The 144,179-nt window shown below is 36.2% G+C and overlaps 9 protein-coding genes and 3 long non-coding RNA genes across 16 annotated transcripts in view; 4 read left to right on the plus strand and 8 right to left on the minus strand.

The window, feature by feature from the left end:
- The window catches only part of LOC116159533, a 15,307-nt gene extending 14,233 nt beyond the window's left edge, over nucleotides 1–1,074 (plus strand). The window contains exon 6 of the mRNA XM_031472533.1: nucleotides 39–1,074. Within this exon, the coding sequence (XP_031328393.1) occupies nucleotides 39–920 (882 nt within the window). The 3' untranslated portion in view covers nucleotides 921–1,074. The remainder of the gene's footprint in view (nucleotides 1–38) is intronic.
- A 20,549-nt stretch (nucleotides 1,075–21,623) lies between these two features.
- Nucleotides 21,624–25,459, minus strand: LOC116159892. 2 transcript variants are annotated; one of them, XR_004143082.1, is made up of 3 exons: nucleotides 24,819–25,459; nucleotides 23,367–23,398; nucleotides 21,624–23,322 (listed from the first exon to the last, which is right to left on the minus strand). It is a non-coding gene; the product is annotated as an uncharacterized LOC116159892 (long non-coding RNA). The 2 variants fall into 2 exon arrangements; XR_004143081.1 differs by having other exon boundaries at nucleotides 23,367–23,411.
- A 9,687-nt stretch (nucleotides 25,460–35,146) lies between these two features.
- On the minus strand, nucleotides 35,147–35,971 carry LOC116182288. Its single transcript, XR_004147473.1, has 2 exons — nucleotides 35,825–35,971; nucleotides 35,147–35,394 (listed from the first exon to the last, which is right to left on the minus strand). It is a non-coding gene; the product is annotated as an uncharacterized LOC116182288 (long non-coding RNA).
- Nucleotides 35,972–40,673: 4,702 nt separating this feature from the next.
- LOC116165015 (hemolymph trypsin inhibitor B-like) lies at nucleotides 40,674–41,271 on the minus strand. The gene is made up of 3 exons (XM_031479317.1): nucleotides 41,184–41,271; nucleotides 40,947–41,129; nucleotides 40,674–40,798 (listed from the first exon to the last, which is right to left on the minus strand). Exons 1-3 carry the CDS (start codon nucleotides 41,251–41,253, stop codon nucleotides 40,791–40,793), a joined length of 261 nt encoding a protein of 86 aa, XP_031335177.1. The 5' UTR covers nucleotides 41,254–41,271; the 3' UTR covers nucleotides 40,674–40,790.
- A 6,736-nt stretch (nucleotides 41,272–48,007) lies between these two features.
- LOC116159710 (DPH3 homolog) lies at nucleotides 48,008–49,228 on the plus strand. 2 transcript variants are annotated; one of them, XM_031472757.1, is made up of 3 exons: nucleotides 48,008–48,192; nucleotides 48,248–48,322; nucleotides 48,368–48,483. In XM_031472757.1, exons 1-3 carry the CDS (start codon nucleotides 48,085–48,087, stop codon nucleotides 48,440–48,442), a joined length of 258 nt encoding a protein of 85 aa, XP_031328617.1. In that variant the 5' UTR covers nucleotides 48,008–48,084; the 3' UTR covers nucleotides 48,443–48,483. The 2 variants fall into 2 exon arrangements, with proteins under 2 accessions (XP_031328617.1, XP_031328616.1); XM_031472756.1 differs by lacking the exon at nucleotides 48,008–48,192 and adding an exon at nucleotides 48,923–49,228 and having other exon boundaries at nucleotides 48,368–48,873.
- A 652-nt stretch (nucleotides 49,229–49,880) lies between these two features.
- LOC116160280 lies at nucleotides 49,881–50,661 on the plus strand. The gene is made up of 2 exons (XR_004143175.1): nucleotides 49,881–49,914; nucleotides 50,166–50,661. It is a non-coding gene; the product is annotated as an uncharacterized LOC116160280 (long non-coding RNA).
- Nucleotides 50,358–54,125, minus strand: LOC116160279 (replication protein A 32 kDa subunit). Its single transcript, XM_031473452.1, has 7 exons — nucleotides 53,966–54,125; nucleotides 53,834–53,910; nucleotides 53,574–53,672; nucleotides 53,280–53,393; nucleotides 51,032–51,226; nucleotides 50,760–50,977; nucleotides 50,358–50,606 (listed from the first exon to the last, which is right to left on the minus strand). Exons 1-7 carry the CDS (start codon nucleotides 53,985–53,987, stop codon nucleotides 50,522–50,524), a joined length of 810 nt encoding a protein of 269 aa, XP_031329312.1. The 5' UTR covers nucleotides 53,988–54,125; the 3' UTR covers nucleotides 50,358–50,521.
- Nucleotides 54,126–55,439: 1,314 nt separating this feature from the next.
- On the minus strand, nucleotides 55,440–57,098 carry LOC116181912 (von Hippel-Lindau tumor suppressor homolog). Its single transcript, XM_031502367.1, has 2 exons — nucleotides 56,929–57,098; nucleotides 55,440–56,269 (listed from the first exon to the last, which is right to left on the minus strand). The coding sequence occupies exons 1-2, from the start codon at nucleotides 56,943–56,945 to the stop codon at nucleotides 55,774–55,776; spliced, it is 513 nt and encodes a 170-aa protein (XP_031358227.1). The 5' UTR covers nucleotides 56,946–57,098; the 3' UTR covers nucleotides 55,440–55,773.
- A 2,594-nt stretch (nucleotides 57,099–59,692) lies between these two features.
- On the plus strand, nucleotides 59,693–61,970 carry LOC116159418 (RNA-binding motif protein, X-linked 2). The gene is made up of 6 exons (XM_031472388.1): nucleotides 59,693–59,822; nucleotides 59,874–60,029; nucleotides 60,086–60,215; nucleotides 60,268–60,552; nucleotides 60,603–60,781; nucleotides 61,781–61,970. The coding sequence occupies exons 1-6, from the start codon at nucleotides 59,809–59,811 to the stop codon at nucleotides 61,806–61,808; spliced, it is 792 nt and encodes a 263-aa protein (XP_031328248.1). The 5' UTR covers nucleotides 59,693–59,808; the 3' UTR covers nucleotides 61,809–61,970.
- Nucleotides 60,769–62,727, minus strand: LOC116159417 (mitochondrial tRNA-specific 2-thiouridylase 1). Its single transcript, XM_031472387.1, has 6 exons — nucleotides 62,587–62,727; nucleotides 62,362–62,527; nucleotides 62,047–62,231; nucleotides 61,465–61,691; nucleotides 61,245–61,412; nucleotides 60,769–61,194 (listed from the first exon to the last, which is right to left on the minus strand). The coding sequence occupies exons 1-6, from the start codon at nucleotides 62,666–62,668 to the stop codon at nucleotides 60,799–60,801; spliced, it is 1,224 nt and encodes a 407-aa protein (XP_031328247.1). The 5' UTR covers nucleotides 62,669–62,727; the 3' UTR covers nucleotides 60,769–60,798.
- Nucleotides 62,728–63,479: 752 nt separating this feature from the next.
- On the minus strand, nucleotides 63,480–64,433 carry LOC116173575 (U11/U12 small nuclear ribonucleoprotein 35 kDa protein-like). Its single transcript, XM_031491157.1, has 2 exons — nucleotides 64,324–64,433; nucleotides 63,480–64,267 (listed from the first exon to the last, which is right to left on the minus strand). The coding sequence occupies exons 1-2, from the start codon at nucleotides 64,333–64,335 to the stop codon at nucleotides 63,611–63,613; spliced, it is 669 nt and encodes a 222-aa protein (XP_031347017.1). The 5' UTR covers nucleotides 64,336–64,433; the 3' UTR covers nucleotides 63,480–63,610.
- Nucleotides 64,434–66,358: 1,925 nt separating this feature from the next.
- LOC116173574 (sodium-dependent neutral amino acid transporter B(0)AT3) lies at nucleotides 66,359–112,373 on the minus strand. 3 transcript variants are annotated; one of them, XR_004145955.1, is made up of 11 exons: nucleotides 111,504–112,370; nucleotides 76,124–76,356; nucleotides 75,850–76,071; nucleotides 75,687–75,797; nucleotides 75,400–75,641; nucleotides 73,859–74,003; nucleotides 73,604–73,805; nucleotides 73,228–73,550; nucleotides 72,978–73,178; nucleotides 67,567–67,805; nucleotides 66,359–67,231 (listed from the first exon to the last, which is right to left on the minus strand). XR_004145955.1 is itself a non-coding variant. In XM_031491140.1 (11 exons), the coding sequence occupies exons 1-10, from the start codon at nucleotides 111,781–111,783 to the stop codon at nucleotides 72,753–72,755; spliced, it is 2,046 nt and encodes a 681-aa protein (XP_031347000.1). In that variant the 5' UTR covers nucleotides 111,784–112,373; the 3' UTR covers nucleotides 67,668–67,805; nucleotides 72,751–72,752. The 3 variants fall into 3 exon arrangements, 2 of the variants coding, with proteins under 2 accessions (XP_031346984.1, XP_031347000.1); XM_031491140.1 differs by lacking the exon at nucleotides 66,359–67,231 and adding an exon at nucleotides 72,751–72,839 and having other exon boundaries at nucleotides 67,668–67,805; nucleotides 111,504–112,373; XM_031491124.1 differs by having other exon boundaries at nucleotides 66,359–67,805.
- Nucleotides 112,374–144,179: the final 31,806 nt, after the last annotated feature.

Raw genomic sequence — 144,179 nt, forward strand, 5'->3', positions numbered from 1 at the left:
TCACGTTTGCCATTTTTAATAATTTTCGTTTGTTACAGAAAGCCTTAGAAGCCTTCTTAAAAGCCGAAGCGGAAAACGATCTTAAACACTCCGAGCAAATGATGCACAATATAATGGTGACGCTCAACAAAATGATTACGGATCAAGTCCAACGCAAGATTTGCAAGCGAATAGCGCCGGAGTTACGCACATTTCTCAAGAGAATCGTGTCGGGCTCTTCTCAAAAAGAAACTGACGAGGAAGCTAAAATAGTGGAAGAAGGTATTCCTCTTCCCGTTGTCAAAGCCAGCAAGGCACGAAAGGCTTCTGATTATCAACCGGAAAATTCGTTTCTGTTTAACAAGTGTAGTAAAGAGGCCGAGCACGAACAGATCGTTGCTAACATTCAAGAGAAAATAGAAATGGTGAATTCCTTGCTGGAGCGATATGATCGCTTAAATCAGAGCTGCAAGGATCAGGCACGCGATGTGAAGAAGTATCTGCATCAACATTTGGGCATGCTTCAACAGATACGACGTAAACTGGAACATAAGAAGCACACGGCGCCGCGCAGGGCAAAGGATACGTCTTCAATGGTTCCAAGTGGTTCGTCCAAAAAACCTGCAAAGAATACTTTTAATGTCGATGCCATATTTAATGAGCATTTAAAGAAGCTAAAAAGCGATCACGAAAATACCCACATTAACACTGATTTGGGTACCAAATCTGAAAATGAGAAGGAATGTGAAAGCAAACAGTCGACTGTTTCAAGTCAATGCCAAAAGCTTGCGGATGCCGCTGATCACCTACGCCAAAATAGAGAGTCCGAGGAAAGAATAGGCCGATTGTTTAGTAAAGGAGAAAACGAATTCGCCAATAACGAAAACGTAGATGTGTCTAAAATTAAATTTGAGCAATTAGTCCCTTACAATTTAGGTTAACAAAATGGCTAGATTATAGATTCGCATTTATTGTATACATTTATATTATATTTGATCAACATTTCGTGCGTTATTATTATTCAGGAAACAAAATCTAAACCTAAATCCCTTGATCGTGAGTCTTAGAATTTCAGACAATGACTTGCTAGTTTCTGGAACGGCAGTTTCTAAATCCCATATAATTGTATCACGATCGTTTGCTCAGGGGAGAGTTGTACACATTTCTATATGCTTGTTTGTGTTGAAATCAAAACCTCTTGCGAGAAAAAATACGGATGTTAGAAAATTCGCCCGTCTGTCAAAATGATATATGAAAAAAAATTATTAATGTCTACTTGTTACGTTTATGGAACGACGTTATCCGGTCTCTTAGGAGGTAGCCTGATTAATTGTTGGTTAATAGAGTGAGCGCTAATGGCTTTGTTTTCTTGTAATTTTGTAAGTTAGAGCTTTAAAGTCAGAAATTTTGTTTCTAAAAAAAGGTTCGTCGTTACCTTTATCATGGATTATACGTAAACGACGTTAATAGACAAATTCTCCAAGGGGGTGAGGTGTTTGTTTAGTAATAAAAGCAAAGGCAATACCAACCTTTAGACCTAATTCGCCTTTATAGGATATTTTGGTATATTTGAAGGTCCATTCTCCGAAATTACGGCTTTCCTAAAACAAACTGTTTGAGTAACAATTTTTTTAAATCCCGATTAATACTTACCCAGCATACCTTCGCAATAATTGTTATATTCAGCTGGTAAGTGCAGTTTGCGTGTGCCTACCTTTTTCCTCTATCTTACTTACCCGAGGGAACACTTAGGGTAATGATTCACTTTCAGTTTGCTGGAAAATCGGCTCAAAAGGAATGAACGCAACTTTTCGGTCAGATCAGAGATCGTGGCAATTGCACTCGCATTCTCCAATCCGTTTCTTGTTATCGCTTTTTATCGTCAGGCTTACTTTAGTTCAAGTTTACTATGAAGCGGTGCGTCTGGAAATTTCCTTATGTTTAATAAAGTACAATTTCAAAACCAAATTTTTGAAACGATAAAGTGACCACCTGTTACACTTTGTAGACAATCGGTGCTAGTTCTCTGGTTGTACACATTTCCTTATTGCCTCCTGTCGTTCTGCATAAAATTGTTACGCCATGGTATGTTGCTTCACTTAATTGAAAGATTTTTTTTGCAATTAAGTTTTGGTGCTAATCAACCCTTACTGGCAAAAGAAACACTTACCTGCTCACAAGAATTAATTTATCCCATGTACACGCCCTAAATTTGCCGTGCTTTATTGCATTCTACTTTCACACATTAAATCGAACCAGCGTGATCAGGGTCAAAAATTCAAACAAAGGATAAGTTCTAAAATGTTTCACTGAGAGTTTACAGCAATCTGAGTATAGCGGGATAGGTCTTAGGGCGGAAAGTTGAAATATGTATTTGTTTTATTTCAAAGGATGACCTATTCGCTAAAAAGATCAAAACTCTGGATAAGCGGTATCGGTCGGTAGAGTAAAAACTTCATATCCTAATACCTCAGAAACTGAATATCGGAAGAGAGTACTCGCAAAGGGAAGATGAAACGTCTGGACGAGAGATGTCCGTGCAGAGAAATGCAAATAGAGGATTCGAAGTAGCAATTTTTTAAGAAACCAACAGAAGAGAAGGTAGGAAAAGAGGAGGTGAGAGGAGAAGAGATATCAAGAGAACAGATTGGGCAGCAATTTAGGAGATTACCGGAAGAATGGAAAGAAGCGGTAATAGTGCCGATTTGCAAAAGAGGTATGTACAATTATAGGGGAATCACGATATTGACGACGGCGTACAGAATATATGCAATGGTATTGAATGAAAGATTAGAAAAAAAAATAGAACACATTTATTTATTTATTTATTTATTGTCCCTCCCTTGTTCTGGGCCCTTAACAGGCTTGCCGCCAATTACGGAATGACCCGCATAATGCTTTTTGGAGGCGCCCCTGCAGAAGGTCTTAAGTTGTTCTATACTACTCCAGTATTTACCTTCCGAATTACGAAAACTGCAGGAAAACCTAATTCGGAGTAGCCGGCCGAATGCTTGAAACTGATTTAAGGAAATTCCCAGGTTCGAACACCTGACCTTCCGGCTATGTAGCCCAACGCTCTACCACTGAGATACACAGTCGCCTAGAGAGATAATGTTGGAGGAAACTAAAATGGGATTCAAAAATGGGAGAACGATCGACTGCATAATGTGTACTACACAGATGATAGCGTTTTTGATGGACTTAAAGGCAACGTTTGACAGAGTGGAAACGGAAAAAGTATAGAAAATGATGGAGATATCCGGAAAAACCCGAAATTTTGCAAAATCGTTTTTATTTTTTACTGAAGTTATTTAAAAAGATATTTCGAAATAAATAACACATAATTATGGCCACTTTTTTCTCTCTACAAGATGCTAGTTTTTTAAATCCGACGTTTCGTTTCCGGTTGACCATCATCAACTTTGTTTTTTCTCATGGAAGTTGTTGATGGTATTAAATTGAATAAGAGCTGATTTTAATACAACAGAAGTAATTTTTACTTTTTGGGTCATTTGATTGAGAATTCAAAAAAGTAGCATCTTGTAGAGGGACAAAAGTGGCCATAATAATGTATCATTTATTTCGAAATATCCTAGGAAATATCTTTTTAAATAACTTCAGTAAAAAATAAAAACGATTTTGCAAAGTTTCGGCTTTTTCCGGATATCTCAGAAAGTAGCCGGAATTTTTTCAAGTCTCAAAACTGCATTTTGTTAAGCATCAAAATACGCACTTTGCCAAATTTAAACCACCTACCTATCTCTCACAATACCCAAAATCCCCATAGTGACCCTCAAATTTGAATCGCCCTGTATATGTAGAGACAGGCATGAGGTTAAGGATATGATGGAAGGAGTGTGAAGTGTTCTGGACATGTAAAAGGCTGAGACAAGGATAAAATATTGAGACAAGATCAAAGTGGTGGGATAGTAGTGGGGAGAAGGAAGATATGGTCCCTGGCATACGCGTATGAGACAGTAATAAGAGGTAAGACAGATGAATCATGGGAAGAATGAAGATGTATTGGGAAAGCAAGGGAGTGGAGTTAAATGTCGAAAAATCGAAGATCATGAGTTTTACAAAGGGTAGGAGGAAGGAAAAGGAAGAAAATGGAGGGAAGAAAAAGTAGAGGAACTAACAGATATTAAATTCTTAGGGTACCAAAAGCAACGAAATAGTGTGGTGCAAATGCTCAAATAAGGGAACTGAAAAAAAGGTAGAACTGGCAAAGGGACAGGTGTGGGGAAAACGATGTTAGAATACGATAATACTTTTTGATGCAATAGTGAGAGGGGTGCTTATGTACGGAACGGAGATATGGGGGTGGTAGGAACAGGATGAACTTGAACGAACACACAGAAGGTATTACAAATGGGCATTGGGTCTAAACGGAAGGACATTAAATGGCATATTAGAGGAGGAAACAAATATGGAAAATATAAGGAGAGCGCCAGGGTGCCGATGTTTCCGTCCAGCGTCTTGCCGGCGACTGCCGATGGCGATTAAATTTTGCTAAGGGTGTGCATGGTTATAGGCTATAAGCTGCGTAATAAAAAATATACAGGGATGTTAAATCATAGGGTGATAAGTCCAAAAAACATAGATAATGAAGATTTTTTGTTCTTAGTTTCCGGTTAACATTACCAAGTGTGTTTTCGGCGTAATTTAATTTTATAGCACGATGACCCTTTCAATGGTCAAAATTCCGAACGTAAGACCGTAAATAGTATTATTTTATGAGGCGTCCGTGACTAACAAGCGGTCATTGTGAAAAACGCAATACATTTCACCGAAAACATGAACTAAAAAAGCAAGGCTGCACATTTAAATGAGAGATATGACTTAATGTATTCTGCCAGGTGTACCACTTTATGCCATGTATTAAAATATTCAAGCTATTCGTTTTATTTGTTACACGGTAATGCACATCGAAGGGATGGTAAGTTAAACCCTTCAGTATTTCTTTATTAAGAGGTCCATTTGACTGAATAAAGAGCCATTTTAGTAGTAGTTAGACGTCATCTAGTATAAAAACAGTCGCAGGTAGCCGCCCACTGCAAAACTTATGTCTTTTTCTTCTCATGGGCTAGATAGAGATGAAAATAATAATTTGTGTACACCTCACAGGTGACCATTTTTTGCAGTGGGCGGCTGCCTGCATGATTGACGTGACTGTTTTTGTGCTAGACGACGCCTAGTCGGGAATACAACATTTTGGGCAGAAAATCAAATTTAACTTTACGTACACAATCAAAACTCAAATACAACGTTCGCTAGTTGTTCACGACGATAATCGCTAACTAATACGTTAATTCATGGAATGCTGGGAGAGGCCATTCATTTACCAAAAAGTATATTTCATTGTTGAACGTAAAAGCGTTGATATTAATTAGTTTCGATATGTTAATTAGAATGAATAACGTCTGATAGGTCTAAAATGTTTAGTTAAAGCAGAACTTTATTCTGTGTTATGAAACATTAAAGTAGATTCTAGCATTTTTTTTTCAAACTTCGTAGGTGCGTCCGAGTACTTACACATTCCAACTATCGTGCATATTTAAAATTAAACAATTAATTACGCGGATAGCTTGCTGTGAGCCCTCAAATGCGAGAACGGGTAATCGATGCTTGTTTAAAGCTCATGTTTATATAAGGCTTGTTTTCAGTTATCTCATTTGTGGTGCTTTTGTCCCACAAATAGCATTTTGTGTGACAAGGACCAAAGGCGTTTCGAGCAATACCAAGTCGTAGTAAAGGACGGAGTTAAGTAGTTGAGAACAATGCCGCAGGTGTACACAGCCGCTGTTATATTCACTGGGTATTATTTTTAGAAAATGAACCAAAGTAGATAAATCCAAGTTGGGCTAGAAAATCTATGTCTCATAAAAAGTTTTATCCTTTGTAAAAGAAAACGAAAATTTAATTAAATAGTTGGAGCAGGACAAAACCACGCTTATTTGTAGTTGACATATTTATGAAGACTCGGAATTGTTTGAAGTTCTTTGCAAAATTACTCTTTGTTTTATACCTACCCACATCGATAACATAAAAGACATTCATGGATTATAAACGTCCAAAATTTCTCTTCTACTACCTTGATTGTTTAGATACACTTCTGCAATATTTCATCTCAGTAATCCCTCTTATTCGGTTAATTTTGTGGGGCTTCTTACAATTATTTTCAATCTCATTTACAACGGCGCAGTTATTTTAAGCCGATTTATTTGGCTGTGCTTTTGCTGCCTAATTTAATGAGACTTTTTGTCATAGTCTGATCCAGTTATTTCACCTTGAAGGTGAATAATAATTAGTTTCTTTTTGTTGATTTTACTATTACTACTTAGATGCAACTTTTATATGGCTCGGGCATGCTGTTGATACCTTTGCAAGGTTACAGGTGGACTCGTTTAGTACACCTGCAAGTAGTAGTGCAAGGTTTGGAATCGCCCATCGGCCAATTCAGGTGTTTTTGCACTGTTACATTAGGGTATGGAAGAACGTATAAATGGTTCCCATGTTTCAATCTTCCGTAAGGATTTTCAAGCATACTATGTTGGCCAAATTGGGATAAAGTTGCCAAACTTAAAGCATCTAAAAACGATGAGAATTTTGGGCTAACTCCTAAAATTTTCATAAGAATGTAGCACTTTTCCAATTTCTTGTTTTACTACCAAAGTATTAGAGATGAGAAGTGTGTACTATAACTACTGAGGAACAGTCTATCTATCTGTCAATCTGCTTATTGATCTGAAATCGTGGTACCACGATGAGTCTTGTAGAGCTAATTTACCACTTACTTTCTCCCAGACTCTGATCTCTTAGATGATAGTCGTAGGAACCTAGTTCTTATGCCGGCAGTACTCGCTCGCCCAGGCGATCCGAGCACGAGACACTCCGAACCGAGAAGCTCCAAGGCGGGAAACCCCAGGCATTGTGTCTACTGTTGCGAATAAACCTCGAATCGGTTCTGTGTTCGAGACATTCCCAAGCACTCCGAGTAAGTATGATGAATCGAGGAATTCCGAGATCTCCCGAAATTATCGTGTACACTCTCGCTAGACCTCCCCACTATGCGCTCATTTCCTTTGTCTAGTGCTGCCGGAGCGCTTCTAGACCGAGCGCTCTGAGGTCAAAACGAGGGGACCTTAGACGAGGGGAGAACTCCATGTACACTCTCGCGCAAATTAAGGACATCTGTAACGATTTATTTTCTCCATTACAAAGCTTTATTGTTGTTTGCGGTTTACTACTTGTTGAAAGATCCTCGTAACTTTTGGAAGCGATTTGATAGATGGCTCCCATCTATTGATCACGCAATTTGCCGATTTGCTTGATTTGTAGGTGCCGATTCTCATCTTCCTCTTTCTTTCGTAAGCCGTATCGAGGTACACGTCAATTAAACAAACAACTGAAAGCGTGGCGATTCGATTCATAATTTGGGGATTCCGAAGTAATTAGTGGGCAGGATTTCACCTGTATGAAACTATACATCCACGTTCTTTCCTTTTCATCGTAAGTACTGTCATTTGCATTTCGTTTATTTAGAGTCTACCTGTTTTAGGTTTCGGCTGTAATTTGTCTCTTTTTGCCTCTTATATAAGAGGTAGGTCAATTTTACGTCAACAAAGGAGATGGGTTACCATTGATTTCTTCTAGGGTTCAAGTTCCAGTTCTGGTTTCGGTTCGCTCTGGTTCCGGTTCTGGACCCAGGTCCGGTTCTTGTTCTGGTTCCGGTTCCAGTTCCAGTTCTAGTTCTAGTTTGGAGGTCCAGTTCTAGTTCCAGTTCTAGTTCCAGTTCTAGTTCCAGTTCTAGTTCCAGTTCTAGTTCCAGTTCCAGGTCCAGTTCCAGGTCCAGTTCCAGGTCTAGTTCCAGTTCTAGTTCCAGTTCTAGTTCCAGTTCTAGTTCCAGTTCTAGTTCCAGTTCTAGTTCCAGTTCTAGTTCTAGTTCCAGTTCTAGTTCCAGTTCTAGTTCCAGTTCTAGTTCCAGTTCCAGTTCCAGTTCCAGTTCCAGTTCCAGTTCCAGTTCCAGTTCCAGTTCCAGTTCAGTTCTAGTTCCAGTTCTAGTTCCAGTTCTAGTTCCAGTTCTAGTTCCAGTTCTAGTTCCAGTTCTAGTTCCAGTCTAGTTCCAGTTCTAGTTCCAGTTCTAGTTCCAGTTCTAGTTCCAGTTCTAGTTCCAGTTCTAGTTTCAGTTCTAGTTCCAGTTCTAGTTCCAGTTCTAGTTCCAGTTCTAGTTCCAGTTCTAGTTCCAGTTCTAGTTCCAGTTCTAGTTCCAGTTCTAGTTCCAGTTCTAGTTCTAGTTCCAGTTCTAGTTCCAGTTCTAGTTCCAGTTCTAGTTCCAGTTCTAGTTCCAGTTCTAGTTCCAGTTCTAGTTCCAGTTCTAGTTCCAGTTCTAGTTCTAGTTCCAGTTCTAGTTCCAGTTCTAGTTCCAGTTCTAGTTCCAGTTCTAGTTCCAGTTCTAGTTCCAGTTCTAGTTCCAGTTCTAGTTCCAGTTCTAGTTCCAGTTCTAGTTCTAGTTCCAGTTCTAGTTCCAGTTCTAGTTCCAGTTCTAGTTCCAGTTCTAGTTCCAGTTCTAGTTCCAGTTCTAGTTCCAGTTCTAGTTCCAGTTCTAGTTCCAGTTCTAGTTTCAGTTCTAGTTCCAGTTCGTATTCATTCTCATACTCGTGTCTTAATAGCGGTCATTAAATGCTCATTGCATAATATACTATACTCTATTGTTGTAGTGAACCTAATTTAAATTTGGGCAAAGTTACTGTAAATTAAAAAAGATTTTAATATACTGGAGTGAAAATCAAAAATACCTAGAAATCTCCTGTTTATATCGTTTGGTAAGACACAAAAAAAAACTGTCTAATAAGATACAATGAAAAATGTACCGAGTTACAGATATCGTTACATTTTTTCTAAAGTAGGAATCTAGATATTTAACTGTATATTTCAAAACTGTCTATACAGGGTGGTGACTTGCGTAACGCATCATTGGGATTTCAATGTAAAATTCATAACATGCGATTATTGGCTCCCCAAATTATTTTAGAGCAAAAATGTATAATTTTTACGTCAATGAACCGTATTGTTCTCAATTTTTTGCATATAGTGCAAGCTAAATAGCTCTAAAATAATTTATTTAAAAAAAAATTAGTTACCGGGCGAAACCGGGTTTTTGAGGCAGGTGAAATGAATAGAAATTGAAAAAAAAATAATTAAAACAGCTGAATTTTTCCGCGGATGAAATCCCGGGGGTTGAAAGGGGTGGAAAGTGGTGTTTTGCAAATTGTGGCATAACTATTAATTTTAAACGAAAATGCTAAATGTAAAAGTTATAGAGATGAAAAAAATGAGCAACTTTTGTATCTGCACTATTTTCACATAACCTCCAATTTTCCTAGAAAAACCGGGAAAACTGTTTTTTTCGTTTTTTATTCTTATTTTTGCGAAAAAATGTCGTAGGGGTTTGAAAAATGTATTTTTTTTCATCGTACAGAGGTACGCGGGGTAGCAAAATTTTCGTAACGACTTACATTTTCATAATCAAAAATAAAAAATATTATTCCAATAGAAACATTTTAAGAAAAGCGGCAAAAATGGGGGGAACAGTTTTAAGATATACCGTTTTTGACAGTAGGTAAAATTTTTGCAAATAAATTAACGTATTGGATCAGCGCTAATAAAAAGTTTTTGAAATCTGTTTTCTCTCTTCTCTTTAATGTTGTTAAAGTATTTTCTTTTGTTTCCTAGTGCCCAACTGCCTTAATTAAAACATCTTTATTATTTCTTTTTTCTGCATTTTTACCGCAATAAAAGCAATTCGAAGTATAATCGAATTCTTTTGCTTCCTGAATGATTTGTTTTTGTTCACTAACTCTTCTTCCTGCCTGTTTTACAGCTGATGGGATTAAGCTGCGTCTGAGGATCGTTAATTTACCTACAGGAATTATGAATAAAACCCTCATAAAGTTTATTCCAGGTTTTACACCTCAAATCATTTGCTCTAGCTGGTAAAACTAACGTGCTTATTGCAAATTTTGCAAGTTTATCAACAGGTCCAACGCAATTACATCGGCATAAAACAGGCAGTTAGAAGAGTCAGTGAACAAAAAGAAATTGTTCAGAAAGCAAAAGAATTCCAAATAATAAAGATGTTTTAACTAAAGCAGTTCAACATAAGATAACAAAAGAGAATATTTAAGCAAACATTGAAGAGAAGCAAGCAGACAGATTTCGAAAAAATCTTTATTAACATCCAACATGTTGATTTATCATGTCAAAAACCGTGTATATCTTAAAACTGTTTTTCCAGTTTTTGGCGATTTTCTCGAATTTTTGCAATAAGAATAATATTTTTTTATTTTTGTTTATTAAAATATAAGCCTTCCAGAAAATTTTGCTACCCCGCGCACCTCTGTACGCTGAAAAAAATAGATTTTTCATCCCCTTGAAGAAGAGGTGGTTTTTTCAGAAATCGTGAGATCTTCGAAACGGTTCAACTTTATGGGCCCAAAAATTATCTTCCTTTCTTAATATATTTAACATTTTCGTCTAAAATTAACAGTTTTGCCACAATTTGCAAAACACCACTTTCCACCCCTTTCAACCCCCGCGATTTCACCCGCGGAAAAATTCAGCTGTTTTAATTATTTTTTCCCAATTTCTATTCATTTCACCTGCCTGAAAAACCCGGTTTCGCCCGGTAACTATTTTTTTTTGTAAAAAAATATTATATAGCCTGGACTAATAATAAAGACGGAAAATTGGAAAAATAAAACCCGCATCTTTTTCAATAATCTGAGATGCCATGGAATTTTATAAAACAAAAAGATATCCAGTTATCAATTAGCAGCAGTTCGAAATGAATTTTATGATCGACTTGGTTACTGTCTTGCAGTTAATGGTGACTTAATCGAACATTTATTGTAAATTGTTATATTGGGAAACCGTATTTAGTAATTTGGTCTTTCTTTATGTTGATAGAATTTGATTTGTTTTATAGCAGGCATTCCATGGCAAGACGGATATTGGCGAAGTTTTTGTATTATAAAATTCCATGGCATCACAGATTATTGAAAAAGATGGAGGTTTTATTTTTCCAATTTTCCGTCTTATATTATGTAAAAAATGGAAAACTAATACGGTTGATTGACGTAAAAAAATTTTTTCTACAAAAAACCTTAATACATTCTTACTCTAAAATAATTTGGGGAGCCAATAATCGCACGTTATGAATTTTACATTGAAATGCCTATGATGCGTTACGCAAGTCACCACCCTGTATAGTTGTTCTATCTAAAATAGCTACAAGCATTGAATAATAAATCTGACTACAAGTATCTAGATATGTCACAAGTCTGTTAGTGGCAAATATTTGTGTAATAATCTCGGAATAAACTAAACGCCGAAGTAACGTCACCTATGCACCTCTTCTTTGCTACAATCGAAAGTCGTTTACCATTTTAGATACAATATGTTCAATTGCACAATGTTCATTCGAAAACAAAACGTTTAATTTGTTGTTACACTGACAAGATAACTTTCTGCAACTACGCTACCTTTTGGTTGTGGCGCAAATAATGCGCCCACATTCAATAGAAAAGTAACTTTTCGTTTATCACTCTGAAAAGCGCATACAGACGAAAAGCTAGAGAGAAATTTATATTATTTAATAGGTAGGGTGAAAATTTAAATATAAACATATCTTCGTAAGGCTATTTCCATTGCCGTGGTATATCTACAAGCGTTTATAATGGAGAGAAATAAGACAAAGCGAGGGAAATGAAGGCAGGCATATCTCGTCACCACCACAGGAAACATATTGTATTTTCGCAGACAATGTTAGCAGCCAGCGCCATCTGCATTTCATTTCAAAACTCTTCCACGCTCGTACTTTAAACGAGGCATTTTCTATTTTTATGTTTATTATTTTCAATTGTGTCTCTAATGCAATGTTGAAAGGCTTTGTGCTTCGGGTTTTATTCATTCGCCCATTATTAAGGTAGGTGCTGGCGACGAATCATCTTATAACTGATTCTAATCAACTGTCATTACAATGCCCTCGACGTATATTGACGTAAGTGTATTAAAGTTATAGAAAATTATTGTATAACTCTTTATTGTGGATGGCGATAAATAACTTTTGCGAAAGGATTCATTACGTACGTTTCAAACCATAAATGCGTTTGCAATAATCATTGTGATTGGAGCACTCTGCTTACGTCACAATCGCGGTTTCTTCGTCTGTCTCCGCATTGGTATAATAAATCGTAAATCATTACAGATTTTATCAATTTTCCAGGGTTAGTTAGATCGGTACGCTAATGTTGCCCCTCTTGATTGGTTCCCTACTATAGTTTTTAAAACAAACGGTAACGGTTAAGTGAGCTACTTCCTGTTCTAGAGCAGCCAGTAACCTTGATCTTGAATTTATAGCAACCATGCGCCTACTCGACAACCTTAATTTCTCTAAATCAAAATTTTGTGAGCCAAACCTCGACCATTGAATGTACACAAGAAGGTCGAAGACCGTAAACAAACTCGGCGGGGGAAGTACGAAGGTCCTCTTTGAAAACTCTACGGATTCGAAAACTGTGGGGAGCGCATCAAATGAAGAAGCACGGGGGTGGTACATGAGCGATGGAAGATGACAATTAAAATTCCAGGCGTTCTACGTCACGCTTTCAGCTGGTTTTGTAATCGGTGTGTATTTCGGTACGGCTTACCAAAGAAAAAAAATGAGAATCGACAACCAAAAATCAAGGCATTGGCAATCTGCGCGGAAAATTACGTGGTTGTTACATCAATAGTTGGAGCCAACTATCAAATCGCTTCAAAAGTTACAAGGGCTTTTCAAGAAGTAATAAACCGTAAACAATAATAATGCTTCGTATTGGAGAAAATAAATCGTTACAATCTAGAGGATTTCATTCTTAATTTTTATCATATGCGGTTATGACTTCCCCCTTGCTTTCATTCCTACCCGGGTTAGGAACAAAATGGTTTGTGCTCGGAAAAATGTCGACTGTGCCAATTCGTATTCGAGCACCTACCAGCTTGGTAGGTAATAAATTCAAGTCAGCTAGTTAGCGTAATTTGTAATCTATTAAAATCTATTCTAATTTTTAAATTTTAATGGTATAACGTGTATAGTTTGCTTTTGCATATAAAGTGATATTTATTAAGAAGTAGACATAGGGATTCACATGTATTGTTTTTCCCCAAGGATGCTGTTTTTCCCTATGTCTACTTTTAAATGACAAATTCTAAAGGGCGCCTAAATTTATGCAACCGAAATAACTTCTTGAAACAAATTAAGATCTGGCGGTCATATTAATTATTAATTAATAGTGTTGCTTTGGTTTCCGTATTTTCGTTCGTGCGATGTATTCAACTGAAGAACAAGTTGATATTGTCAATTGGTATATACTTCATTCATTATAAGAAGGTAGTAGATGGCGCTGAGTTTGAAGATAAGCACACACAGGAAAAATATAAAACGGCACCAAATTATTGTAAAGTAGAAATATCTTGCACTGCAAACACAAATCAATCTTTGACATTAACAGTTAATGACACTTCAATAGTTTAGATGCCAACAGAAACTACCAGCTTGCAAAATTCGCCACTCGTTTTATGTTTCAGCGTAATACTGACTTGTGTTTTAACCAATCACACTGAAGGTCAAATCTTCTCTATGTTTTTTACCGCTACCTTCTTAAAATGAATACAGTATAGTGCCAGTAACAGTTTAAGGAGCGTAAGAGATTTATTTTCTGTGAATCCATTCAAATTAATTAATATGACAGTTAGAGCTTTATTTGTTATTTTAAATGCATAAAATTAGACGGTCTTCAGAACAGAGAATGTCATTTAAAAATAGACATAGACGTAAATCCCTATGTCTACTTCTTAATACATATCACTGTACGTAATTTTAACCCTATACATAGTTTATTTATTAACGAGACTCCTAATTCCTTTAATTAGTTAGTAAAGTTGGCATTCAAGCTTTCTAAAACCTAAATGATCTTCTTTTACATCTAACCCCAAACGGTGTATACAACTATGCACGTTACAATAATGAAAAGTGGAACCATATTTTTCATTATTTAAAGCCAGGTAGAGGGAAACGGTTGAGTAATTCCACAAGCGCAAATTTTTATATTAAAAATTTACCTTAGGAGGCTGTTGCTGTTACCGAATAATTAAAGGATATGAACAAAATGCTCTAATTATAGGTGCAATTAGTAACGCATCCGCTTTTAAAATACACGCTCGATGTGGAAGAAATTAACAGTGATAATGCACAGAAAATGGCTTTTACGTAAGGTTTATAATTAATTTTATAATCAATGTATGTAACACCACACCTGAGCTTAAACTACACTGTTAAAACCAATTAATCCGCCGAAACTGATTGAATTTGCGTTTGAGGTTCCAAAATAATCGATTAAAATATAATCGTCCTTGCTAATACAATTCGTATTTATTCAAAGATACAGCGCGGCCAGTTTTTAAATTACTGAAAAAGCGCTAGTCGTTCATGATGAGAGTGTAGCCGTAAAAAGCATCACAAATCTTGGCAACACCCCTGTAAATCAATGTACTAATTAGTGAGAGTAAGTGGTTATTTTTAATTGCAAATAGTGATCGCAATTAACATCGAGTAGGTATAGCGGCGGTATTATTATGTAAATGCTTACAACCTACACCTGAGGCACAAGATCTATCTACCAGAATATCGCAATACGCCTTCCTCGTTCCCTTTGTCTTTACGGAAACATTTAATTAGTTCAATTATTTGAAGGTGCTATCATAAATGCACCATGCGTTGCTCGAACGTTTACGACAAATCAATTACTTTTTATCATCACTTACTAATCTAAGTAATTAATTGTGTACTTTGTACACCTACTTTTCCAGGATATTAACTTTTTCAGAGTACTTAGTTAAATTATGCGAAGAATGAAACAATTAAGATTAAAGGTAGTATTTTATTACGTTTTTTGTGACAGATGGGTTGGTCTAAATTCCGAGCAATTAGAAAATGTACAGTTTATTTATAAAACAATTTACTTTAGTGTAACAAGCGGTCGATTTGAAGCGCCCTCTTGTTGAAGGTAAGTACACTTGCCGGAAATTGACGAATATAGGACGGTTGGGCGATGTCTTTGGCCCTTGTAACGGTCCAGGTAGTCTCATTACATTCTAATATAATCGAATCAAAAACAACCGAACTTCAAATTCTGTTTGAATTCGTTACCTCAAAGTGAACATAATATTAATTTTAAACCGTCGAAATATTTCAGCAAAAACAAGTGGAAATTCCTCACACGCGACTTTTCATATGTAACGATCTATATCGTAAACAGGATCCCTAACATATACTTTAAAATTTTTCCATTTTTCCATATTTAAAACGGAATTCTCTTTCCAAGTTTAACCCACCATGGAAATATAATTACATAAATACAAAAAAATATATCTATTCAATGCACTCATGAGTATACGGAAATGGTAAACTTTAACACAAAAATAAAGTTTAGATGCCTACGTCCTCGAAGCTCTTCTTAGCATTTACCGCAAGCAATAAATCTCCAAGAAAAGCGTGGTACACGAATAATGATTTTTTTACAACGTATCCGACCAGCCTAAAAAAGAGTTTACAATCTGGTAGCTACCTGCCAGAGATAAACCCCAAGTACTCAATTATAGAGGCTGAGCGGATAAGAAAACTCCGGTGGGACTGAGAATCGAACCTGAATCCTCTCAGTTCGTAGTTTAGTTCCCAATCCACCAGACCACGTCCACGTTTCCACAGGCAGGGGCAGTCATCCAAATGCGAGTTCATCCGCTGAATTTCCGAAAATTCTGGACTACTAACTCAATCTTCAATTCTTCCGAGACGGCGACGGTGCTCATAAAAGATCTTGAAACTTAGCAACCCTTGTACTAATTAGAAGCAAGAAAGAAGCGTGAAATTTGATTGCTCAAAGCGTCGCGAAACTACACTAGTTATTTACCTAACAAGTTCGGCAAGTTAATTTTCCCGCATGAGCACTTTGTTTGCAGCACGACCGTAGGGAGTGCTGCATTTAGTGCGAATGCGGGAAAATTCTTTCCGAAAGAGTTAGGTACAATATTTTTTGTAACGAATTGCGTAAAAAAAGGTCAAAATTAATAAAGTTTTGTAAATTAGCTTTTTTTTAATCATGAGTTGGTAACACAATCATATGTTTGGTTGGTAACATAATTTTGTAACTACCCACTTTTACTAATGCACTGGTCACAATTAAAACTTCCACATCTTTGGTTAATACATATTTTGCCTTTGCAATGAGTGCTACTACTGGTCACGGCATTGCATCGTTTGCACTGAATATCTTGAGTTGCGTAAATACACTCGTTACATTTAAAATCCTTGGAAGCTTTGTGTGTGTTAATATGTGCTTTCTTAAACTGCATATGCGAATAGTTGCAGAATATCACTGGTCACATTTTAAGACGTTTTAACAATAAATTTTACTTTTTCTTGAGTTCCACTTCTGAAAAATAATTTGATTGCGTTATAAGTTCTTGTTTATATATTTACGTAAAACTTAGTGTACGTCTGTTTCCGATTAATCGCACTAAATACCCTCAACCAACGGCTTAATTGATTTTACAGCAGATGACAGTTAACCATGACATGACGTTCGTTGACTTCAATAAGTACTACCAACCGAAGAACGCGCATAACCCCTTCTCTCCAGCGGAAACTAAAAAACACCGCGATGCGGGAAAGTCGTTTTCCCGTGCATCGAGGATGCTTGGAAACATTATCTTTCCATTCAATGAGTACAAAAATGAATTTCCTATTTTAGTGTATAGAACGAAAAACTAGGGCTCTAAAGGTGAACCAGTCAAAGTACGCAAAGCAATTGTCCGTTACGTTTAACTAATGGTTGTAGCTAAGTTTCATTGAATCGATTGCTTTAACAAGATTGATTACCAAATACGTTAGATATCCATACACCATCAGGCCGTAGCCGTTCTGTCAATCACAAGTTGATAATACAGATTTTTTACCAAAAGACGTTTAGTTTTGTCACGCAATTCCACTGAATCCGTGTAAAATATAATGAATGAGCGTAGAATAGCGTATTCTATTTCAATACACATTTTGCTTAGACAATCACGATCGCAAAAAATATTGGGATCAGGATTGCTTCTATTTTCATATGTTTGGGCACTTTTGAAAATTCGTGTTGTTACTCTTGGTTGTTTAGTAATGGCTCGTTGTGTGCCAATTCAAAATGTATGTAAAAGAAACGAGAGAGAGTGCACGATTGCACGGAGTGTTGTAGTGGCCCTAAGGAAGGATTTGTCGAGATTGTGCTCTTATAATATGCTAGAATATTCTGGATATTTCAAAAATATTTTGAATTATACAGGACCCGATCACAAAGTAGGGCGCCATTTTTTTAATAGAACACCCTGTATTTGGTTCCAAATTCTAATTCTACACGAAATTCTATGTCTGATGTAAAACCAACGAAAAAGTTAGTTTCAAAGATCTTTCGAATTATAGCTTTTTCCTATTTTTATAATTACTTCTTAAATTTCTACTTCATATTGTAGCGAATTTTGTAGAGCGAAATCAAGGCGACATCAAGTCGACAAAGGATTAATCACTGTCGATAAGGAGTGAAAACTTATGTGACTCATTCTTTCCATGAAATATGATATGCTGATTCTAGACTTCTCTAGAAGAAACAATTCTCACTTTATGATTTGTGAGTGGCACTAAATAAACAAATGGGAAAAAATAGAGCCAAATAAGGTTTTTGTTGGGTAACAAGGGAGACCCTAGGAAAGAAAAAGAAATAGGCTAACAAAGGAAACGTTTAATTCTGAAATAAGGCATAAAACTCAACTGTAATCATGTATTAGTTTCTTTTGAACTAATATTGTTATTATGCCATTAGCGTCCCTACAATTTGGGCAAAGGTGTTTTTTTTTTAAACTGAAGGGATTAAAAAATGAACGGTTACATTGTTCCTCGTTTAGCGTGCATTGTTTGTTATTTAGGCCCCGTTTTATTACAGGTTTGCATGGTGAAGGAGAGTGTACGGAAGGATAGAAACCGGGATTTATTTGAGCGCGTAAGATATTTAGAGCTTTGTACGTATAATTTATGACACGGTCGCCTATGATCTCAGTCAACTGAGGTGCATCAACTGCTGAACGCACTGAGCTTTATTGACGATTTGCTCCACTTTGGAGTGTGGAAATCGGCAGATTATATTACTTTCGTTATTCTTTAATAATTTCCTTCGAAATACAAAAAAATTTCACTGTAACGTTTCTTTTTGCAAGTTTGTGACTTTACCACTCCATCACGCCACGCTCAAATTGTCAAATGATTAAAATGCACAGTTTTCAACACGTAGTCAACCCACCTCACTTTAATCTGACGCGCTCGATGAAATCCCAACATCACCTATTGAGCTCCCCTACTATTGTTATCTGCAACACGCGGACGAATCTTGTATGTTTGGCGCTGAAGTCTCGCGCTTGTATGGTTAAGGTCTTGGAGCCTGATTAAATTGGACTAAATTGGATTAACTCGAACTAAATTGGATTAAGGCGAACTAAATCGGACTAAATTAAACTAAATCATACGCGTGCGACTCATCTTGCACTTCGGCAAGTCGCCGGTACGCGTCAACTCGCCAAGGGCGACTCGCCACCGGACCACTCGCCACCGACTGACTCGCCAACGCGACAACTCGCCAACGGGACAACTCGCCACTACGACAACTCGCCACCACGACAACTCGCCAATGCGACAACTCGCCACCGCGACAACTCGCCAACGAACGACTCGTCACTGCGACAATTCGCCAACGAAATATTTTTCCCTGTTGCGTGGTAGTAATAGATTCCCCGATTTCCAAAATAAAAGCAAAATGCCAACGTAAAGATAGGAAACTCAAATTGCACTTAAAACTCCTAATGCGGCGTCTCATTACTTGAAAGGGAAAACAAAAGAAACTGTCTGTCATTAAAAATGTATTGGAAAATGTTAGCAGGGTGATTTTGTCTACTATAATTACCTTAGAACCAGGTAATTTGCAGAAGATGTCGTTATATCAAAATACAGTAATAGAAACAGGTATTGGCGGTTGGGTCTTCATTCAAATATTGACTACAATTTTTCGATAAACTTTGTTTACAAAATTAGGGAAATTGACTATTGTATTTGTGGGATGCATTTGTATGACACATTAAACAGGGAAAAATATTTCGTTGGCGAGTTGTCGCAGTGGCGAGTCGTCCGTTGACGAGTTGTCGCGGTGACGAGTTGTCCCGTTGACGAGTTGTCGCGTTGGCGAGTTGTCCCGTTGGCTAGTCGGTCGGTGGCGAGTGGTGCGGTGGCGAGTCGCCTTTGGCGAGTTGACCGTGTCCCTGCTTGTGACGTAGTAAATACTCGCTCTTGCATTAACTGTGACGCAAATCTAAATAATTATTATTCGAATTATTATCATTTTCCCTCGTATTTTCCCGAGTTTTTCCTCTCTGTGTGAGTAGCTTACGTCTTACGTTTATAGGATACGATTATTGTGACATGAACAAACATACATATATGCACTCTGATGTTATTGTTTTTTTTATTGATCACTGACAAAGCAGAATTTGTTTTTTTTTTAATTTCTGTAGCAATAAATGATCATCAACATACTCCATTTTATTTTAAATCACACAATTTCACCCTCGATCTCGTCCTCTATCCAGCCTTCGATTTTACCTGCAACGATGACATTTTACTGGACTAGGATGGACTAATTTGAACTAAATAGTACTAAATCGTACTTAACTGGACTAAACTGGAATAGTTCGGACTAAGACGACTAAACAGGACTAAACAGATTAAAATCGAACTAAACCGAAAGGTGTACCGAGGACTAAGTGAGTGGGTAACCCCTCGGCGTATATAGAGACATCGCTGGAGATGCATTAACCTTAAAATAGAATGCTGTCATTTTACAATACTATCGCAATTTATATATCACCAATTTTTAAAAACCATTTGAGTTTGTATGGTGTCTTGATTTATCTTTGCCGATTTTGCACTTTGTTTAGTTCATACAGGTTCATGGTAAAATGTAGCGTCACTTTGTTTTCTGTGTTCAGTCGAATGTTTTTAACTTTACTACCAATTTTTGTGTAAGATTTGAGCCATTTTCCATTTCAAAAAGGTAATGTCTTAGTTTTAATTGAAATTACTTGTAAATTATGTTCCCTTTAGCTGTTTGTAACTCAGGGTAAGTGATCCTTGAATTTGGTTTTATTTGCTGTCAATGTTATCTCAGTTATTAATTTTCATTTGATTGTTTAAGCTCAGTTAGATTGATTAGCGACTTAAATTCTTTGTGTACAAATCTGCCCTTTTTGAATGTCTTTAATTGTTTCGTCCGTGCAGAGGTAAATGCCGAAGTGTTAAAATGTTCATCTCCAAATGCAACTTTAGCCTAAGGTTACCGTATACAGGACCTTCAGATACCTTCTGGACTGGAGAAGGTCCGGCTAATTAATAATGTATTTCATGTACTTTATGTAAGATACTTCGGAATGTTATTTTTCACAAATGGGAAAGGAGTGGAGTTGCTTTGAAATCTATTTGAACTGACCATTCAAGTCATGATGTGATGTAAAACGTGTGTTGAGCGTTTTCCACAGTTACCTCTCTTGCTCCAAATTTTGCCTCTATGAACAGCGATTAGAAATTTTCTTCTGCTCGGTTCTTTTGTCCGATGAGTTCTAGGGGAACATGGATTATGGCTTTAAATGCATTCTGTTTAAATTTGTAGGAACTCTTTTGGCATTTTGATTCATTTTACACTTTTGATAACTTATTCAATAAACTTTCTTTTATTCAAATTCAATAAGTTAATATCATACATTATATTATGTGGGTTAACGGCATAATGAACAATCAAATTTGAAGACGTCTTTATTTCATGAGCCCAATTGCTGCAAACTTTACATTAATATAAGCGTCACCTCTACTATGATTGGTAGTTGATAAGTGTTGAGGATAGAAGGATTTGAAGTATGTCGACTGTCAATTATGTTATAATCAGAGGCATTTCTTGTTGATATAGTTGTTCCAAGAAGTAATAAGGGTACCGTTGGTGATCAATAGGAAAAGGATCTATCTTGTGAGAAAATAAGACGCTTGTAATTTGCAGCAAACAAAAGTAATACGTACGACATGGGCAAATACAACCGATGCCCTCTAATAATTATCGAATTCATGAAAATTACGTGGCAAAGTTCGGCTGTCGTATTCGAAAGCATCCGCTTCTAAATTACCATGCACAAAATTATAGCTAAAGTGTCGACTGGTCAAGCTTTCATTATATAATTTATCACTACGTGCCCGTTGCTTCGGTCGTAGCGTTTCAAACTGTCTATCCCCTCAAACCGCGCTCTATTGGCACTGGTGCCAACTGCGATGTTATACCGCTATCCCTTTGTATGTAAATGCCTATTAATAACATTAGATTAATGAATGACAGACCCTAATCATTTGTTAATTAACAGTTTCTCACTAATTTACGAGATATAATATGACTTTAATTTTAACCTATTAATTTAAATACTTCATTTAGCCCGTGCACCTACAGTTCAGATATCTATTATGACACGACGCTAAATTCTAACCATTCAAATAAACATTTATTATCGTCGTGTTATATTCACGGTAACAAATGTCTTTCTTAATTTCACTATAGCAATGTTGTACTCTACTTAATTAATAAGATAAATCTACAACAGGCATTACAACTATACATAATGATTATTAAATGGTTCGACTGTTACTTATTTTGCATAAATTAACGTAAATCTCCCCCTCTAGTAATTGATTTCAATTCGTTGGGTACGTATAAGTTGCTGAGCTCCAGAATAGGGTGTTGTTTTGTTTTAACACATTAAGAGAAATTTAAGTTGCAAATACTATGAAAGACAGATCGTTGTTTATTGTTGTAGTTAGCTACGTTAGGTTGTCCATTTAGGCGTAATAACATGAGTCACACAGTTGTGTGTGTTAGCTTTAAATGTTGTTTCATTTCTAATGTTGTTTAAATCGGGCAATGAACTTGTTTATTTATCTCGACTGCAATCAACCTGGCTTTTTATTTCCGTCGTACGGACCCTCGTTATCACTAATATGCGTATCGTGCTCTTTTTCCGGAAAAACAGTTTTTTTCTAGCAAAACAGAGTCGCTAGCTTACCATCTTTATGACGTGGGGCATAAACAGAATTCGGTTATGAGACTAAAGCAATAAAGGCGAAAAATTTACGTTTCTAGCGTGCCTGATTTTTTATGTTGTTCTTAAGGTATGGATATTTAACTTTTAAAGAAAGCGTTCGGGAGGTACTAAAGCATACCCGTTTATAGAGGAAAGATGGTGAAACGTGCATTTGTTATTTATATTCAGTGCGAATCGACTATAGAGATACTTCACTCCTAGATAAAGGTGAGCGGTATAATAAGCAAGTGTAATTATTCCTAGTTCTTGCTTCTTAGTCTCACTACAGTACTTTTCTCTATAAATCCTGTCCTACTGCAAGTTGCTCATATAATTTTCGCTTGCGCCTTCTTAAAAACATAAAGAGATGGGAAAAAGTGTCGAAGCAAGTAAATGTCTTTGGAGTTTTAAGAGGAATTAGAATGAAATGTGATTGTACTTAAAAAATTTGAGTTTGTAATGGTAGCTTGCGTTGCGGTTTTACATTTTTCGAATTTCATTTAAGTATAAGAAAATTGACATAATTATGTACCACTTCATATGAAAGATGAACGCGCGTGTTTATAACGATAAGCAAGCGATAAGGCGAACGTCTCGAGAAAAGCGTGTTGCCGCGAATTAAGCGATCCCCGGGCTGGCCGAGAAGCTGCGTAGAATCGTTTAGAGACGGGCAGGCCAGTGGCAATTGCGTTAGGTACGTTTCGTCGGCCGACTTGGGCATATAGAAAGTTAGAGAGAGAAACGAGAGAGCCCCAGCTCCCTCGATCGTAAGGGCTGTTAATTAGATAATTAGTTGCATTTTGCCGTTTTACTCACCTGTGTTACTCTGGTGTCGTTCATCAGTCGGTAGATGGGACTTGAACCCAAGTATCATCATCTCCGTCCTTTCTGTTCGATTCAGCTGACTTTAAGAAGAAGTAGCTTGAACTGGGTGAAAGCCGTCACCAGGTAAATCCTTGCCGACCTTATTTGGGAGCTACATCGAGGCAATATTCTTTTTCATTTAAGTAGACCATTGCCTCGGTTATATGCACTGTGTCGGGGTCTAGTCCAAACCTAAAATTTAAAGTTGAAGCAAAGGCTTCCTGTATTTCCTATACCTGCATCCGGTAGCCTTGATCAGAATCCATGCCTGCATTGAATAACTAAATTACAGCTGATTAACCACCTGTTTAATATCAACACCTCATTCCAACTCCGGAAATAAAACGAGACAATACGTTTATTTTGACGCCCCGTTATTTAAAGTGGTATTTCGGACAAAACTCAAATAATAGGACGAAAAATTAACGTGTGTAGGGGAGTTGGTATTTAGCTTTTTATTCTTGTGCACAAATAACAACTCGAGTTATTTCTTTGAAAATTTAATTCATGTTTTGAACGCGGTCGAGATAAATGCAAGCTTCATTATCCTGAAAATATCTGTACGAGAGACAATTGTACGGAAACAAGTCACAAAAGAGGTCACCCCCACTCGTTTTCGAGATATTGTGCTAACAGACAGACACACTTGTAATTACATCTGCGTTTGGCTATCTTGTGTATTATATTAAGAAACGCTGATAAGTTCTGACCCCTTTGCTTATTACCAACCGGAGCCGACGTATGCGGTGCGCATCATGCTCAAAGTCACTCAGAATAACTCACCCTTCCCTACTCTCGCTAACATATGGGCGTTTCATCTTAACGTTACATACAACTTCGAAACTAGCATCCTATAAGTGTTTTCAACACTAAAAGTAATGATACCACAAGTGTCATGAATCCCAAAAGATGTATGGATTTCATTTCGGTGACGCTTAGGAAGAGGACCACGTGAGCACAGCTTATTATATGTACTGAGCGCAGTTTTCGCTAGCAGTCTCGTATGCATTCTCATACGATAGGTACATTTCCGAAAGTGTGCACTAAGCAAAGTGGTGGCTAAAATGTTCCATCCTACAGTTCTAACAATAGTTTTCTGTTCCGTTTGTGTTGCATCACTTTTCAAAGTTGAGGACCAAGGTCGTAATTAATAGCTAAGGCGTTTTTTAATTATGTAAAATAATAGGCTCGAGAGAATACATTTGCAACCTTCGCGAATTCATCAGCACCTGTAAAGCAGGTATGCGCCGATGGTATTATTGGCCATTTATACAAGATTGCGTCCAGTTTATATTCGGTGGTTGTCACCCAAATAAAAATAATTTCCGTACTTATCGCGAGTGTAAGAAATTTTGTAAAGGTAATTCTTTGAAGATGATTGCATTATTCCTAAAGGTACTTGTGGTTATCTTTTCTTTTGTTGTTGCAGGAGTTCAGATGAGAAACAATACAGAAGAAGCTTTTAAATCACTTAAGCTTGAAAAGGGTTCCATTAGGGGATTCATCCACTGAAAAAGTACCATTTTTGTTTTCTAATTATAATAAGTGTCGCGCGTTGATTTGCTTATTTGAGTTTTTTCTAAAACCAATGTGCATTAATTATAATATGTAATTAATAAATCGATATATTCTTTAAAGTGTTTTTTAGGGAAAACAGTAGGATGAATGAGATGCGTTCAGTCCCTTACCTTTTACAAGTTTAGCTCCAACCCTCGCACCATTCGAACTAACAAAAATACCATTAGATGACACGCAAGTCTCGAAACGGTCACAACTCACAAGTGAAACGTAAACCTAAACGGCTGTTTGAAAACATTCCTGGTCTCCTAGAAGCACGAAGCCACATTTGACAATTTAGTAAGTAGGTGTTCCCCGAATTTTAGAAATGGATATAACGCTCAAAAACTTAACGATTATTCAGTCCCGTTTTGGGCATTCGAGATGACCTTTCAGTGTAAAGTTAATGTTGCATGTTGTTTTGTGCATTACACATGTTCTTGTTCATTAATTTTAATTACATTATTACCTGCTTTTGTACATTAAGCTTGTTTCCATGTGCTTAGTTTAAGGTTTACTCGGCAGGGCATTACAATATTATCAGACTTCTTATAATACACAAACCCACCAAATTTGATCTCGTATAATGGAATTATCCTATGTTTGTACATACAAAAGTAAATTATTTCAATGTACAGAGACAGTGGGGACAAGAGGAACCCAGTCGCCATGTTGCATCGAAAATTCAAACTAAAAATAGGCAACATACAATACACGTTTGACATGTGTTGCGTACACAACAATACAATGTTATATACAGTGCTATTTATTAAGTAGTAGACATAGGGATTTACGTGTATTGTTTTTCGCTGTGTCTACTTTTAAATGACCAAATCTGAAGGGCGCCTAATTTTATGCAACCAGATTAACTTCCTAAAACAAATAAAGATCGGCTGTCATATTAATTAATTTGAATATTGTTGCTTTGGCTTCCATATTTTTATTTTTGTTCGTATGCGAAGTATTCTGAACTGAACTGAAGAAAAAGTTGATATTGTCAATTTGATTGTCTCTATAAAGTCACTGTACGGTATTTCCACCTCTCAATAATGTATTGTTCGAATAAATTCCGTGAATGCCATTGTCGATACAATCGTTGTCACGGTACTTATCTACCGAATAAATTTATCGAAAGATGGAAATACCGGTCCTGAATCGATAGATATTAATCGCGTTTATACGAGGTCAGTTGATTGAAAAACCTAATATCCCCATCCTTTAAAGGATCCTTTTTAATTCACACTTTTTGGTCCTCTTCCTTTCCTTATAAAAGCATCTTTCCCGAGATCTTGACCAGAGCTTACTAACCAACCAAAACTCATCACCATATATTAATATAGAACCGTATTCCCGTAGAAGCCACACCAGAAACCAGAATTATTTTTGTCCATTTATTTCGCTATTCACTAGATTGCTTTCACTTTCATTCATAATTGTTACTCTCCTCCCTAGAATTGTTAAGTTTTGATTCACTAGCCCATCTTACTTGCCTTACTAGCCGTGACGACAATTCCTGTAGGGTTACAAGTCCGGTTTTGTGCTTTAAATCGGTCTGAATCAAACACAATTGGCAAAGCCCTCCGCGGTTGCCGAAAGATTCAACTAGCGCTTCAAAAGGGTTGTTTGAATCGCTCGGAAGATTCCTTTTAAGAGGCTTTAATCCTAGCCGGCCTAATCGCCATACCAGAAGGGGATTGCAACACTTCATTTTAAAGAAAACTAGGGTTATACAACGCTGTATATTGGTACACTACCTAAAATAAGACCACGTGAAGACGTCCTTGACCTCCCATACTTCCGGATTGTACCTACCTGTTCACTGTCGAATTAAATTGATTACAGATAATGATAATGATAATGAATCGATACGGGCCCTAGCCACCTTAATCAGCCTTAGCTCCCGAACGGTTGATTATCTCCGTTATTTACGAAGGAATCGGTTTGCTTATACAATATTAATGCGTAATGTCTTGTTTTTTCCACATTTCTTATGTATTTTTCTATTCTGCGTGCGATAACAACAAAATACCTATGCACGATGTCGCATGGCAAACAAAAAGTGTTTATTTACTCACATTTACCATAGTGTACTTACACTATGCTTAATTACTTACCCTGTATATCACTTGTAGGTATACCGACTGAACAAATATTAAATCGGTACGGTCCCAAGTGTACCTTTCAATTTCACGAAGTTCCACAACAAAGGAACCCTGAAAATTCTACAACTCTCCAAAATCAAAAACAACTGACAAAACTGAAGTTGCTCTGACTGCACAACTTCCCTAATGTCAAGAAATTGATAGAAATGTTTGCTCTACAACTGCAACGCTTGAACGAACACTTTCATCCCCTGAGGAACCGAATCGGACACTCAGACATTCATGGCCGTTTATATCGACAAATTTCAGCGGAGCTTATCTAGCGTACCTTGAAATCCATAGCATTGATAATTGCGACAATGGTTGCCATGATTTTGAGCGAGAAGTAGTAGAGGCGCAATTATAATGTACCGGGTGACCCAATAAGACTGTTCCTCGGCCATATCTCGAGAACCGTTCGTCATATGACTTAGGGGTAAATAAAATTATTAGGTAAATCGGTCATGAAGAATCGCTGGAAAATATTTTCAAGTTCTAAAAATGGCCTACAGAGAGCGTAACTGCCATCTTAAACTTTAAAATTGCATTTTCTTTAAATTTCGCATAATAAACAAAAAAAATTCTTTCACATTTTTAAAGAGAACCAGTTTATCTATCATTTTCGTAAAAACAAAAACTCAGTTATTTCCAAAAAAAAATGGTGTGGGGCGTTCAATTGTTTTTGCAATAACCTGCTTTAACTTCTTAACCGTTTGACCGGTTTTAAGAAATTTGGTATGGTTGAAAAGAGCATTCTTTGGGCAATGAGAATCAACCAAAATATAGTTAATTTAGTTTAGTTGAATCCTTCTCCGCCAAAACCCTAAAAAATCAAATGGAATGATACGAATTTCCGACCTCCGGCGGAGAAAGATTCAACTAAATTAACCTATATTTTGGTTGATTCTTGTTGCCCAAGGAATGCTCTTTTCAACGATACCAAATTTGTTACCTAAATCGGTGAAACGATTAAGAAGTTAAAGCAGGTTATTGCAAAAGCAATTGAACGCCCTACGCCATCTTTGTTTTTGAAATAACTGAGTTTATGTTTTTACGAAAAAAAATGCGAAATTTAAAGGAAATGCAATTTTAAAATTGAAGATGGCAGTCATGGAACGTGAACCTGCTTGACCGAAACCGCAATGTCAAAATTTGAAAAAAAATACTATTAGGGAGCCAAGCAGAGAACGGAACACAAAAAGAAGGTGCGAAAGAACTTTTCGCCCTTGGTACACAATATACTATTTTTGTCTGATTTTTCCAAAACAGAAGTATTTGTGTTTAAAATTAAAGTGGACACGCGGATCATATGTTTCGTAGTGTATAGTGTATGTATCTGCATCTGTCTAAAATGTACAAGGTGACTGCAAATGGGTTGACTGTTGAAGCTATTGTATAGGTACCGCGACTAACATGTTTGAATTGTTACGCCACTGCTAATGAATTTATATGTCAATACGTCGATAACATACCGATTATCATTTAATTTGTCGAAAGGAAAGTCTGCTATCGCATCGCTATATACCGAGTGGTTTGAGTTCCGCGCATTAGTCTAATTTCCGAAGTGCTTCTGATTAGAATGGCTCATTTTACAGTTATCGCAGTTATTTTGTGTTCCATTTGTTTGGTGGTATTTGCCAAAAATCAAGGTAAAGTATCGCAATAAATGTTGTCACCACTAAAACGTTAACGCATTTAAAATAGAACAGAGAGCGTCGATTTGCAAAATGCGGGCCGAAGTAGGACCATGTAGGGCCGCTATGCGTCAATGGTTCTATAACCCACAGACCAGAGATTGTATGGGATTTCTATATGGGGGTTGTGGTGGAAATGAAAACAATTTTGACACTTACGGGGAGTGCAAGTCATTTTGTTCAGGTAATTATTACCGTTTGTAAATATAAGAATAGCTCCATTCATGTTTCGATTTTATGGAGGTCCAAAACGTCAATTCAGTCAATTCTTGCGCTTATTATATTCTTTTACTTGTCTAATTATCTATCGGCTTCCTGGTCACTTATGTCTTTTTTGTAGGGGTTCGGGTAAAAGTGTGACAAGAAATTTTAAGAAACTTACAAACCTGAAAACATATTTCCTATGTTTGGATTCATCAACATTTTCAGCAATTTTACATATGCATTTGTGTTATTAATTAAAGTATACGTGTATTAATTAGTTTAGGTGAGAAAGTATTGTAATTTGAATTTAAGTATGTAACACTTTTCACTGTAATTAAGCGTCTACAATAAATCCTATTTAGTAATTACTTTTTCCTCGTAGGGAACACTAATTACAAAGTGGCAAGGTCGATGGAATACAAATATAAATTCCCCTGATCGTCACTTCCGCATGGTACGCAATAGGGCACTAGTATAAATGCCGGTCTGAAGGTCCGGGAGCAATTGGCATGTGGACTAATGTAAGAGTACATGGCCAAATATCAAAAATATAGGTGGTTGCCTACAATGAGAGAGGGTGTCATAAACAATTCTTGTGTGCATCAATTACGACAAAATTTTCTTGTTACATTTGTTGGGTTTCATAAACACATTCATAATTGATTTGCTTCCCTTGTAAGAGGAATGGCCACATTGCTAGTAGCTGTTCACCGCTATTCGACAAAAAGGTGACTGAAATAACCAGCCAACACATGTATCAACATATATATCAGGCTTACAGAAATCCGCAGCTACACTTACAGCTTCAACTACAGAAACGGGCAGTTACATAGCACTTCTCTATGTAGGTAGTTCTGCAGTTGTACAGAAATCTCAAAATCCACCCCCATCATGCGCAACATCTTGCTAAACTTCGAGAAATCGGATTTGTGGCTCAGTGGTAGAGCATTGGGTTATAAATCCGGAGGTCGGGTGTTCGAACCTGAGTTGAGGTGAATTTTTCATCTGTGGCGGAGATGGAAATTACCTTAGACCAGTTCCGAGCATTCTACCGGTTACTCCGAATTAGGTTTTCCTGCAGTTTTCCTAATTCGTAAGGTAAATACCGGAGTAGTATAGACCAACTTAAGACCTTCTGCAGAGGCACCTCTAAATAGCATTATGCGGGTCACTCTGTAATTGGGCGCATGCCTGTTGAGGGCCCAAAAACAAGAGAGGGATAAAAAAAAAAGAAATAGTCCAAATGCCATATCTCGATGGAATCTGAATGTGTGCTCAAACATCTCGCTATCCGTGCTCCGTTTACCTCATTCTCATCACACTGCTCCGAAAAAATCGGTCATTTATCTGGAGACTTGTACAACCAATTCCGTTCCTCCCACCAGCGAGATTCAAGCATCGTGGAGGGTATCATGCCTCAAGATGGTAAATCAGCTGGATTTTTCGAACCTGTCGCATGATTCCATTCCATAGGCGATGATAGAGAACAAATTTTGTTAACTATATTTGCTTCGAAGACACTCCATTGTTCTCGTCGTTTGACCCACGACAGAACTGTGATGGAGTCACTCCAGAAATGAGTTTTGATTCCCTCTGCCAAACCACAAAAAAATGACTTGGACAACCGAGCTCCTACAGGGAGATCAATAATCATATGCTGCGCCGCTCTTATAAAATATCACATTAGTAATAATTTGCCGCAACCAGGTATATGTGTACCAATACAAAACATAACCTATAATTTCACAAACCATAATTTGTGATTCTTATTACTTTCGTCCCTTTCAAAACGGCTTTTTTCAAGACTACCAGTTTCTTTCGAATATTTACAAAGTGGGTAAAAAATTACAAACAGACGTTTTTTTAGTTGTAGCTTGTAATAGGCAATAGGTTTACTCCGACAAGCCTTTTTACTTTAGAAGAGAATAAGATGCGTTTGCAATCCTGTTTCCGTAATGGGACTAAAGACGAAAGTGGAGTTTGGGAGTACTCGATACGTTTGTGTATACAGGAGTTTCGATAAATGATTGTCAACCATGACGAGGATTACAACAATATACGCCGAAATGCTCATCGTTTACTTGAGCGGTTTTACATACAGGAAGTCTTGCTTCTGGGAAGTCACCTGGCCGCTTAGTGATTGCTAATAAGAAAAGAGTGGATCTCTGTCTTAATAATGGTGGCCGGCACTTCGAACAGTTGTTATAGTGTGCATGTAATTTATCCAATTACTTCGATATTAACGAGTTGTAAAAGAAATAAAATAGTTTCAATTTTTGTAGTAATTTGCTATTCGTGTAGTTCCACATAATTTGGAAACTTACAAGGTTGTTAAATCGTTGATTTATGTTAATAATATGGTTCAACGTCAAAAGTTTACTTTAAGGTTATGTTTTAGTATAGGTGCACCACGCCTGTTGCGGCAAATGATTACTAATGTCATAATTTACTGAAGCGGCGTAGCAAATCATTATTGATCGCACTGTATTAGGGCTGTCAGGAGTTCTAGTCTGGGTATCTTTGCTTTCTTCAAAGGAACAATTCGACTTTTTCCAGCTAATAATCGAACGAAAACTTCTCTTAAAAACATCACAGCTGCGTAGGCGTTCTGGCTTGCATCACAGAAGACATGCAGACTCAACTCGTTGGAATCACAAGTCAAGTATATCTGTGATATGAGATATACAGGGTGATTCCTATAGTACCTGCCACCGTTTGGGAGCGTATAGGGGGTGCCTAGGGGAAGTCTTTTCATATAGGACACTTGGAGTCGGAAATCCAAAATAAGGGCGCCAGAACCAAATTTATCTTCTGGAATTTCACGCCTGTATGTAGGCAACCCAACCGACCGACGTTTCGCGCGGAGCGATGCAGAGCGAGTTAGCGCGAGGAAGCGACATGGGAGGGAAGGAGGGAAAACGACAGTCAAAAGCAATAACGTTTACAAGTGTTCAACGTGGCCACCGTTGTTCTCAATGCACTTCCTACATCTAGCCAACCACTCCCCTCGAACTCGCGTGAAGACTCCTATGTCCTGGCGAACAGCCTCTCCGGCCATGACGACGCGCGCAATTAAGTCCTCTTCGGATTCGACGGGAGTCTCGTAGACGTGCGCTTCCATCACACCCCACAAGTAAAAATCTAATGGGGTGATGTCGGGCGAGCGGGCAGGCCACTCCACCGCACCTCCACGGCCGATCCATCTGTCCGGATAGGTTTGGTCCAAGTGTTCCCTCACCTGCCGCCCGTAGTGAGCAGGGCACCCATCGTGCTGGAACCAGTGGTCCCAGTACAAGTTCACTGGAACATCCATTAAAAGTTCTGGTAGCACCTCGCGCAGGAAAATCAGGTAATTATGGGCATTTAGACGCGGAGGGAGGATGTAAGGCCCCAGTAGGTTGTCCCCCAGGATGCCAGCCCAAACGTTTAAAGAAAACTTGTCCTGGTATCCTCGCGTAAACGTTTCATGAGGATTGTGCTCCGCCCAGTAGTGGCTGTTACGAGGATTGAAGGTCCCCTCTCTTGAGAATCCTTTCTCGTCAGTAACTAGCACGCTCCTCAGAAAGTTCGGATTAGCTTCTTCCTCCTGGACGACTAAGTTGCAGAATTCCAGCCTCCTTTCATGGTCATCCGGCCGTAACTCTTGCACTTTCTTAAACTTATAGGGGTGTAATGTAAGTTGTTGTTGTTGGCGATGTTCCACACTGTGTGTTGACTACAACCCACCTGATCTGCTACAAGTCGAGTGCTAGTACGCGGGTTTGCCTCGAAACGTTCCAACACATCCTCCTCTAAGGCATTTACCAACGGGCGATCGCGATCACGGGCGCTAGTGGGCTGCGAAATAGGAGGAGGTCGGTGTAAACAAACAAACTTTTCGAAATGGGTGCTTAAATGACCCAAGTATCGATGTGCATCACGAATCTGTGTGTAAAGTTAAGCCTCCGTCAGCTTACCTGCAATTGCCCTGTCTCGCACAGTCGGAAGTGAACTTCTTGAAAGACCTGTCTGCAGGGTAACTGACGGTTTGGATACCGCTCACCGCTCGTCGTGCAGCTCGTGCGTTACCATTTGCCAATCCGTACATGAAGTGCATGTCCGCGTATTCCGTGTTAGTAAAACGTGCCATAGTGTTTATTCCGAGGGGTAAACCGCGATGGGAAATCAGAGTACACGTTTGAGGAAATCTATGGGAAATCATAGGAATTCCGGGGGAACTCCTAGGAAAGCTAAGAATTCGAAGGAATTCCATGTGTATTCAGGAGGAATTCCAAGGAAATCACAGGAACTCCGAGGAAATCAAGGGAACTCGTGCTGCATTTTATTATTTAATTTGGTCTTAACTAATTTTTTTATTTGTTTATGGTATTTTTCTCATTTAATAATGAGTTTTTCTCATTGCAAATAGGTCTATTAAAATATAAAATAGTGTTTCGTCTAAGGTCGTGTCTATCCGTCCGTCCGTCCGTCCGCTAACTTTGCGACGCTACGAGTTCTTTATCTTAAGAGCTATTGTTCTACTTTTTTCGCTATTTGGTTCGTTATGGTGTCGAGTCTTGTACCAAGGAAGGAATTTTTTCTGTACCGCTTACAAAAAAAGTTATTGTAAAAAAAACAAAAAACCGTTTTTTACATGTTCCATAATTGTACACTTTTGCCGTTTATTAACGATCCTAGAGATCGTTTATAATTTTGCATTGCTATCTGTCGCCTGCCGGTTGGTCTCTCCGTCTGTTCCTTTGTCTGTCTGTCCATCTATCTGTCCGTGTGAACGATAACTTTGTTTAGAAATGTTCGATCGCTTTTACATCTCCGTTAGTTATGAACTGAATTGCATGAAATTCAATATGGGCATAGATTTAGCCATATAATACGCAATGCCAAAAGTTGAATCGAATCGATTCAAAATTCACAGTGCCCTTTTCGCATCTCGACCATTTATAAACCGAATTGCAAACTTTTTTACTTATAAAAGTATTTGAATGAAATTTGATACATAGGCACTTGGAATAAAGGAAAATCAAACGCCAATTTCAAAATTTGGTTTTGCGCATGCGCAGTGCCAACTTTTTTATTTATGGAAGAATTTAAACGAAATTTGATACATAGGCACTTCGAATAAAGGAAAATCAAACGCCAATTTCAAAATTTGGTTTTGCGCATGCGCAGTGCCAACTTTTATTTATGGAAGAATTTAAACGAAATTTGATACATAGGCACTTGGGATAAAGGAAAATCAAACGCCAGTTTCAAAATTTGGCTTTGCGCATGCGCAGTGCCAACTTTTTTGTTTATGGAAGAATTTAAATGAAATGTGATACTTGGAATTAAGGAAAATCTAGCGCCAGTTTCAAAATTTTATTTTGCGCATGCGCAGTGCCAACTTTTTTATCTATGGAACTATTTAAGTGAAATTTGATACTTAGGCGCTTGGAACAAAGGAAAATCTAACATTAGTTTTAAAATTTAGGTTTGCGCATGCGCAGTTCCAACTTTCTTATTTAGAAAAGCATTGAAATGAAATTCTTCTCATAAACTGAAATTGAAGTAGCACGTCAACAATGGATTGCCCATGTGCAATGCTATCTTTCATATTTGTGGCCGGATTTTACGATTTTAACAGAAGTTGCATCTTACAAATGGGAAATGAATGCAAGTGGAAATGCGCTTTATGTAAATCGTTTACGATTACTTTTTAACTTGACACTTGACACTTTTATATTTTTTTTATGGTTTTACCTCGGGTTTTACTTACCAGGAAATTGTTAAATCAACGGAATAACAATGAAATAATTAAAAAACTTTAAAAAATCAGAGGAACTCACAGGAACTCCAAAAGAAAATCGAGGGAACTCCAAGGAAATCAGAGGTATTCCGTGGAAGTTGGAGGAACTCGGAGGAAATCAGGGAAACTCCGAAGAAATCAAATGAACTCTGAAGAACTCGAAGGAACTCAGAGGAAATCTAATATTTATAGGAAATCAGTGTACAAAATTTGGGTTGCGGTTTACCCCTCGGTTTATTCACTTGATACGCGTCGTTGCAGACGGGATTTCGTGGATTTAAACAAAATTCTGATCAAGTGTCAGCCACACATCGCCGCCTGAGATCGCTCCGTGTGCACCGCCGGCCGGTTGGGTTGCCTACCTACAGGCGCGAAATTCCAGAAAGTAAATTTGGCTCTGGCACCCTTATTTTAGATTTCCGACCCCAAGTGTCCTATATCAAAATACTCCCCTACGCACCACCTACACGCTCCCAAACGGTGGCAGGTACTATAGGAATCACCCTGTATATAAAGCAATCTATGAGAGGGCATAATGGATTGTCATCTCATTATGCAAAAATAGTTAGATATTTGTTTCATAAGTATGAAAAATGCGCGTTTTCGGGAAGAGGAAGGATAACATTTTAGGTAGGTAAATATGAACGCAATTTATTGTGTTTTTAATTTTGGGAACAATATACCCACCTACTCTATTGGAATCAATCAATCATACACTACAAGTAAACATGTAAAAGATGTATAAATTGATTAAGTTGAAGAGGTGATAATACTGCATTGTTGGTAGATACGTTTCATAATTTTATTAATGTTGCAGTTATGTTTCCAGAAATGTATGGCTGTTCGCATCATTCTTTCTACCGGTCGCCCGGTTTGCCCAAAACTAGAAAATAAAGTATTGAAAAAAGGAATGATTTAATACTCAACGTTTTATGAATTGGCAGTGTTTCGATGCATAAACATAATGAACTTTCAAAAATGAAAACGCTTACTTAGATATCTAAAGAGACATCTTTGTAAACGCGTCTCATTCATGGAAAGCAATATGTTTGATGTTTTTTCAGCAATAAAGGTAACTATAAAGTAATAATTACATCCACAAACTGAGATGCAATCTTCGTAAGTGCGGAAATTATTCCTATTTCCGTTACAACCACCAAATACAAATGTCTCACAGTCATGTTTGTCCAGTCTATAATACCAGCGACGCATATTGGCTCTACAGATTCCTTTTTTGGGATTAAGAGTGCAAGTCCCTACCATTTTTGTTAGTTAAGCTTCAAGAGATTAAAATGATAGCGCTCGTTACTTACCTGTACTGTAGGCAAATAAAATCGCGAAAATGACAATTACCAAAACTCGACAATAATACAGTTTACCCATTTTAAAAACCAATTTCCACAAGATCGCAATGCAATGCGCAAAAACTGTTGAGTTTCCGTATATATACTCAGTTGTGTTAATTTGACGGTGACTTTTATTTAAAAAAAATTCGCTACCGCAAATGCAACGAAGCAATTAGGTATAATAAAAGAATTTCCGCTTAATAAAAAAGAAATTAAACGGTTTCTTATCGGCATAACGACTATTACTTTATTAGTAGGTTTCGTAAGATTTATTATATACGTTAAAAAGCAAATTGGTTTAACTAGCACTGTTACCCATCGAACATCGTCTCTGTTTCAGAAACCGACCTAACCTTATCATTGAGCATCCAAAGGTTTGGTCAAAATTAGAGTTCTGAATTCTACGAGAGGCACATTTAATATGTTCAACAATTGATTGTTTAACACTTTTTTTTTTAAAAAGATGCCTCTTGAAGATATATGAAACTCAAGCAATATTTTCGAGAAGTAATTTTCGTAAACGCATCTGATACATTTATTGCAGCATAGAGTAATAGTTATTTACATAAAAGTCAGGAAAATGACACATTACTGGCGAGGAAATATTGAAGTGCGAGGCCCTTTGGGGCCGAGTACTTTAATTTCTGAGTTCCGGTAAAGTGAAAGGTGTTCTCCTTCAAAATACTCGCCCATAACAAAACTGGCCGCCAACAAAGAAGTACACTTTCGCTCGCCTTCGAGAACAGGCACTCCCAAGAAGCGATCAGGAAAACACGTTTCATGTTTAAATGAAGAATATGTGTACCAAATTTGGTTCCAATCGGTTCAGCCGTTTAACCGGAAATAAGACTACAGACGGATCCACAGGCAGACCGACATGTTTGATTCGGATTCCTGGTGCTTAAAAAGGTGTATTTTCCAATGCAATAGCTCCCTTACTAACGTTCGGGTGTCTTAACTGTATATAAGGTATACATATTTGAATTATTAATGATAAATCAAGGCATAAATATGAATCTAGAGGACTGAATCTGCACATCCCATTCAATCTATTACCAGTAAATCGCCACTAGTGCGGGGCATAGAATTGTTTATACTGTTGTTATAGAAATCCAGTCCAAAAAAAAGTAAGACAACTTCTAACAGAAAAATTGGCGTATAATCTTGAAGATCTTTAATGTGTTTAATGTTAAATGCTGTTTTTATCATTTTTGTTACCTCATACTCATGGGGTGCAAGACAATAGACCGCAAAGTACCTTTTATTGTCCTACCTGCAACCTAATCTCTGCTTTGTAACGTTTATATGCAATAAGACAATTATGGTTAATGCTCGGATTTCGTTGGAACATCGATCACACGTAGTGTGACGGAGGCGGAAGAGTGATTCTTATGTTTTTTAAGCTACATGTAATAATATTTCTCCGAAATCAGGACTAACTCACGAGTTTCATTTGGAAAGCGACCAAACTAGGGTGGCTGGCCAAGAAGTAATGCTTATGTGCTATTGGTGCCACGTGGTAGGTATTTGTACCAAAGTGTTCAATAGTAAAGAGTAATTTAATTATATTGTGTTTGTTAAATTAAAACTCTTTCTATAACAGCTTTTAGTAGGAAAGTGGAGAGGAGTGGTGTTTGGGTTTGATTCCATTCAAAAAACAATATTTTTGGGAAAATTTGAATTGTTGTTGATTCGCGATCGTAACATCACAAAATTCAACACGAGCGGAATATCTTGAATAGATCGTCGATTGCACAAGGATCGAGGACGTATATTTCTATGACCAGCTAGGTCACCGGACCTCACAGTCTTAAATTTTTATCTGTGGAGACGAATCAACGACATAACCAGGGAACACAAGGAGGAAAAAAGAAGTCGAGGAAGAAGCTCTTCAAATTATTTCGAGGGCCGAAATTTGAAACTCCCGTTTTATTCACTGGGCAGAAACTTGCGAAGTGCATTGCAATTGAAAATGATGGGCAGCGTTTTAAGCGTCTTAAGGTTCTTATGAATCTTTAATTCAATTGTTTACTTTTCCAAGCGTCACTTGTTCTTTAAATTTAAATGCGTTATTTCGGGTTCAAATGTGATAAATGAAAGAGTATACAAGGAGATAGTTCTAGTTTAACAGGCATTTTGTGTTCTTGTTAAAAGTATAATAAACATTAAGCATTAAAATTATCCAATATGATAAAATCGCCAGTAAAACAAAGAATTCATATATCATATAGTTTGGCCAATATCTCCAGTATAATATAAAATAATATAAGATACAGATTTTAGATTTATACTGAAAAATATCGAGTATTTTAGCGCCTTCTAGTGACGACCGTAAAATTACCAGGTATAAAAGATGAAGCGCTGTTAAACGAGACCATGTTTGCTAAGATCGGTTAAGATCGGTTGGTTTGGAAACGAGCCCTCTATATAAAGTGGCAAGAATAAATGTAACGTAACTTCAATAACCTAGTTTACAATTCAACAATAATTAAATGTTTTCCTACGAATTAATCTTTAAAGGTTCCACCCTGCGTATACAACTTACGACGATGCAACCACGCAATTTTTAGGAGGGGAAAGCCATTTGCGCCATCTAGAAAGCACGAACGGGGGTGACGTTTGGCATCTTGTTTTGAATGGCGGTGGTGAACGCGTCGTGAATTTTTGCATTTCTTTATATCGTATTTGTGTTTTGTATGCCACATTTTATATTTGTTGTGCGTTTCAACACCTAATTCCGTGATTGTCTTCGACATTCAACTGTAGGCTCGAAACCCCGAAACCAGGGGCGGGTTACCAATCTTGCCGGAGCGGGATTACGCTAATCAAAGCTCTTCAGTTTAGAATACATGTGTGATAAATGAGTTACGATTCTTAATTTCCCCATATCTCGTTTTTAGTCAAATTTGCCTACAAGGCCATGTAATTTTCCATCTTGCTTCTAACTAAAGGACTTTATTGCACCAAAGATGAGTCACATACTGTATATTTCACCCTTTCTTAGAATCTCGGTACCTGCTTACCTGATCCATAATTCCCAAAACTTGTTTTTAACCTATATTTTACCTCTTGAAGTCTACATGCTACTTTTTGTGATGTTATAATTTTATTTTACGCATTCACATCATTACAAACAATTAATTTTACTACACAATTTAATATTAATTTGACGGCTGGTTTTTTTATTGGTTCTTTTTTTTCCCAGCCTATTTCTATTTTCAAAGTTTATTTTTGCAATGTAATTTATTTCGACTTAAATTTCCGAGCTTTTACAATCATAATAATAGCGATCATTATTAAACAAACTTTTCACAATTTCAGTGTTTTATTTTACGTTCCTTCCCTACTGTACTTCAGGTCAAAGCGTTGTTTACAACTAACGTAAGGGGGCCCTGCCTTAGATGTTTTATCACGTGCCACATTTCAAATTTAAGCGAGATCTTGTTTAGTTTTAGAGGGAATAGTCATTCGGGTGGCCATTTTTAAACGTTGCCGGGTTGACTATATTTCCGTGCTCTGGTAGTGTGAAGTTAGCGTAGAACCTGGGGGTTAAGTACATAGTCTAACCGGTACACAGAAAACTCAGAAAGCATGCAGTTTGGCATGGTCGATTTTTATGTCCAATAGATCGATTTGGCCCGCAGCACCCCCTTCCCCCACCATGTGGAACCAATATGGCGGCTATTTAAGAAAAAATCTGTTTCTGACTAAAAATATATTTTTTTATTTCAAGGACGGCATGCAAGTAATGTTTTAAGGATAATTTGAGGTCGCTGATTTCAAATCTGAGGTCAAAAAACAAAATGTAATAAATTTAAGCTTGCGTTAGTTTTATCCTTCATGGTACTCTAATGAAAGGTCCCAACGAAAGGAATTAATTTCTACCAACCATAGCCCTCCTCCTCGACCTCTTATCGTGATCGGGTATATTCCCTTATACCTCAAGAACGGATTGTCAGAAGAGGGTACTCACAAAGAGCGATTGAGACGTCTGCAAGAAATATATCCATTGGCGATGTCAAAACAAAAGCTATTTCGGTTAAAAAATGGCCCGCTCTGATTTGTAGCGGTGCATAGCTCGGCTTCGCCTCGCACTGTTTACTATTCAACAAAGACAATTTCTCAGTTTCAGTTTTGGTACGGTAAGAAAATGATATTGAGCAGACTAAATTGAGAATTTTTTTGAATATGTGTAATATTGTATGTGTAATAATTTGTAAGTAGGTCAATGTAACAATGTCACGTGATACTCAAAATGGCAGTTCCATGTAAAAGGCGTTGCTATCCCAATTCGATGTCAAATTGTCAAATGATATCGATATAGATTGCAATATTCAGGTACAAAAATAAAGAAAAACAGGAAGAACCGAGAAGAGGAGGAGCCTTAAAAGAATAAACAATGTCAATATAATGCTACGTAATATCATTGATATTCAATGGTAATATCATAATTGAATAAGTAAAAGAGCTTACCAGAAATAAATGAATCAACAGACCCATTTGCAATTGTTTCAGTTTCAACCACAACATTCATGTGCTCACAGCCTGCTTACCCTTACTTTTTGGGCGATTTTTTTACATTCGTTGTTTTGAGAACATTTTCAGCTGTATGTCAACTATTGAAGTGGCAATGCGATACAAAGGAGAACTTATGAATAGATACTCTTTTTTTGTAGAAAAGTATAGTCAAAAATGGAAACCATTGATATATTTACACTTTAATGATTAAATTAAGTATAATTGTACAAATTTGCTAACCTAATTACTTAAGTACATTATCACAATTGGCACACAGAAATGTTAATAAAATGTGAACTTATCCATAATCAATTTCTTCAGTTGATGAACGGCGTCGTCAGACTTTATTGAACTTTTTTTTTCATAAATGAAGATTGATTGATAGTTTGTCACTGTTTATTTGCAATATCGTCCTCTAAATCCCTGTAATAGCAAAACATCAGAAACAACAACCTACTATACTATATATAGGGGTATAGGTAATCAAACTAACACCTTTTCATAGACAAGTTATTGAAGATGTATACTTACGCCTTGTTTTTGTAAGCAACTGAAGGTTTAATAAAATTACCTGAACAAAACGACATGCATTCCTCGAAGGTCTCAAAATTATTTTCATTTCCAGCGCACCCACCGTAGTCAAAGTTGACACATTTCTTCATTACCGGACTGTAAACCCATCTATATAAACGAGCCCTACAGAATCCTGAGGTAGGAGGAAGATTGCAAATGTACGATCGCGACTCTAATATTTCTATTCAAAAATCAATAAGTATTCACATGTGGTTATGTTAATTGCAACCTTTACCTTCATTTTCGGCAAATGACGCCACGCAAATGGAACATAAAGCAATTGCCACGATTGTAAAATGAGCCATTTTAACTGTTACTTCGAATTCACTCTGAGCGAAAACTGCTTGCGTTTGCTATATATAGTGAGTTGTGCCTATTTTGTGGTGACGTTGAATATGGTTACCTACCTCTCACATTATTTATGTAAACTCGCACGTATAGATGCTATTACACACAGGTAAAACCAGAAATTGGTGTCAAACTGAACTGCTAAAATTGCACGTAGATTAGGGAATTCATTAATCGTAAGTCTAAAATGTGTGTACGTACATGTACCTACCTACCTATAAGACAGTGGCAAAATTTCCCTACGAGGAACGTGACGAATCAAAAGTCGAACGGTCAGTTATGCAGGCAACAATAATTAAATATAGTTTAACAGGTCTCAATGGTTGTGTAATTTAATTTCTAATGAATAATTATTTTTTTCTGAAACTATACTTCAGAAACAACTACTTTCGTCTCTAAAATGGGTGAATAAAATGCGATTTTCCTCTCTAGTGAGGAAATGTTAAAATTGAAACATACTGGTATCTAGATTGCTAAGTGCCAAACTTCATTATTGCATACGATCCTTTTTTATTGTAGTTTCAGAAAAAAATATGTGTAAAACTTGAGAAGAAAGTGTTTTTCAAATTCGAGTTCAAAGTTTGACACGACATGAGCGTTTCTTCTCTAGTTGTACAAATACCTATTTGCCATTTAGTACGTTTTGATAAACTTAAAAACCATGTACCAACATAAGTGTTGTAGTAACATTTTCATAATTCTGTAATCTGTTATATGATTTTTTTGAAGGAGCGAAGAGCATGACAAATTTCATCAAAGTTCGATTGAAACATCTTTTAGTATTGTGGCTTCTACTTTATGTGTAATTGAATTGTAATGTTGGGATGGAACGTGTTTGAAACTTGTTGAAGCTATTATTTTTATGTCCGCCATCTTGGTCTGTCCCGCCATATTTAGTCCGTTAGCAGTTGACAAATAGTTTAAACCAGTATGGCGATATATTTGTTAATTTTATAGCAGAATTTAAAACGCCACCTTAAAAAGTGAAAATGGGTATTGTATTCTATTCATAAGGGAAGCCGGTCCGGGCAACAGTAGGTGTAGAGCCCGATCCTCTCAATAAAGGATAAGATCATGTTTAGCCCCGTTTGGTTACTCTATCCCTCCCCGGTTCCAGGTAACGGTCACTAAGGAACTGATGTCTCTGATCAGAGCGTCACAGTGAGACCACACACTCGATAGTTTCATCTGCCTCGCCACAGAACCTGCACGAGGGCTCTCATACAACACCATGTTGTGCACGTGGTAGTTAAATCATTCAGTGGCCCGTGAGGACACCGGTCCCCTTCCTAATGTGACTTCTACTCAGTTTTAGAAACTTATTGGAAGACCCTGATTTGCCAAGAAGCCATGCTAAGAAGGCCTTGGACTGTCTGGGTATCTTCCCAAACGTGATCATTACTGCAGTAAAAAACAGACTGGATGATTGCGGTCAACTGGATGTACGTCATTTCTATAAATTCATTTTTTCTACAATCGATATCCAAAGTAGGCATTTGCGCTCGTATTTGACAACGCAAACGTCATCTTTTTCGAGGAATGTCACTTAAGCGACAAAATAGAAAAAACGCTCGCTCTCCCAATTATTAACTATAAATCAGATATGCATTGCTCAGAGCATTGAATTTATAACTATCAGAAGCGCAGGTTAAATGGCAGGATATGTGACTGTTTTCAATAGTTTAAATTACAAGACGTAGATGTCTCTACCATCGAGAAAGATGAATAATAATGTCAGTTTTTACCTTTGTTAATTATTATACAGGAATCTGTAATGAACCCACTATCTCGATTTGTAATTGTTGTATACAGAATTCTAGATACCCAAGAAACGCACTTATAAGGCATTTATGTGGCACACAGGATGTTGAATGACGTAAGATAAACATTCTTCCTTTCATGAATCGTGACCTTACTTAACATTCCTTAAGGAAGATTGAATTACATTTGAACAGGAAAGCAAAAAATACGCAGGCATCCTTGATCACTGTAACAGAAATTAAATGTACCTACCTATCTATTCTTAATTTTTGTGTGTGTCGGTTAAACCGTTGCCACCGGTTAAACTACCTAGGACAGGGGTCGGCAACCTATTGAAACGGAAGAGCTAAAAATTACAATTTACAAAATTTCCCAATTCTTAAAGAGCCACAAATAATTTTTGATTCAATATTATAGTTTTTGGCTATATACAGGGTCCTGCAACAGTCCGTCGGTTTTTCCTACATAGCTGATAGATACCTGGTAAAAATATTGGTGGTTGCGGATCTACAGAAATTATTTTTGAATGTACAGGGTGTTCCATTTTTACGATGTCAATTAATAACTGATCTTTTTAAATAGAACATCCTGAATATTTGGTTGTTTCAATGCCGTTTGTTCAAAGTGCTATAACTATTCTTTTTCAAATGGAACTACCACTATTTTATTTCGCTATTCGCTTTTGTCTTCTCTTAAATGTTTATAAGGGGTGCCCTGTGCTTAAACTCCGCAGTGTTTAGGTTATTCAATATTTTTCACAAAAGTACCTACTCATTAATTAATTACGTGTTTATACATCGGAGTAGGCTGGCTATAATAAAAAAAACAAAAGAATACCAGAAAGTAAACAAGTGTCAAAAATTAGATAATTATTTGCTGCAAGTATACTTTTGATACAAAATAAGATTAATTAAAAAGGCGAATTTCGAACAAATGAACTAATTTCTTTAGATAAATACGGAGAGCCGCAACTTTATAGGTATCAAAAGAGCCGCAGGTTGCCGACCCCTGATCTAGGATCACACGTCACACCTGGCAATTTTGATACAAAATAAAAAGGTCGTTAACCTCTTTTCTTTTAAATTCTGACGTTTGAAATTTGTTCTCAATGGTTAATCGATAACTTATCGATAATTATCGATTAATAGATAGTCAATCGATAAATTTAAAAAAAATGGTCGACCGGTCAACAAAAAAAGAATTTTTTGCGCATGGGATTTACACAATATATATTCTGACTATAATAAGCAAAAATAAATAAAAAGTGCGATTAAGACATCGAAAATATTTGCTTTTACAAAAGTTACAGCGATTTGATTGAAAGCTTTCAGGGGCGAAAATTAAAGCTGGAATCTTTGTTTTCCCTAAAAAAAAAAGAAAAATGGAGGGTGATATTTTTCCGCGGTTACTTAGCAAAGAGGAAAAAAAATCCTGGAACAGTTTTAAGGCAATAGTCCATGGTTTCCCGTTCAGTGTTTCCTGGGAAACCATAGAGCTGAAAATTATGACGAGCTGACAGGATTTGGTTTTGTATCATGGGATATAGAATGTCTCTAAAGAATAAAGATGCACAGGTTACATTCTCATTTAGATCAATTTAAGGATAATATGGGAGCTTATTTGGAATAAGGACAACACTTTCTCGAGACAATGGAACTTAGGCACCTTCCCAAGGCCAGGAAGTTGGAAGCATGATGGAAGATCAGATTCAGTTGAACATGACAAAAACAGCAAAACTGTTCCATTTTTAAACATTTAGACTCTAAGATAAACAAATTATAAATGTAGAAACGTTACCATTTAATAAATCATGCCTATGTAAGTAGGATTCTATAGGTATTTTTATTTTTTGGTTTTTTGCATTTTTTTCACACAAAAACAAATACATAACCATTTTTTGTTCTAATTCTTATTTGTGGCTATAGAAGCAATAAAAATAAGGTATATATGTCCCATGCGCAAAAATGCTGTAGACCGGTGTAATTTATCGAAAATGTTAAAGGATTGGTCGATAAACCTATAATTACCGATAATCTATCGATTAATCTCACAACTAAACTATTAAGATAGATAATTATCGAGAGAATTTTTAACGACATAAACTTTTCAATGTTTAGGTACACCAGTTTACTTCCAACAAAAGCGATGTAAGAGCATTGTTGAGTTGCCATATGATCACAATTCACAACCTACTGCTGTACTCATTTTTGAGGATTATCGTCCACTTGATCACCTTTGATTTCAGACAACTTGAGCATCAAAAGATCCTGTTTTATTTAAATTATCTCTCGCAATATCAATACCAAAAAAACAAAAATGTTAGCGAGTGTACGCATGGATGATGTAATATATCGATTGAGAATATATATCGATGAGATTTATGAAAAAGTATCGATAGTTTTCTCTTGATAATTTCCGCTACTTATTTATTAATCGATAAATATCAGAGATAGACAATTTTCGTGGCAATAATAATCGATTATTATCAGCAGCTAACAATCATTATTAATTATTTTCAAAAGTTATCGATAATTATAAAAAGTTATCGATAATTATCAAACGTTATCGATCATTATCGAAAATTAGCCTTACGATTTATCGATAATTGTCGATTATTATCGAAAGTTAACGATAAGTGATTAAAGTTATCGATAATTATCGATAGTTATCAATTAATGATTAATCGATAATTATCAGACTGAACAGACTTATCGATAAATCGATAACAATTTCATTTATCGCTCAGCTCTAGTAGGTATACGAATTCACGTAAACTGGGACCGATTTATTTGTGCACAATGCTGCATGGTTATAAAAAAAGCTGATTCGCGAAATTTAGTTATCAAATGTGAATGTGGAAATGATGTAGCTGCCTGCTTGCAACGGACAATATTTTGCCTTAAAATTTTTTTGATCGTTTTTTAATAACAAAATCTCCCGCTTTCAGTAAAAATGTGGAACCTGCCTATTTTACTGCCTGTGAATAGAATGTATGAAATTGCATTCCTTCAAGGACAAGGACTGCAAGCTTCGTTCGTCTAAATGTATTATTATTTACATTACAAATTTACGCAATGCTTCTTAAGGGATCTATTTTTAGAACATTCCAATCCTATTTATAAAACCATTCCAATGATAACACAAAAAACATCCGGAGTTCCTGACATCTGACGATTAAAAAGGAAAATATTCGAATGGTCAAAATAAATGGTTTGTAATGCTGCCATCTAATGTCAATGTAACGCTCCACTTTCGATCGCCCACGGACTTTCAAACGATCGAACTGCTCCTAGCGGCGGCCAGTTGGCACATGGTCACAAACTGTTATATGGGATCCGCGCTTCTGATAGTTATAAATTCAATGCTCAGAGTATCCAATGACAACGAGTAAATGACATCTTTCATTTGGGCATAAGATTAAAATGATTTGAGTGAAAAATTTAAATTTTTGGAAATATGTGAACTGCTCGATTGTAGAAAAAACCTTGTGTGTAATTCGAGCGCAAATTGATTGTCGATTTCAAGAGATTATGCCGCGCTCCTTCGTCGCGCGTCAACTGTCTCTTTCAATCAACAATATATCATTTTGCGCTCTTAATACACAATAGTTATTTATATAACAAGAGCGCGAAGTTCAATTTCGCGCATTGAGACTGAAGGTATTTTGACGAGGCGAAGCCGAGTTAAAATATCAGTCAAATGCGCGAAATAACTTCGCGCTAGCGTTATATACAATATTTTTTCTACAACTGAACCGATTGTTAATTAAATTTGCTGTTTAAGTTCAACTTTGTCACGTGCGCGAAATACTTTTTTTCACTGTTGACGATTTCGCGCACGTTGTCAAGAGCAACCTTACTTATTAATTAACAGTTTAAAAATCTAGTACTTCGCGTTTCGAAATTCGTCAGAAAATGGCAGGTTTTTTTGACAGTTGTAGAAAAATAGCTATTGTATCGCCTTTTTAGAAGATGACCCGCCATTAGAAAACACGGTACCGTATTTATTAACAAGAGCTTTATCACAGAATATTTAGAGAAAAATGTGAGCTGAAAAATGCGAATGAGAATGAAGTGTTAAAAGTGATGGATGATACAGATTTAATTTAGATAACGTGGAAATAAAAATCAGATGTATTGATACTGTAAGTGTAAACAAACAGCTCGTAGGTACAGTATAAGATTGAAGAAGATTCTCTTCTATATTTCTAGTACGCAGTTCCTTGCCTTGCCTGTACACTAAAGCACGCATGAATTCGGACAATTTTACGTTTAATTAAACCATTGAATAAAACCAACACACAATTACGTGATGGGAGATATACGAACCCCAACCAAAAATTATTTCGTTTTTCATCCTAATGTGCCACGATGACGCCGTTATGTAACAATGTCTGAACTTATTGTGCGAAAACGTTTATTGCATGTTATACGAAACCAATTTCTCGTTCCTTGAAGAAAGTTTAATATTCTAGGAGTTTTTAATTTATAAATGTGGTCATAATTTGATGATATCAAATTAATTCAGTATTCTGTGTAATTACAGGATCATAGCAGCTTCGTTAGCCACGTATTCGTTTTCCCCGTCATGAGCGTTTACCTAATTCAAAATAAAAATCCAAAATAAAGATGGATCCACCAATGCAATAAGAGCTTTTAAATTTACATATCTGCAAAAAGTTCAAAATTTAAGTATCATCAAGGAACGTTATTACAAGTTGCATGCTTTGATAAAAATTGCAATGGCGTCATGTTTATAAAAATATTCTATCTACCTCTTAAAATTTGCATATCGAAGTGTTTGCTAACATGTGATGCTGACTGAATACAAAGTTTAGTAAACAATAAAGATGTAAGCATAATGAGAGTATGCATCAACAGTTTTTCTCGAGCAATAAGTACTTTCAAGAACTATGTAAACACTGTCGGAGGGTTTCTATTGTAGGGCGTGGCAACCTTGGTTTCTTCTATTGCGCATGTAGACATAACCTGTACACATTTTTATCATGCTCTTGCCAAATTTGAGAAATGTCTGTTTTTCACGACGAAATTGAAATAGAAGACTTTGAGTACGACGAAGAAGAGGAAATGTACTATTATCCATGTCCGTGTGGTGATAGGTTTTGTATTTCTAAGGTAGGTATTTCGGAATGTCTGTGTCTGTGTAGGTTAGTAAGCGATGACATTTTAGGAGGAATTACTAGCAGGTGAAGAAGTAGCAACTTGCCCCAGTTGTTCTCTAATTGTTAAAGTAATATATGATTTGGTAAGTCAATTCTGTTATCAGCAATTTTTTTACTTTTGTTTGCAGGAAACATTTACGCAACAAGCAACTGAAGTCACAGCGTTAGGCGATAATTTAAATAAATTGCAAATTACTAACTAAACAATGGCTGGTCGTGGTCGAGGTAGAGGTGGACGTGGCGGTAACACAGGGTCGTTCAATCGAGAACAATTAAACGCTATTGGTATCACTTCCAATGAAAACTTACCAGGCCCAATTCGAGAACCTCCACCTTTATTCCCTCCGCTAAACAGGAAACCAGTGCCGCTACAGGAATCTTTGGAATTGGATTATTTATTAATATTAAGGCAAAACATATTAGATCAAATGCAGAGCTCTGGAGCATACCTTAGGATACCTCAGTCAAAAGATCGGTTGGATAAACGGCAACAAGAAATCGACAAGTTAATAGCTCAATTACCATCAGTAAAAGAAAAGTTTGACTGGAACATGTTACCGACAGAATTGCGACCAAAATTAATCGCCAAAAGAATGAAATTGAAGGAATCTAAAACGGTTGACGTTAATTTTAGGTGAGTAACGTTCTAGGGAGGTGGAATTCCTATTTTCTTTGTTTTGTAGGCTAAACCAATTGGAAAAGCTTGAGGAAAAGACTGAGAAGGCAATGGATGTCTCGGTAAAAGAAGAGGCAGAACCTGATGAGGAAGAGGAGGAAGTTCAAGAGAATTATGAGGATGAGGATATGGATGATGGAACAGATTATGCAAACAATTATTTTGATAATGGAGAAGCGTATGAGGATGAAGATGATAATTTAGATGACGGCCCAATTTATTGAGCTATTTAACTATTTGAATTGTGATTTACTTATATCTACATGTAATATATTATTGGCTCGAGTGTAAATAAATTGTTATTTTTATTGTACTATGAACACCATTTCTTTATAATGTATGAGGGTAAAAACACCAAAGTTAACTTAAAAGCCCTTTGCGATCATTAATTACTACTTTACGCTTCCTTTCATCATACCGCCCTCATTCAAGTGTCTTCAATTTCCTTCTCCCCCTTTTCCACATTTTTCATCACCTTTCTTCACATGTTCACGAACAGGAGTCGCTTTATGATCATTCAGGTGCGCGTATGAGTATCCCCCTAACTGCTACTAAGGGACACGCCCCTTAAAAAGGACCCTTTGGTTACACCTCTTCCACATTAATTAACAGTACATACATACAGTGAATTTTTTTTAAATGCGAACATAGAAGTTTGCATGCAATGTAATTTCCCTATGTTCGATTTAAAAAAAAACACATCAATCTATTGAGTAGTTCAAATGAGTAGTAGATACAATGATTGACGGCTGTCACATTTTTAAAAATACCGCCGTCCAATTTAATTACGAAATCGGTTAAGTTATTGCTTAGAATGTCAAAGAGGACACTTTGAACATTTATTGTAGTTGTTTTCGCTATTTATTTTCTTATTTTCTTCGTTTATGTATTGAATAGATCAAATTAGTACAATACCAGGTGCACATGACCTACAAATAATTGAAGGTTGGTTCACAATGAGTTGTGGTGTCAGTGCGTGGCCTGTGAGGTCAAGTTATCGTAAGTTTAAGAAAAATGTTTCCTAATGTTGCTATGGCCTCACATGGCTTCCTAAAAAAAATCTTACCGAGTGCTCTTCATCAGTTGCTGTTCATAGTCACACAAGTTGCGCGATTTGGGAATGTGAACCGCGCACACCCCATAGATTGATGTGTTTTTTTAAAAATCGAACATAGGGAAATTACATTGCATGCAAACTCCTATGTTCGCATTTAAAAAAAACTCACTGTATATCTATCTCTTGGTTTCAGTAAGTGTGGGAATACAAGCAACATGTATAATCTGGGAGTCGCACAAACAAATCTCCTTCAGAACAGACACAACATTTTTAGGTTAATTTGATCATGCATGTAAACCCGATATTGACCAACTGTTACTCTTCCTTTGAAGACTGAAATGCACAACATGCACTGGATTTCATTCAATACCTACTAAAGAAGAAATTCACAATTTGCGCAAATTTATTTCAACGTGTAGGTACAATTCTAAGTGTTATGTACAGAAGTATAAATATTTAAGAAACTAGAAACTTAGCCTATCCTTTCCAAAAACATAGGGAACGTGTAAGAAAATATTGTAACTCGATGTATAAAGCGAAGGTATTTTATTACATGGTATCAGTTATTTTAAAATGATCATTGTCGATTGTGGAGTATGCATGTCCTTCATTGATCAAGTTTTCCAGCGCAGCACTGCAACAAAAAAAGTGTGAATGAAAATTTGAGATTAAAAAACATTTAAACAGAATTAAGTTGTTTATAGAACTTTCGTTCAAGCCACATAACACAACAAACATTGATTAACAAAAAAAAAACAGAAATGTCACCAGGTTAAACTACACTTACTTAACTTCACGATGTAAACTAGGAGGAAACGACTGGCATACAACTGTTCGGTGTAAACCTTGAAGTGAATTATCCGCCTTTAGGATATTGTACAACTTTTCCTGTAAAGGTGTGAAGTTTGGACGAGTTGAGTTACTGATATCCATATCGCTCATAAGACTCATAGAATTTGCCAGCTCTGCACCGGGATTATTTTTCTTAATGCTAGCAAGAGGACCCTATAAAATCATATGTCGAAACCACATCTATTAACAATCTTTCATCAAATTTACCGGTCCTTTGCTCACAGCTTCGGCTTGAAGACGTGTGCGTATAACATTGAGAAGATGCGTGGTAATTTCGTTGATGTGGTCCACTGGATACATCCGAAGTACCATTAGAATTTTTTCACCCTCCTGCACACGTAATGATCCATAAATTTTCAAATAGCAGCCTTCTTTAACTAATGGTAAGTTTGGGGCAGAGGTCTAAAATCATACAATAAATTGTTGTTTCACAGATGATCAATATAACATTTCAAATTTTTGTACTATACTATACAGTGTGTTCCAGATCGATGGGGGATTGCATAGGTAACTTTCTTATTATTAAAGATAGAGAAATGGTTAAATGAGCAATGTTTTGTAGTTTTAGATGCTTATTTAAAATTTACTTGTGAAAGTTCAAAATGTCGAATAGGTCCGACGTAATTTCCAAGAAACTAAAGTCGGTCATTTTTTTGAATGTCATATATCATTGAAAGTATACGAGATACAAAAAAGTTTTATAGTGAAAGGTACTGTCTTTGCTAGGCTTAATTTGGATGTCAAAAAAAATTCAAGATGGTCACTTTTGAGGAACATTTATGACATTTACGTAAAGTTAAATGGGCGCCATATTGGATTTTTAGATTACTTAACAGAATTATAATTCTCTTTTCAACGATCTATGACAGCATAAGATTGAAAATAAGATAAAAATTATATCAACAGCTTTTACATTTTAATCAATTAGACTGATGTATTTTTAAAAAACAAACAAAATCTACCTATTCGAAGCAACAAAACAATCAGATGTTCAAAATACCAGGGGCGCACTCATGGGACGGGGGGTTTGGGTGTTACAATCTCCTCCAAAGTACCTGTAGAAATATTTTGACTTTTATGACATCACTTATTGACTATAGACACTTTGCATTACTTTACACAAAGTATTACCATTGATGCAATGTCCCAAGTCACATTTTGTATGAATATCAAAACTAACAATTTTACCCTTTTACCAGAGAAATTTTACTTCTCTGCCTCTTTTCCGCTTCTCTTGATTTCTATATCTGTGTTGACTGGCCGTTTATATACAAGCAATTCCAGCATAGTAATAAAAAAATTTAGGGTTTACCACGGACGAGTGAGATTCGCTGACGTGTCGAAAATAAGTTAAGGAATAAACATTCTTATAAAGTTATAATAAACTTAGTATTGCGCAGTCTGCACATGTGCTCACTTAATGTTTAAAATATGTGATACATTTGCCTTTACTATACGTCTTCTAGTGTAAAAACAGTCGCAGGTAGCCGCCCACCGCAAAACTTATGTCTTTTTCTTCGCTTGGGCTAGATAAAGATGAAAATATAATAGCATAATTTGTGTACACCTCGCATGCGACCAGTTTTGCAGTGAGAGGATACCTGCGATGATTGAAATGACTGTCTTTGTACTAGAAGAGATAGATCTTTGGTTAAACTTTCAAAAAAATATCTGCAAATAAAAAAGTTAACATTGCGCAGTGTACGCATGCGTAAATTCATCGTCAAGATTTTTCTAGGTTGAGATGCCAGAGCTATACGCTACCGAATGCAAAAAGAACGAACTAAATATCTTGGAAACTGTAGGAGTAGTTAAGGTGAGAGTTAAGGCCTTAGGCGGACGAACAGAGACAGTGGTCATAACAGCATTTTGCGACCACCAAGGCAAAATTGCAACATTGTTGACGCAGGTTATCGTATTTTTGCGACAAAGAAAAAAATCCTGGATCATAATAGCGTCGTCCAACATGAGGTATACATCATGGTCATAACTCATAAACTATAACTAACGTAAAAAAAATTATGTTGCATTGTATTAATAAGCATATTATAGTTACTTTCTTTTTCCCTCGCTTTTTCCTTTATGTACAGGATGTTTTCGGTTATACCAATCTGTTTATTTTAAATGGAACACCCTATATATTATTTTATTTTTTAATATTACCTAAATAAAATTCTTGTCATGTACCCAAATTTAGCCATTTTTGACATTTTTTATTTTTATCTCAAAAATGATTAATGCCTAAATGCTGGACCAAAAATTCCTCCTACCTACATGTCAAATCAAGATACCAAATGGACACTTGTCCACTATGGCAGTCCGCAGTAGGTTGACAAGCATAAAAAGTATCTCTTAATATGGCTATAGGTATCTTGGGCACTGTCCGTATAAATTTTCTGAGACCAGAATAATGTCAATGACTACACAAATTAAAATAAAAATTAAAATTACATACATTATCATTTTCGAGCCAAAGTATCGCTTTTATCCTTCCTGTGTGGTCCTCCAATTCATAAGTGGCTTTGGTTGATTGTACATCATAGTGTTTAAGAATTGCTACTAATGTTAGCTGCAACAAATCAAAAAATTAGTACCATAGTATAATAGCAGACCCTCTAGCAGACCGTTTGGAAAACAAACAATATACCTGACCAGACTTTGTTATTGAGCCAACATTTGAACCAAGAACTGAACACTTATTTGATTATCTACTGTTTAACTACTTAATCATTATCATTTATACACTTACAATCTGGGTCTGCATGCCAAATAACTTAAACTCTTCTTCAGGATGATCTCTAATCTGGCGAACACATACAGGGACAACACTTTGTAGACGGCGAACTTGCTGGAATTAAATTTGTACTGTACAGTGTTATTCACAAAAAGCATTTACAAGGGTAAAAGTCAAACTGTACTTTGGTACAACGATAAACAACGGAGTATCACCCCGTACTCAGAAAAGAAATAATCAAGTGACGAATTGTTAAATACAAACTACTTATTTACCCCTTTGGTTTTTGGTTGTGCATTATCTGCATCATTTCCTGCATTGAAAAATCCTGTTCCTGCATTTGTACTGTCACCTAAAAAAATTCGGCGTTTTAATTGAAAGCATTGCGTAAATTATAAAGTTTATACCGAATGCACTGTCGTTCCACATTTTTCTTCTTACAGTTTTATTATATAGGTATTTCTGAAAATGTAATGGAATGTATCACAAAAGAACGAACAAATGAGTCGAAATAGGAAAATTAAACATAACCTCTATTATTACTTTTTACCGCCCATTGAATGACGCCGACGCGCAAGTTTTGGGTGCATTCCGAATTTGAATACTTGCCCGCATTCAACTGTGATAATCTTTATCCGTGGTCGCTATGGTTCAACCATATACAGGGATCTTCATGTAGAAGTAGACACAGGGATTTTCTATAGGAATATCCTATGTCTACTTTTACGTGATAAAAATTAAAAGTCTTCTAAAGAACTCCTAACTTTATGCAACCAAAATAACTCCCTACAACAAAATAATGTCATATTAAATTAATTTGAATATTATCGCTTTGACTTCCGTATTATAATTTACGTTCGTGTGCGATGTATTCAACTAACGAAAAAGTTGATATTTCCACGCGCCACGCCATCCTGCAAACATTCAATAGCCTGATTTTATTACTGAACTAAAAACTTATCTTCGCAATTAATGAGAAAAAATTACCAATGTGTTTAGTTTCGGTTCACTTATCATTAATAAAAAAATATACAAATTTATTCACGGGATAAACTCCCGTGGGCTATTCAATGCGTGGGCTAACCTCTTCAGAAATGTTAGCATGACTTTAAATATAATCCCCTAAAAAATCGACTCCTATGATTACACAATGCAAAAAAATTCAAAATTGGATGGTAGATCACCTTGTAGACTACAATCGAACCTTTTGTATCTCCGAGTAAAATTTGATTACTCATTGAAAATGAATGTTTTGACAGTAAACAAAAGCAGGATTTAATTGTCTTTAACCTTTTTACCGGTTGTCGTGTGTTGGAAGTAGATCTAATTTTTTTAATTTATTATCCCTCTCTCTCGTGTACACAAGAAATGTGCACATTGCACCATTCACGGTTGAAAATTATATCAACTGGCCGAACGACTCCGCTTCTTTTTGTAAACCATCTACTTATTATTACCTTACTCGTCACGAACTTAAAACGCACCCTGACAATAATTTTGGTGTCACAATTTTCGGTTGTGCGGAACGACGGCGTTCAAAAAAGTATCAAAATGTCGTTCCGCCCTGCAATACACCACTGATCTTAGGAAGAGCCAAAATCAAAATATTTGTTAAAGAAGTGATACTTATTATGCAGGTATTTTCAAAATATAAAAATAAGAGAAGAAAATGGATTAGATACTTTGACTCTGGTGGGGATACTTAGGTACAATGAATGAATAACAGAATAATATCAGTCAATCATGCGAGATGTAAGGATAGAGAAAAAAATAGTAAGCAAATTTACAAATGAAAATTTGTATATCATTAAATGGATCATTTGTCGTGTATTACTTGACACCACTGAACACACAATATAGGAAATAAGAATAATACCTAACTAATAGATGATAAACTTTAATTATAAAAATATAAACACTTTTATATACATATTTGGTATCTAATATTGTATCGTTTTACTAATTACTTGAACACAAGATTGAATCAACAGAGATCATTCCTATGGGTTAATAGAACAGAACAAGAGCATGTTAACAAACAAGCATACCAAGCAATAATGACTTAAACTGTACATTATTTGAAGTTCTCCGATGATTATTTATCAACATTATATGAGCACTTCAATTTCGCTTACAAGTGTATGTTTACGTTTGGTTATTATATGTTATGATCTATGGTGCATCTCATGAATCAAGATACCTATCACAATTTATTTCAAATTCTTTGTAAGAGATTTTGTGTAAGGGAAATCCGATCCAGAATTGTAACTTTTAATGCGTTTCGCAATTCTGCTGGAAGATCTAATGTATCTACATCAGATACAGTTGTTAAATACGATCTTATTTCTAATAACGCTCTGTAACGTAAACTGTACACAGGAAGAGTAATTGACACAGATACCCTAAGGAATTGCAATGGAGCATCTGCTGGCAAATTAGGAACAGGTCTCGAACGAGTTGGCATGTATATGAATTTATTGTTCATAAGCACTTTATCCTTTTTGTCGGAGTGCACTGCAATCCATGGATGAGTTTCGAAAGTATTCACATCAACGAAAGCCCTGTTTGATAATTTGGTGTACTTGACATGACGTCCTTGATAATCTATCCATATTAGATCCACAGCTTCAGGACACAAATTGGTCACACGAATGTAGGATGGATGGTGTGAATCAACAGATCGTACAAGGTTTCCCTGATCATCTGCCGACCTTAAATAAATTTCATCATTAGCATTTTTTTTATTTTAGATGGATTTGTAATGCACAGTTTTATTTTATTTTGCCTTTATTTTTGAGTGGGCGGGGTTTCAGCCCAAGCTGATCTACCAACCCAACCCACTATACATTTTCAAATATCCATGCCCGAATCCAGATTCGAACCAGGAACAGTACAGCTTTAAATTAACTTTGCCACACATTTCAACGGATACAGATTCTGTTTTTAGGTTTACTAATGATAATCAGTGGTGTTCCCATAGGATCTACTCCATATATGCCATATACTCTCACTCATTCTTCAGCCATATTCAATCAAGACGCCACTGAACATGACAATTATAAATACATCAAGCGAAACTAAAATCGTATTTTATCCACACACGTTTTTTAGCAATTTGGAGTGCTGAAACTGCGTTTTCAGAACCAAAGGATTGAAAATTTGTCAGGGGATGACTCGTGGACCCCATCCCCTCGCCGTTTTACTGTAAACATGCCAAACACCTGCGCAACTGAGTACACTCAAAGAAATCGATGGGAACATCGCTGATTATAATCATTCACTCACATTCTCATTAGAACTTTAGAAGGAAAATGGTTTTGAAAACTGAACTTTTCTCATGCCTGTACTACATCTAAAAATGTGTAAATACCTTTCTCCGTCGTCCATGTTGGACAATAATACGATAAATCTTTCTCTAAGGATAGGTTCTTAGACTATTTCTCTAAGAATAGATTAAATTAGAACGGTTTTTAATTAAAATTATCAACACAAATACATAACCTAGCCTCCAACACAACAGCTTGAAGTTAGCTAAAAATTATTACCAAACATTGTTCCAGTGGCGGAGTAACAGATAAGAAAGCGTATAAACTGAACAATAAATTATTATGCCAATGGGAATTCAAAATTAAGCCCGAAACTTAAGATAAGGAATTTTATAGCTTGTTTTACGCAAAAAATTTACAACTAGGTAAATTAAAATGCAAAAAGTCCAATTCATAGCATTCAAACATACAGTGTGTCCCACGACCAATGCCGGTTATCAATTTCTTGAAAATGAGACCTTGTATGAAAGTGACAGTATTCTAATGTCGTTAAGAGTAATTTATATTTTCAAGTTTGTGGCACTTTATACAGCAGATCGATGCCAGGTGGTTGATTTTAAGTAGAACACCCTTGTTTCAGTTTTAGATTCTACTTAAAAGTTTATATACAGTTTATGTATATATGTATAATGCCCTATATCTAAATTAAGGCGTTTTTGACATTATTTTATTTGTCAAAAATGACGTTTGCAGCATATATATAAGAGAAGTATATGGATAACCGCCTATGATTGCAATGTGCAAATTGTTCGCCATAAAAGAGAGCTGCCCTATTCCTTAGTCCTGAACTCTGTATTTATGCGCAAACTCCCCAAGTAAATATTTACTTCTCTCCGCCTACTTTTAAGTAGCGCCAATTTCAAATTTCATAACCTATAACTCGAAAATAGGGTTAAAATTTTATTAAACCATTATTGTGTGCAATTACCATATGTAAACACAACCACGCACCATTCGGAAACTTCACCCAGACTTCTATTCGCTTCATGCAGGTTCATATTCACCACATTGGCCCCATTCCACCTGCCGACTCCTATCACTATTGTCTGATCCTGTGATGTCTTTAGATAAGTATACTAGCTGGCCGAGGCCCACCCTCCCAAGACCAATCGCCGCCGAAGCGTTTCTTACCTGTTGACTATATCGCTTCGATTCCCCTACTAGCATCTTCACCGATCAGCGACGACAATTTGAATCTTCCCTTTTTTGTGCCCTCAACATTGTTTTCGGCACACAAGGATTCGGGACCTGCAGTCAATGCCCTACTTGAATGATTTCACTGCCAACTCAAATCAGCGCTCACGTGCCACCCAGTGCGTTCTGGTTCAAGGTACTCCGTATCGTTCTGCTTGGAAACTGTAGCATTTTCACGGAGAACTTTCGAGCTTCCTCAGCGGAGTTTGTTTACGGTTACACCCTTCAACTTCGAAGGCAAACTTTGTAACGATTTAGAAACTTAAATTGCAATTGAAATAATATACCTATAGGGATTATATCTTGAATATAACATGAAATTGGATAAGTTTGCATCAGCTATAATATAAAGTGATACATTACCAATGTTCAAAGAAACACAATTAAATTAAAGACATTTACTGATTTTAAAATAAAATTAACATTGTCGAGTTGGAAATCTTTTAGGTGTTAAGTGACCCCCATATAACTTCGTGCCCCCATCATGCTTGCGTGCATCCAAATCAATGCAGTCATAGCGGTTAAAATGACGAGAACACAACCTTGTTTTTACATCATCGAATTCCGATAGTTCACATGCTTGCAGTCACCGATTCTTGTTGCTTTTTTCACTTGGGAATCTAATAACAAGTATGGCATAAATGAATTGATTGCTCTCTTATATATATGGTTTGCAGCCCAAATCATAATAAAATTCAATTTTTTTTGCATGAGAGCTGTTATTACTTCATTGGGGCTATTTTTTAGAAGAGATTCCTCTTTAGTGGACTTTGTTGAGATTTTAATTATGAATAAATACAGGAGTTCAAACGCTAACATTAAGGAATTGGTAAAACTAAGTTTTTTTTTGTGGGAACCGCCAATTTTTATAACTGTGGCGTAAGCATGAAATAATAATAATAAGGGTAATAACTTTGTACAATGTGGTCTATTTCAAAAATTGTTGGTTATAAATAATATGCTGTTTTTTTCAAATTATTCCGATTTCGCAGATTTATCAAAAAATCTAATTCATAGTTTTTCAAAATCTCGGGGTTCATTGGATTCTTTCGTTTTTTTAATTCTTTCAATTCTTAGTAATAATAATAATATTACCTTTATTGAAGAGAAAAGAGTAGAAAAAAATAAACAAAGGACTTCCCGGCAAGGGAGAAGTTCAGTGCAGCAGAAACACTTGATGTGAAATGATTCCGATAGTATAGACATATACTATTTGGTAGGAATACAAATACTAAATACTTGTGCATTAAAATAAAAAAAGTATGAATGTGAACTAGATCAAAATAATGTAACAAAAAAACATTGGAGTTTAGGCACGTTTAGACCTCTCATCATCAATTAGTGTAAACGGATATATTCGCTTTCCTTAATCTAAGATTGAAACAAGTACATAAAACCTACCAAATAACATAATAATGTGTCTAAAGCCCGTTTGTAACGATCCCTTATCGTGATCGTTACAAACGGGCTTTAAACTGAATTTCAGTCCCCATTTGGTCAAGACAGTGTAACGTTTAGGGATTAAATCTTGTCAGTTGTGTAATAACTTTAGGCACACCCTGTCTATGAAAACTTTTAGGCAATTTCGGTTGGCACTGCTGTTCATTGCGTCATAACTGACATTAAGCATATATATATATATATGACATTAAGCGAAAGAGAAACCTAACCAAACTTTTGTTGATGTTGTGACATTTATTTGGAGACGTTCACAATTTTATGAATTACAAATGAATCCTTTAACGTAATACTTCCTTGCTACCTTTAGGCTAATCATAATTAAATCTATTTTTAGGAATACAAAAAACATTACAAAATTAAGTGAGCAAGAATTAAAAAACATAAATTTTAAATCTTCATGGCATGACCAGTACCGTGACAGTGCTTGGGTGTTTATAGGAGGACTGCCCTACGATCTATCAGAAGGGGACATTGTTGCCGTTTTCTCACAGTGAGGATTTCTATTTACTTCCCTATAGACATTGTAATATGTTTATTTCGTTACAGATATGGCGAAATTGTAAACATTAATTTGGTACGTGATAAGGACACTGGTAAATCAAAAGGGTTCTGCTTTTTATGTTACGAAGACCAAAGATCGACAATTTTAGCTGTGGATAACTTCAATGGCATAAAAGTAAGTACCTAGTCTAAATCTTCGGGTTGTTAGCTTACACTTTGAAGTTTAGATTATCGGTCGTACTATCCGAGTAGACCATGTAAGCAACTACAAGGTCCCCAAGGATGGCAAGAAGACAGATCCAGAAACAAAACGTTTACATGAAGAAGGTTGTGCCCCAAAACCCCAACCCATACCACGTCCAGAAGTCAGGGTACCCAAAGAGCCACCACCTCAAGATTTGCGTGAGACTTTAGTCGATCAAATAGCAAGTGACATTAAGCTACCGATGAGATTACCGATTTATACTGTTAAGGACGAAGCTTGTAGCACTATAGGAGAGACACCAGTTGTGGTATGCGAATGTTAATTAAATTATTAAAACTAAGGCCCATATTTGTTTAGGAGGAAGTAGAAGTTGACGTGAAGAAAGAAATAAAAGGAAAGGAGAAAAAAGAAACAAACGAAAAAGAAAAAAAGGATAAGAAAGACAAGAAAAAGAAAAAGCATAAACGTAAAAAGAGCATGTCACCTGAACCAGAAGAACAAAGTGAGAAAAAGAAATTCGAAGACAGATATAAAAGGTATATTTTTTTAATCCTTACATAGTACAAATTCTTCTTTCATTATTATTTATAAAGTTGTTAAATAACTTTTCTTTATATCTCCAAGCATTGCTTACATTTCTACCACAATTTAAAGTGAATAATGAAGGGCCGCCCTGTATTATCTTAGCACTGCCTAAACATTCTTCCCCTTTATAAAATACAGCAAACTGTCCAGGTGTTATGGCTCTTCTAGTCTTTTCTAATAATACAATTAGGCCTTTGTTCGACTCGTATACTTGGCAACCAATAAATTCTTCAACATGCTGAAATTTAAAGTCACACTCCAATAAGTCTCCATTTTCCAATTCAGGAGGACGAGAGTGTATCCAATGGGGATGCGCGGTATACAGTAGATCTGTAAATAAGGAGGGATGATGTGTTCCCCGTGCCTGAAATAAGAGTATTACGGGGATGTGTTACGTAAAGGTAATAAGTATACCACATAGATATTATTGGTTTTCACATCTTTTTGCACGGTAAAGTAGGCAATTGGTTGTCCTTCTATGTTACTTCTCTGCCCCAATGTCCACTGATGTATGCCTTTGTGAGTACCAACAGTAACTCCACTTTCAATATCGATAAAGTTTCCCGGTTTGTTATTGACATACTAAATGTAATACAAAGTGAGTTTTACGTTTGTTGTAATTGCCTACTGTAACCTCTGATATAAAGTTAGGGAAGTCTCTAGTGCCAATGAAGCATATTCCCATACTTTCCTTCTTTTTGGCAATTTCTTCCAGTCCATTGTCCATGGCGATTTTCTTCACTTCGGTTTTCATGTAATTTCCTAATGGGAACATGGTTTTTCGTAACGCCTTTTGCTTTACCTGGCACAGAAATAAGGTCTGATCCTTTCTTTCATCCATGGCTTTTAATAGGTGAACATCTAAAAGCATAATGCATCTTTTTTACCAAAGTTATAAACTTAAAAATGTTTTTAAAAATAACCATTTGAGATATTTTTATTATTTTCAGTTATGTACCGGAACGATGGAACAGATAAGTGGATCGTCAACAGTTCAAGATGCCACATCATCTACTATGTGTAATTTAACATTTAATCACAACACTTTAAAAGACCATATAAAGTGATTGCAATGAGTTCTTATAGCTGTATCTGTAGCTGTATCATTATACGAAAATTAAATCACAATATTTTATTTCATTTAATGTTAAAGTATTAAATTTTTTAGACTTCTTACTCTTTTTAGCTTATAGAACGTAGCTTATATTACTTTTACCTTCATTAGGTTTGTAGTATTCCAGGTATGGACCAAAGTTGGTCCTTGCATAATGACCAGTAGCAATAGCATCAGCATTGAGATCCTCTCGAGCATAGTGATAGAAGGCATCAAACTTCACATAACGATTACACAATACATCAGGATTTGGTGTGTGTCCTGTTTCATATTCCTTTAATAAATCACTGAAATTACAAAATGTTTTGAAATCGTTACAATTTCACTTAGTGCAAAGAATATACAACAAGAATCTTTACTTTAGAGACCTAGGATTTATTTCTTTGTTATACACTCTTGGCCTACTAGTTAACATACCAAAAAACCTCATTCCAATATTGCTTTACAAAATTGACTCGCAATAGAGGAATACCTAACTTTTCACATATAACACTCGCATCCTTATAATCCTCATCTGATTTGCAAACGCCAGTTTCATCTCTGATGTCCCAGTTTTGCATAAACACCCCTTCTACATTATAACCTAAATAAAGGGATTCTTTCAACTACAAAGATAGACCGCGAGCTATGTAATGGTTTTACCTTTATTTTTTAAAAATAAAGAAGTTACAGCACTGTCAACTCCACCCGATATTCCTATAACAAGTTTTCTTATTTTTAGCATTTAAATTTAAAATTCAAAATTTTCAAAACAAATGAGTGGTTGTGGGCTGTGGCGCTGTATACGTAAAAAAATGGTTTTCTGGATGTGTCTAGATTACCTTCATTACATCGGTATAATATTATACAACAGTAATTCCACTTTCTAGAGGGCTTTCTTTCGGCTACTTCGCGATCATGATTTCGAGATCGTGATTCGTAGAATCACGTTTTACGAAAGAACGCGCGAATTCAAATCAAAGTATGGTTAAGTTTACGTAGTACACATTTGCATTCGAATTACGGTTTTTTTGTTTGAATTATGAAAATAATTTAAATAGAAGTAGAAGTACTTGCACCATTTAGCTCCTCTTCAGTTACAAATATTGGACTAACCCAACATTTGAGTACACATATCCTTGCATTGCATTTATAGATTAGGAATTCGGGATCATAAAAGTTTTATGTTCAGTTTGTTCACGATTTTAGCAATCATGATTATAAGATCACACTTCAAAAGAACGTCATTTGACAATCCAAACGCGTTTGGATCACCGAAATTGCAAATAATTCGTTCATTGAAGACAATTCATTCGAATGAATTACTTGTCCACTATCGACGAATGGTTTGCGGATATTTACATTTTTCAACGTAACATAAGGTATTTAGAATGCGCGATGTCAACACTCTAGATGAGCAGAGCTGGGTAAAATTAATAATAATATTTATTGGTGGTGTTTATACAGTATTTCCACACGTATTACCTTTTAAAGGTTCAGAAATGTTTCAAATATAAAATACTTTAAGAAATCTATTTCAAATACAAAATATAAAATGGTTTTTATAAGTTTATTTAAAATACTATAGGTAATCTATTTATTACCTATTTAAAATAGATGTTACAGAAACGTTACATCCTCACTACTTTTAAATTGTTTATTACCAAATTAATAAATACGATTACAGTTAATCTGTCCTATCAGACGAATATCTTCTACGCTCAGGACTACGCCTTCTACTGCTTTTGTGCCGCCTGTCGGAATCCTTACGATCTAGTTTCTCTCGTCTGTACTTGTCAAGGTGTTCTTTAGAACTTAGCTCTAAATCAATAGGTTTTCGAAACGGTCTATTCCTACCTCCAAACCTCAACTGACCAGACTCTTTCCGTCCGCCAAATCCGCCACCTAATCTCCTCGGTTTCCATCCTTTCAGTAACCTTTCACATTCAAAGTCTACAAATAGCATTTGCCCGTCGACTACCAACTTATTTGCTTTTCTGTATGCTTCTTCGGCCGACTGCTCGGATTCATACTCTACGAAGGCGTAGCCTTTGGGCATACCAGTAACAATATCCCTAACTACGCGAAACCTTCGTATACGCCCATATCTGGAGAACACCTCCTTAATAGTGTCCTTAGTAGTCTTCGGACTTAAACGGGAAACAAAAATTGTACATTCTGGAAGGCCTTTCACATGCCTATTCGGAGCATAATCGGAATTAATAGCTCTAATCACACCCTTGTCATGTGGTTCTGTATCAGTACCATCGATAGAGCCGATTTTAATAGGATCGTAGTATTTTGCATATTTACTCCATTGTTCAGCCGTTTTACTTGACGAGCTCTAAAAAAGGAATAAAATTATTCATTTACGAAAAGGCATTCAAAAAATGTTATTACAATATCACTCATTCTGCTTTTTTTTGAAAATATAAAAACCAACCTATCCTAACAAAACAAACAATAAAGTTGTGTGTCTGATAACACGTTTATGCAGGCAGTGCCTCACGTACCTACTATTGAATATTGATCGTCACACATGCACAGGATAACATTAGGGCATTCAAGAGTTTGCATAGAGCACCCCGGATTTAGGGTACGTGCGACTCTAGGCCAAATCAATCCGAGCGGCCCTCGCCCCCTAGGTGGAACTTCCTAGAAGCATATGGATGTGATTACGCATTCGATGGAAAATGACCGTTGTCCACCTACTTGAGGCAGTTTGAGGCCGCCGCAGATACAAATAAGTGGACAGTGGAAGAGAAGGCAACTTTCCTGATAGTGTACATTCAGCAATAAAGTATACATTTGATGCGGTTGGTTTGTTCACTAAAAATGAATGAAAGCAGTGAGCAATCGATCACAACAATCGACTGCTGGAGTTATTCGTGCGTGGAGCTTATACATTATGGTGAATCGTCATTGTCAGACAATTGGAGCGTTGCAATGTTTACCTCGTAGCTGTAATATACATTGATTACGGCTTTGGAAACGCGTCTAGAGAATGATTGACATTTTCGTTGGTACAATAAAAAGTAATTTCAATCGAATCACTATTAATCTTCTTTCGTAACTTTTCTTCTATCAAAGCAAATAATGTCAGTTTACTTTTCACCTTTAACACTGTTAATATGATTAATCGAATGACGAAACTAATTTCCTGTTATTGGTGATGTGTCTGGTCACACCTGAATCAAGAATGCAGTCACTGTGGTGCATAGGTACTGTTTTTAGTAATGAACATAACTTCGGGATCTTCTGCAATATATTACCTTTAAGCCCGTTTGTAACGATCCCTTATTTAGTCAATTTTTAAATAATTTTTTTAGGAACAAAAAAATTGAACATTTCATACATCAACTTTGATCAATTTTTTGGTAGTTATTTTAGGAACTGAAAGTTGTCCTATTTTTGTAATGTTTAGAACCTGTCCTATTCTTCCCTCAATTTTTTAGTAACTTTTGACAGATTATAGGGAATTTGTAAAATTAAAATTAAATTTATATTCATTTTTAAAGCTCACTAATACGTTGACAGTAGATAGAGACCTTAGTTTACCGAAGATAAATATTTACTCTCCAGATTTAATATAACATAGGTTATATACAAATGTTTACATTTTACCGGTACTAAAAAATTGACAATATTATGGAATGTTACATACAGTTTCATCATTTATGACATTTTTAGGATAACATTATTGAAGAAAAAAAGGACTAAAAATTTGACTAAATACCTAAGTGATCGTTACAAACGGGCTTTAGTCGTATTTTTGATACTTTTCACATCAGTGACCCGATTTTTTGAAGAAGAAACACGCCGTTTCTTTGGAAACAGATTGATGTTTGTGAGATATTTTAAACAAAGCATATGTTAGTGCTTGTTTACAATGAACGTATACGTAAGAAATACATAAATCGTAAAAATTTCGCAAAGTTTAACTGTAGGTATATAAACATACGATGGTGTTTACAATGAACGTAATTTTTACGTACTTAGGTATACGTAAGCGATATGTAAGTCTTGCGCATAGTCGCATAGGTTGAAAAGGTTTCAAAGTTACGTACCGACAAAGATCATACTATTATGATCTTTGGTTTATTGTAAACTAAGTAAACAGCGAAGTAAATTTACGGAAACGATACGGATATGTACGAGTTAACCATAATATTTACGTATACGTTCACTGTAAACAAACACTTACCCTTTTATCGTATCTCCTCGTGATTCGAGTCGCCGCCTCCCTAATCGTGGCGTTTATCGTACTCATACGTACCATTTCGAAGTCATGGGAATCTTTCATCGAAAACTGCGTAATGGAAGTCCGCTGCGAGTCAAATCCGTCGTCTCATCTTATCGCCGTTGAGTGCCTAGGCTCGGTTCGAATTAAATTTAGGTATGGATTTATTGGACTTGTCGATATTAAAAATTCAAGTGGGCTGCTTCAAATTTTATTGAAAAATAAAATGCTAAAAAATCTATTACAGAAACCGCTATAACACATCTAGATAAGACCATTAATTGAGTTATTTTGCCATTTGTAATACTTATTTTCATATTGATGCCTTTAAAAGGCGAAAAGGTAACTTATTACCACATTTTAGTTTTACTAAATCGTAAATTGTAACTAAAGAGTCTAAATTTTCGATCTACACATAGGAAACGAGTAGCAAAAACTAATTGTTGCTGTTTGACATATACTTATCTAAATATAATAAATAACGCTTTCGATTTGTCTCTATCAAAACTTCAAAAACCTAGTTACAATAGCTATAATTTCCAACAGCCGTATTCTAAATCGTGACAATTACCCTTAAATGATCATCCTCTACGAACATAAGAGAGATCGCTGTATTGAATTTAAAACAATGAGTTTCTAATGAAATTATGGTTTACGGATTAAAAAATATCTACTGTTCCAATTTATCAGGTAAAAACTAACCGTACGTAATAATTTAAGGGTTTGTAACACATCCTCTCAAACGATGTATCAATACACAGCTGAAAGTATTGTCATTTTATGTTCCACACTATTTTGTTGTTATCACCCTGCATGCTTGATTTGATTTACTATTATTAAAGGGGTTTGAAGTATTTTTTGTAAGGTAGCTAGTTTTACAGGAAGATATATATACTGAGTTTAAGCCGAGATAAATCTCTTTATGTTCCTAAATGACGCGCACTAGGCTTTGGCCTAAAACTCCAAGGCAAATACCTAATCTAACTAAAATACTAATTTACTAAAATTACTATAAATTAAGTACTTATAGATATGTACACTATTTACAAATGAAATAAGTCAACTGTTTACATCAACAAATGCTAAATAGCTATGTTAACGATAATGCATCGACGTTAAAAAGATGCTCTTAGAAACTAGCATGGTTTTTACCATTGAGAAATTAGAAAGTGGATGGGCAATTTAAAGTGCACAATGACAATACACAACCATTAAAAAATTGGTAACGTAATATGCATTACTATGACACTAACAATAATATTTGCATGTCTATCACATATTACTAATTTACATTAAAATCACTATAAACATTATTACAGCACATGAAATAGAAAAATATGGTTTTAAAAACTTTAACTTTATGAAAACATTGATTATAAAACTATTCAACATTTATTTAAGTTGACAGTATAATTATTATAATATCGATTTGTTCAATAATTATAACTCCTCTATACATTAAATAAAGCGGACGTTAATTGAAAAATAAATTACAATAAACAAATTGAGCATCTCTTTAATAATCATCCATCACTTCCATACGGAAAACTTTCCCATTATTACTTTTATTGACTGGTGGATCGTCGTCGCTATCAGAATTGTCGCGATATTCTGGTAGGCGATCGGCGTCGTACTCGTCCATCTACAAAGAAAGAAAAATACGGGCGTTACTATAGATCGTCTCACGTAAAAAAGGAATCGGGAGAAAGTAGTGTAACCTCCCACTAAGTTTATTGTTCATCTCAATGTCGCTGTGCTTTGAATAAAGATAGGTATAAAACTGGTAATTATTCGGGCCGTTGGAACCACCCTCTAGACTCCCAATGAATGAGCGAAGTGTTTATAACCGCATAGATGTTTATAATTTGAATGCTTATACAGTTGACCATTCAAATTATAAACATCTATGCGGTTATAAACACTTCGCTCATTCATTGGGAGTCTAGAGGGTGGTTCCAACGGCCCGAATAATTACCAGTTTTATACCTATCTTTATTCAAAGCACAGCGACATTGAGATGAACAATAAACTTAGTGGGAGGTTACACTACTTTCTCCCGATTCCTTTTTTACGTGAGACGATCTTATAGTAGCTTGCATATATCAACAAATGTGCATTATTGAGAAGGTAATATAATAAATGAATTATGAGAAGGGTCGAAAAGGGCATGTGTTTTTGTCTTGAAATCAAACTTTTAGTGATGCTGAGAAATGTATGGGCGAATAGTTTTATTAAATTATGCGTATAAAAGAATCCATGCAAGTGTTAAAGCTCAAGCATTATGCAACCCTATGTGACAAACTGGGAGTAGCAGAGTTGAATGAACTTCCATTATAATAAACTAGTTTTGTTCTTCGGAAGTAAAAGTTTTGGAAACGAATTCGCAAGGTCAAGGTCGCGTATTCTTGATATATTTTAGTAAGTATGAAAATTATATGGTGATTGGAAATTACTTTCGGAAAAATATTCAGAAAAATGAGTTTTGGGTTTGAGCAGAATATTTGTTATGATAAAATTCATGCATTAATTCTGTCTGCTCTAATCTAACAATTAACTACACACCCACCTAAAATTTGATATGGCATGACACATTGTTTTTATGTATTTACCCTATTATACCAAATTGCGAAAATTCCGCAACCTTCCCCTTAATAGGGTATAGGCGACGAACGTAAAAGAAGCAATTAAATTGAAATTTAACCACTGTGACGTGTGCGCAACGCATGAAGAGATTGGTATGGAAATTTTGTCATAAACAGTGTTTTCCTCGAACCTATAGGTAATGGTTGATATAAAAAAAAAATTTAAAAATTCGTGATTCAATATTTAGAAAACTTAGGAATTCTAGCATGCCGTGTGCTGACAGGATGCGCGGTGTTTGTTGTGTTACATAGGTCTTTTCTGTACAGCACAACAGATGCTGCGCATCCTGTCAGCAAATGGCATGCGAGATTTCATGAGTTTTCTAAATCTTCTAAATCTTAGCGATGTCGATCGGTCTGTCGGTCTGTCTGTCTGTATGTACTATCATTTTCGGGTAAACCGATTGGAACAAAATTTGGTATACATATTCTTAGACATACAAAGGCAGAATCGCGCATACGCAGGTGTGTGGGTGGTATCTGTGCTAGCCACAGCAAATTTATTGTATATCAACCATATTGCATATTTTATATCTTTTCAAAAATTCGTATTTAAAAAAACAGGCATTGCATTTGAAAAACAAAAGTTGCATCGGTTTCCGGTTTAACCGGAAGCGATGGCGGAAGTTTTACTATTCCTTCGAATAGACCGTGATGTCGCATACAAAATTATATTTAATCATTTTTTCTAATCTAAAGAGATATTGAGGTGACCGACTTATCTCGAACGCGATGTATTCTCAAATACGGGACACCAAAAAACATATTACAAAGTTCTTAAAAATTAACAAAACAAAATATTAAAATAAATAAAAATAATAAAAAAATCTGCATCGGCCGGGAATCGAACCCGGGCTGCCCGCCTAGCAGCGGAAATGATCAATATTAGACGACGACGGCGGGAAGAATCTTAATAGATATGGTTGGATGCTTCAAAGTCAAACATTTCTGTTTCGTTCCAGCTTCTACAAATAGAGTTCATTTGATGAAGGATGTTCAGATCCTGTTATGTGGTAGTATTGTCCACCAGTCTGTACGACGTACGTGCGATAAACTGATATTTTTAAAGCAGCGAATCTTGTCGAAGTTTGATATTCGCATAATTTACTTATGAATCATTGTTTATACGTTTGTTGAGAAATTTTGGGACTTTTTTCTATTTATTAAGTAAGTAGAATAGGATAGTTTTAAAATGATTCAAGATCAAATTATGGTTAAATTACGGTTAAAAAAAGAGTGATAAATTTGCCAATGTTTTCCTGCTTTAATAAGCACATGACGTCATGAGTTCCTGATTATTTTCGTCGATTGGACTGGTAAAGATATTGTCAAATCAAAAGAAAGTACCGTGGTGTCACAGTTACCGCGCATGTGCAGAAAATCCAGAGGATCCATCGTCCATGGCGCCGTTTTTGTGGCAATTTTAAACTTTAAACTTGCGACAAGATATGCAGAAGAAGTAGGCCTTCGATCGCTCTCTACACCAGACCCAGTGTAGAAGGTGTTTCCGTTGACGAGGAGATCAAAAGAGAATTACCCGGAAGACCGTCGACCAATCGCGAGCCGCGTCCGCCTCCATGAGCATCGAGTAGTTGATACATTTTGCGTAGTAACTTTTTACATAATAAATTTGTTAGTTGATGATCGCCGCCCAAAAGTACTATTTGTACAAAGTATACCTTTTCTTAAGAAGGCGTAACATTATTCTCTCGCTCTATTTTTACATTAATTTGATGTTGAATAACGACAGATTAAACATTCATTTCCAATCAATAAACTGAATCTATTTGAGGTGAAAAGTTAAACGATTGTTTTAAGATTCATTGTCGTTTATTAACTTGTATTTTTCTTGCAGCAAGAATAAGAACAATTTTGTTAATAAATACGTAAATTTGTTTTATTTACCTTCCTATCTTCCTGAGGTGAAGATTTAACAAGAGCAAACCGTGGTACCTACAAGGAAAAAAAAGTCTATTCCCGAAACATAAAACGTTGTAGATTATAGATTCGAAGGGTGGAATCTTTTCTCGAAAGTTTCTCTAGAGTTCATCCAACGCGAGCGAAACTTATATCCTTTACAGAAAAACCTTTTCGAGGAGTCAAACGAACGACCACATATATTACAGGGTGTTCCTAAATATGATGTAAATACGGAAGGGGCTAATTCTTTGGTTTATTTTATGACTAAGAATTCATATAAACATAGGTTTACAAACGCTACGTTACCGATCTACAAGGTATTTTGGCCGTCCATTTTACAAATTAGACCTTTAATTTATAAACATACGCAAACACAAGATACAATTTAAAAGGCGAACTGCCAAACCTAGAAAAACAAAAGATAATCCAAATAAAACCCAGGGCCTACTTGATCATTTTAAAAGTTTTACTTTCGTTTAAACAATGGCTGAAAAGTGATTTTTTCGATAACGGTCGCAAATACACAAAACACCAAAAAGTTTCCAAACAAACGAGAAAACCAAATTCTTATTTTACAATCTACCAGTGACGCATCGGAGAACATGGAACATGACCCCTGAAAACACCCTTGTAGATTCTCACTACCATTGACATCAATGATGTAAGCCATTAGCTTATGGGTCCAGAACTCTAAAGTAATTAGAACGTAAAAAGAATCAAATAATCAGGGTTAATTTGTAGAAATGGCATCCGGTTCAGGTGTAATATTGCCCCAATTTGCGGCAAACAACGTTAATAACTGGAAATTTTATGTAGGAGCTTTGTTAGACGAAAGACAGGTTCAAGATGTGTTGAAAATTATATCAAGGGAATTGACAGATATTTAAAAAAAATATGATATTTGCTGAAGGTAAATTAAACATGAAGGGTATAATATATCTTACATAAAAAAATTAGGACTTTCCAATTTTTTAATAAAATATGCAATGTCCCATTTAAAAAAAGACTGCTTACAAGTTTAGCGGCCGAAGCTAAACAAAATGCTGTTGCGTTTTATGGAATATATTTACAAATTGGAATTGGCTTTGCAAAGTTCGGAGCTATCCTTTTAAACGTTTGTGACCAGGGATGCTACGCTCTCATAGGTTGGCCGTTTTGACCAATGAAACCAAAGAAATATGAAATTTCAAAAACGATTAGCAGTTTACATCTTCACAAAGGAGTCTTAAAAATGAGTTTTTGTCTTACAAAATATTTTTTAAAGATTTGGTATCTATATCTATTACCCAACTATGGCCTTGTTATAAAACATACAGTACGCCCTTAGATGAGGTGCACTGTGTTCCAAAGCTCCAAAAACACCATTTAGTCATCCTTTAAAATGCGGGGTTTTCTAAGAAATTGAAAAAAGAACCTATTAGGAAACATTTCAAAATTTCAAAAAAGTCCAAATATTGACAGATAAAATCAAGTATGCACAATGCCAAAGTAGTTCAGGTACTTTTAGACAGTATAAAAGATCTACGTAGAGCGTACCCGAAATGTTATACATTTGTCATTAGTTAATTAAGGTTTACTTGATTCTTAATTATGTGTGAATTTTGGATAAGATTTTGATATTCCAAGGCAGGTTTTTTTCAATTTATTTGAAACCGCTCACTTTAAAGGAAAACTAAATGGTGCATTTGCCGTTTTGGAACAAGCAGGACTTTTTATAAGGCATGAGAAATGAATCATCTCACAACATACTGTACTTAGGTGTGATAGTGAATGTTTCTTGTTTGGTGTAAACGAATGACAATCATTTGTGTAACTAGGTACTTACCATGGTAGTATCTGAACTTGGTACCTACGTGGTCTGGGAACAATATATCATGCATTCCTACATATATGATTCCTAACACAAAAAGAGTTATAATATTGCGATGTGCTCTAATGTTTGAGTCGTTTATGAATCACAATTTGCGTGCATTGCATTATAAACATTGCATGCAAGGGCTTATTGAAAAGCCGAAAATTACTTACAATTACACTTCAAAGTCACCTATAGTGAATTTGTTTTTGAGAGTATTCGTGGTAGTAAGGTCGGGACCGTCTGGACTTGTTATTTGTTCCTGTTTAACGAAATTGTGTTAGTATTAGTAGGACCTACTGTGGCCACATGTCCTGAAGATATTATTTTAGCAATAACCAACTACAGCGGTTAGTAAGACGAGTTAAATTGAATTAAGGTAATTTGTAAAATAACTTACGTCTACATCCGTCATCATTTCCTTGGTGGAAACTGTGGTGTCTATTCGTCTAATGGAGCCTTCGTGTATATTTATATCTATCTTCAAGCATTGATAACGTCTCAATAAGAATACCATTGGAATTGGTAGTATTCCCGCCAAAACCATCAAAATTGCAATTGCCAGCGCCCATCCTGGAAAATCGGTTGGCGTGGTTTGCCCCTGAAACAGACTATAAATATCTGCGCATCACAGCGAGAACTTTAATTACCAATTCGGGAGTCCAGGCGTGGTATTGTGGATGCTCAATGCACATAAATACCAAAGATGAACCCAAGATGGCCAGCATGATCGCCGGTGCCAAATATCGCCACGTGACCCTCCAAAACAATCCAGGTTTATAACCTGTCATTTCGTATATATCTTTAATAAATTTATCACAACCGTAAATATACGAGATCGCCACCATTTCTGTAAAGGCAACCACGACCAGCCCAACCGTTCCAGCAAAAGCATCAAACATCTTTAACCAGTATCCGCCAGCGCCTGTCGTAAATACCAACCCCAACAGGAAGCAAACCAGGCAAAGTACACCTGCAAATATTCCATTAGTAACGCACTACCTTTGGAGATCCACATTTAGTTACCTGTAACCAGAGGTTTGCTCATCCTTTTAAATATTTCAATATCGAAAAGTGTACATAACATCCCTTCCAACATTCCAATTTGAGAACCCAAACCGAGAGCCAATAACATTAGGAAAAATATAATCGCCCAAAATGGCGCCCAAGGAAGTTCGACAATTGCTTGTGTAAAGACAATAAATGCGAGACCGGTACCTTCGGCCGCCTAAATGATTACATATAGTTAAAATGGTAGCAGTTTAGCTTTAGAATACGTACGTTTTCCAGTTGATGCGATAGCGAGCAGTTTTGCAATTTCAAATAGTCAAATCTCTCACTCGAGATATTGGCCAGGGCAGAGTTGTAGATCTCTTCCGTTGCATTCTGACCGATAATTTCTTCTGCAATCATCTTCAATTTGTTACTAAAATGCGGTTACATACTATCAAAATATATTGTAATTATTCTACCTAACATCCTATTCGTTCGTGCTTAATGATACTTTGTTTACGCCAATCAAATTTCACGACACTAGTAAAACTGAGTTGCAGTTCCTAACGTCTCGGTATGTTGTTGAGGCAAAGTAATTTAAATTTTAGCAAAGTGTACAAAAAACAGAATTGTTAAACAATGTTCAACACAAAAGAGAGACAAATTAGTTAGAAAACTTCAATTAATTCGAACTTCAGCAATTTAAATAAAATTCGCCTTCGAAATTGATTAAAACATAAGTTCAAACATTTCATATTTCTTTCAAAGTTAACTAATTGCAACAGATAGGTACACGAACTTTATTTTAATAGTCTATTATTTAGCGGGTGGTGATATTAGCTCCTGCTAAATTAAATGTTTCCAGTTGAGAACGAAACCGAATTTTCGAATTCTGTTTTCGGACTAGAGCTCGGACTATAATTCAATAATAATCGACTAGTTGCGTGTATAGGTACTTATCAGGCCAACACTCCGAAGAGTGACAGAATAATGGTGGGTTTGTACAATCATTATCATTAGTTCACTATCATTAGAACATTACGAAATAGCCAATAGAAACAAATGTATGGTTTCGTTGGTTAGCGAGGCAGAATACACTTTAGTTTTTATTTGCTGGTTCTTAATGATCTAATAAGATAATGATAGGATAAACCCATCATAAGAAATAATTAGTGATTCATTGTGACTTCAATCTTTTGGTGTACGAAGCGCCCTTTTCTGAATGTAATTAATTGTTTCGTCCCTGTAGAGGCAAATGCTGAAGTTTTAAAATTTACTTAGTGCCATTTTTTACTTTATCCTAAGAGCTACCTACAATATCCAGGGCCTTAGATACATTCTGAATTGGAGAAGGGCCACAAAACCTTGCGTACGAATGAGTGCGATCTGTTTTTTTTTACAACCGTAGGGAATCCGGCCATTGTTGAGTGCGAGGTTTTTGTTTCCCGCTTCTTGTTAGCGCGGGAGCTTTCGACATGGCTACATCACGAAATATATCGCCACAGTTTCCTCATGTCGTCACACTCAGGATTTGAAGAACACCCTTTGCACGTTTTTGGTATTTTTACATTTCGTAAAACTAAGTTGGAAGGGAATTTTTATTTAAATTGAGAATATGATTTTATGTTTGGGGTAACATAACCAAGCCTGTCTCTCTTTTGATTTTTTTTTTATTTTGATTAAGGAAGATCCCCTCTAGAATTCGAAAGATACCTCAAATAATTTTGAAATGGCGTTTACTTTGATTGATTTGATGTTTATTATATCACAAAAATTGATCTTCCATGAATGAATAAATTATCAATACGAGAAATGAATAGAAACCTTACCGTTCGATACATTTTGGAACATTTGTCACAGCCATGAATCCAAGAATGGAAAAGATTACCGCACTTGCATAGATTGCGGTAAACGCATTACATATTGATACTAAAATGACGTCTCTAAAACAATTATTCTTTGGAGGGTTGTAGGAACCAAATGCAATTATTGATCCAAATGCCAATCCAAACGAATAAAATACTTGTGTGGCGGCGTCAAGCCACACTCTTGGATCTAACAGCTTTTCAAGCTGAAAAGATACTGTTACCGCCTAGGAACGAAAAGGGAATTTTACCTTTGGAGTGTACATGTGGGTCAAACCCACACCGGCACCTTCCAATGTAAGCGCTTTTATAAAAAATATTGTCAATACTATGTACGGAAATAGAGATGTGAAATAAACAACCTGCAAACATCAAGAGAGAAAGTACAAAATAAGGCATGATTGCTTCCGTTACCTTTCCGGAACTTTGAATTCCTTTCATAACAATAAAGAATACAGTTAGCCACGCTAATAACAAACAAAGCACGATCCACCACTTTGGCAATCCAGGTTCCGTAATTGACCGCGAGGCGTCGAGAGTCGTCCTGTACCAGAAGTATTCCGTTTCCGACGACGTCGCACACTCCAGACCGCCTGTGGTATTAATACTGGGACAACTCGCCCACGGCAGGGGCGACTAAAGTTGATTGAATAAAGGATGATAGTTTCGTAAACGTAAAGCGACTTACCTGAAAGCTGTTGAAGAAGTAGTAAAAGCACCACGTGATTATAACGTTGTAGTAAAGGGCGACGAAAAATGTTACCGTACACGACGAAATTCCGATACCGCCCAGCCAAGGGTGGATCGTGTTCCACACCCCCAGCGATCCGAGGCGCATCTTTTGTCCGATTCCAAGTTCGATTAGGAATAGTGGAATGCCTTCCAATATTAACATTATGAAGAAGGGTATTAGAAATGCACCTGAAACAAAAAAAAAACACCTATACTCATCTGAAACTATTACATTAGTATTTATGAGTGTATGAATACGTGTTATAAACAGAGGGATTGATCCCGATTTATAATTTTGGATTATGCGTATCTAAAATTATTTTAATAATCAGTAAAAGTGAAGAGTAAAAAATGCGCCAAGTTATTGGCAGAAGAGCGTCCACCAGCTCAAACCAAAAATAACGCTTTTAGAATAAGAATATTCAATAAAATATAGATTTTTATTTGAAAAAATTAAGTTGCCCTACACTTGACCCTTAAGGGACAGTTTTGTTTTTGATATCCCCACTAGTTTCCACAATAATCAACACCCTGTACATAAATTTATTAAGTAACATTGAACAAAATATAAGATTAGTCGCAGCTTACAAAAAAAATTATCTCTACCCCTTTGGCTACACCCCAATTATTCGTCTTGCTAAAACAGCTAAGCCCCAATAAATCATCCCCTGAAACCGATATCTATTCTAGGCAAAAATGCTTGCTCCAAATGCTATCGTATATAACCGTTACCACCGTAAAGGTGGTCACGATATAACCCACTATTTATTTATACAAAATATACCCCTTATTAAATTAATAATTCTAATTAGTTCGGTAACATATTTAAGTTTTTGGTTACCGTATCCGTCGAAATTTTTTCTTCTTCAATTTGTTTAAAACCAAAATTTTCAACTTTAGCAGTCAGTACAGTTGTAACTAGTAGTTTTTGTATTATAAAATTCCATGGCATCGCAGATTATTGAAAAAGATGGGGGTTTATTTTTCCAATTTTCCGCCTTTAGTATGCAAAAATTATACGGTTGATTGGCGTAAAAAAATTTTTTCTACAAAAAACCTTAATACATTTTTGCTCTAAAATAATTTGGGGAGCCAATAATCGCATGTTATGAATTTTACATTGAAATCCCTATGATGCGTTACGCAAGTCACCACCCTGTATATGTCCTTATGCTGTACACCAGTAAACCACAAACTGTAAATTTTAATGTAAGCCATACATATAAACTCTTGAACCTCTTGAAACAAAACGGATGTAAAACGATGTTATCATGTTATAAATGAAGCTGTAAACACAAACTGAAGACCGAAACTGTAGAACGACGCATTATACCAAAACATTAGATAAAGCTATACATTCAAAAATAACTGAATACTGAAATTGTAAACTGAAGCTGAAAATTGAAACGTCGTAGGTCGCGGAAAGATTTATTTTTCATTAATTTTTAGTCTGTGTAATTAATTTACTTCCCAGGATAGGCCCAAGTTTCGTGGTTTTATAATTGAGAGTATGAGAATTTCGTTGACTTAGTCGTTTTTACGTACTTAAATTAGATTTATAACGAGAACACATAGAAAAACAGAGGTTTACCATTAGCATCTTTGATTTGCTGATACAACTGAGATGGACCAAGAAAAAAAACAAATGACTAGATTTACAAGAGAATGGGGGTTTCGATCCTACTATGAAAAGAAGTGGTTGTAATTGGTAGTCATTACTCATTGTAGCGCTCTTTCAGTGTAATAGCATTGTATATTTATTATATACGGTGCGTAAATTTTAACTTTGAACATACCTACAAATCTCTTATGTTAAATTCTTAAATATACAAGTCAATGCATTGATATGACTGACAGTTATGAAACCCACCTCACACAAATTGGACAGCAGTGTAAATAAAAGAAACTTTCAATTCAATACGGACATGTGTGAAATTTCAAATTCCCTAGCTAAATTACCAAACGTGATATAATTGAATTTTTTCTACGTAGTTCATTTCTACAATTAAAACACGGCAAGTTCTTTTTCTGATGTAACGTTCATTAACAATTGAAACACCAACCTGAAATTTTTTGCTGTTGAGAATTGCCAATTGACGGATTATGCTTATTGGGATATTTAGCAGCAAATGAATCCTGTGATTATTGAAATACATCTGGAACATTTCTATTTTTTCTACTTTTGTATACATTTTATTAAGAATATAATAATTACTGATCTAAGTAGGTAAGATTGGTTGCATATCTTAAGGGGTATATGACTTACGATGTACATGGGAGATTTGTATGTTTAGAGTTAAAATTTACGCACTGTACAATGTACAATCGAAATAGCGATGAAAAAAATACCGACCATAGTTGTTTCTTATCCGTAAAATACAGAGATTATAATAATAATATTAATTAATTAATTTGTAATTAATAATAATCCTGCTTTAGCTAATCTCCACCAAATTATATTTAACAGTGGGATTTCTATAACCATCAGTCACCATTTCCATTGTACCGTAAACAGTTTCTTAATAGCATACTGCGCACTGGGAAATTTGGAAAATAACTGAAAATTAGCTGTCAATCTCTTCTGCGGGATAAGCGCAAAGACGATGGATGGTTTTATATTTACCGCTCGTAAATAATGGCATCATTGTCAGAAAGATCACTTCATCATAAAATTCAATGAAGTATAACGTGAGGGATTAATAATTTATGTACAGCGTTCATTAGCTTTATTAACTTCATTATAAATTCATTATGGTGTACCTGGTTCAATATACATATTATACGTGTAATTAATTATTCCTTACTTGAAATAATTTAAGGGTAAACTATCTGATGGATTCCAATAAAAGATATAGATATAGGAGATGCACAGAAAATGTGTTGCCTTTTTGGAGTAGCGGGGGTGTTTTAAAATAAAGTAGTATTCGATGACGAGAATCCGTGAAACCAACGAAAACAGTATTATAGAAGTGGGGAGGAGAGGGCGTTTGCCCGGGCAAAGAAAAACCATCAATAATCACAAAGTTAGCCTGACAATGCAGTCACTTCCCGAAATATTTTCGATGTAAGGAGGGCCGATCGAGCTTGTTTCATGTGCAGAACTAAAAAATTAGGGGTTTAAGAAAAATCGTTGTAACTTGCAAGTTTAAAATTTATTAATGAAAATTGGATCTGTGCTTCCTTAAAGATATCAACTTCTAGGCAAATTTGAAGCCGTTTGTATTGCATGCATTTTTACCATTTGGGAACTCATCAGAATTGGAGTTGAGAGAAAATCAGTTTCGCTTTTAAAGTTAGTTTGTTCAAAATATCCCAGCTTATGGGTCCATTATGATTATTTATAAGATAATTTGTGTACAAAAAATTGTGCCGTAGATTGTTGCTAGGTTTAAAGCTAGTGCTTATGTAGTCCGTCGAATCAAGAACTAGCGTCGCCGCCGACTCCGAAGCATCCGTCCGCGATTTTACAGTAACTACTACCCCTATACAGGATTAGATAATACCGTTCTGCACGTTCCTCACACCAAAACAAAAAAAACTTCCTATACTATATATACTATATGCCGAAAATCTTCATTTTAAAGTTATTACTGCAACTTGATGTTCGACACATTGTTAGGTTGAAAATGTCATCAACCCAGAAAATCATAATAAATGTTCAAAATATCCTCCTTTTGTTACCATACATGCACGCACTCGGCAAATCAGGGCGTGCGCACCCTTTCAAAAATCCCCTGAGGGTGTCGGATGCATATGTTAGGCAAACACTTTAGTGAATCACTGTAAAATGAAGGATTGCCGAAAATATGTTTAAATGCGAAGTTTCTTTGTTGTTTTGGTGTGGGGAACGTGCTCTCACAGTTTATCAAAGTAATATTGAGTCACCTTGTATACCTACGACAGCGCCTCTCTGATCTCCACCAGCTCTACCTTTAGCCAGTGTTTTCTCATTAATTTTTATTTTTTAAAATCACCCATTTAGGACCACCTATGCCTCACACTGTACGTAGAACTTTAAACTTCGGGTGTAAACCAACATAAAGATACGATGGTGTTGTTTAGGTAGCACCGGAAATTAATTTAGTTAACAAACATGAAACGGGACGAAATGGATTAATTAACAACGACAGGATTGTAAAACAACAGAATTGTAATTTTCAAGAGGACACAAAAACGACACTTATCCCTATTCAACGCGAGGGATAATATACGCCGGGGTAGGTACAATTTAAGTTCGAATCCAGATACAAAAACAAAAACAACACACTAGGGCGGATAATTAAATCCGATGGCTGTCGCTTTGTACAAATCACACATTGTTTAATTTAATTTTATCCACTCATTTCGCACGGAGGGCAAGGTAGGAGTACTAGCTGTTAAGGTCAGTAGGTGACCTATCTACACGCGTGATCAACTTATTGTATTTGATCCTGAAAGAGTGTGAAGGTGAGGAAACTCGGATCGATATCACAAATGGAGTGTTAAACGTCGGTAGGTAATTGATACACCAGCCACGTTTACAAATAATGTTTGTGGTTTTTGCACCTCAAAATAGGAGTTTGCGGAAAAAGTTTCACCTTGACTTTGTACGCGCTATGATGATGATGATGAATGATGATATAGTTCTATTCTATATTTCAGGTGATAAGTTGTTCATTGTTTTTACTTGCCGTGTAAATCTCATACAGTGTGTTAGTTGTATCCAAAAAATCGGACGATAGAGGGGACCAAAGCAATCAAATTCAATCAAATAAATTGATGGGTGCAAATGTTTTGTTTGAAAGCTACTCATCAAAATTGCATTTTTTTTTAATCAAGAAGGATGGCACGTCTCTGGATAGGATGTTGGTATGACCTTCCCGATTTTGAAGAACTTTTTCCAAAATTTCTACCCCCAAGGCCAAGACGCCTCCTAAACGGGGGTGCCAAACAAAATTCTGGTTTAGATTTGGAATTTGGTGGTCTTAGCATGAAAATGCTGAATCTGCAATTATTGTTTGAAAATTCGAGTTGCAATTCTTGGTCCCGTGTGTGTTCTTTAAGAATTTAAGAAAAAAATTTGCAACCAGTTTCTATACGACGAAAGTTACGCATCAAAACATTACTAGTTTGAGTAAGGTACGAAACTCGTAAGTGCCTAAATGCGAAACTAGATTCGTGGGTAATTTTGAGATATGAAATGCTAATATTAGGTAAGTATTGAAAAACTGTTAGACAATTGTGTTATTAAATCTCTAAGGAGCATACACAAGATATTCTGGGAAATTCTGATCATTTTCATTGTCCGGCCAAAAACTGCCAAATTTCATTAAAATCAGATCTTTTCTCAAACCCGTTTGGGGGAGTAAGAATTTTGGAAGAATTTTAACAGAATCGGAAAGAATCACCTATCCAAAGACATTCTTCTTGGCTCCTCTTATGGTCTTCGAGAAAATAATCACAAAAAAAATGCAATTTTGGGGACTATTTTAAAGGAGTCTAATGCTGATGAGCAATCTCAAATTAAACTTTTGTTTTCGAAATTATTGTAGGGGATATTCTAATAAACATCGAAGAGCCGTGAAGGGTTAGTCATCGGCGATAAGAAACTAAGGCGCATTCTGTCCGAGAAATATGACGTATTTGTTCTAGATTTGCTGTAAAAACAAATCAAATTGTGTTAGTTCCAACATAGATGCACGCGTGTTATGTTATAAATTATGAGTGATAAATACTACTTAACTGTTATAAATTAATCCATCTCAAGACTGCTATAAATTGATTGTTAATAATTAATTGTAAATAAATAAATCACGTAATTAAGTTAATGTTACATTATTTAATTGCCATGATGGACCTCGTGTATGAAAAATGCGGTTTACTTTTATTGAAATCGTTCATTGTGCAAATGTTGAAGCAATTTATGACTTACGATTAAAAACCCTGGCATCAAGATTAACTTACATGTTTGGTAATTTGTTCATGTGGAAATTGACGAAATGCTTAAATAGTATAAGCACGTGTCGAATAACTACTAATCCTTTTTCGCCGTGAAGTGACAATCTCTGAGATGGGAAGAACTCTAACGATAGCTGGCTGTGGTTGATCTCGCAACTCATTTATGTAAGCTGTGATACCTCGAACGAGAGAGCAGTTACCTATCCGGGGGTTGGATTTTGTGCAGTTGCCCACCATTTAATACATCATTTAGTTTTTGTTTATTTATTTATAGTTTATTGCGCCAAGGATGAGTCACGTCTTCTATGGCTACCTTGTCTTGTAACCCGCTTTAGCCTTGTAACGTAGGATTTCTTAATATTTTAATTATCTTGATGTATAGTTAGTCGCCTCCAGAACGCAACTTTATAATATCTAATCTGCTGTTCAGTGTTAAAAACGTTACATGGTATTCTAATTAAAGGTGTCAACAAAAGGACTGTTCTCTACCAACTACCAACCTCCTTTCTGACCCCTTATCAAAAGAGGAGGTTTGGGGGGACGGGTTTTATCCTTCATGTAGGAGGTTTTAACGAAAGGAATTAATTTCTACCAACCATAGTCATTTTCTACGACCTGTCATCGTGATCGGTTATAATTCCTTATATTTCAAGAGCGGAGTATCGAAGGAGGGTACTCACAAAAAAGATTAGGCCGTCTGGAAGACGTCCCTTGGTTATGTCAACACTTTAAAAACGAATATCTCTAAAACAGTTTGTCGGAGGAACGTACTGACAAAGGCAAAACGAATCGCTTGGATGAGATATATCTATTGGAGCGAATCTCTTGAAAACGAATTGTCAGCAGAGAGTATTCATAAGGGGCAAGTGGAATGTCTGATTGAGACACATCTACTGGTGATGTCAAAACGTTCAATGCAAATATCTGCAGAATAGTCTCGACGGATGGTACTCTTAAGTGGCGGAAAGATGGTCTAAACGAGACACATCTCCTGGCGATGTGAAAACTTAATTGTGAACATCTCGAAAATATTGGAGAAAAGTACCTACAAATGGAAAAATCTCGGGAAAAATAATATTTAGAAGAAATTCCTTAGAATTTGATTCTTCTTCACTTATACAGCGTAATTTTGAATGTATGCCAAGCCGCCTTAAATGTTTATGTGGGAGAGGGAGAGGGAGAGAGAGAGAGAGAGATTACTTCTTAGTTTTCCCCTCTCGGTCATCCCTTAAACTGTTGTATGAGATTTCTGAATCTTTATCTTATGTATTTTATAATAAAAAAAAATGTAACACATGTTCCAACCCTAAGTAAACATATATACGAAATACGAAAGTAGAATAATTGTATTTTTAACATCAGCGTATTATAATACGGTAATCAACACTGCTTTTTCTTTAACGCGTTGTATTTGGATATGTAAGTGTAAATTTGCATGATAAGGCAACTTACAAATGGTAAATGTGTAGCCATCCAATAAAAAAATTCTTTTGAATTTACGGATGCAAAAGCGGTTAAAATTGTTCTGTATTGAGAAAGTGCCCAATAGCATAAAAGGGAAACACGTTTCTCTTACGTATGGGAAATTGGGCCAAAGCGGTTTCTTCCGTAACGATTTAAGAAACTGCGCCCTTTAAATTGAAGAAACGTTGAGAAGGGATCTCTATTGTTCCAATGAAAAGGAGCTTGAAGTTTTAAAAGAATTAATTAAAAATTTATTCTCGAAGTTACAATTGGCCAAATCGATGCGCCAAAGAACGTTTCTTAGACGAAATCAATACGGCACGACCTTTGCGAACAAAATCAATGCACCGCCGGGAACATCGCGGATGATAATAATACAAATAAAAGCAATTACCTCCCGTGATATTTGCGCAAGGTTGAGTTCAAGTATTTTGTTTCGGGATATTTAACCTACATAGATCCGCACGAAAACACAATATTCGGTTTACCGACAAAATTGGATTACCTCTCCATTAGTTGCACGGTTTGCTTTGTGGGCAGAGTACATAATTTTAAAAATGTAGATGAAACAGAAATAGCCGGAGGATGGCAGCCCCTTTCAAAGTGGAGTCACAATTCTATTACCTCCGTACGGATTTGTTAAATCGATATATAATGATAGGAGTACGGTACGTATTCTCTGTGACAGTGGGAGCGTATACGTATTAATCTTACACAATAGACTTAGACAATACCAGTAATTAGTCGTTAGTGATTATCCTTTCCACTTATCTAATATTAATTACATTATGGGACTTGCAGCTCGTTAAGTGCAAGTCGTGCAATTATTAAAATTTCAATAGTGCTATGGTACGACAGTCGACAACAGATCAAGATGCTCGGAAACAGATGTATTTCACATTATAGCAGGCAGTGGCAACCTTTTAAAGCACGACGATTAATATCAGGGCTATAGAGCCGCCTCCCCTTCCGGCATCCTTAGGTTCATCTTACGAAATATTGTAATACCAACCTACGTTGTTTATGTTAGACTGAGGCAGAGTCTTGTTACATTACCCGAAAAATCCGTTAGTTTCATAACGAACAATTATAGAAGCGTAACTTCCGTAAGTCTCGCTGCAATATTCTGCGCCAAAAGGTATATAACCCAAAAAAGCCATCGGGTTTTCCAAGAAAAAGGAAGCAACTTATTTCTAATCTTATTCGATATTTTGAACGAGAAAGAGATAATGGTAGTCCACTTTTACCAGCAGCAGGCCAGTGGTTACTTTAGTAGCAGTAGTAGTTTCATTTCATACAGAGTTGTGGATACATTACCCAAAGATTAACCTGCCAACAGTGTCTTCTATTTCACAAATTTCTAAGTCAGGCAGACCTCTGGAAAGTTCTAAAAACAAGGCAATTTACGAAACCCGTTAGCGATGTTGATGGTTTCACACAAGCAACGATTCAGAACTCCATCTACGACATGATCCAGCACAGTAAGTTAAAACACACGTTGAATGGTTGAATTATCTCAACTGTGCAAAGGTTATATTAAATAAAATTAATATTTGTGTAGACATTATAAGCAATTTGCGTTTGTATTTTAATATAATATCTTTTGCTTCAATCCCTTTTAAAAGTTTTAAAAGAGAAAGCCGTATTTAATGGATCCAAATGTTCCTTAAAAAAGTTGTTGCGAATATTGGTTCCCGCTATCAAAAAGATATTCCAAGAAAAGGTTTAATGGAGTTACCAATTATCAAGAGTCTATTTTTTAGATGTGTATGTAAAAATTCAGAGATCTCGCAATTCATGCAACTATCAGAAGGTGTTGAAAACACACTATTACGTAATATAATGAACAACAATGATTATGACGCTTCGGACTCCTGACTGGAACGGAAGAGATACTTACAATTGGATATGTCTCGATAAGACCTACGACTTTTCCTTTGTGGATACACACCGACGCTCCGTTCTCAAGTGTCAAGAGATCACAATGACGGATGATCCAATTGGAACGTGTGCTGTTGATGAGATGGCATTAGAAAATGGACATGTGGGATTGCGGTTGTTTCTCTACCATTGCGTTTTCAATCCCATCAAAATATATGGGAAATTTGCAAACATAACCGACCCATGGGCGAGAAAGGTTATGGTAGAGAAAATTGTTTAAATATGTGGCAACAAGCCATTGGTGCAGTTTTATCCGATATGCGAAAACACTATAGAGCATATACCAATAAAATTATTTTAGATTGGTGGCACAGAGAAGTAAAGTCTGATCGAGACTAATATTTAATTTGGAAGATTTTTCAGATGATTTTTGGTAACATGATTCAGAGTAATGTTCTCCGGTTTATTCAGATCAACCTCAAATTTTGAAGTCAACAACATTGGTGAACGGTGCCTGCGGTGTTTTAAAATCCATGGAGAAATCCGAAAGGAACGCGTCTTCGGTAAAAAGGCCGTGGTTCGTTTTTTACCAAGACGAAAGGAAGATCGGATCGTTTATCGCCCTTGCGACGTTCAACAACCAGCTGGAACGATTGATTTTTATTGCTACACAATTTGAAATGTTTTGTGAATTTTCGTTTGCCTTTGTTGTCTTTGTTCGTGGATTTCTGTGGACTATGTCAGGGTTTTTGTCCCGAAGAAGGTTTCTCCGACATCGCTTAGTTGTGTGCGTAGTATATATTTTAGTTGTTCTCGTATTTTGTTACGCACAAAATGATGAGTTTTTATTCGTTGTTATTACGTAAAAACCTTCAAAATTTTTTTTTTTTATTAATTAAAATAAATGTTACATTTTAGGTAGTATGTTTAATATTTTCTTGATAAGATTGATGTTGCTTTCCTCATGACTCAAATGTTCTTGATTCCCCGGAATTAATGAACATGTTGTGTGTCATAGAGGAAAACGGCAACCAAAAAGGCAAAACCGCAGCAATCACAAACGGTGCAATTCGGTCGTAAATTATATGGGAATTGCAATTAGAGTTAATTAGAGAGCTAATACACAAATTCATTGTTATATATAGATACATGGAAATTGATTTCCCAAACTAAAGCCGCTTTACATTAGGCAATTTTAGTGCAATGCAAGGCTTGTGCTATGCAATCTAAAATTGCCTTGCATTGCTTATTCCGGTTTTACATTTATGCAATTGTGTTGCAACTTTTGTGCAAGTTCAGAAAAGTGTTGCAGTACTGACAACATTTTTTTCCAAAAATTGAAACTTTTCAGTTTGTTTACACAGAAGGTTATTCTTGAAACTTAATAAAATTGACCATTAGGTATGAGCAAACAAAAGGAAATTAAGCTGGCTACAGCTTGTTATGTGGTGGCGCTTGTATTAAAAAAACACACAAAATAACACACGCGAAACCAAATAAATTGTGGTATTGACAAAATTACTAGAAAAGTTACTAGAACTTGCGCCAAACTTGCAAGTGAAATAGAACTTTCTCTATTTATTTTTCTTGCACCTGAATTGCGTATGAACATGCGCAGTAACGTATCTCTAACTTGCATTGCTCTTGCATTGCACGAAAATTGCCTAAAGGCCGCTTTACATACTGCAATTCTTTGTGCAATACAGTTGCAGCAAGTTATTGCAAAAATACTGTACATGCAATAATTATTGCACTTTGGTTTTACACGCGGCAATTTTCTTTTTGCAATAGTTTGTTACCAACATTCGCATTTAAAATTGAACTAAAAGCTTTATTCTATTCAAAATTCATCAGGTGTTGTTATAATTCTGAATGCGTTTTGAGTAAAAATGAATAGACACTTTAATCGAAAAAAGGCAGTCGCAGCTTCAATTTGTGTAGTAATAGTAGTAATAATAACAAAGTCTAGTTTCAACGTTTGGGAATTCTAGAACCTGGCGTTGTCAATACTTTCCCCCAAAATATCACGTGCAAGTGCAATAAAAATCGCGCGCGGCCGCTAACCTGCAATTGCAAGTGAATTGCCAAAATGAATCAGCTGTTTCTCAAACGCGCATGCTTCTGGGCAAGTTTTATTGCGTATTGCATGGTCTTGCATGAAGAATTGCAGTATGTAAAGCGGCCTTAAAGCATAAATATTTGATCCGATATTACCCTACAATGAACTATCGCAGGTGAAATTCCAATCACGCTCCCTTGTTTAATTTAAATGGAAATTCAATAACGTTTGCATTCACGGAACTATTTATTGATGAGGCAATTTAAGGACAATATAGTCGGAACTAGAACCATGGATAACTTCATTCGCAAAATTATGTAATTCAATTATTTATTTAAATTCACTGATATACAACTCAATTGCGGGGATAATATCTTATTTCTACAATCGTGAAATCTAACATTGTAGTATTCATTTTGTGTGCGCAAAGTACCGCACGGCCGGCGTGAGGGAATGAACAAAAAAGTTATACATAGTCGTAATTCTAAGATTTATCAATTATGAATGTTTATAGCACAATTTTATAAATTATTCGAATATTCGCACCACCTTTACGTGTTGGAACTGAAGACTAATATATGGCTCCAAGTTATTGAACAACGCCGGACACAGTGTTCAATATATTGACTTTGATCAAACAGCTTTAGGTATTATCGGTATTATGCAATTATCTTCAAAATTTTTCCGAAAGTATCCACCCCTACTGTTTGGGGTATACCTACATTTTCCCTTGTTACTATACTTACATGAAGTAGCGATTGTGGCGTGTATGGGGCGATCAAGTTTTAACTTTGTAGGTGAACTTCAGCAAAATAATTAATTGACCTGACCTCTTGAGACAAATTTTAGGGTGACGTACTGGTTTCAAATATATTTATGTAAAAATCAAAGAAATGTTCCAAAGGACAATCGCCTTTGCAAGTTTTTGTATTTATGGTTTTCACTAGTAACTAGATCAATTTTCGTGGCCACGGTCTTTGTGAAACCCCTCAAGTGCCACATGGCAAATTAAGGAAAATCGATATCATCTTTGTAGTGACCACCCCGTCATCGCCACTATTGAGGAGCCTGTTGGCTTTAAATAAGAAGTGCCGTGAGAGGGCATCGATATATTTCACGGCTTTTTAAATAAATTAATTAGTCATATTAGACGGTAATTACTATGTAGTTTTAGCTTAAGCATCCCAGTGCCATGTAATTGGAAGTATGGTATCAATTCTAATAGGTTCATAAACGGTAAAAATACATGCAACCACGTACTGGTCGCATCGGTTGCTCAAACGCGAATGAATGCATGGCCCTACGTAATTAATTACTGATTAATTAACGATAAGATAAGACGGCTCCTAGTAATTAAGCAAACCATTTTTTTGTTAAAAGCAAAACTGATTGGCGGTACCCCCTGCACTTACGCTCCGAGTTATGATGAATTGCTGCAGCTTTAGGTGCCTATTCTCTAACGCGTAACGATGTCGTTACACAGAGGTTATCGTTCGGCAACGACTTTCTCTATTGTATATAACATACCGAATATACCTGTCGTTCAAGATCAAACCGTTACCATTGCGATATCGTTTGTCAACGACAATTTACAGAATAGACCCCTTAAAATGTGTACCTACGATAAACTTGTAGCATGCGTATTTTTTTGGTCAGTTATTTTTGCAACAACACCTCACTATGACAACTGTTGTTTTTAATTTTTTCCACAAGTGCCCAATCACGGAATTAGGTCTATGCGCAATATCAGTTTCGCTTTGGCACTGGCGGTGGTTGCCACCCCATCTTGGGGGTGGAATATATTTTATTATTTTATTTTAATTTGTCTATAGAAATAAATAGAAACATTAATTCTAAGCCAAAAGTGTTCTATACATTTTGTTTGTAAAGTTAAAATTTTTCGATTTAATTGGAACCAAAGGTATCAGTTTTTTTCATAGAAAAAAACATGTTTTTAATTGGTTATTCGCGAAAAACTCGAAAATTATGCATTTTAATAAGAAAACTGTAGAAACCAAAATCGTAGCTTTTAAAAAAACAAAGATAATGGTTTTTTAATTGTTGCTGTATGACCAATACGAACAGAGTTATGCCTTATTAAAGGTTAGTTTTGTTCGTCAAATGCAACATTTTTTAAGTGTTTAAAAGAACCTATCTTGCTTTTAAAAAAAACTGTACCATAAAAATTAAGCGAGTTATGATGAAAATAAGGTAGATCCCTACTTTTTTCAGCGAATAAATCAGCGAACAACTCACTAATCGCCATTACAATTATTAGTCCTCGCCTTTTGCCAGTTTTCTCTAATAACGTATAATTAATTCACTCTAGAAGTTTGACTAGTTTAGAATACTTCATTTTGAAATATTTGAAACTAAAGGTGAAAAACGAATTTCTGCAATTTTGTGAAAAACGCCCTTTTTAATATTGTTAAAATGCCTTGTTTTTGCCTAGAGAACTTTGTCTTGGGTAGTGTACATACGTATATAGTTTCTTATGTTTTACGGATTAATAGCGCTATTTCACTTAAAAGATAGTTGTAGTTACAGATTGAAATCAGAAAAAAATTCTCTATCAAATGACACAAAAAGTAAAAATTACTTCCATAAGAAAAAACAAAATTAATGATGGTCGACTGGAGACGAAACGCCAAACAACATTTTAAAGTAGCATCTTGTAGAGGGACAAAAGTGGCCATAATAATGATGTAATGTAATAATAAAAATCTTTTTAAATAAATTCAGTAAAAAATAAAAACGATTTTGCACATTTTCGGTTTTTTCCGGATCTCTCCGAAAGTAGTCGGAATATGTTTTATTAAACCACAATGGGGGTTAATTTTTAAGGGTTGAAATATTCTGAAATAATGTTCCAACGCCTCTAACAATTATTACTCAACTCATCTGAACCAAATTTTCCTTACCTTAAGCTTTAGTGTATACTTTCATGGGTTTTGGCAAAAAGGGGTAGTTTTTACCCCTAAAAAATGAAGAGCGTCCATCGGCATAATATAGATTTTGAAGTGGAGGGTAAGTTGAACTTAATTCCAAATTTTCAAGCAAATCGATGCTTTTTGAAAAAATTGTCAGGTTTTATACTATTTTAAGTGTCGTTTCCTGGACTCAACTCGAAATCAATTTACAGGTCCGTCTGACTAGTTTATTGAAGTTCCTTCACGAGGAACACCTTATCATCGGTAACTATAACGCTGATTTTTTTGAATCGCTCTTTACTTATTTTCGCCTCGAACAAAACGGGCCAAACAGAATCATATTTGAATGTTTAGTAAATTCTCTAAAAATAATACCTACAAAGAAATGTAGTCAATACATAACTTTTATTTTTATTAGACACTTATTAGAGAAGTTTTTGGCCTGCTAGACATAATGAACTGTTGTTTGTTGCGTAAGTGAACTGAGCGGCGCAGCGTTCATATTCAGCCAATTTTCAACGTTAGAGGTGGAAGTTGTACAGGGTGTAACAACTAAGTATGCCATCAAAATAAGTATTTTTTCCAAATAAACTCAAGATCCATAATGGATCGTTTCTTCTCAGAAACTAAAACAAGTAGCAGGATATAACGGCTTTATTTAAGTTTGTGGTGTACTTTTGTAAAATTCGTACCACAAGATCCCTAAACTCAAGTACAAAAAAAAAATTTGGATCTCGTCAAAATTATCATCCCTACTATGAATTTAATGTCATCGTTTTGCCCCGTAAATCTTTCTGCCATTACTGGCCATACTGCCAGTCCTTCTCATCATTTTTGGGCAGTTCACGAGAAACATCGTAGGTCCTGTGACGATCCGTGTTAAAAGTTCTGAATAATGTAACAATTGTACCAGCCGTAGTCGTAGGTACTTAGAAATGCATTTGTCGTGTTCATTGCTAAACTACAATTTTTCTCACATTTCTCATTATTAATGTCAACATAAATATAGACAACTCTAGTAGGCAAAAAAATATATTCAACGGCGCATCTTTCAATATTTATGTTTACATGCCACAATTCGTGCCAGAACCTTACAAACACTTACATCAAAAAGCTATATTTCGTCGATCAGGTATAAACAAAGGCAATATTTATTTATTTATATATCTAACTCAAGTCATTAAATTAATTTAGTATTAAGAGGCTATAAACAACATAAATATTAAAACGTCAATCACTATACAAAAACTGTTGAACTACATTTACTGGATCTTAACAATGGGTTGGAAGCACGCCAAGTTATTACAAAGCAATTATAATCATAAAGTCTCATGGGTCGTAGATTGCATAACACGACATTTCTAATCAAATAAAATAATTTCAGGAGTTTGATCGATTTATATACTTATATGCTTATACTTTTGGGAGTAACGTTAACCCACAGATTTTTTTTAAAGTTTTTACCTACAATTGCATATGGCGGCGAGTATTGCCCTAGACCCTCGACATTAGAGTTCTTGTCCAGCGGACTTTTTTTGGCGAGTCCGAGTCTCTTATATAAAAGCTTGGATGCCGACCCCTTTCATTACAGACATCTTCAGAACCGAAGGTCACATTAGGTTCAATATGGCATATTGGTTAGTGTCGAGTTTTTTTTTGCGGAGGACCGCGCCCTGGCGGGAATTGTTCTTGAATAAGGACATCATTTAAATTTGCGAACAACAGAACATGCACGAGTTAATAATGATATACCCAATCAAAAGTGCCAAAGCAGTGACATTACATTTGATATGGTACTGGTTAGACCCAGTTTCAATTTCATGCAATTTGGTTCGTTAATGGCCGAAATGGCAAGTTCAAAAAGGTAAACGATTAAATTATTAAATTAATCTGATGTTACTGCTCATAAACTCATCCACACTATAGAAAGCATGGTTAAAATGTCAATTTTTATATAGAACTTTTGATTAATGTCAATCTGTCAGTGGTGACAGGAGTCATTATAGACGTTTAGCACGGTCTGATCTGCCTTTGTCATGGAAAGTACAATTTCCTGACAGAAAGTAGGCATGAAAATGAAACAAAACTCCCGATGCAGATATAGGAACTACAGGAAGCTTTCTCCTCAACTTAAAATTCATGTGTTTACTGGACCCTGACAAAAGTGCACATAATCCAGACCATTGTTTACTTAAACTGAAAAGAATGTTGCCTCTATGATTCCCAAATAAGGTCGGCAAGGATTTATCTGACGATGGCCCTTAAAGGAAACCTTCCACCAGGTTTGAGCGACTCCTCCTCAAAGTCACTTGAATCGGAGGGCAAGCACGGAGATGATCATACTTGTGTTCAAATCCGATATATCGACGAATACATGAACGCAAAATACCAGTGGTTAGGGGAAAAAATTTGATTTCCCAAAGGCGAGACTGTTAGTAATTCATATATTCATTGTATTGGTTTTATCATTTTTTTGTAAGTAATAAATAAATTTTAAAAATTCCTCATTAGAAAATGCACGAGAAAGATTTCCTTTCCATACAGTTCACATAATTAATCGTTTGTTACTAGCGCACAACATATTATTGAAATGCACTTTACCCAAATCATTACGGTTACACTTTCCACTTGATATAATGGGTTATTCAACAACTGGTCCTTTTTTAAAACGTAAATAAAACACATTAAATTGGATACAATGATGAAATCTTTATTATCAATTGAAAGAACATATTTTGCCATTAATTTTTTGAAAATGATCTCATGAAAATGTGGGCCGTAGCTACGTTCTAGATGGCCCATTCTTTGAGCCCAATTTTCTATAACTCTATCAAGCATTTCGACCAGAATCTCACGAATAACACGCACAATGTTTGCTTCCAACGCTTCAATCGTTGTTGGTTTATCGGCAAAGACTTTTGATTTGACGTAGCCCCAAAGGAAAAAATCCAATGGCGTAATATCGCACGATCTAGGCAGCCAACTCACCGGTCCAAAACGCGAAATCAGCTTCTCTTCTAAATGACCTCTCAAAATATGCATTGTTTCACGAGTTGTATGGCAACTGGCACCGTCTTGTTGAAACCAAATGTTGTGGAGATTACGGGCTTCAATTTCAGGTAGCAAAAAGTCCAATATCATGGCGCCATACCGAGCACCATTCACAGTTACGCTCCGGCCATCATCATTTTTGAAAAAATAAGCACCGATGACTCCACCAGCCCATAAACCACACCAAACCGTTATTTTCGCTAAGTGTAACGGTAGCACTCGAAACTCTTAGGGTTGCTCTTCTGCCCAAATACGACAATTGACGAAATACACGAAAAACATTCTTTACAGAACGCTGATTTCCATAACAAATTTGAACAATTTGTAGAAGTTGTTGAAATGTAAGTTTTTCCATGATTAAATGGCAAACAATCCTGAGTAGACATGTCAGTTTAGTTTGGCAGTAGTGGAGCGTGATCTGCCAAAAAATCCCTATAGAAAAAAGGACCAGTTGTTGAATAACCCGTTATATGCTTGGGTAAACTATTATTCGTTTTTATGCAAGAATTTAGTTGAAATAGTGATTAAAACACTGTCAGGATTTATCATACCCTTGCGAAGATTTAATTCTATTTCAATCACCGCCTTTTCGATTGATGCATCGAAACTGTATTTTTTACCTGATTTTAATGTTATTCGTTTCTGACGGGTCTCGGCCCGGTTAATTTATCGTTATCTCTAGTCAGTCATATAACTCGTGAACAACCGTGTGCAAAAATTATTGAAACCCATTAGGTACTTTCTTATACTACTTCGCAATAAAAATGTGTATAGGCATTAAAAGTTTATGTACACTGCGCCATAAACTTTTCTTCCAAATGGTGACATTTTAATAAAACTGAAAAGCACCTAGACCTAAAAACTTATTTTACGTTCAACAGATTTACGTGCAATTTTGGCCCCGAAAACTAAAGTACAGCACCATGAACCCTATCCTCACTATGCCAGATGAATGTGCTTAATTATATAATATCAGTGAATTTTGCCAAATAGAACAATTTTTACGTCATACATTATTTACGAAATGTATATACATTTATCTCTACCCACTTTGCACGGAACCCATTTTGGCACAAAGCCAACTTTTATTACCTACTAAATTGAAATACTGTACGTCGTTAAACGAACACAATAAAGTAAAAAGCTTCGAAATTGCCTTTGAATAAAGAACAATAATTTACAGGAGGGAAACCAATTTTTCCTTCCAATTGGAAGTGCGAAGCCTGCCACTGAGTGAAGTCTCTTTGATCTTATACGTTCTGCAGAACACAAGGTCTGCTTCGAAACAATAATCATAAACCCGGCTTTAACTTATATTTGTTTGGAAGGCCATAGCATTGAGGATATCATTTCTAATGGAATAGGTGAACTTGACATACCTAGCCAACTCGGCGTATTTGACCGTGTGAAATTAAATTTCGACCTACTCGGTAGTTAAAAATGAAATTTTGCTATATATAACATTCGCCAATTGGGACTTTTGAGTTTTTCTCCACTAAAATGCGACATTTTCGTATCACGTGTAGGAGGTAAGATTCTTCTCCAATAACAATCTAACGCGTGATTTCGTTTTCAGGTATTTTCACCGCCTGTCTTTGTCTGAATTCCGTCCGTTTGAGGAATGAGATCTAAACACACGGGACAGAAAGTTTTTTATTGAATAGGCGTACTTGTAAAACGGACGCAATGAATTTTATTGAAAAGGCCCGTCCACGAGCAACACAGATATGGCCATTAACAACTAAGGCACATGTTACATAAAGAATAGCAATATGGTTATTAACAACCAAGGCAGCTTGTACATGATACTGTTACCACCTTGCAGACAAGATATCCGGGAATGGAACTTAAATGGGGTAATCAAATATATGCTGAAACCTTGCTTACCCCAATAACTGGGTTCCCATGTAAATACAATAGGGAATTCAACTTCGAATATGCCACGAACATGTACTATAAACTAACCTATAAATAATGAAAAAAATGGTAAACAACGGCAGTATGACAATATCCTTACCTAAGTTAAGGTTAGCAAATCCCCATTCGCGTTAAGACGCTTAGATAATAAATTTAAACAATGGTATCGCGATTGCTCTGGATTTTCCAATTCAAATAAACATTTTTCGCAAAGTTTAACCTGTTATTCCCACTACAGAGGCAAAAGTGATCATTACCTTAAACTAAATGGTACCAACTATGCAAAACATACTAAGAGCGCATTCCGTCAGTTACACAAAGAGTACATTCAATGGAATGTTACGTTTGCGGCGCACTCCGTATCTCTTTTGGCAGATTCTGGAGCAAGTGTGGATATAATTGCAGTCACGGATCTGTGCCCCATTGGTTTGTGAATCAATTTCAGACCTACCTCTGTATGCCGAAACACTGAAACAGTTCAACATATAGCACGTGCGAAAAATCTTATTTTTCAAAAATGGACACAGAAAATATAATGAAGAGAAACATATCATTGCTACTCCTCCGGAAATAACGCAAGCAACAACAGAAGTCATCAGCAATGTGTTGCATGAGAAATCACGGTATCAGTGCGAGCGAGGTTATCTCCATGAACCTAGCAGAGCAAGGTCAGCAGAATACAATCAAACATATTGCATAATTAGGTGCCAATTAGGTGCTAATTAAGTGCCCTATCCCCGAATTAAATGCTCCTTTTTTTTTAATTATTGCATGTTGTGCCAGGTTCATATGTACCTACTCAGCACCTTAAAAACCCAAGAAAATGAAAAGTGAACTAACTAATAATTAGGTGCTGATTAGGTGCTAATTAAGTGGCCTGTTTTCAAATGCTGTGGTCTTCCTTTTTTAGCGCATTTTTTAAGAATTGAAAAATGTGCTATTGTTTGCGTTTTGTCCGTCCGTCCGTTCGGAGCCACTTCTACCGTTGAACTACTTCTAGGGGAATGGTCCTAGAGCCCTGGAATTTTTTGCAGTAGGTAGCCTATACCTTGAAGGTGTGCCAGACGGCCATCAAATTCCGCTTTTTTATTTAGCGAAGATAGTATAACCTCGATGTCCATGAACCTAGCAGAGCAAGGTCAGCAGCACACAATCAAACATATTGCATAATTAGGTGCTAATTAAGTGCCCTATTCCCGAATTAAATGCTCCTTTTTTTAGCGCATTTCCACAAAAATAAAAAAAAATGCGCTATTGTGGCCACTTTGTCCGTCCGTCCGTCCGTCCGCTCGTTTTGCGACGCTACTAGTTCTTTATCTTAAGAGCTATTGTTCTACTTTTTTCGCTATTTGGTTCGTTATGGTGTCGAGTCTTGTACCAAGGAAGGAATTTTTTCTGTACCGCTTACAAAAAAAGTTATTGTAAAAAAAACAAAAAACCGTTTTTTACATGTTCCATAATTTTACACTTTTGCCGTTTATTAACGATCCTAGAGATCGTTTATAATTTTGCATTGCTATCTGTCGTCTGCCTGTTGGTCTGTCCGTCTGATCCTTTGTCTGTCTGTCCATCTATCTGTCCGTGTGAACGATAACTTTGTTTAGAAATGTTCGATCCCTTTTACATCTCCGTTAGTTATGAACTGAATTGCATGAAATTCAATATGGGCATAGCTTTAGCCATATAATACGCAACGCCAAAAGTTGAATCGAATCGATTCAAAATTCACAGTGCCCTTTTCGCATCTCGACCATTTATAAACCGAATTGCAAAATTTTTTACTTATAAAAGCATTTGAATGAAATTTGATACATAGGCACTTGGAATAAAGGAAAATCAAACGCCAATTTCAAAATTTGGTTTTGCGCATGCGCAGTGCCAACTTTTTTATTTATGGAAGAATTTAAACGAAATTTGATACATAGGCACTTGGGATAAAGGAAAATCAAACGCCAATTTCAAAATTTGGTTTTGCGCATGCGCAGTGCCAACTGTTTTATTTATGGAAGAATTTAAATGAAATGTGATACATAGGCACTTGGAATAAAGGAAAATCTAGCGCCAGTTTCAAAATTTTATTTTGCGCATGCGCAGTGCCAACTTTTTTATCTATGGAAGCATTTAAGTGAAATTTGATATTTAGGCGCTTGGAACAAAGGAAAATCTAACATTAGTTTCAAAATTTAGGTTTGCGCATGCGCAGTTCCAACTTTCTTATTTAGAAAAGCATTGAAATGAAATTCTTCTCATAAACTGACATTGAAGTAGCACGACAAAAATGGATTGCCCATGTGCAACGCTATCTTTCATATTTGTGGCCGGATTTTTACGATTTTATAGAAGTTGCATCTTACAAATGGGAAATGAATGCAAGTGGAAATGCGCTTTATGTAAATCGTTTACGATTACTTTTTAACTTGTTTTAAATTATTACATGTTTTGCCAGGTTTATATGAACTCAACAGAACCCTACCTCAAAATAAAACTGTGAAGGATCTTTTTGTGAATGCCTGTTTACTTTCAAAAATGTTCGTAGGAAATGTATAGTATGTAACGCATTTAATAAACGTCTCTAGACAGTCATCGTTATTAAACACTATAAAACTCGTGTCTAAAGTGTCGTTTATAAAACTTGGTACATAGTATACTATAGATAGAGTAATAGTGACTGTAACCTTAAACCATTCATAAAGCGGCTGCAATTAGAAAATCTAATTTTCCAATTATTTCGCCTACTTTGCACGTGTATCGAAGCGTATAAAATTCGCACACATAAATTTCCTTGAAGTTCATAAATTGTAAAACTAAAAATAGTATCCTATTATACCAATTTTAACGTAGGTAAAGTTATGGAAGTAAGTTATTTACAAATTGTACAAATTTGCATAACATTTTACGACAGCTAGATGCAGTTTTGCTAAGAAACGTTAGTACGTGTCGTGCTAATGAAGGAAAATTAAGAGATTAGGAGAAATACATTGAGCAAGAGGTATTATAGTTTTGAACCAGAAAAAGACTTATTTCATGTGAATAGATTTACACCTGTCATATTACCATTTTTGTTCAGGCTCATATTTTGGTTATTAAACACAAACTTTGACATTACATTATACATACAGTCGTGATAATGCTGTTCATTTCCGATGAAAAATCTTGTTCTTTATCCAATTTACAGAAACTTGGTACATTTAGATAGGTAGATAATGTTAAAATGGGAAAAATCTTCCCTACACTAACCCAAAAATTGGGCACTTTTAGGTGGTTTAGGGACGTTCTAACGAGATACAAAAAACTGTCCTCTCTTTATGAGGCTAAAATCTCAAGAGAAATTAAATGGTGAAAACCATAACTTAATCTATCAAGCCGTTTTCAGACTACGATGGGTTTTTGGAAAGAAATTCGAATGGAACTCTTTTCTTTCTTGTATTGGGTCACCACAGCTTGGTCTTAATAAAAAGCTTCTCCTAAAAGTAGATTAACCTTATATCCTCAACTTTTTGATAACCCTTGTTTTATTGATCCCAGAGAGAAAGGCGCGCTAGAGCTACATTTACTATTTTTTCTACATTCGTGGTATAGCTACATGGATCAGTTGACCGCAGCCGATCGATTGGTCAACGGTTTTTCGTGTATTAAACTCAATCTTCTGCTTTCTTCTACAACCAGAAGTACTTCCTCTTGTTGAAATGATGCTAACGTTGTCAAACCTTCCCTCCGGAAACGTAAATTTTATACCACCTTACGTAAATCTAGGGATAGCGGTTTTCGAATAGTAATGCTGTCTTTTATTACGAATTTACTCATATTTCTTTTAAATAGCCCCCGTTGTATTAAGAAAAGAACGGTACGCGCATTAAGGATAATATGACAGTACAAATTTACATTGCTGTTGGACCTTTATGTACTAGTTACCACCATAAGTATACAGATCAATAATTTTTAATGAGTATAGTAGAAGTTCATAGAGTACGTGTTTGGCAATGGCCAAGTGGATTGGGGTTGAATAGCCAAAGGTACCTCGGCTAATATTTAAATCCTTCGTAACCATCATTAAACGTTTAAATTTCATGTAGTGGTGTTCCAATCATTATACATTACGCTACCCTGCATGTCAAACAGCCATCCCGTTTGTTATTTTTAAATGGCAAGACGTGTGATTTTCTAATGGACATCCGAATAAAAACCTTTTTTTAGAACCTTTGTAAGAAACCTCTCAACTCCATTCTCTGAAAATAGCTATATAAGTGCTAAAATGCGTAAACATATTTTCGTACCCGCTGCTATTAAAAGCTTTGATATTGATACGCCCACGCGAGAGCGATACATTGTCTTGAAATCGATCTTTTAACGTCTTCTTTGCGTTTGAAATGCAAAGAGATGACGGTAAATATTGTGCATACAAGTTCGATTACAAAAAGCCTTCAAGTTTACATTTTCTATTATCGGGAAAATTGAATGCGCAGCCTTGACGGCATCTCATTTAAGGGCAAGCAGCGGTAGCTGTAAAAGTACAAGGCAACGATTGATTTTCAGTAGTTGCAAATGTGCAGAATGATCTTTTGTACACATAATGAAAGCAATATTTCATTTCAGTCGAATAGCTCCATCAATGAAAAATGTGAATACACTTTTTTTCAAAGTGGTGATTAATGATACCACGCGAAACGTTGCATTTCTATGTAGATTAATATCGTCAGTAAATGCACCCTGAATGTTAATCTTTTATTCCGGCTGTTCCGAGTAAGAAATTCAAATCTCAGTAAGCTTGAAAGCTTCCATAAATCAACCATAATATTTATTTGCTTGTTTTTATATTGACTACCATGTTCTTCCTCCCTTATAAATATAAATACAGGGTGCCCATCAGCACATTATATATGGAATATAGTCGGTATCTCGGTAAATAACGACTGTATACAACATTCTTCTATATAAAAGTTGTTTAATATTTGTTTCCCATAATAAGGCAATATTCAGTTTTTATTTCTGAAAACAAATGAGTAGCGAAAATCAACTTAAATTTTTTAAATAGTATTGTACCCTTTCATTAGGCTCATTTGATAGAGATTTTTTTTATTTTTTCGATGACGTAACATTTTAGTACCCTTATACATAAAAAAATTTTCAAACAATTTCAAAACACTATTAAATAATTACATTAATAACGGTAATCTAGTTATCCTACATAAAAATAAAACAAATGAACGTGTACGTTTCTTTTTAAACCTTGAAGATAAGACATAATTAGCAATAAAATGATTTTCGCCGCAATGAATGTTCAAAATACTCGCCATTAACTGCAAGGCAGTGGCCTAACATATCACGAAGAGTTTGAAATGAATGTCTGAGTATTCTGGGAGAAGAGGCTGCAGCAAATATAGCTAATTTCATTTTTTTGTATTACAAAACTAAAATAAATTGGTTTTTAAATACGGAGGATTAGAGATCTTTTTATTTGGTATCGCGAACGAACACCTTTTTTTATAGAATCGCAAAGGACATTTTGCGTTCAACAGAAAGGATATTCTAGAGCTGATATAAAAGACGCGTATCTCCTCCCGCACAGATTGGTTACATTTGATTAGCGCACGGGTGATTGATTTAGAAGACTATCACATACATAAACACATAGCGAGTACTTAATGGCTGTTATTGTTTAATAAATCAATCGCCTAGTTTTTTGACAATTACCTCCACTAGCGAGCTTGGCAACTTGTCTGTTTTACGTTCGCCTATACACGAAAAAATGTGTTTTGTTTATATTTATATCACCATTACCTTTGTTTACTTTCACTGTCGTTATAAACCTTTATAACAAGGTGATGGTAATGATAATGGACACTTGCAATATCTGTTAAATGGCGCCAAGCGCAGAATAATGCCAATGTCGCGTACGCGCGGGATTTAAAATAACTTTCTTTGCGTTTATTTTTCACATGGCAGTGTACGTTATTATGTAGTTAATGTTAAAAAATATGGCATGCTCTAAATAGTCACTTCAAAAATCAGCCCATCTGTTTCGTTGCTCGTTAACACTCAGTTAAGTAATACTTATCCGATTTACGATTTCGTCTGTAGACATTTGCGGGTTCTGGTTTAAATGAAGTACGTGGAGGTATATATAACTGGCAACACAATGTATAAAAAAATTGTTTCTCCGAAACACCAACTCGAGGTTTCCATTTATTTTTAGTTAAGTAATAGCGGTTAAGTAAAATGTATTTTTTGTGGTAAAGTAACCACGCGAAGGGCAGCTTTAAGAATGGCGTCAACACAATTTATTTCGATTCTGTAGGTGAATTATAGGCATTAGCTTACGTTTCGGCACCTTGAACAAAAACAGAAAATGTACAAACGTAACTTGGAATTTATTTTCGCAAATTTCAGTGTTTGATAACAGCGTTGTCGCTGTTTTTCTCATTTTCCAGATTTGTTGCATGTTAAATATAGTGCTTTAGACAATGTCAAAATGTATACAATTCAATTGCTTTTTAGGGAAATTTTTGCGAAATCGTTTTGTCCGCCCGTCTGTTCCTCGTCTAACTCAAGAACAAAAGGGTAAACCTTTGCCAATTAACTTCTACAAGTTTAAGGATCAGCGCTATTGAATATGAGCCGGATTAAAAGTCGAGTTTTCGAATAGGATTTTGAGTGTCAAAAAACTCCCTTACTGAAAACCGCGAGGAAAACCGTATGCAATTCTTATCTTGCTAAATGTTTGGTTACCTTCTAATTTTTAGAGCGTCTACGTCATAACGCTCATTTTTGGCGCTTTTTTGAAAAAAAATTAGCGCTTATATATTCACTTTGGCTGTTCGGTCGATTGGGCAGTCGGCTGCAATAGTGTTTTAAGTATAAACTCTCGAAAGAATCATAGTATAATGATCGGGTTTGAAGCATTAGCTTTGTGTCACACACCCAGTAGCTCGTGTGTTATATTTATTTGATTTAGTTAAATGTAACACTACTTATAGTAGGTAAATGATAACGGATGCGGAAATCAAATCCGTACGTTTGCCCATCTTACTTTATACCAGCATATGCATAAACTGTGAATATACAGGGTGAACTTCTTTGTGTATAGAGCTACACGAAATCCTGAAATTCAAATTCCCTCCCATATACTCCTAACCCAACTACTTGTCGAAGACTACCCTAGGAACTCCTTGACAACGCTCCTTACACGCAAACCATACTAAAAATCAAAAAGAAACAATTACTGCCTCCCTTTTCTTTCTCTTCAGATAAAAACGCGCGTACCGGAATCCATCTGCAACCACCAATTCAACACCGACCAACTCCGCCCCTATGACGACCACCCACAACGCACCAAGGACAAGAGCTGATAACTGCGCAATATCGCATAGACCAAGATAGACAATTACTGTTGCATTGTACATATCATAAATCATTTACTAACCAAGGACTGAAAAGTCCTTAGCAGTCCGCCATTCGTTCATCACTAACACCATTGTTGTTTCATATAAATTGTAATAAACGTTTTTTAATTAATTGATTGAAAGGAAAGGCAAGCTCAACTACTGCTTCGCTCACTTGTCTAATCTCTTCTGCCGCCCTTGTTCGAAACATTTTTAAACTCATCTATTGGATGTATGCAAGCGCCTCCGTCGCTTTCCTCTTCACTTCCTCCACGTCAACGAAACGCTTTCCCTTCAGGTTCCTCTTCATTCGTGGGAATAAAAAAAGTCACTCGGAGCCATGTCGGGTGAATAGGGTGGGTGGGGAAAGACAGCCATTCCGTTTCTTGCCTTGAAAGTGGTCACTGAGATGGCGATGTGAGCTGGGGCATTCTGGTGGTGGAAAAACCAATCATCAGATTGCCACATTTCGGACCTTTTTCACTTCACACTGTTGCGCAACCTCTGGAGAACCTCCTAGTAGGAAACATGGTTGACGGTCTGAACTGTTGGAACGAATTCCGAGTACACTATCCTTTTTGCATCGAAAAAAATTGCATTTATCATATATTTCAACCATTTACCACTACATTGTATAAAAAAGATACCTAACGAATAAACCAAAGCGGAGTGTAGGTAATGCAAAGCTGCTGTGAGAAGCATAATTAAGGACGCTCGCTCATACAACAAATATCCAATATGGCGCCCATACCTAAGAGATATGGGAGTAGTATACATCTAGTATCTAGTGTGTTTAGGAAATGCCGATACCAGATACATATAGATTCGCCGAAAAAAAAGTTGCCATAGGAGGTGCTAACGGGAATCGTCTATTTACAACCGTTAGCACCTCCTATGGCTAGGGAAAATGAAAACAAAATTTGACATTTTCAGTTTTTTTGTGATATTTCAGTTATTTTCAAAAATTTCAAATGCATTTTTTTAGGCACCTTTGCCCCCATTTAACCTGCTCTGTATTTCTCACGGAAATCCCAATGGTGGGCCACGAATTTGAACCATCACTGCAGCTATTTTGTACGAAAATAACATACGTGCCTACCTCGGTGCCTACCTAATAAATCGAGAAAGTATTTTATTGGTCCAATTTGTTCGACACGTGGCAAAACACAAAGCTTTATTAGTTTGACAGTTACTAGACATTATATTTTGGCCATCAGTTTGACTAAGGGACCACGCACACCTTTTATTATTAATTTTTGATTTATAACTTGGTCTATTGGACCTTGGCCAAATATACTATGTAAATTGTGTTTTAATAAGTCGCGTGGAAGTGACGTGTTTATGCATCTAACGTAAAGATATAATGTCACGATATGTTTTTTAATACTAAAAATGATCTTGTTTATGAATTATGAGCATATGACGCACAGAATACGTAAAAATTTGGATTCATTCCATAGTGACATCATGTCAAGCCCACTATATGCACACTTGAGCGGTCTTAATCTTAAGAAATAAAGAATAGGCACGTACCGCAATCAATGAAATCGACGTCATACTCCATTCGAAGGCGTATTATGAAAATGGAGTTAAATTTAGAAACAGTATTTATAGGTTAAAATCATTTTTGAGGTTTCCCAGAATAGAATGTCAGGCAAACTGTGGGTGTCTCGATTGCCGTGGGATTACAACGTCTGAGTACCATTTCCTAAGACCCAGAAAGTCATAACAACTCATACGCCAACGACGAATTTTATATGAGAAAGCTTTTTTAGGATTTTCAAACAGTTGCGAGTTTTCTCTTCGTCGCAATAAATTATTCGGCATTCCGTGTTTATTATAGGGGGTGGATTTATGAAATGGTATGTTTAAAGAATTTTTTAATTCCCAGACACGAGCTTTCTGTCGTCGTTTACATTGACATAAATAAGAATTTCGAGGAGAGGATGAAAATTCCAACTTGATGAAATGGTGTAGGTATTTCTACGTTAATCCACGAAATGAAAACTTTAGGTTTACATAAAACTGAAAGGAAATGTAAAACGAGCAGACGTGTAGCTTTTCACGAGTCAGGTCAATTAAAAACGGTTATTCACACACAGAAGAGAATGGCGACCGTACCTACAGAAACCACTAGACTAGAGCAAAGAACCGTACGTAATAGCATTTGCCAAAATTTTAAATTGTTCAAAATGCAAATTTAATGTTTTATAATTATATAGATCCACCGAGTCCAGCAATTAATTTTGCACGAAACCATTCATTATTTTTTTTCGTGCTTGTAATTGATCTTCAAAACCGTTAGAATGGACAAAAAATGGACCGTCTTTAGATAATTACATATTTCACAATAATTGATTTTTAACAATTTTTTATTGTTTGCAATTCCACTACACGCTATTCTAAGTGGTGTTGAGGTGGTCATCAAACATGACGTGTTCAAATTTCAATTATGCGGCAATTGAAAATGTTGCGACGAGCCAAGACTGCCCTGTCAAAGGCTAAAGAAGCGAGCTGTAAGAATAGGAGCCTTCAACTTCGGGAGCCTGACAAGAAGAGGAAGCCAACTTAATGACCCGAAGAAAGATCGACATGCTGTGTATTCATCAAACAGGGTGGAGAGAAGACGAAACTAGGAAAAATGATGGTGTGGGAATCATAGTTAGCAAAACGTGGCAGAAACATATTCTATTCTATTCACAAGGGAGCCCGACCAGGCAGCACTCGGTCAGGCCAAAGGCAGATTGTGCAAACATGCTCGGTAGTTCACCTGCCTCGCCACAGAACCTGCACGTGTGATGCAGGTGATCGTTGGGATAAGAAGTTTTATTGTTAGACGAAATTTAATTAATGCGCATGTGTTTTCGCCGATAAGCGGTTTCAGGTGTTACGAAGACATGCGCATTTCATGTTATATGTGGGTACGTTAGACGCTTTCCATGGAAGCAGGCGTGATTGAAATATTGTTTTGATTGGCGATTTATTTAAAAATTGAAAAAGAAGGAGTTTGTGTTATGGTGTAAGTGGTTAAATACTGGAGACAACGAAAAGACAGGGCTTTTTTGTACGTTTTTTCGCGAAGGTTTTTTAAGAAACGTTCGGTGAGTTATCACCGCTATTATCCCATAACGTGATTAATACATCATGTTACTTTAGTAGTTGGTATTTGATACGAGTAGAAACATTTTTTCACGAAATCGAACTGTGGTTGATCTCGAATCTCATCTTTATGCTGGCATATCCCGTATGAGGGACAACATGTCTGTCCCAGGGGTGAGGCACTGCTAACCAACACTTGAATCTATGTGCAATATGAGCTGCCCTCACCAATCTCCTCTTATTAAACGTTGAATCTGCCCTTCAAGGTCATGTAATTTTCCATGTTTCTTTTCACAAAACGGTTTTATTGCACCAAAGGTAAGTCACTTCTTGTACAGATACTTTGTTTTGTAAGCTGCATGTACCCCAAACACCATTACAGTGTTTTATTTTGCGTTCCTTCCCTACTGTACTTCAGTTCACAGCGTTGTTACAAGTTTTAGAAGCCTCCCTGTCACAGACATTTTAATCAAGTGTATCTATTTGATTTCGAATTTAATCGGAATCCATTTACTTTTCGGTTTCCGGTGACCATTTTCCTATGTTACCGTGTTGATTTTATTTCCCTGGCAATGTAGTGTGAATTAGCGTAGAACCTGTGGATACACTACCGTTTGGTCTTCAGAGTTCGTGTTTGATAACACCACAACATTAGTTACCTACTTATATTCCAAAACCGTCACATTCCTTTGAAGGTAAAACAATTTTTAGTAGGTAGTCACTCAGTTTTAGTTATGGTCATGTACGCCATGTGCAAATGCAAATTTGAATAAAAAGTTGTATTTTTTTCAAAATGTGGCGAAAGCAAAATAATATAGAAACCTAGCGGAGTAGGAAATGATTTATTCTTGTTTAAGTTGGATAAAATCTATACAAAACAGGCCAAAGTAAATGTTATTCCAAAACAAACTCATATTTGCAGCTGATGTTGGCACGTTTGAAGTAATAATTGTCGATAACATGCTAATTTGTAAAATTTACGTCATAACGGTTTTAAAATAAAGTTACAAAAATACAAAGGAATCTATATCAACACATTAATGACTGCAATAAACGCAAATGAAGTTCAAATAGGCGTAATGTAATTAAAATATGTAGAGATGTACATGTAGAGGATCCTACAAATAGTTCAAGAATGTCTAAAACTATTAAACAGAATATTTAAAAAAATTTAAAATCTCTGCTTTGCCGGTGTAGCAAATTTTATAGGTGTGCCGCTTCATAAAAATAGAGAACGGAACTACAATGCAAGAAAATAAAGCGTGTTAAGAGAAGAACGTGTGTTCAAACAGATAAGAGTAGAAACCCTACAGTGTTGCTGGTTCTAAAAACCGTCGTGACGGAGAATGAGGGACGGTGTTTTTGCTATACCTTCGCATCTATAAAAAAAGAGAGTGGACGCTTGATTTTCGTTGGGGTCGTTTCATCATTTGAGCACGAGTACATAAGTAAAAATTGGGTGGGACATTCTCCGCTAAACTTTCGGAGCGAATCTATGCAGGTCGAACACGCCATTTTTCGATTACGTATTGCATTCTGCGAAACTTTCGAGGCAACATAAGCGCAGAACGCGTAACACGAAATTCTTCGCCAAGCTTTTAAGGCGAACCATGTTAGTTGTATGCGCCATTTTTGAGATCGCGTGAAGATTCGTTTTCAAGTGAAAGAACTGAAAAGCCGTATAACCGTAGTCGAGACCGCAGTATATAAAAGGATCGTTAGCCGCATAACCGAAAAATTGTGCTTTCTAATTATTGTGAGGGATATGTTTTAAATTCGTGACGAATTGTCATTACAAGTATGTTAATAATAATTAATAAGTAACCGAAACGTAATTACGTAGCGGAGTCGACCGGTCGGCTGATATAACTTTCAACCGTGAATGGTACGAAGTGTTACTTCTTAAAGCGTAAACGTACAAATTCGTTTCGTAGTATTATCGTATTAACGTGCTCTCATTTAAATAAATTGTTAGGTACCACGAAAGTGTTGAGATCCAAGGTGCAAAACGTTTCATTGTGCTATATGTGGAGTGGATAGTTACGTTAAAAAACCAGTTTATCGATCAAATGTGTGCACCTACTTTTTTATACGAGGTGCTAATAAGAGTTTGAATTAAGTGGAAACCGATAGGCTAAAGACAATTAATTCCTGTTTTATTAATTACGAATTATTAAAAATGTAGGTAATTAATTAAGCTGGAAATGTGATCACGATATAGGAATTTAAACTTTATTTTGTATTAGTTACATGAAGTACATCATAGTGTAAGAATTACACTACTTACATTATGAGTACATCAATATTTTAAATCACCAAAAAGTGTAGAGAAAACCGTGGTTGGAACGAGACTATTTTCAACAATATATTCAAACAAGTCAATTTATATGAGTATTTATGTGAAAGTAATGAAACCAGAGCATAAGGTTTTAATTTTCCGATTATAAGTGGGGATAAAGAACTAACTTTCCGTAAAATCATGAAAATTTATTTATTACTAAAATTTTGCGCTACTGAGTACTGACCTTCACAGTCATAAAAGTAACTTTTCTCCTCGCTTTCCCTCGATGTTTCCATAAATGTTGTAAAAAAAAATCATTATATGTAAAGGTGCTCTGTATTAACAACATTAATATCAACTTAACGTAAATGATATTATTCAATTATCAAAACAAGTTAAAAGGTTTTCTCCCTAAGGCGAGTAACTTCAAGGCATTTTCCATGAATTGAGCAGTACTTCTCAAAAGTAGCTATGTGCGCTGTTTTTCTTGTACTAGAGGCTAATGTGGTTAAAATTTCAAACATATAAATAAGGAAGTTGTCACTGACTGCGCATGCGCACATCTAATGTTTGCAATATCTGATATGTTTGCCTTTAACGACAGAAGCATCTGTGATTAAAATTTCAAAAAGATATCCTCGAAGATATCTCGATAAATAAGACAGTGGATATTGCGCATCCTGCGCATGCGCATATTAATCTGATGCTTACAATATGCTATACGTTTGCTTTTCCTAAAAGCATCTTGATTGCGTGTCGTAATTTTATTATGCTAATAATATAATATAGGATCCGTATTATATAACAAAGACATGCTCTTTACTATAATCGAATGGATACGAATATGTTGACGTACCTTACGTTTTGCAAGAAGCATAATTTATTTTTGGTCACTGGAATTAATTGGAATTCTTTTTGGAAGTTACTGGAATTCAATGGAATTCTTTGTAATTCATTGGAATTCTTTAGAATTCAATGGAATTCTTTGGAAGTCACTGGATATCTTTGGAAGTCAATGGAATTTTTTGGAATTCTATGGAATTCTTTTGCAGTTTAGGCAGTTTTTTGAAAGTCTCATGGAATTTTTTTGAAATTCTGGAATTATTTTGCACTTTTGGAATTCTGGTGTACACGTTTTTGCTCAGTGGTTTACCCCTCGGCAATGGCAGGATTTCCTGGAATAGTGTGGATGGAATGGGATCTGTATACATAAGGCTTTCTCAAACTTCACTAAGGGTGAAATCACTGTGACTAAGTCTAAAAGTGGCCGGCTACGTGTATGGTGACCAAAGAAATGTGAAAACAGTTGTCATCAGTTTTATTGCGAAAACGTCCAAATGCACCATCTCAATGGCTAAAAAGATATTTTCATGTCTTTTTACTGGCCACGTGTATTGTAACGAAACGATCGTTTTCCTATTAGTGATCTCGATGTCCGTTTTCGTAATAGAGAGGAGGCCAGTCTGAACGTACAATATTGTTACCTACATCGAACTACTCCCCTCACCTTCAAAGCATTGAATTTCAACCTCCCACTTGCGATATATAATTGGAAAGCTCCTAAAAAGTGTTTTCATTGAGATTTATTTTATTTCATTTCATTTATTTAACAAATATGCATATTTTATAGATTATTAACGAGCTCCTAGCGTGTTTATAATTTTGCGGTGTCTGTCCGTCTGTCCGTCCGCCCGTTACCACGATATCTCGATAACGAATGGGCTGAATGAAATTTTGTAGGTGGATATCAAATTTCGTGAATTGGCAATGTATCCCAAAAAATAAGGAAGGCCCTTTTGACATCTCTGTGAGTTATGAACCGAATTGCATGAAATTCAATATGGACATAGCTTTGGCCATACAATACGCAATTCCAAAAGTTGAGCCTAATCGATCAACATTCACAGTGCACTTTTCGCATCTCGACCATTTACAAGCCGGATTGCAAACTTCCTTATTTATGAAAGCATTTAAATGAAATTTGATACATAGCCATTTGGAATAAAAGCAAATGTAACGCCAGTTTCAAAATTTGGTTTTGCGCATGCGCAGTGCCAACTTTCTTATTTATGGAAGGATTTAAATGAAATTTTATACATAGCCATTTGGAATAAAAGCAAAACTAACACCAAGTTCAAAACTTGGTTTTGCACATGCTATAGCCATACCCAGGAGCTCGTTTTCTATATTTGTTTACACGTTTATTACATTTAGTAATGAAATCCCAAAAGGAAATGTTCTTTGATATTTTGCCATTTACTGAATTACTAATTGAATTAAATAAATGCGAACATAAATATGTAGTAATTTATACTTTTTCTTAAACGGTCTTATTCAAAAGCATTTTTTATGGTAGCAAAGAAAAGCACTTTTGAAGAAGTTATCAATGAAATTCCAATTCAATGGTGTGGTGGTGAGGAGGACGACTCGAATAATAATGAAACTTTTCGTTGGGATGGTGAAATTAAATAGAATTCTGGTGGAATTAAACGGAATGATGGCAAGAATAAACCAAATTGAGGTAGTATGATGAGAAATTGGGGTGGAATTATACGGGGTTGTATTGAATTCTGCGATGAATTACATTGTGGCGTGTGTAGATGGTGCTCCTCTTGTATTTCGGGAAAACTACTGCAACCACACGAGTCGTTTGTCTAATTTCCGATGGAAAATTAATATTGATTACACCAAATGAATACCATCTACGTTTCCATTTAATATTAAATTTGTAAATGGTGCTCTCTCCAATCTATTAATTGTAAAATAACTATAATTTCCAGTACATTATTTCATAAAAATGAGACTCGTATGTTCGCGTGGCTGCAAAAAATTAGGATAATTGAGGTGCCGCACAAAAATGCTAATTGATTCTAATGTAGGTGATGACAATACCCTGCTACAAAATCCCGTTTCACTAATTTTCATTTCAAAGTTCAATCTGGCTTTGGTAGTAAACAGAAAGTATATAATTAGCATTCATTTACCTTTTGTTAACATTACTTTGTACGGATTCGGCTAATGTCTGGGTGCTAATACGCACTTGTGCTAAGACGTGGTTAATTATCGGGTACAGTAGGTAATTTGACTGTGAGTCACCTCTTAGGTTTCGCCCTAAATATTCCACCTCACTCTTTTGTCAATATTTCACGGTATTCTAATCAGAAATTTGCTTTTTTAGATTGATTTATTCGAGATTTGGATTACATCACATATTGTGGTCATAAATGCCGGGCGTTTATACATTTTATTTTAAAAAACGGCGAAATCAAGGACAGTTACGTGTGTGCGTTTTAACGTAACACAAAACGAGGGTACGTTAACATATCGATTCAGCTTACCTCCTCCGTTTTGTTGGCAAAGATAAGGAAACCTCCAAATATTTCCCAAACCAACCGAGTATCCTATAATTGATAGGAAGAACTGCATTTTTCCGGACCATGCTGCCCGATCAGGATCTTGGTCGGCCGCACCGCTCCCACGAGAGATAATTGATCCTCGAGGTCCTTGTAGTACTATGGTAACACCGGGACGTCCGCCGTCAGGACCTTGGCGCGTATTGTTTAATGGCGCGAGTTCGTGTCCATTTTTCGTGATCTCCGTCGATTTCGCGTTTGCCATTTTCACGGTTGAGGTACAGAAATTTGTTGTATGGGAATGTTCGCAGAGCAATTAAATACGTACGCGTTATTTATAAATAACTCCGAAATTTTACATATGTCGTTCGTATACGTATTTTTAGTACGAAAACGATTTATTAACGTTTAAGAATTAGGCTGAGGTACAAGTGGACTGAAGACGCTCGACTTTATATAGGAAAATAGAACAAATCTTGAGCTTTGGCTTTATTCTCACAACATTTATATAAATACGAATATTTTTTGATATCGATTTAATATTTAACCCATATTTATAATTTGAGGGTTACGCGCAACCGAAACGGAGCGGAACACATAGTTCAAACGTTAAATTACAACAAATCACACATATCAATTAAATTATACGTTTAAATTAATCCTCGTTTCTTTTCTGTGTCCCAAGATCGATATTAGCATGTGCGATTTTCAGCCTTAGAGGATTTCCTCGACGCCGCACACATTCAACGCGGAACACGTTCAGAATACTGAACGAAGTAAATCTATTCAGCAGAAGGGGAGTCAAAATAGATCGTTCATATTGGTTTTCAGACGAAGCTGAAAGAGCTTTCGCGAGGAAAGCAGTTTTGATTTCCTCGAGCTTTTCCCACAAAATTGCGCATTCGCACTGTCGGTCCGTGCCGGTGTTAACATTGGTCGTGTTGAGCTTCACGTAACTAACTAATTCATACGTTAACTCCCAAAGTAATATGCTCCAGCTGACCTTTAAGTTTCATAATAGATGTCGAAAAGCTTTCCAGTAATTTGGAACGCCTGACAAGTGTTAGTGGAAAATTTTCACTTCCATATAATCCAGATAGCCCTTCGTAAATATTTAACGCTGAATTTTTTCCATTTAGGAAAATTTTGCACTAGCCAAAGCGTAGATTCTTACACTATGGCCAACGTAAGTAATGGAGTACATTTTACCCAAACTTTTTCATCTCTCGAAAGCAATAAAACCAAAGCTGGTGACCTACAACCGGAGGTTTCACAGCTGTGCATTCCCAGCAGAGCAACTTTCTTTTCATTTCATATACATGCACTACTTGTTATTTGTGTTGTATTGGTGGATAATGCATCAAGAAGAATGTGAAGTAAGAGTAGCGTATGAAATTGCAATTTTACTCGAATTGACCGAATCCCGACTGCGGCACTAAGGGCCCCGATTAGAATCCGCGTTCGGACATAGATATTTGTCTGTATAGTGGGTTGGCTTGGGTGGCTGAAACCCCGCTCACTTAAAAATAATGACAAAAAATAAGTAAAATAAATAAAATAAATAAAATAAATAAAATAAATAAAATAAATAAAATAAATAAAATAAATAAAATAAATAAAATAAATAAAATAAATAAAATAAATAAAATATATAAAATAAATAAAATAAATAAAATAAATAAAATAAATAAAATAAATAAAATAAATAAAATAAATAAAATAAATAAAATAAATAAAATAAATAAAATAAATAACCTAACAGTAAAATATAAAATCAATCCGTGTAGGTAGCATATAATAAAAAGGTCTGTATCAGTGCAGGATTGTTTAGGTATCTCTAGCGTCTATAGATCGTGGGTGGGCGCAAAAAGATTCATGAATTGTTCTTAAAATGATTGTAACTTTCGCAAGATGTCCACGTCCTCGTCCTCAATCTCTTCTCCAAAATTGAGCACAACCTGCTGTTTTTACTAGTAGGCATTTGTGGAAGACAGAGCAATGTTTAATTAGGTACTAATAAGTTCACAGTTGTGCAGAATAATTATGTTATAAATAAGTGCTTATAATTGTAACAGGTGGTCGCTTTATGATTTAAAGATTTTATTGTTAAATTTACCAATTTGCCGGTAGAGGAAATTGTTGTACCGCTTCGTAATGAAAGAGAACAGAACTAATATTCGAGTGTTCAAGCAGATAAGAGTTGAAACGTTATCATACGTACGGAGGACTAATATCGGCTATACCTTTGCGTATACAAAAAAATCAGAGTGAACGCTTGCGCTTTCGTTGCGGTGGTTCCGTTTCAGAACTTTCAATAGGCGAATTCGACAAAATTTATTACTGAGTGCATTTTAAATGCGTTACGAGTCGCCCTTAGGAGTTAACTAATATAAAGTGGCGTAGTTAAGAAAAAATTCTTCGTGTAGTAGCTGAGGGCCCGTAGAAGATCGTTTATAGAAAGATGAGGAGTGTACGTGTAATTACGGTCGGAGCCGTCTAATTAACGTTTTTAGGGACGGCGCTATAATATGATATGAGGTCGGCGACATCTGAGCGCCATCCCCGAGAGTGGTTTACGAACGTGGTGATTTGTCAGTTTTTGTCTGATTGTTGTCTTTTGTGTGGATTTTAAATTTTTTATTTAGCATCCAGAGGAGCGTAAATTTATTTGAATAGTTGGCCAATGACACATCGGAAATAAAGCAATTCAGATAGACAGAATTTGCATTTGTCTTCCAAGAAAGCTCCTACTAAACGCTGAAACGTGGTATGACTATTAGCGCATCCTCTTGAATTGGAACGGTCCCTGGGCCCAGAATTGTGAACGCTATGTACGGTCTTCAGCTACGCTACAAGTCCTTGCCAAATGGAAGATTTCACATCTAATGAGCTACTTGGTATTTCTCAAGCTATCCAATATGGTTTCGACAAAGGGTAACGGATACGGGTCCTTCTGTGTGACTTTATTAAGTTTGAGATAGTCGGGCCTAAAATATAGCTCCCGTTTTTCTTCGGAACCGTAACTGGCAAAGACTACGCAGACGAAGACGACTGAATGATATCAAAAGCTAGCATATATTGTACCTCACCATCGATCTTTTCTTGGAGTTGAGGCAATACACGGTAAGTACGTGGCTTGTTGGGTTCACCTTGTACTCGTATATGGTGTTCAATAGCATAAGTGCGTTGGGGTCGTATAACAGTGCATCCTAAGAATCGCTTCGCGTTGTTGTTCATCAGATTTGAGAAATGGTTTGACAACAATGGAATTTACATGGGCAGTTTTTCAGTGCTGGAAAGACGCCATAATCCTTTCCTTAAATCGGGTACGATTCTTATTACGCGCCAGCGTAAAAGTGTGTGGTAAGTCTATCACTACGATTGCTGCCACAACTTCCAGTCTTCCAGTTGAATTGGGAGATTCATTTGGCCGTGTCCTTGCAACGGTTTCTGGAGGTTCCCGTATCCAATAACCCTTGAATAAGCACCCCGAAAACGACAATATTGGGATAGAGGTGACTATCTGTCTCGTAATGGCCAAAATGCAACTCAGGATGGGAAAATCCGGATGTATCGTCGAATTTAATTGAGAAATCGTCTTATTCGGAGGAGGCGAGACGAGATCCTTCATTGCCCCGTGCTTGTTTCCCTAACACTTCAGGGATCTTCATCGTCACTCCAGCAGTCCCACAGCGGTAACAATAGAACGCTTCGGCGCGTCTCACTGCACAGCACGGTGTTCTGTCTGAGCGCAGTGCAGTTCCAACACTAGTCATGCTGCTACTGGACATATCTCTGCGGTAGGTTGAGAAGACCCGGGCTGAATAAAAAGGAATAGCACATCTTTAAAAATCGATAACTGAGTGCAAAGTACTGGGTGTATGATTATTTGCGGATATAGAGATCTAGATAATTAATTAGAATAGAAATTAGAGATAGCGGTGTTAGTTATTAGTGCTATACAATTGTTACAGTAAAATTTTTGTCAGTGTCGTAGAGAATAACATTTTCTACAAGAGGGGTTTCTGACCCCTGTAACTGTAACTATACCATTACAGCTTTCTAGAAAGGGTAAGAGATACAACCTTGGTTAAATGGGAGAACAGTTTTGCAATTAAAGGCCTAAGCAGATATCATTACAAATCCCTGAACAATTTTTAGCGCATTTTTGAAAAAAAGTAGCTCTTATGTATTCACTTTGACTATTCGGTTTGTCGGTCGGTCTGGCTGCAAAGGTTTTTTAAGTATAACTCTGGAAGGAATCATCGTAGAATGCTCGGATTTGAAGCATTAGCTTTGTTTCACAATTTTAGGAATCCGATACAAACAAAATCGCTATTCTGTCGGTCTGCCTGTCGGTACTCTCATTTCTGACTAAACGGCTGAACCGATTGGAACCAAAGTTGGTACACATAATCTTAGACATAAAAGGAAGAGCTGACAAGATATGGGTACAATCGCGCATGCGCAAGTGTGTCAAAGTAATAAAAAACTGTCAATTTTTGACCTCTTTCACTATTATGGCTAAACTATTTCATCGTGCGGGTGGTATCTGTGCTAGCCCCAGCCATTTTTTTAAAAACGTCAGACAGACAGACCATAACCGTATAAAATTAGGTATATGTTTAATAGTATAACAGACCAGGTTTGCATCTTTTCAGTACTTCCAATGATTTAGGAGATACTTTTAGACTTAAGTAATTCTGTTTGTTGCTGTTTTCTTTATTTTGACGTTACATGATTTTCCACGGAAGAGCTAAATTTTGAGAAAAAAAGGTTTAAATTACACAATTCATAAGGTTTTTTAGTTCAAACTGAAATTCTAAATTGGATATAAAATCAATAATTTCCACCGTGAAGGAAACTCTTTTTATCACAAACGAGGCTATACAGGTTATAAAATTTATTTTCAAACAATAGAACACATAAAGGAACATTTTTCTTAAAATAGTTACTATAACCTTGGAGATAACTACTTTTAAGACTTCTACTAAAATTAAGATGACAAGTAATAAAGTACGCAAGCATGGAAAAGGCGATAGAACATCAGCTGCCGTGACATTACCAAAAATAAGTACCACCACAACTCTCAAGTCTCAATTTAATATCCATCAAATCGTTCGACCTATTAATCTATACGTCCAATTTAGTTTAATTTTTTAAAAATCGCTCCATAAATCTGGTTGGTTCTGCTCATGCGTATGGTATTTTTGACTGTGGAAAGTGTATATTGCTTCAATTTCCGAAAAATAGTTACAAATTTTAGAAAAAATGGTTTTAAGGGAGTGGATGATGTCTGTCTATGAACACGATAGCTGGCAAACGCTTGGACCGATTCGGTTCAAACTTTGCTCAGTTGGCCTATATCTCACATGTAACAACCTGTTGAAAATGGGCCAAATCCAATGACCCGGTAGAGTCACATCCATTTGCCGCTTTTCTAGATCCACTTTAAACACGGTTTATTAGCTTTATACAGGGAAGATTGTGTACAATTCCCCCATTTATCCTTATAACCAAATTGCTAAATTATACATTGATCTCCAAAATAAATTAAAAAAATGTTTAGGTATACGAAGGTTTGTTGTCTAATTCAAAAAGATGACAATAAGATATACTATCAACTATTCAAATTTGGAGTGACATGGGCCAGTAGGTGTTATCTAAGTATCCCAAAAAGGTAAAACCAATAATGTATAATGCTGTGGTCCATTTAAAAGTATGGAAATTATTATTTTGAAAGAATTTCTCTGTATATCATTTTCATCCTCCGAATCTTTTTTCCATTCTTTGTAGTTTATCACTAACAGGGTAACCTGTTATTATTGAAATTCAATTTTTTTTAATTGCTGATTAGATGTAACTTCTAAGGATGCCAAGAACGTTCTATTTTATTATATATGCCACTTTCTACATTATGAGCTACCGTAATATAAAATGACAGCCTTAGCAACGCGCTATTTCTTATCGATCGCGTATAGTTGCATTGAAGTTGCAACGCGATTTCGCTAATTTCACGTACGATCTATAAAAATCGCTCGAAGAGCACTAGGTTTACATTTTTGCATGAAAATAGATTGAAATACTTTGGATGCCACTGTAAATTTAGGAATATGTCATTTTGGTGATTGCTCGTGTCATCTCTTGGCAGGAATCTTATAATTATAAAATATTTTGGCAGCGGCCATGACTGCGGAAAAGAATCTTAAAAATGTATATCTATTATTTTTGAATAACTTAAAATCATCGCGTCGAGTTTTATATATGTGCAACAGTGAAATCACATAAATTAAAACATCAGAAATGAAAAATTACAATAATAACTCTTTTTCAGTGGTCTGTCATGCACTGTTTCCTTAGCTACCTTTATGAAACAAAATGTCGTATGTAGAAGAAGACACTAAAGACATAAATTAGTTATGGCATTACTGACACAGCTTTGAAAACCAGTTATAAGTAGTTCTAATGCGTGGAAAATGCGTTTCGATTTGACAAGAAGGATCAATACTATTTAGCACCAAAAAAGTCACTTCTTAAATCGTAGCCAAATTCGTACTCTCGTCTGATGTCGCCGATTTCGACACCCCACGCCGACCAATTTAAAAAAAACTCGACCGGTTCGTATAGAAAATCCAGGAAATTTACCCGGCCAGTGTTCCCATGTGTGGCAGCGACGACTCTACAGTAAGGTGAGGGGGTTTGGGGTTATCTACTCCTAAAAGTGTTTCGCCCCACTATTGTCCATCCAAGCAAATTAGAATTGTAATATTATAAAATTGAAGAAAACAAATATTACTAACGGAGGGAAGTATGTAAAATCTGGCTATTGAATGTTTTTCGATGTGACGTCACGAAGAAGTGTATGAGCCGCACTGGAGGTGTGGTGAACGCTGTGACAAACTTTCCTTGTCTAACGCATAGCATTCGACAGTGACTGAGGTCGCATTTTATTCAATGTGCTTAGTTAAGCTGCAGATATATTTTTATGTCAATTTCAGTATTATTTAGTAGTTATTTAGTATGCTAAAACGGCTTTCTTTATTTTATTTTATTTTATTTTACTTTATTTTATTTATTTTATTATTTTTTATTTTGTTCATTTTTTTTTCAGATACTATTGTGAATTTATGTTTTGTATTTGTTGCCAGTCAAAATACGGTGATGTGTAAAGAATTTCAAATAGAAATGGTACAAAATAAACTTTTTAAACTTTTTTTGTAGGAAATTTAATGAGCTTTTATTCTATAAATATAAGTGACGGGGCTATATGTTATTATAATGGATTTTTTTATTATACTTGCATCGCAATCGCTGTTTAAAACACACGTGCTTTAAATTATACACTTGTGTCTTAATATACTAACTCCGATTTCCGAAATGGAAGACAAAACACGCATCTGCGACCAAAATCGAGATCCACTAACCGACCTCTGAAGGATTTTTTTTTCAAAAATCTGTCTAATCTCCCACCAACTCTCTAAAATGGATTCAATTTAATTCAAAAAGAGCTACCTTCTTCCGATTCTGTAATCTGAAAAAAAATGTTATCCATGGCTTCATCGAACATTTTTCTAAAAGTGTCTATTGGACGCTGCGACATTTTCATTCCTCACCCCAGGTCGACCAAATTTTCCGAAAGTGGAAAGCTCGAAAGATAAATTGCTCTAGTCTTTATATTAGCGCCCGCCGTTTCCTTACTACGTCTTTGTCTCCGGCTTTGCTCTCGCGCCAGAGTCAGAATTATTAAAAGGAGCGAACACATAATTGTTTTACCCTAAGACGACCGTTTTCCCTGTCATCACTATTCACTTTCCGCTCCCTCGTACCTGCCCGCCTACCAAAACATCAAGTCTTTACAGTGGATGTCTATTTGACGTGCCACCGTCGGTGCAAACAAAGTAATGAAGGCAAATGCGAATAGAAATAATGTACTCGAATGCCAAGGAAAATAGTAGGTACCTATTCTCATTGATTAAATATTTGCAAGTGTTTCTTACTATTATTACTACACAGTAGCAATCAATTATGCAAATGCTCTTCAACAGCAACTATAAGGGGTTGTGTTTGACATATCATAATTCTCTCTTGCCAATTCTGTCTAGAAAGCCCTTCTTGTCATTGCCAGAAATGCATGGTTTATTAGTCCGTATGCAACGATCCATTTTAGTTTATGCTTGTTACTTGTACTGTAAACTACGATTCACTTAGTTGGGAATCAAATTGTGGTATTCGCTCCATTTGCAGTTAGCCGTCCCAAATGATAAATTTTGTGGTGCTGTTCTATTTGTAGAAAAATTCCACACATTTTATTAGTACGCACTATCATCGCAATTTAATATATTTTTGTGACGCCATAAATTATTACTGCACTGTGAAAGACAATCTCTTTCGTTCAACATTTTGACAACATAATTGCATTTTTCCAAAATGAAATTAAAACCCTAGACTGGCATCTTACCGTTACGTTAAAAACTATGTCATGGTTGATCCCACAGAATATCAAATGAAATTACCATTGTCCTTCTCTTGTTATGGTCCCTTAACAGGCATTCGCCCAATTACGGAGTGACCCGCATAATGCTTTTTTTAGAGGTGCTTCTGCAGAAGGTCTTAAGTTGTTCTATACTACTCCGGTATTTACCTTACGAATTAGGAAAACTACAGGAAAACTTAATTCGGAGTAGCCGGCAGAATGCTCGATGCGGAGCAAACTGTGCTTCAGCTTTCTCGCAATTTCTAGTTGAAATTTGATTTATTTGCCGAAATCATTTACCAATGTTCTGCAGTATGAAAGTGTCCAAAATTACCCTTACCCTAAGTTATTAGGGTTTTGGCAGCCAACAAAAGCAGGAATTAATTGTCTTTGTCCTTTTTACCGGTTGCTGTTTAATGTGGATCTAATAACAGCCCGTATACACAAGAGATGTGCACCGTTTTGATTGACAAATTTGATTTTAATCGTCTAACCGCTCTAAATACATATATCCGCAGGTGACCGGATATTAGGCCGCAGACAATAGGACGCCGTCATTGAGCCTCAAGCAATAGATCGCATAGGAAATACACCGCAGACATTAAGACGCAGACGTTTGGACGCAGACATTAGGACGCAGACATTAAGACGGAAATATTGGGATGCGGAGATTAAGTTGCGGATTCTAGGCTAGGACGAGACGTTAGAACTGAATACCGAACGATCCTCATGATCTTCGCGCATCCATCATATTTACAACACTCCTTAAGGGGTTGATTTTGTCCGGTCAGATCGGCATAACTTGTAAGAGAAATTTGTTGAATCGGAATTAGTTCTTCTATTCGAGGTGTCTACATATGAAATGTCATTAAATATATTAACAAATGAAAAAATCGGATTCCGAAAATAATATAGTTGGGTTACGCATGCGCATTTTTTTGCATTTGTATAGTTGCTTGAGGTTTAAAGCTTGCGTTCCAACGTCCGCGTCTCAATGTCCGCGCCCTAATGTCCGCGTCCTAATATCTGCGTACTAACGTCCGCGTTCCAATGTCTCTGTCCAAATGTCCGCGTCCTAATATCTGCGTCCTAATGTCTTACGGCCCAATGCCATAGCGCCATATCCGCAACCATGTTGCACCTTTGACCCAACGCTTTCGTGGTAACAATTTATTTAAATGTGAGCACTTTAATCCAGACTTCGGACTTTCGGACTATTGTTTTAGTTCATCTTCAGGCCGTACCTACAATAATATTTTATCAATTTTATAATATAAATAATATAAATTACTCGTTTCTTATCTTAACGCTCTTTATTTTTTCGCATATTAGTTCCGATCTCTTTCCATATGAAGAGGTACACGCATAAAATTTCCTATACCGGCAAATTTGTAAATTTAACTAAAAAATCTTTAAATCCTAAAACGACAACCTATTACGAAGTCTATATTTAAGTCGATATCATCATGTGTGTTGCCATTCCCAATTATTTTAAAATGTCATCATGAATTAGTAACGAATAGAAGAATCGAGACTCAAAAAACCAGCCATCACACAGTAATGCATTTAAGACTTTGTTCGTAAGACGCTTCCTATTCATCCACGAAAACAACTTTTCATGGTGTTGTTTATAATAGGCTTTACTGCATGTGGATTTTGCATCTACCAACTTTTCTTCTGCTTCTGCTAAGTCAAAGAAATAAAAATAATTCTAGATTAAAATATATACATATATTGAAAATATTTACAAACGGAAAATAAATAAACAAATGTAAGTAAATTCAGCGGCGGATCGATCTTTTGTTGTTCGGGTGACCTACTATTCTACTATTCTAAATAGTCATCGAAGGAATAGGGCTCCATGTTTATTAAATAACTATTATTTTTCATTTTACTGTAATTTAATGATAACTCCTTGGATACAAGATATTTAAGCAACTCCGTTACAACCGGGGTGTATTGAGACGGCGTAATGAATTCATTACGCCCTCAAATGGTTAGTTTAATTATATTCGTTCAATTTTTTTTATTAAAGTCAAACGAAATACAACTTCTAATACAAAAATTAAGAACAATTAGCAATATGAAAGATACAATTTTCAAAACTTTCCCGAAAACGTAATATTTTTTTAGAAAGGTCAGGGACGTTTAAATTGTTTCATTATACAAGACGATAAAGGGATATTTTAACCATTGAGTGAAAAATGTTAATTAACGAGTGGCGCAGCCTGACATTAATTAACTTCACCTTTATCGTCGTGTATAATGCAAAACTTTATTTTATAGCAGAAGCCATATAAATCATTGTAAAGCTTCTGACAATTCTGAATTAAATTTATTAAAATGTCTTTTGATGATCCTTATTCATTCTTTTACATCGTGGTTTCTCCTTATTCGGTTTTGAAAGATGAGGGCTCGAATCGAGTTACATACACAATTTTTAAGTAATACCACAGGAAGCGCAAACAATAATTAAATATCTGACATTTGGTGGAAGAGGAATTGCGTCTGCGAAAAGCTGTGCATTGAGTAACCATTCCAAGTAAGAGATGTTGGTCTAGGGCTAGGGAATGTGACCGAACAGATGTTCAGGTAGGCTCCAACAAGAGTGATGGCGTGGATTTGTGACGGGTGACGTAGTTGGTCTGGCAGACGAAGGCGTAACTAACTTCGTCGCGGGTAGCCAGTCAAAAATTAGGCAACTGGTTCTGGTTTGACAGGATATGCATGTGTGCGGTGGCGAGTAATCTTCTCTGTGGTGTGGATAGCTCGTGGTAGCGTTTGGTTTAGCACCCTCGCGTGGGTGGTGATAATACTGGTTGAGGCGGGCACGAGCGATTGTAGAGTGTGCTTTGCTATTTATTGGAATTTATGTTAACTCAATACGTAATCTGCAAAAGCTTCATTTAACACACATGTCTATGTTGATACTTCACACACACGTAAACTTTGGGAAAAAGTACGTGTGCTAATTATTACGTATTTAATTCAATTAATCGATGCTAAATGAAAAGAAATTACCGTGCAGTACGCCTTGTAGCGAATTTGAGCTTGATGAATCAATGGCTAACGAACGATGGTACTGCTATGAACAATATTGCACATTTTTATGTGAAAATGGCAACTACTTTTTGTAGCTTACTTACCAACTTAATTGTATCATCGAGCTTCTACGACGACTGTAATTGCTTTTTTATGTTTAAAATTAGATGCTTGGTGTATTTATTGCACTGCTTATTAGTCTCTTCTTTGCATTTTTATGTTTCTTACTGTGTAGGTACTCCCTCCAACCATTTAAATTTTAAACCGACATACTGTTACAACCAACCTATACGCTTTATTAACGAGCTCCGACCGTCTGCGTACAATTGTACATGATAACTCGCGAACAGTTTCGAATTTTCCAACTCTGTTTTCAGTTTTATGTTCATCACCCAAAGAAGAACTGACCCAGAAGGTCTTTTGCTGTATTTGTTACAACTTTATTTTCTTTCACTTATCATATTTTAGGTAGTTCCTCCAGTGCATATTTTTTTAAGCTTCTTAGGTACTGGGCAATAGAGATTCTTTGTCAATTTCCCTTACTGTATTGCTATAATCTGAGCGCTCTTTCCTTTCCAGCTTCATTCAACCCCCGCTAAAGTTTTCCCTTCAATACGTAAGACTCCGTAATGGTGGGCGCTGATGATACATCTAAATATAATTAAGAATATGTTAGTTATGGTTTTGTCGATGTTACATGTTATGACATTTTCCTTATGCAGAGTCTGTGTGGGTGTAACCTAATTACGTAACCACTAATTATTGTGACGCTACTCAAAGAGTGTTTTGCAAACCTGATTTAATCTAAAAAGTTTGAAACTTTAGTTTTAAGTCATGGTTTACTTTAGAAAATTTAATCAAACTGATATTATTCGACGCTTGAAAGATTGTTAATTAAAGGGTCGAATTAATTTTCGGAATTTCGTAACTTCACGTAATATGAATCGTCTTTAATGAATTTCGTTAAAAATGTAAATCGCTTGTCTCTTAACAAAGTCTATTTTAATATCAGCGTAATCCCCTCAAGCGTGTGACATTGACAAAGCCCCCCTTTATAGGTGTAGTTGTAATTACTTACACCCATGCTCGGGTTGATCACTTATAACCTAAAGTTTAAGACCTAGATAAGCAAATATGATGATATGCTAACTCTGCATTCCAATTGATTCTTCTTTAGTTGTCTGCCCGGTGGCAGGTTTTTAGATGGCATCCCTACTCCACAACTCCCGGTCTACTGCCGCGCTGTGCATTCCCACATAGCCGGTTCCCTTCCTCAAATAATGAATGCATTTCCTTTTTCTTCTTCCTTTCTTTGCTTCTACCCGTACGCCGCGCCGTACACACCGTATATTTTGAAGTCGACCAGCTTTGCTAAACACCCGGTATTCAGCAGCGTTTTAAGTTAGCTGCTTCGTTACTAAGTTTTTTTTTTTTTTTTTTTTTTATATTATAATAGTTTTTATTACAATCTATCCGGAGGATAATGAGTAATACAGTTGTCAATATTTTACAAATCATGTAGGGATCGTCCAGTGACGTCTCCCTTTCAACCATTTAATCATAGCATGATTAATTTTAACTTAACTGAGGAGGAGGTTCACTTAGAGCCTATTTAACCAATCGTTTATATTTCGTCGCTTCAGCCGGTCTTTGCTGTAGTCGCCGATTTTCAGTTTTTCAACTAGTCTGTTCGGATGGGCGCACAATCTTAGGTAGTAAGTTTTGCTGAAGTTTTTAACTTCTTCCTTGACCGTGGGCACTCGTAGGTCTCGTTGGATAACCTCGTTGGGAACGAACCATGGAGCATCAGTAATCATTCGTAGGATTTTGGACTGAAATCTTTCTAATATTTCGATGTTGGAGGTGGATGCTGAACCCCATAGCTGGATGCCATAGGTCCACACAGGCTTCAGGATGGTCTTGTAAATTAGTAATTTATTTTCGAGGGTCAATTTTGAATTTCTGCCAATTAGCCAGTGTAGTTTGCTCAACTTGAGTCCGAGTTGCTTTCTCTTCGTGAAGATATGCTTTTGCCAAGTCAAGCGTCTGTCCAGATGGATGCCCAAATATTTCGTATCATCAGATTGTGGGATTTGTTGATTATTCAGTTTAACTGGAGGACATGTATCTCTTCTTAATGTAAATGTTACTTGGACAGATTTACTTTCATTAACCTTTATTTTCCATTTTTTAAACCAAGATTCCATTTTATTTAGACTATCCTGCAGGGTATCTGAGGCTACAGCAGGCTCCTCGTGTGCAGCTAGGACGGCGGTGTCATCTGCAAATGTTCCTGTAGTGGTATTTGCATTGGTGGGCAGATCAGCTGTGTAAAGTAAGTAAAGGACAGGACCCAATACGCTTCCTTGGGGGATTCCAGCTTGGATTGGACAAATCTTGGTGTATTCCTCTCGTAGTTTTACGTAAAAATGCCTGTCTGTGAGGTACGATTTCAGAACCAAGTACATACTACCAGGCAGCGCTTTCTTCAACTTATACAGAAGGCCTGTATGCCAGACCTTATCAAAAGCTTGGCTTATGTCGATGAACGCAGCAGTACAATATTTCTTCTTTTCGAAGTTTTTGTGAATTTCTGCAGCTAACCTGTGGACCTGTTCCACAGTTGCGTGTTGCCGTCGGAAACCAAACTGATGGTCTGGTAGTAGTTGTTTTTCCTCCAAAAGTGGTTTAAGTCTTTTTAGAAGCATTTTTTCGAACAGTTTGGCCACGATGGGAAGCAAGCTGATGGGTCTGTATGACTTCGCCTCTACAGGTGGTTTACCAGGCTTTTGCACCATTATTATTTCCGCGACCTTCCATTGGCTTGGAAAGTACCCCGTTCTTAGGATCGCATTAAAAATTTGGGTTATAAATTTTACACCGATACGTGGGAGTTCTTTTAATATTTTACCGCCGATGAGGTCATATCCAGGAGCTTTTTTGGGATTTAATTCCTTGCTTATCAGTGATGACAGTTCAGATAATGTACATTTTTTTAACGGTGGTTCTAATTGGCTTGGAACGTCTAAGTACTGACAAATTTCGTCTTCTTCTTCATGCCTGTCGAATTTGTGAGGTTGAAAAACCTCAGTTAAATGCACTGCGAAAAATTCCGCTTTCTGTTTATCACTCTTAGCCCAACTGCCATCTTCCCTTTTCAGTGGGGGTATTGTAAGTTGTGGTCGATTTAATTTTCTTGTTGCTCTCCATAGGGAGTAGTCAGACGCCTGTGTTGCATTTAGGCTTTCTAGGTATTTTTGGATGCTTTGGTTTCTATCTTCTTGTAACAGCTGTTTTAGTTCCTTGACTGCTTTGTTAAGCTTTGATTTGTCGCAGTTGCTTCTTGTGGTTTGCCACCGTTTTCTTAGTTGTCGTTTTTCTTTTATTTTTTGTTTTATGTTAGCGGGACAGTAGTTGGATTCAGCTCCTATTTTTGTTTCTGGAGTCGAGTTCCATCCTGCTTGTTGCAATGTTTTGTTTAATTGTTCGATAGCTACTTCTATGTCATTTGGTGATTTTAATGGGATTTGTAGTTGTAGGTTTTTTTCTACTAATTCTCGAAAGTTATTCCAGTCAGTCTTTTTGGAGCATAGTGATGGAGACTTTTTCGTGCTCAGTGCTTTTGTGCCTACGGTTACTATGATTGGAGAATGATCAGATGATAAGTCAAAACTTGATGTTGCTTCTAAACAATTATCTGGTATTCCTTTGACCACGCAGAAGTCGATACAGTCTGGTATTTTTCTTTGGTCAGTGGGCCAGTAAGTAGGTTCCCCCGTTGAGAGATGTCGTAGGTTGTTTGTTTGCATTGCTTTCAATAGCTCTCGAACCTTGGGTGTTGCTAGCCTTGAGCCCCATTGTGGGTGTTTTGCGTTATAATCTCCTCCAGCTATGAATCGATGACCAAGAGTGTTGTAGAATTTTTCAAATCGCTCCTTTTTAATTGTATGTTTTGGCGGGCAGTAAACAGCTGTTATTGTTAATGGGCCAATCCAGTCCTCTATTGATATGCTGGTTGCCTGTATGTGTTCTTCGTTATAATTGTCTAGGGCATGGTGTTTGATTGTACTTTTAATCATGACAGCCGTTCCTCCATGGGCAGTTCCATCGGGGTGCTGGGTAGTATAAACTGTGAATTTAGGTATTTTTATACAACTTTTCTCAGTGAAGTGGGTTTCGGATATCAGCATTATGTCTATTTCATGGTTAGAGATAAATTGTATTAATTCTTGTCTGTGTTGAGTTAAACCATTGGCGTTCCATAAAGCTAGTTTAATTTGTTTAGCCATTTATGCCATTTTAGACACGAGAGTTGTTAATATGTTTAACATGGTGCTCATTTGTTCCATGAGCCCTTTCATCATTTGTTTTAGCTCTTGTATGTCATTGGTTGGTTGCTGAACAGCTTGTTGGACATTTTGTGTGGAGCTTTGGCCAGGTTGGTTTAACGATGGGCCTTCTTGGGGTTCTTTTCTAAGTCTGGAGGCATAAGAATTTCCAGAGTGATTTGAATGTTGGGTAGGGATATTGTTTGATATTTGTTGAAGAGGATTGTTTGGCATTTGCTTTTTCCTTAGGGGTGGAAAGCTTTTTTGCTGTATTTCCTTGAATACTGCACAACCCCTGTAGTTTGCAGGGTGGTCACCCTCGCAGAGTACGCACTTGACATCCCTTGACCTCTCTTTACGTGGACATGTATTGGTCAAATGATCTCCAGCGCACTTGACACAGCGTGGACTTCGATGGCAAAATGCTTTGGTGTGTCCATAGCGTTGACATTTTACACACTGGGGAATGTCTCTTTTAGGTATGGGCGGTTCAAAGTGTACTATAGAGCTTAGTAATTTTTGTACCGCATAGATACTTTTATTGTTTTCATTGGGTTTCAGATCTACATAAAATAATGATAGTGGCATTTTTGTGCGGTTTTGTTTTATATTAAATACACTGGCGACTGAGTAGCCAAGATCTTCAACTGCTTTTTTTATTTCGTCGACATCAGTGGAATAGTGTATTCCTTTCAATACGACCTTAAAATTGCGTTCTTGCTTAAACTGGAAGGTATGAAATTCTGTTTTCTTCTCTTTAAGGGCGTTTATTATAGCGGTATATTTCTCTGACGTTAGGGGTTGGATTTTGACTTGGTCGTTTGTGAGAATTTTGAATTGAAAGTCACTCCCTGCTACCTTATGCATTAGTTGTTGCAGGGGTTTGATGTTTTGTACACCGGCGATGAATATAGGTGGGACTTTTTGTTTGTCTTCTTTGGCTTCTGTATCCTTTTCTATAGGCAATCCTTCGAATCGGTTTCTGGTTATCACTATTGACTTTCCAAGCCAGTAGTCGTTAATTTTGGTTTGTTTGACTGGTCTTTCATTTACTTCAGGACTATTTCTTGATCTTTTCTTCTTTTTGTGCTGCACGTCATTCCATGGTTCTTGTAGTGACAATTCATAATCGTTTACAGGCGGAATCTCTGGTTTATCGCAGTTCAGTAGGACTTCTTGTGATGATTGTGACGATATCTCCCCGATGTCATTATTCATCGTATTTGGATTGCTTACTAAAAATGAGTTTGAGGTTAGATCTCTATTACTACATGTGGGACAACTCCACTGATCAATATTTCCACTAATATTGAGATCTCTTAAGGTGTCCAGGGACATATTAATACACTTTATATGGAAGTGCATCTTGCATTTCATCTTGCACTGTATTAAATCTTCGTATTTCGTTGCCACGCCTTTACAAACGCCACACGTCAACATCGTGCAGGACCGTACTCTCGTTACTAAGTAGTTTCTAAATTTGCTCTAAGAAAAAAAATAAGACAGGCCCTTTTGACATCTCCGTGAGTTATGAACCGAATTGCATGAAATTCAATATGCGTATAGCTTTAGCCATATAAAACGTAATTCCAAAAATTGAGCCTAATCGATTAACATTCACAGTGCCCTTTTCGCATCTCGATCCTTTATAAACCGAATTGCAAACTTTTTTATTTATGAAGGTAGTTAAATGAAATTTGTTACATAGCCACTTGGAATAAAAGCAAATGTAGCGCCATTTTCCAAATTTGGTTTTGTGTAGGATGTGCAGTGCGAACTTTCTTATTTATGGAAGCAATTAAATGAAATTTCATACATTATACACTTTAAATGAAAGCAAAACTAACATCAAGTTTAAAATTTGGTTTTGCACATGCTATAGCCATACCCAGGTTTATTGTTCATCTCAGTGTCGCTGTGCTTTGAATAAAGATAGGTATAAAACTGGTAATTATTCGGGCCGTTGGAACCACCCTCTAGACTCCCAATGAATGAGCGAAGTGTTTATAACCGCATAGATGTTTATAATTTGAATGGTCAACTGTATAAGCATTAAAACAGATTTGTGTAGATCCAGTGGCGTACGATATTTACTGATTTAGAGTAGCTACTCATTACACAGATAAAAACACACACTTGCAATGCTGACTTTTTCTTTTTAAAATTTATAAGATATAATTACTGTTCATGTCGAATTGCTCTGTTAATTTATTGATTGACCTTGCCCAGTTCCATTGGGTGTTAGTTTGTGAAATGCAAGAAAACACTGAGGTATTTATTAAATAATTTCAATTGCAACGTAATGATCGTTTATTAAACTAACGAGAGTTTTTTTACAAATGAAGATAAATAATATACTATTATTACGTAATGGTAAATATGTACAATTTGCCAATCTGATGTTATTGATTGTATACTAATGTTATCAATCATCACTAAAACAAAAATCGCTTTCATTAGAGTCATCTTCGCCTAAATCAATGATTACGTCATTTACAGAAATGTCAAGAACATGTTCTGATTCCATAAACTGAGATTCCAACTTTTTGGAATGTTCGCATGCTGATTGTATGACGCTTGCACAATCTTGGGCAAATTTTGTTTCTGCTAACCGTTTAATATCGTCCAGCTTGAATGTAGTGTTGTGTGAAGCAACCCACTGTTTAATATAAGCCCAAATTCTTTCAATGGGGTTCAATTCGGGATGATATGGCGGAAGTCGCAAAACTGAATGTCCATGGGCTGCTAATACAGAATCAACAGTATACTTTTTTGTATCAGACTGAGATCTGTGCCTTTTTATTACCTCATACAACTCCAGTTTGGTCATCTTTTTCGTATAGGGAACATTTTTGTCATCCAACCATCGTTGCATTTCTTCTTTTTTATTTGACAGTACGATGTTCTTTTCTGAGAGTGTATTGTGATAAGCTGCGTTGTCCATAACAACGACAGATTCTGGAAGAAGATTTGGGATCAATTTTTCCTCTAACCATTTCATAAAATTATTTCCATTCATGTCATCGTGGTAGTCTCCAGTTTTGCTTCCGGATTTAAAAATTAGCAACGCATTTGGTACAAATCCACCCTCATGCAGTGCGTGTAAAATCACTAAACGTGGACCTTTCCCTATTGGTGGATGTAATCCCGCTGAAGCTCCGTCTGACCAAGAAGAAGGCAAAGTATGGCTTGAATTGATGTAGGTTTCATCTAAATATACGATTGGCCGTTTTTCCTCACGGTATGATGATATTTTCTTCAAATATGCTAATCTAATCTGATCCTAACATCATATTTCTCCATGAGGAACGCGCGATTATCCGCGGTTTTCTGCCATCTGAAACCATGAATTAATAAACTCACATTTGAAATTGATACCATATGGTCCTTATAGTTAGCAAATAAGAAAATAAAGAACCGTTTCCATTAACAAAACGAGGCGATGAATCATTCATTACTGAATTAAAACTTGTTTTGCAAAATCCATAATAGAGCTGTTGCGTCTGTAAAAGGACCATACGGTATGCAATGATGCACGTATCGTAAATTGTGCAAAATAAAATACTACTGATGATACAAATAATAACTACACTTACCTAAAACCAATTTTTGGTAGCAATCTCGCAAGAGAAGCTTTGCTTCCTTGATACAGCCCATCCTCTTTCAAGGAAACTAGCAGTCAGTCTAATATAGGTTGTTGTTTGTGGATTATGTGGTAATTGTGGATGTGCCGCCTGAAAAAGTCAATAGTGTGTTGGTCCACTACAGATTTTGAACTGCTTCTGACGCGCTTGTTGCTTGGTGTGGTAAAATTCTGTTTCTGTCCACTTTGAATTTCCTTTCCTTCTTCCTGAACTTGTAATACCAAGTTTTTGGAAACTCCCAACGCCTTGCAGCAACGTTCCAACACACATCTTATTGGAATTGTCACACCATTCGTAGCCTCCTCTTTCATAAACTGAAGCACATTATAAATTAACTCTAGACATTTACTATCATACACCATGATTTTATAGCACTAGATGCTCCAAATCGGATAAATGACATGCAAATAATAAGAGAAGAAGTAAATTTCCGAATTTATAATAACATGAGCTCCCTACAAATGAGTTATTAATCATTATTTATCATATCAACAATATCCCTAACTTTCCCAAATGTTAAAGGTTTAATTAAATGCAATTATTAATAAACGATCATTATGTTGCAAATGACAATATTAAATAAATACCTCAGTGTTTTCCTGCATTTGAGAAACTGACACCCAATGGAACTGGGCAAGGTCAATCAATAAATTAACAGGGTAATTCGGCATGAACAGTAATTATATCTTATAAATATTTCAAAGAAAAGTCAGCATTGCAAGTGTGTGTTTTTATCTGTGTAATGAGTAGCTACTCTAAATCAGTAAATATCGTACGCCACTGGATCTACACAAATCTGTTTAATGCTTATACAGTTGACCATTCAAATTATAAACATCTATGCGGTTATAAACACTTCGCTCATTCATTGGGAGTCTAGAGGGTGGTTCCAACGGCCCGAATAATTACCAGTTTTATACCTATCTTTATTCAAAGCACAGCGACATTGAGATGAACAATAAACTTAGTGGGAGGTTACACTACTTTCTCCCGATTCCTTTTTTACGTGAGACGATCTATAGTAACTGTGTGTCTGTGGGGTGTTTCCGCAGGTATCCTTCTGTCCATTTTCAGTACTTGTGCTACAGTTATTTTGCCAGGTCTGAGCTGGATCGCTTGCACGGGAAGGAATAACGACGATTGCACACGAGAAGGCCTATCGGGTCTGTAACGATACCGAGTCAGAGAAAGCGTGGTGTTTTTCATACATTTTCAGGCGTAAGTAAAACATTCACGTAGTTGAAGTTTTTTCATTCTCCTTTTCGTATTTTATTCAAACAGCGGAGAACAAAAACATCATTGTAAGAGGTTGCGTAAGAACCATCAGGGAACATGGTTGTTCTCTAATAGAGAAGGAGGAATTTCATTATGACTGTAAGCCTTGCAACGATAAGGATAAGTGTAATGACCGGAGTTTCTAATTGTTACATTATTTTTTGTTTTACTGTGAAGATTTTAATAGTATATAGTATATGTTATTGTAACACAAAACTGAGCAATAAATTTACACTAATTGCTAAGTATCCCAGTCAAATCCTTACGTTTTTGTACTCTTTCTGTCCTATTTGTGTTTATGCCAAATACGACTCTTTATAATATCATTTGATATTACAAAATTGTATTAATTTACTGTGACTGTGCCTTTTGCTTCGTAGCACTAGGTGATTAATTTAATGTTATTATTTATTTAGATTTGCTGCCCTCTTTTACTTGTATGTTTATATTTATTATAATTGTTATTTAGTCGCTCTTTCTCTTTATGTGACTTTTTGGTACTGAAATTTTAATTATTTTTATTAATTTATTAATTTTATTAATCTTTGTCTACTCCATTCGTAACCCAAAGCGTTGATTGTATAATATAATCAATGCCCAAAGTCAGATTACAAACTCAATCTGAACAATGTTCCTTCGGATGTGATGTAATATTTGCAACTATGGTACTGTAGCATATGTACATAACTGCACACATAACAATCCGTCACTAGTTTTGTTGAGAACGAAATGTAAGAACAAAACTGTTGATCAGACCTTGCATACCATTTTTTAATTAGAAAGTTATGCGCATTACTGCGGCAGATTCGCCTAAGTGTATTCCAGCATATCCTTGTCTTGCATAACAGTATACTAAAAAGGGTATAGGCCTACGGCAGTTTTTTGTAACGAGCAATAAGCACATGTTCTGGAAAAAATTTAAATCTTACGATTTTTCTTTTGTCGACCGTAGAATTGCAGCTGACGAGATTCGACGTTCTATTTTTTTGTGCTACTGCGATTTGGGCAATGTTACCTGAAATAACGGTATTTCATCCTCCTCCTTTGGTTTTTTCTGGGTAAAGTCCCGGAAATAATAACCGTACAACGCCATATTATGTAAAACACAAATAACCCTTATTCATACGGTATCATTTGCTCCCCCATTGATCCATAGGATCCTACAGGAAACCAAATATAAGCAGCGCGACCACCAGCAAAAACCACTCTATTGATTTGAGCACCGGATACTGATAAGTGCTGTTGCATGAAGATTTCTGTTCATTTAGAACATATTTCAACGTCCTCCAATTAATTGTAAGGAAGGATAAATTGTTGGACATCAAGGAACTACAACACTTAATGTAATATGGTTAAGAATGCAGGATAATAAGGAAATGTATACGATACTGGGATCACTAGGAAGTAAAACACAAAAAGGTAGCATACAATAAAAGGCGTTTGTTGGCAAGGTTGACGATTAGCGTTGCCTAGATATTAACGTAATTGAAGTAGGTGCAGGAAGTAAAATGATATAAATAGCCTGTAAGCGATTACAATAAACATTATCAACTACCTATGAAACTGTCGGTAACTACCGCGTATTTATGATGCGGGCAATTCTCGACCGAAATTACCACGGGTATTGTTGCTGGGGAAAGCATTAGGCTTTACAAAACTAGTGCTACATTTGGTCCTTCGAGCCAGATAGTCCACATTGGGTCCTTCGAGCCGGATCCTACCTTTGGTCCTACGAGCCTTTCAACGAATTGGTTCCGGGTTACTATAAGCGCTCCGGTACCCGTCACATGTCACAGTTGACTTTGAAGTGGTTTCAAGTGCTCAAAACAGCAACTATGGAGATGGAGAAACTGGCTAAGGTGCGACTCGCAACGTTCAGACACTGTAACTCACAGATCATGGTCCTGCATAAGAGACAGGACATGATTAGTACGCCTAGAAATTCTCCAAGCGCTTACACGTCGCCCTGTCAACGAAACAAAAGCACACCCAATCGCCAATATCCCGTCAGTAACGGTAACTACACCTGGGGAGTGACGATTGCAAGAAATAATTTCCCTACCCAGGTGGCAAGAAACAACAACACGGAAAGTAGATAATACATATGCCATAAGCCTGTCGCTGAAAGAAGCCGAAGAGTTAGGGGACACGAAGAAAAAAGGCAACCGCCCGCCTTGTACAGATGGAAAGGAAGTTTTCCTACGACCGAGACTTCGAATCCAGGTATAAATCCTTCATGTGGGACTATGAAGAGCTAGGACATATGGTATCTCGAAATGCAAGAAAGGCACCTGCGATATACATCCCCTACCAAGAAGAAAGCTCCACCACAAAGCTACGAGTGGTGTTTGATGCTTCAGCCACCTCCACTTGACGGAAAAGGTTGAGCGAAATGATGCGAACTAGACCAGTGTTTCTCAACCGCCGGTCCGCGAAAAATCCACACATCGCGATCAAATAAGTTGGCGTGGGACTTATCGCACAACGTACAAATTATCCGCTAGTAGAAGATGCGCTTTATAAATAAGACCATTTACGTAGGCAAATTCATATGTAATTGGGGTAACTTCGTAAATGGTGTTATGAATAAACGCATTTCCACCCACGAATAATGACTTTTGTACAAATTGGGAACGCGAAAACCGTGTCTCCCAGCTCCAATTTGTAAAAAATTTTCTGGGGGTGGACCCCCCTCTTCTTTTTTCAAACCCCCCGGTCCTCAAATATACACACTTATCCTTCGCCGATCCCTGCACCACATACGGTTGAGAAACACTGAACTAGACAACACGAAGACTTGCAGTTGCTATTCAGATGGAGGCAATATGCTGTGGTAATGACCGCTGACGTTACTAAAGCGCGGAGGTTTCAAAATTATAAAGTGGAAAAGCAACTACAAATTCCCGCCCTCTCCGAGGATCTACAGGAAAAGGGATTCATGGATCTTGTGTCAGAAGACATAAAAAATACCCCACTGATCCCAGACTTCTTTCGTTTCAAGGTAGAAGGACTCCCGGAGAACAGATCTAACAAGCAAAAGGGGCCATCCCAGATCGCAAGATTATATTACCCACTAGGCTGGCTAGTTCCAATGGTAATCCGGGCTAAACTTTTCATGCAAGAACTTTGGACAGAATCCATTGAGTGGCACAATAAACTTCCAGCCCACTTCAGGGATAAATGAGAGTATCTATCGGACTTTCTGAAAAATGAAAAAAAAATTCCGATATATACACACGCGCACGATTATGGCGTTGTGCACCATGCCGTTGAAACCAATAGAGTTTTCAATTTTTGTTTTTTTTGCACCGTACATCATTGTATGTGCGTTCGAGATAAGTGGGTCACCTCTTTCGGTTTAACCGGAAATCGATCCAAACTTTGGTTTTTTAGATACGATACCTGTTTTTTAAGAAATATATCGCACAGAAAATAGCTACAATAACTTGTTCAAGGTTTCGTTTTGCAGATGTACTTTTTCACAATACGATCTCCCCGTGTAATGCAACAAGCACCAAGCATCCTGACAGCACACGGCACGACATGCTAGATATCATAAATTTTCTAGATATTGAATAACGAATTTCTCTGCTTTTTTTTATATATTAACCATATGATATGCATATTTTACAAATTGATTGCTCTTTTCAAATATCGTAAGAAAACATAATAATAATAATAATAATAATAATAACACACAATACCTACAAAGAGTACGCAGTATACTTAAAACAAAATTACACGGTAGAAATACAATCAAAGCTATTAACACTTATGCCATACCAGTGCTTACATACTCTTTCGGGATTATACGTTGGACAAATACAGATTTAGAACAAATACAGAGAAACACACGTACACTATTAACAAAACACCATATACATCACCCTCACTCCTCCACTATACGACTTTACCTTCCTCGTTCGGAAGGAGGTAGAGGACTTACAGATATAAAACTATTACACCAAACACAAATACACAATTTACGACAATACTTTTATAACAAATCAGATACTTCAGTCTTACACAAAACAGTAACATATGCAGACAAATCTTACACACCACTTAACCTACACGAAACTAATGTACTCCCACCCACATCCAAACTTACATACATCACAAATAATATACAGACATGGAACCAAAAGCCTTTACATGGACGATTTCCACAAGAGGTTGGCCAGGATTGTGTTGACTCTATAGCAACGCACAGTTGGTTGTCTGAATGTGATGTCTTCCCGGAGACTGAGGGTTTCATGTTAGCAATACAAGACCAGGTCATTAACACACGCAACTAAAAAAACACATACATAAAGATAAAACAGTGACAAATGATTCTTGTCGACTTTGTTCACAAACATCAGAAACAATCCAACATATAATATCGGCATCATGCACACGACTTGCACAAACTGAATACAAACATCGACACGATCAGGTAGCTAAAATCATACATCAAAAATTAGCACTTAAACACAATCTCATAACAGATAAGACACCATACTACAAATACACGCCACAGATCATACTTGAAAACAACACACACAAATTATATTGGGACAGGACACTACTCACAGACAAAACTATCCACAATAATAGACCAGACATTACACTTATAGATAAAACACAAAAATCCATTTGTATTATAGACATTGCCATACCCAACACTAACAACTTAACTAAAACACATGCAGAAAAACACCGCAAATACACCGATATAGCTATCGAGCTTAAGACGCAATGGAGAATGAAATCTACTGTTATAGTTCCCATTAAGCTTAGTGCTACTGGAGTTATACCAAAGACAATACACCACAATTTACAACTATTAGGTTTAGACAAAAACACATACAAACATTTACAAAAAGCAGTCATTATCAACACATGCCATATTGTTCGTAAATTTCTAAACATAACACAAGATACATACAGAAATGATCCACAACGTATACATGTAAACAACAGCACTCCCTCACAACACGGTACACAACATACTGTAATATCTCCACCTCTAACCCAAACAAACACACAAATACAACTTACCGAACAAACAAGTACAACAAATGATACAACATATACTACAATCAGAGATTCACCTCTGAAGCATTATCACCACCCATTAGTATTCAACCCAGACGCAAAAGCCTAAACAGCACTTTAGACTCACAACATGACACACAACATACTGTAATATTTCCAAACTTAACTCAACCAACCACACAAACACAACTTCCTGAACAAACAAACGCAATAAATACAAGTAACGCAACACGCACTACAAAGACGCCCTCACCCAATAAAGTTACACGGCCTAGCACAGCTAAAAAACACAATACTCTTTCTTCTCAGAAACACACCACGTTATCACAACCCACTCGTTCTCAACCCAAACGCAGCAACCTTAACAGCACTAGAGGCTCACAAAATACCGTAATGTCTCCAACAATAATCCAAGCAACAACACAAATACAACCTCAAGAACAAAGAAACACCATAAATACAAGTAACGCAACTTGCACTACAAAGACAGGTCCACCCAATAAAGTTACACGCCCTAGCACAGTTAAAAAACACATAACTCCTTCTTCACAGAAACACACCACATTTTCACAACCCACTCGTATTCAACCGCAACGCAAAAACCTTAACAGAACTACAGGCTCACAACATACTAAAATATCTCCACCAAAAACCCAAGCAACTTCACAAATACAACCTCAAGAACAAGGAAACATCATAAACACAAGTAACGCAACATGCACTACAAAGACAGGTCCATCCAATAAAGTTACACGCCCTAGCACAGTTAAAAAACACAATACTCCTTCTTCTCAGAAACAACCCCCTCGTATACAACCGAAACGCAAAAACCTTAACAGCACCACAGGCTCACAAAATACTGCAATATCTCCACCAAAAACCCAAGCAACCTCACAAACACGACCTCAGGAACAAAGAAAGACCATAAATACAATTAAAAAACACAAAACTCCTTCTTCACAGAAACACACCACGTTATCACAACCCACTCGTATTCAACCCAAACGCAAAGCCAAAGAAACACTTACACAATAAACTCCATTTAATAAAATTACAGGAATTATTATAGTGATTTTTTTTTGTTTGTTTTGTTTTCCTCTTTCCTGATAGCGTTGGCTATTGTGCCCATCAATAGGTATGTTGGTAAGTACGAATTACATTATCCCTAGATGTCCAATGTACGTGTGTGATATTATTATTATTATTATTATTATTTTTTTTTTTTTAAGGACCCTACATAACTTCACCAGACACAGACACAGACACTAATCGTTACTTGATTTTAATCCGTGCGATTAGTTAACCAGGCTAGACCTGAGTTCTCACAAGAAACACCGACCATAATAATAATAATAATAATAATAATAATAATAATAATAATAATAATAACAATAAAGTCCTGGAGGCCATGGTAAACCTGCGTCTAGTAACGGTACTGGAAGAAAATAAATTAATAAGTCCTTACCACGCAGGTTTTAGAAAAGGTTACTCTACCACGGACCATATACTCTACCTTGACCACACTATCAATGAAGCTTTTTGCAAAAGGCTACACACCGTGGCAGTCTTCTTTGACCTACAAAAAGCATAAGATAGAGTTTGGAGACGTGAAATCCTAAAGAAACTTAAACAATGGAGACTAACGGGTAACCTACCGAGGCTAATATCGAACTTCCTGACAGATCGCCGCTTTAAGGTAAAAATAGGGAATGTATTATCCGAGTCAGTTACGCAAATGAACGGTATCCCACAAGGATCCGTCCTAAGTGTAACCTTATTTACCATTGCGATTAATGGAATTGCCGATAAATTGGGAAAAGATATAAGGACAATGCTTTATGTGGATGACCTGACAATAGCAATATCCGGATCAGATATGACAAAAATGACCAAGACACTGCAAGACGCCATTAACACATTAAGAGCTGAAGCTGAAGGGAAAGGTTTCAGCTTTTCACCACAAAAAACAGCATGTGTTCATTTTTGCCGGTTGCGGAACACATGTAAAAAAGGTAGAAACTAATCCGTGCGATTAGTTAACCAGGCTAGACCTGAGTTCTCACAAGAAACACCGACCATAATAATAATAATAATTAAAAAAAAAAAAAAAAAAAAAAAATAATAATAATAATAATAATTCGCATTGGCTATTGTGCCCATCAATAGCTATGTTGGTAAGTATGAATTACATACTATCTCTAGATTTCCGATGCGAGTGTGTGAATTTTTATTTTATTTATTTATTTTATTTTTTTTTAGGACCCTACATAACTTCACCAGACACAGACACAGACACTAATCGTTACTTGATTTTAATCCGTGCGATTAGTTAACCAGGCTAGACCTGGGTTCTCACAAGATACACCGACAATAATAATAATAATAACTTTATTGTCCTTACAGAAAATCCAAATACAGGACAAAGTTGAAACAAATAAAGTAAGTGGAATAGCGAGTATACTTCAAATTTAACTAAAATTACTACACCTACGTTTAATTAATTAACCTTAACATACATGTGACAAAATCATAAATTCGTAATTTAACATCACCTCAAAAAAATGCGAAAAGAAAAAAGAAAATGACAAAGGAACAGAAATTACCGGGTTTTATCCAATTTCTGACAGTAGAGATTTCAAAGAGGTGTAAATATACCTGTATGGTGGATTAGACAATTGAAGTTATGGCAAATGGCGTAAATAGGCGACCTTTGCATCAAATTAGTGCGACATGTAGACAAATGAAACGTTGATGCGCGCCTCGACGATAATCGTGGAACCTTAAACCTAATTTTCTCTACGAGTGCGTTACAATCAATATTATTATATAACAGATTAAATAAAAAGGTAACTGTCGCTTATTTCTAATAGTAATTGGGATTTATGTCTTAATGTACTTTGTGGGTACCCTCTTTCCGGATAAGTGCCTTCCTTACGAAAGTATAAATATTTAACCAGACGACGTTGAACACGTTCTAGTTCGTCCTGGTACTTTTTATGTATGGGATACCATATTATTGGAACAATACTCTAGCGTAGAACTTACTAAAGATATGTATAAAGCTTTAATTGTGTTTGATGGGCTCATGAAATCTGAGCTCGTACGAATAATGAAACCTAAGGTTTGAAAAGACCGTTTTATAACCGTGTAGATCCTTAATTGAAGTCGTTCTATTTAAAGAGTTGCCTACAAGGGTGTAATTGTATTTGATCGTGTTGAATTTGCGAGAATAAGTAACCACCATACATTTAGAAATGTTTAAACATAGTTTGTTATTCTGGCACCATTGATTAAGCATGTTCAAGTCTGTTTGAAGTTTCTTACAGTCCTCGTAGTTAGATATTTCAGTAAAAATTTTGAGGTCATCTGCAAAGAGAAGCTTATTGGAGGAGATAATTAAGGGTAGGTCATTTATGAAAATTAAGAATAGAAAGGGACCCAAGTTGGACCCCTGAGGAACCCCTGATGTTGGAGTGAATGAATTGGATATGTATCCGTTATATGATACAAACTGGCGTCGCTTAAATAAATAAGACTTCAATAAGTTCACTAAAGATTGACTAAAACCATGCTCTGCAAGTTTGTTTAAAATGGTGTGTTGATCAATCTGATCAAAAGCTTTTTGGAAATCCACACATACCGTATCAACTTGACCTTGCTGATCTAAAACTTCTACACAATACTGTGAGAAGCTGTGGTTGGTATTCAGATAGTCCGTATTTCCTGATATAATTTTTCGTATAGCACAATTTCAAAAACCTTTGAAAACTTGCAAAGTATCAAAATAGGTCTGTAGTTTTCTACGTTTGAGGGAGATCCTGTTTTTAATATCGGACAAATTTTAGCTGTTTTCCATAGCTCTGGGAATTTACACTGTTTCAAAGCTAGGTTATACAAGATAGCCAAAGGTCTAGACAGCACAGCAGCACAGTCTTTTACAAGAAAAGACGGTATTTGATCTGCCCCTGCTGTTTTTTGGATTTTAGTTCATTGATAGCCGAAACAACATCATGCTCCGTAATTGCCTTAATCCCAATGTGCGAGTTGAATTGAAATTGAAGCTTAGTATCAGTAGGAGAAGATTCCTTGTAAACCCGTGAAAAATATAAAGAAAAAGCATCAACAATTGATTGGGAGGTGTCATAGGTTTCATTATTAAGTTGCATTTTACCAGGAATACGTGTGGTACGTTTCTTTGAGCGAATGAATGAAAGACAAGAGTTGCTTAGGATCGGATTGTAGTGTGTATTCAATGTGTGACATATAATCATTATAAGATTGAGTTAATTGTAGTTTAGTTAAAATGCGTAATGACCGTTTGCACCGACAAATTTAAGCGGAGATTAGCTTAAACATCGCTTAAAATCCATGGCAACCATTGTTTCAATAATCGTTGCCATGGATTTTAAGCTAAGCATCGCTTAAATTTGTCGTTGCAAACGCCCATAAGCGTTTGAATTGTTCGTAAATAGCATTGAATATCCAGGATATTCAATGGTAATAGTATGAGTTTTGTGTTGCTTGATATTTAAATTACGCGCGTTTGTGAAAGCTTCAACCAAAGGATAGGTACAAGCCAAAGAAATGTTCTGCATTTACAGAAAGCGACCTAAGAGGATTTTTTATTTCACCCAGATGACAGTTTCAAAAGTCATACTTGAAGTATCATTACTTGGCAACTTTAAAGCACGTGTGTTTTAAAGGCTTTTTTTCGCACGCATTTGAGTGTTTAAAACGGAGATTGTGATTCAGGTATAATCAAAAAATTATTTCATAAAAAATGACAGTTTGTTACCTGCCAACAGAGATAAAATGTCAAACGTTTTTCTCGTCACAGAAAAAAAGATATTTTTACCGGCACAAAATGTCAGTATTCCCAAAATTTGTCTATAGGTACTCAATATTAGCAAAGCTGGAGCTGGAGCGCAGAAATCCCTGTTTATCAGGTATTCCCGCTTCATTCCTTGAAAGTGTAAATGCGGATAGCGGTGTCAAGCAGGCGAATTATGAGTTCATTATCCTTTAACGACACTGAAGCAGAACGAAAGCATACAATTTTGCAAGATTTTCTGAATCTACTGTTAATGTCATTTATATGTCCCGAGTTTTGTGTAATTTGTACGATGTCTTGTATTGGTACAGTTAAATGTTTGCAAAACAAATTGCCGGGACCATAAATTACCATAGGTATTTCTCTTTGTTATTTACACGCCTCTAATACGCATTTTAAACGACCAACGTCTAAGTCGGATACAGATGAAGAATGGCTAAAAGGTCAACTACATATTTTGTTCCAGAGTAAAGTAACACTTTTAATGAAAACCGGAAAATTAACCTGGGCCGTATGTTTTGTTAATAGAAAAATGAGAACTTTTCTCTACAAAGTGTTATCAAAAGTTAATTGTTTGCGAAACTTATGATGAATAAGTTCTAATGATAGTCGGAAGGTATAATTAAATAGGTCTGAACAGTTTTAAATTTAAACGATATTTAACCGTATAAGTGTTATAAAGTTAAGATTAGTCACATTATTCACAATCAACTAAATTACCGGTATAAAACCGCAATAAAGCGACAGAAAGCTTATAAGATTTAACTGCACAAATGTATATGGAAAATGGGCCACCAATGCTTACCTATATCACAGTATAATATGTGCGAGCTTGCTTTCTTTGCTGCGCATACTAATAAAAGAATTTGTCATGGAAAAAATTATTCTTAGATCACTGCTGGGCTTACACTGTTTTTAATTAGCGTTCAGGCTGAAAATGTCCTTGCGCTTCAGGTACATTTAGGATGGGCATATTAACAGTCGTAATTTCGCGACGTCACAGTTTTGCTTTGTTTACACAAATTTCATCGGCAAGACATAAACAAAGATTCAATTGTATTTGCATACACGATACACGTTGGAAAACCTAAATTATTTGTCAGATCCTGAAACTCCTACTAATTTTTATAGTTCTTCGCCACTCGACCGCTCGGTCCAAGTTACCCTAGGGGCACGGAGAGATGCTTTTCGATGGGTCACTAACACTAGCGACTTTGATAAGCGCCCTATACTTTAAATAATTGATGTGCGATTCACCGTGTCGTTAAATGTATTGTACTCATTCCCCTTATATGATACAATATAAACGAATATTTGTAATTTATTTCAAGCATGGTTTCTGACTGACAACATTTGGGGAAACGGTGTTCGAACTTCCTATCTCCTATTTCTTAAGTGGTAGATAATGTAATTGGTGGAATGAGGAGCCTCAGAAGTACATGAGACAATGTTCATACATGTAGGTGTTCTTTTTGTGCCTGGCTGTTGTGCATCCCTTATTTGGGTTTGTCGCCTTTTTGTTAGTCATTTACATAAGCATTTTAGTGTACATGACCAATATTCTATACACAAAAGTACACGAATTTGTTAAGTAACAACCCTGCACAAACTTAATAGGTACTACACAAAATGTAATGTTTCAGGAAACTTAGCATTTGCACAAACGCTAAAAAATGAGCACCGTGGGTGAACTGTTACTGTGAACACAACTGTTGAAAGCGTCCGAATCTAACTTGTAATTTGCGTAAGTACCTATTCCCCAATTTGCTAATGTAGCTTTACACATATACGTGCAATTCTACCGGACAATAATTCCCGTTTGCTTTAGAAAACAATGCGACATGCGTAAATTTTATAATGTGTTTCGGCCTTTATGAGTGGGTGCGCTTGAGGGCGACACACACACACGTTCCTCTTCATGCGGCCGTTGCTATGGACGCAGTCACCGCAAGCTTTTGTGATGGAACGAATGTGGTAGGCTCATTTCACCTGACTTGCCAACTTTGTGTCGAAAACAGATGCTTTTAC

The sequence above is a fragment of the Photinus pyralis genome, unplaced genomic scaffold, assembly GCF_008802855.1.
Source record: "Photinus pyralis isolate 1611_PpyrPB1 unplaced genomic scaffold, Ppyr1.3 Ppyr1.4_LG1, whole genome shotgun sequence".
NCBI lineage: Eukaryota > Metazoa > Arthropoda > Insecta > Coleoptera > Lampyridae > Photinus > Photinus pyralis.

Excerpts from the sequence above, each read along its gene's own strand:
- LOC116165015 (XM_031479317.1), bottom strand. The coding sequence starts at position 41,253 with ATGGCTCATTTTACAATCGTGGCAATTGCTTTATGTTCCATTTGCGTG. Across the intron at positions 41,130-41,183 it reads GTCATTTGCCGAAAATGAAG|AAATATTAGAGTCGCGATCG; the intron begins GTAAAGGTTGCA and ends ATTTTTGAATAG.
- LOC116159710 (XM_031472756.1), top strand. The coding sequence starts at position 48,446 with ATGGCTGGTCGTGGTCGAGGTAGAGGTGGACGTGGCGGTAACACAGGG. Across the intron at positions 48,874-48,922 it reads ACGGTTGACGTTAATTTTAG|GCTAAACCAATTGGAAAAGC; the intron begins GTGAGTAACGTT and ends TTTGTTTTGTAG.
- LOC116160279 (XM_031473452.1), bottom strand. The coding sequence starts at position 53,987 with ATGTGGAACGACAGTGCATTCG. Across the intron at positions 53,911-53,965 it reads GTGGAACGACAGTGCATTCG|GTGACAGTACAAATGCAGGA; the intron begins GTATAAACTTTA and ends GAATTTTTTTAG. Across the intron at positions 51,227-53,279 it reads TTTGGCTCGAAAATGATAAT|ACCTCTGCCCCAAACTTACC; the intron begins GTATGTAATTTT and ends GTATGATTTTAG.
- LOC116159418 (XM_031472388.1), top strand. Across the intron at positions 60,216-60,267 it reads ATAACTTCAATGGCATAAAA|ATTATCGGTCGTACTATCCG; the intron begins GTAAGTACCTAG and ends TTTGAAGTTTAG. Across the intron at positions 60,782-61,780 it reads TTCGAAGACAGATATAAAAG|TTATGTACCGGAACGATGGA; the intron begins GTATATTTTTTT and ends TATTATTTTCAG.
- LOC116159417 (XM_031472387.1), bottom strand. The coding sequence starts at position 62,668 with ATGCTAAAAATAAGAAAACTTGTTATAGGAATATCGGGTGGAGTTGAC. Across the intron at positions 62,528-62,586 it reads TTTATTTTTAAAAAATAAAG|GTTATAATGTAGAAGGGGTG; the intron begins GTAAAACCATTA and ends CCCTTTATTTAG. Across the intron at positions 61,692-62,046 it reads ATACTACAAACCTAATGAAG|ATGTTCACCTATTAAAAGCC; the intron begins GTAAAAGTAATA and ends TTATGCTTTTAG.
- LOC116173574 (XM_031491124.1), bottom strand. The coding sequence starts at position 111,783 with ATGGCAAACGCGAAATCGACGGAGATCACGAAAAATGGACACGAACTC. Across the intron at positions 76,357-111,503 it reads TTGCCAACAAAACGGAGGAG|GTGCATTTCTAATACCCTTC; the intron begins GTAAGCTGAATC and ends TTTTTGTTTCAG. Across the intron at positions 67,806-72,977 it reads AAATGATGACGGATGTAGAC|ATGGACGAGTACGACGCCGA; the intron begins GTAAGTTATTTT and ends CTTTCTTTGTAG.